The sequence below is a fragment of the Mesocricetus auratus genome, unplaced genomic scaffold (assembly GCF_017639785.1).
Source record: "Mesocricetus auratus isolate SY011 unplaced genomic scaffold, BCM_Maur_2.0 Super-Scaffold_100008, whole genome shotgun sequence".
Lineage (NCBI taxonomy): Eukaryota > Metazoa > Chordata > Mammalia > Rodentia > Cricetidae > Mesocricetus > Mesocricetus auratus.
Window position 1 is genome coordinate 44,002,759 of NW_024429192.1, and position 144,179 is coordinate 44,146,937.

Below are 144,179 nucleotides of genomic sequence, written 5' to 3' on the forward strand. Positions count from 1 at the left end.
CTAGACTGACAGCTGGGGAGCCTGACCACCTGCATGTAGACGACAGCTGGGCAGCCTGGTCTGTTTGTGGGACCAATGGCAGTGCATGAGCTAGCCCATTCCATATGGTGGGATGCCGTGCTCAGCCTTGATGCAGCAGGGATGGTCTTGATCCTGACTCAACTTAAAGTGCCAGGCTTTGCTGACGCCCCATGAGAGACCTTAGGCTTTCTGAGGAGTAGATGTGAGGTGGATTGGGAGAAGGTGGGGAAGGAGAGAGGAAGGGAGGGAGGGAGAACTGTAGTTGGTATGTAAAATGAATTAAAAATTTTTTAAATGAGCAGGGCAGTGGTGGTGCACACTTTTTTGTTTGGTTTGGTTTCGGTTTTGGTTTTTTGAGACAAGGTTTTTCTGTATTGTTTTGGAGGCTGTCCTTGAACTGACTCTGTAAACCATGCTGACCTCAAACTCACAGAGATCTGCCTGACTCTGCCTCCCAAGTGCTGGGATTAAAGGCACGGTGTCGAACACTTTTAATCACAGCATTCAGGAGGCAGAGGCAGGTGGATCTACATGAGTTCGTGGTCAGACTGGTCTACAGGGCAAGTTCCAGGACAGCCAGAGCTGTTACACAGAGAAACTGTCTCGAAAGAAAAAAAATTCCTAAGAGTTAAAGCCATGATGCGTGAGAAGTGCTTAGCCACCGTTCACCTCAGAGCACCAGCATTATGTTGCTGATAGAGTGCTGTGCTTACAGCACAGTAGGACCTTTATCTTCACAATTCTGAGAACAGAGCTCAGGGTTTTGTGTATGTTAAGTATGCTATACTGAGCTACACCTCAAATAGACAGACAGCTACAGAGAGGTCATTTGCTCTTAAGTTTCTTTATAATACATTATAACTATAATTATTTTATTTGTTTGAACTTTTACTTTGTCTAATCTACAAATTAAGCTTTATTACTGGCCATAGTGGTGCACATCTTTAATTCCAGCACTCGGAAGGAAGAGACAGGTTGATCTCTTTGAGTTCAAGGCTAACCTGGTCTACACAGTGAGTTCCAGCATAGCCAAAACTATAGAGTGAGACCCTGTCTCAAAAACAAAAATAAATTAAAAAGTAAAAATAAATTAAGGTTTACTATGTGTACACAGTATAGAAAAATTGTGTTATGAGGTTGCATGATTAACACAATTGCAGGCACCGACTGTAGTCTTAGAACTTACATCCAGAGGATAAGGGGAGCCTACTCTGTCATACCTTTACTCAAGTGTACTCAGTCTTTATCCTATATATCCTTCGTTGACAAGACTCTGACATACTCTAACTGAGTGTACTTACCGTTAAGCAGGGTGTTCTGATCGCCTGTTTATCCTGCCTCCACAAACACAATTCAAGCCTCAGTGTTATCTCTGGATATCCATCACTCTGCTTGTCAAGTACTTATGTGTAAAGGTGATAAAGCAATCCTGAGCAAAAGAAACTTCCTTCAGAGATCCGTAACTTAATAAATAAGGGTAGTAGTTGCAGGAAAAAATCTATTTCATAGATTAAAATCAAGAGGAAAGGAATTTCTGTTAAGAAAGAGGGAACTGGAGAGCAGCCACTAGCAAGATAAATGATAAGGCAGCAATTAGTGAGGGGTGAGCACTTCCCTGAGGCACAGTCAGCCAAATAAATGTGATGCTTATATCGGAAGACCTGAGCACCTGCAGATAATCCTTCAAGTCATTGAGTAAACAATCTCAGGTAAAGCTTGTGTTTCTTGAACATTTGCTAAGCTCCAGATCCCTACATAAACTTTACATGAATATTTATCCTTTTATTTGTTTACTTATTTGTGGTACAGGGTCTTAACTCTAGGACCTCACACTTGGCAAACAGTGCTGAAAGACATAGCAACATTCCAGCACATTCATTTGCTTTATGTTAGTTGTTAGTTAGTTAGTTTATTGAGACAGGGTCTTGCTAGGTAACCCAGGCTGTTTTTGAACTTGTGATCCTCTTTCCTCAGCCTCCTGATTGCTGGAGTTACAGGTGTGTGCCCCAATACCCAATATAATTCATTTAATCTCCTCACAACATAATCACATCATGCAACTGCCATTATTATCTCTGAAAAGCAAAGCAACAGTCATGATCACATCACTAGGAAGCGAGGAAGCCATGAGCTAAGCACAAACAGTCAGTTTGAAGCATACTGTTTGTCATTTTTAAATTAAAACTTTATTAGTATATACTTCACATGATGTAAGCTATTTTAAAAGCATAAAATTCAGTGATTTATTTTTGAGGTTGTGTGGCTATTACTGTCCTGACATTTAGAACTTTTTCATCACTTCAGATGACACCCCATATCCATTTCCTTCACTCTCCATTCCTCTAGCTCCCCAACCCTAGGAACCACTTGCACCTCTGAATGTATTTAGCTATTTGGGACCTTTAGAATGGATGGAACTGTACAATATACGCCCCTTTGTTATTAATAAGCCATATGTCAGCAATCGGTTTCTTGTGTAACATTCCATTGAGTACACCACATTATGTACCTGTTTTATGTTTGTGTGGTTTAGATTCCTAAAACTGTGGACATATGTTTTCATCCCTTTTGGGTTTGTACCGAGGAGTAGAATTGCTTTGTCATCAGGTAACTTGATGTTTAACATATTAAGGAATGAATATTTTTAATCACTGCACTTTCTGATACCTGAAGGCTATCTCTTGGAAGATCTGATAATGTCATCATTGCCAAGGAAATCAGACTCAGACTATCAATGGATGTCTCTTGTGTTCTAAAATCTTTGTAGTTTCATGTAGTTTAGTGTACTATTTAGTCTACTTTTTAAAACTTGACTTTAATTGATTCACAACATGCATCCTGATCCCATCCATCTCCCGATCTCCTCATCTCACACACACACACACATTAAATCCATCCTTACCCCTTGCAACCTCCCCACAAAACAAAACAAAATTTAAAAGAAAACTCAGAAAATCAAAACCCAAACCATACAAACAAAACAAAGCAAAGCAAAACACGGTAGAAAAAATTTCATAGTGGAAGCCGTGGTGTGACTTCAGTCTTTCGTCCTCTGATTTGCAAGTGTACACTGCCAGGAGTCCTCAGGCCTCTGTCCTCTAGCACACCATCAACAATGGGCTCTCACCAGGGCTAACCTGGACTTCCCACCACTGCCATTATCTCCTGCCCTGGAGATCCTTGTGGTAACTAACACAGGCCAAGGACTTCAGCACAGACCCCAGCTGCAACAAGACCACCCACAGACCCAAAAATGGCCCTCAGCAGCAACTTGGGCCCAGAAGTCACCATGGCCCTGGTGGCAGCACAGGCCACCCAGAACAGTATGGCACTGGCAGCCACATGGCCCTCAGATACCAGCATAGTCTCAGGTGGCTGAACAGTCCCTGAGCATCTGCAGAGCCCTCGGTAGCAACAGGAACCACAGACATCAACCCAGACCCTGGCTGCTATAGGGTGGCAGACCTAGACATGACCCTCAACAGCAATCCTGGGCCTGGGTGACAATGCAAGCCATCCAGATCAGGTTGGCCCCAGTGAGGACATAGTGCTCCGATATCCACATGGCCACAGGTTGAGGCCCAGATCTCTGGCATCGTGTGGCTTTTGTGGTAACGTAGGCCATGGACATCAATATAAACCCAGGCTATGATAGGACCATGGACCCATCCTGGTCCTAGGAAGTAGCCTGGGCTCACATGTCACCATGGCCCTAGGTGGCGGTGCAGGCCACCCAGTTTGGCAAGGCCCCCATGGCAGCATGTCCCTTGGACATGAACATGGCCCCAGGTTGTGGGTCTGACCCGTGGCATTGATGACCTTCGATGGTATCAGGACATAGACCAGAGCCTGGCTGTAACAAGGCCACAGACCCAGACCCAGTCTCCAGCAGCAGCCCTGGCCCAGACAACACCATGGTCCTGGGTGACAGTGGTGTCCATTCAAACTGCCAAGGCCCATCTGCAAGCAGAACAGCCCTTGGACACCAACATGATCACAGGTTGTACCTAAACATTGGGCAACCGTGTGGCCTTTGGTGCCAACATGAGAAGTTGAACATCAACACGGACCTCAGCTTGCTAGGACCATGGACCAAGACATGGTTGGCAGCAGCCTGGGTCCAGATATCACCATGGTCCAGGTGGCAGCTCAGGCCACCCTATTCGGCGTGGCCCCTGTAGCAGTGTGGCCCTCCGACACGGATATGGCCCCAGGTGGTCTGGACTACAGGCTTCTGCACTGCCCTCAGTGGCGACAGGAGTCACAGACATCATCCCAGACCCCTTCAGCTGTCTCAGGGCCTCGGACCAAGACTTGGCTTTTGGCTATAGTTCTGGCCAGGACATCAACCTGGACTCAAGTGACAAGCCAGGCACTCACGTCAGCATCCTCACCTCTTCAGATCGGCCTCTCTTCCTAGCCCATGAACCGCTCCACTGCTCTGTCTCTTCTACTTCTCCACCCACCCTGCACTCACTCACCATAATGGTATCTGACTGCCTGATACCAAGAGCTCCAGGAGAGCTCCTGGTTGTCTCTGAACTGCTGCTGGAGTCCTCCCGTGGGCCAGGGCTAGAAATCCAGGGCTTTGCTTGGTCGAGTCTTGCTCACCCCAGCTGCATGGCATGGGGTGGAGCTGTTGCTGAAGTACTCTTATTGGCTGCAGCTAGAAACCCCAGGCTGCATAGTGTACTGTTCTTATGACATAAAATGGAACATGAATAATTGTAAGCTTAAGTGAAAAACCATTATTGAATGTATACTATGTGCCAAGAGCCCTTATGAGATACACTAGGGATTCAGAAAAAATAAATGTATTGTTTCCACTGTGTCTTCTTTTAACACAATTGGTTGAGCATCTAGCAAGAGGCACTCACCAGGGCTAGGCAGGTAAGTCTTGAAATAGCACTTGGAAAATCTGAGAAAGTGATGTATGGAGAAGAGAACAATTGAGACAAGCCAAGGGAAACCCATAGTGTTCTGAGACTATGGTTCAACTGGTGGCAATGTGGACTTCCTGAGTTACAGAGGGATGAAGGAGGAAGAGGTGGGCTCACCTCTCCATCTGACTGGCATTTTTTTCTGCCTTCTCAGTGTGAGCTTCAGCAGGACTTGAAATGACTGGTGGGAAGGCTGGGCAGGACACTAGAAAAGCCCAGACAGCAACAATGTCCTACTTGCAGAGCAGTGGCTGGCTCATAGCTCCTCCTGGGTTGTATTCATGGAAACTGAAAGTCAGATTAAGCAGCCACAGACCCATGGGAAGGAGCCCAGTGATTCTAGAGAGCTTCGTGCAGACATGCTAGAAGCAGGAAACACAGCAGAAGGAAGAACAAAAGGTCAAGGGTATTATCCATGTTGTTTACTACTCATAGAGACAGACACCTGACTCTCACCAAGGCTACTGTGCTGGTGGTAGGACTCACCCCATGCAAGTGCAGATCTCTGACTGGGAAGAAAGACTATCAAGATTAACTGAAGGACACCTAGATTGTTAAATCTCACCTCCAGCTAGCCTAATATCCTCTGCTTAGTGTTAGTGATTCCAGAACACCATATTATTGAAGGATATTTGATCACCCAGATTTCATTATTTACTTGAAAAACCTGTTTGTAGTTATGGTGTGGTTCAACTCTACCACACATCTTTAATCCAAGAGCTTTCTACTTGAATATTGTAAACCGAATTAAGTAAAGTCAACCACATAGGTCAAGAGGCAGAGCAAGCAACCAGCTGATAGAAGCTGGTCAGGAAAACCAAAAGATACACAGTAAGGAGGGACTTCTGAGTTTGAGATGGTATAGGAAGAAAGGGAATATGGGATTCAGCAGAGGAGGACGGTCAGCTGGGTGCTCTCTCTGTCTCTCTGAGCTAGCAGGTTTTCACCCCAGGATCTAGCTGCTGAGTCTTTATTGGTAAAATTGAACAATTGAAACTTTGATTTAAAAAAAGCAAACAAACAAAAAACAGCAGTACATTTTGGTGAAATTTAACTTTACCTTTTGTGTAATTCTATTGAATAATTTGGAAATTTAAATAGCTTTCCAGCCAAATTTCAACACATGTGTCTTTACCATTTCTAAGTGTTACGGTGACTTCAAAGAAAACAATTATTGATTCTGAAGCAGTGAGGTACAGTTGAATTGAATTTTTTTACTCTAAGGGTGGATTATTGTTTTTATAACACAAATGCTGATTTTGGAGTAAACATTATCTCCATTCTATTCAATTCAGGTTATATAGCAAATTAAAAAAGGGAAAACAATGATCTTGTTGAGGCTACCGGAGTGTGGACAATCAAGTGACAAAACATTTGGCATCACTGAGAATTTTTATGGACCTAAAATGTACCATTTTATGAAGATATAAAAAAAGACAAGAGACAAATGTAGCCGTGGATTGCCATGGTACGTGACTTGAAGGAACAGGATGGGAGCCAGCCTAGCCAGAGCTAATTTGTCAGGCAGGGGGTAGGGGGGGTGGACAGGACACAGGATGGACACGACCACAGAGTAAGGTTATGCCAGGCAGGAGGTGGAACGACTATACTGATCAGATGGAGATTTAAAAGGCTCCGTAAGCGTAGAGCTAAAGAAGGTGGGTAGGGCGACAGTAGTCTAACAGGACTGTACAGCACCATCCTGGAGCACTGGAAACTGCCACTTCACGTTCACAGAGGGCTGTTGTGTGACCCTCACCTGTGAAGCATCCTCGATGCCCAGCAGGATGCCAGTAACCCTGATAGATCTCTGTTCTGAGAGCCAGCCACCAAAGCTAACAACCTCTCTCTGCTCTGCAGAGCACTTGAGCTGCTCCCTATAGGTGGCACCACCTGGCCTCTGAAAAGAGCCATTAAAAACCCAGAGCCAGCCATGATCCCCCACAGAGATGGCTGATGGAAATGGAGATTGTTCAGAGGGGAGCACCTCCTGGGATGCAGAGCTCTGTGGACCCCTTTCAGGCACAGGATGAACCATCATCATTATCCATTCCTCCTCCTGAGTCAGGTTCAGATCACACTCCAGGCCACGATGGGAACCTGGCAGAAGTGAAGGTCTGGCTCTTTGTATCAGAATTAGCTTCTCTCTCACAGATCTATCCTTCAATGATGGCTCTTGTGGTGGAAAAATCACATCAAGAAAGAAGGAAGGAGGGAGAGAGGGAGGGAGGGAGGGAGGGAGGGAGGGAGGGAGGGAGGGAGGGAGGGAGGGAGGGAGGGAGGGAGGGAGGGAGGGACATGGTAGGCAGGCAACTCCTACAGAAGACAATGTGAAATTTATGCCACTGATACTCTTCGTGAGTCAGCTGAATGGTATAGTAGCTTGTCCTTAGAACTGGTATCATCATCCTATGTCCAGGAAGTGGACATATTTTAAGTAGGGTTTATATATAGATATTCATTATGGGATGATCTAAAACAGGAACAAACTGGAAAACCCTTAATATTCAGCAGTTACAGAATAGTCAGGGGAATTGTGCTATCATCATGCACCAAGATAGTACTTACTCCTCAAAAGTGCTTTTGTATTAATAATTATTTGTTAATGTTCAATTGTTTGTGATATTGAGAAATGAAATGAACAGAGGAAACAATATAGAGGGTGTAATCAAGCCATTTATCTGTGTAGAGCAATGAGCAGACACTGAATAGAATAAATAGTAGTTATCTTTAGGGTGTGCGGATAATAAGTGATCTTAAATTTCCAGCTGTATGTTACAACATTTCTGCCAAATATATGTAGTTATTTTGTTGCTGTAAATAAATAAACACATAATTAGAAAGAATAGAAAGCAAAAAACAAAAACAAAACAAACAAAAAAACCCAGGAGGTTTAATTGTAAATTATGACCAAATTATTATTTACTGATATGGTAATTCTGAATTATGTTACATTCTGCCCTGCCTGACCATACAGTCCCTGCCTCTTACCTCCCCAAAGTCATCTCCCACTCATGGGCATTTGGTTTGTGGAAGCATCTGTTACATTTGCCATAGGCAAGCTGGCTGGAATGGATCGGAAAGAAACGATCTTTCCTCATGGGTGTCAAACTGTTCTGAGCGTGGCCCCTGTCCTATCCCATTACTATGACAAAGTGTGAGTCCAACCTGAGACAGCAAAAACTGTCAACTGGTACTCTGGGCTATGTCCCCTTGCTGAGTGGCTGGGCGACTTGAAAAGGTAACAGGAAACAGATGGCCAGCCCAGTCCCCTCTTTGGCTAGCCTATAAGGGCCATCTGGAGAAAAGGAAATTGGTCCGCCGCCTGGAGAGGAAGGTGCTGTGAGGAAGTTCAATCCTCAAATTTTGCAATGTGCAGTGCCCAGGGAGAAACTGAGGAAGGCCTTCAGAAATTCAGGAGAAACAAAGGAAAGCATCACAACTCACAGCACATAAGGTGCCATTCCTGGAGGGGACAGTATTTGGGGGTCAGGAGCCCACAGGATTTCAAACCTCCTGTGACTCACAGTGCTGTGAATGCTGCCTGGAGAACATTCCAGTCAGGACTTCATACTGAAGTGAATGTCTTCCAGCCTGCTTGTTCATTTCAATTTCTCCAGCAATATTCCATGCCGCTGAGTATACAGGCGGTTCTGCAAGGATGTTCTCTCTGGGGTGGGGGTAGAATAGGGAGAAGAGGGAATCATAGGATCGAATACAGATCAGGCACCAGAGCGACCTCGAGTGATCTAAAGGGATAACACCAATTGGCAAGCTAAGCAATAGTGGAGAGACCACCTCGAATGCTCATTCCTGATAATGAACTTGATGTCTATAACCATCCGGGAGCCTTCATCCTGTGACTGATGGAAGCAGAGGCAAACACACAATTAATCACTGAACTGAACCCAAGGAACCCAGTGACAGAGAGAGAGGAGTGATGAGCAAATCGGCAAAGAATGGGCTGGCAAAACCAGCAGAGACAGCTGATCTGAACAGGGGAGAGCTCTTGGATCCCAGACTCACAGTGAGGAGGCCAGTATGGGACTGATCTGGACCCCCCAAATGTGAGTGTCAGCGAGAAGGCCTGGGCAACCTATGGGGCCCTGAGCTGTGGATCAGTGTCTATCCCTGATATACAAACAGTCTTCGTGTGCCTATAGCACAAAGAGGGATGCTCTCTCAGCCTGGACTCTTAGGGGAGTGCCTGGACCCTACCCAGAGTAAAATGACAGACTCTGATATCCCCTATGTGGAAGGATTTGGCAATAGGGTGGGAGGGTGAGGGGAAAGGGGAGTGGGGGAGGAGGGGAGGGAGAGAGAACTGGGATTGACATGTAAAACAAGCTATTTAAAATAAAAAAATTTTTAAAAAAAGGATGTTCTCTCTGTTTGTACCACATGGCACACATTCCCACAGACACACACACACACATAAATAAAAATAATTAAAGTAAACCTTTTTAAAAAAGAGAGAAAGAACAGGAAATGATTTGGAAAATTTTTGCTAGAATGCAGGTGAACCATGGGGGATGGTTAGAAGACAGAGCCCATGATACTAAAAAGGGATCAAGGTTTATGAGATGAATTTAAGGTATACTGAACATACTTGACCTCCTAATGGGTAGGGAAGGTGGAGCTCATGGCTCTGGCTGGAGGGAATGGTCACAGTACTAGTTAAAGCAGGGTCTATAAGAGAAATGGGTCAGGAGGCAGACTCCTCTGCCATTAGCTATCTTGTGACTCTAGGGTGGTTGCTTAACCTGCATAAGTTACTCCTGTCACAAGACTGAGCTTGAAAGATAAATTCAGAAATTTCACTTTTTAAAATTTGTCTCACCTGCTCACAGAACAGTTCAATTCTGAAGAAGCATCTCAAGAGCGTAAACTATTGATTCATCACCACATGCCAGAATCCAAGCCCTCTACAAGACATGTGAAGAACCACTCCACACACTGAGAGTGGGTCCACTCCATTTATTTAAATTGTGGAACTTTCTGTTTTGTTTCAGAAAAATAGCTAATGAATCTGTATAATTGAAGGAGAATGTTGTGAACTGATCAAGTTTGGTCTGTTGTCTAGAGACTGAAGTTTGTAAGAAAGAAAAAGAGTTTCAGCAGTACAGCCGGGCCAAACATCTATGACACAAAAAGATCTTGGGGATACTAATAAACTGTCATCATATTCATCATTCTGTTAATTAGGAATGAGAAGAAATAGGAATCTAATCCAGGGGTCTTGGGGGCCCAAGCTACAACATCAGGGAAGGATGAGGGCTGAGGGAAGGTAGAACATTAAAGAGATTGTTCAGCTCCTGGGACAGATAAGATGTGCTTTATTTACTGTGGATGAAGGCTACTAGACTGGCAAATTCCAGCAGGTACCCAGGCACACACTAACACAAATGAGCACAGACAGGCAGGCAAAGACACTCATGTAGGTGGACACACAGGTCACGTGAAGGTAGACACAAGCTCCTGCAGACTGACACACAGGGGCAAACTGGTGAAGTGAAGACATCTAGCATCAAGGCCATACTCATACAAAACTCCCATAAAGGTGTCCGTGATGCCAGGAAAAGCTACACAGCAGCTTACATTGCTACTTAATTTGGGCTTCCCTGGCCATCATGTCAACCATCTTTTGCTGAGTCATAGACCACTTCCATGCCCAGCATCAGCTGTTTAGGCCCATGCCACACATCAACATCAGCAGCATGTTGTTTAAACATGAACTGCCCTGTTGGCCCCTTTACTTTCTATAGGTCTTTTCCCACCGATCTTATAGATTGCTTTTTGCTTTTGCCAACTTCAGGAACGGATCTTTTCCTTTTGTCTGGTGTATGTCTCCAAAGTTAGGCCCTAGCATGATCAAGCAATACTTGTCCCTTTAATTAGTTCTCTGTTTTGTTTTGTTTTTAACTTAGGATTTCAAATGAAATTTTGTGCAAGGGCTTTCTGATCTGAACAGCTTCAGTTATAATGGATGAGGGCTGGGGAGTTTATTGAGCTGACATTATTGAATTTAATTCTTTAAATTACAGGCCCTGCATTCTCTCCTCAAAGGCCAGCTCCATCCATTCCTTGTGGACTTAATAAATCTCTATGAATGTCAGTCGCTTATCCATATTCTAGAAAAAAGTGCAGAAAACAAAAAAACAGGGTGAACATCCTATTGTCACAGTCTAACGAAGAAAGAAAATGACCAAATAACAATAAGTATTCTGGGCTAGAAAGTGCTAAGTAACAAGGAGAAAAAAAAATTAACCCAAGATTGAGGTGTTGGATGTATTATAAAGAAATATTAGAGCTTCCCATGACATGTCTTAGACAGGCCTCACCAAAAAGATGAGAAAAGACCTCAAAGACTTGGCCCCAACACATGAACCTGTGCTCAAGAGAAGCTCATGCAGAGGAAACATAGTACCACTGTGTGCAGTGGGAAATCCCTCCCATGTTTGAGAAGCAGATAGTGGTCCACGTAGCTACAACAGAGGCAGGAAGGGGGAAGAGAACAGGAGATAAAGTCAAGGGGATTAAAATGGGGAAGAGGTCAAGTGAATCAGGAGGGAATCCAGACACTGGAAGAGGTCCTAGTCAAACACCTTTCTTTTTTTTTTTTTTTTTTTTTATTTTCAGAAGCCCTTATTTATTCCAGATAGTTACACAAAGCCCCAGGTTAAACCTTAGATGTGTTCCCAGTTATCAAGTTTCAGAATACTCAGCCTGACTCTCCATCCCCTCTCTCTGAGAAACACTAAACACTTCCAGAAAGTTCTTCCAAAAATTCTCTAGAATGGCCTCTGTGAACAGAGGACACATGCCTTTTTTTCTTTCTTTTTTTTTTTTTTTTTTTTTTGGTTTTACGAGACAGGGTTTCTCTGTATTGTTTTGGAGGCTGTCGGTCCAGCCTGGCCTCGAACTCACAGAGATCCGCCTGCCTCTGCCTCCCAAGTGCTGGGATTAAAGGCGTGTGCCACCACCGCCCAGCTGACACATGCCTTTCTTTTTTTTTTTTTTTTATTAATATTTTTTTATTTTCCATTTTAAATTTAGATAAGAAACAAGGTTGCTTCACAAGTCAGTACGAGGTCCCTTTCTAATGATCCACTGAGTTACAAACTCGAGAGGGCTCAACTAGGCTGAGGCCACAAAAAGGCAGCTTGAACATAATCCAAAACCCTCTGCACTGAAGATTCTACCAAACTCTTAAAGATTCTACCAAACTCTTAAAGAGCGCCTATCCCGGGTGGGTGAGATGGCTCAGTGGTAAATATGCTTGGCACCCCACCTGATGACTCAAGTCATGTCCCGGTAGTCCACATGATGGAAAGTGAGAATCTAGCCTTTCTGTACACACCATGGCACATACACACAGCCCCTCCCCTCTCATGTAATGCACATCCAGTAACAATAAATAAATAAAATTTAGACTTTGAAGAAGAATTTGTATCTTTATTTGAAATCTATCCATAAAAAAAGAACAAAACAGAATACAGATAACAAGCTGCTCCAAGATTTCCTGGGGAGGCAAGCCATGCAGAAGGTTCTAGGGGTGACAGACTCTAGTCATGAGTCTGGACAGATGGAGTGTAATCTCTCAGCTGCTGGCTGCCTGGTGACAAGGCTACTTTCTCCAGACCAGCCTGCTTCTATCCCCACTCATCTCCTCTCCCCTCCTCTTGTAATCCTTTTCCATCAGGAGGCTGTGGTGGCCTGTGTCTGAAGTCCAGTCATTGGGACGCTGAGTCTGAAGGGTCACCCTGAGTTCAAAACCAAGCTGGACTACATAGTGATATCTCACCCCCAAAACATAAAATTAATTTGACTTGCTCTTCACCAGATTAAGCCTAATTCCCACTGCTGGTCAGTTCTTCAGTCTGTTCTCAGCTCAAAGGAAAATTTTCATTACCCAAGTCACTGAGGTTGAACAGACACAGTCTTGTTTCTGGGAAGTGAAAATATAGTCTGGTTGGGGTTTTTCCTTTCCACCTGACCAGCAAGATCAGGAAGGCAGGACAGTCATGCACACCCAGCACTGTGAGCCAGTAGAGCCTCTCCATATATAATATGTGTATTATGTATAATATATATACAATATATTGGATAAATTATGTTACATTATATAATACATGTATAATATATTATGTAACACATATATAATACACATGGAAAATGTGTAATATATATATTCCAAATACTCAGCACTCAGTAGAAGCAGAAGGGTGTAAATTAGAACTCCAACACTGGAACATGAAAGAGTAATTCCTAGCTTTAATTCTGATTTACTGAGAGGCTTTAATTGACATGCTGTGCTTACTTCAGCCTTCCTTTCTGACACTGGGGAACCTGAACTTGCTTTCCTTTGTAACTTCTGATTGCTGGCACTCTCAGAGACAGGCAAAAATATATGCAATCAAAAGCCATTTCTGTCTGGTTTCAGAAACACTAACTTATTTTTGGGCAACCTACTTGTAAATCAGAATATGGTCAGATATATGGTCAGATTATAAAGGGTGATGTGACAAAACATACATACATATTGTGTGTGTGTGTGTGTGTGTGTGTGTGTGTGTTTTCTAACCTACTTCTCTCCTTTTGGTTTTTTTTTTGTCTCCTTTTGTTTATCCTTTCCTTCACTGTCAAAGGAAATATCCTCTTTCTTTCATTTTTAAGTTAATTTTATATGTATTTTGCCTACTTGTACATGTGGGCACCATGTATTTGCTGTGTCTATGAAGGTCAGAAGAGGGAGTCAGATCCCCTGTAACTAGAATTACAGATGGTTGTGAACCATCATAGGGATGCTGGGAGCTGAATTCCAGTCCTTCCCAAGAGCAGCAAGTGCTCTTAACCTCTGAGTCATCTTTTTAGCCCCTTTCCTCTTTCTAGGTAAGCTTTTCTAGATAATACAACTCAGAGCTGGGAAGATAAGTTATTCCATTTTTTAAGAAGAGAAGTTGAAACATGTCTTGTCTTCTTAAATATTGATTTATTTTCATTGTATGTGTATGTTTACATGCGTGCATGCATGTATGTATGTATATATGTATGCATGTGTACTGTGTGTGTTCCTGGTGCTTTTGAAATGCAGAAAAGGTCAGATCACCCTGAATCTATAGTCATAGGCAATTCCAGTGTGGGTTTTGGGAACTGAATTCAGGTCCTCTGAAGAGAAGCAAGTGTTCTTAACCACAGAGTCATCTCTCCCAGTCACTTCCTGCTCTTTAAACAACCATGTTTATAGTACCCAGTCCGAGGTAAGATAGCAAGTAAAGAATGGGTGACTGAATTAGGTTATAGACACTAAGGTTCAAATCAGAAAAAAAAGTGCATATTTAATTCAGATGCTTTCTGGTCTGAGTGGTTACCAGGGACACAGCCAGCCTGGGCATGACTCCCCTGCTGGATACAGTGAGTGCAAGTCTTCCTTTGGGGTTTGTCTTCCAGCCCTACCACTAAGCCACATCTCCAGTCTTTTTTTTTTTTATCTTTATGTTGATGCAAGGGTTCACTAAGTTTCCCAAGCTAGCCTTGAACTCACTCTTTAGACTGGTAAGACCTTGGAAATCCCATCCTCTGCCTTACAACTCCCTGGTAGTTTGCTGTATAGACCTGTACTGCTAAGCCCAGCTTCTAAAGTACCTTTCCTCTTCCAAGATTCCAAGCCACCTACCAAGAAAGCATTGTCTTCAAATTACTTAGGGTAAGGGTACCATACATGCAACTTACCTGCTGCCTTAAACTACAAATAGCTCAAGGGAGAAAAGTCCTAGACAGAGGGATAGTATAAATGATCATGGAAATGAAGGCAAATAGTGATTAATGAATCTTGAGACAGGGCACACGAGTGTCATTTTGTACTGTTTTTGTCTTTGTAGCTTTTCTGTAAGTGTAAAATTAGTTCTATATAGAAATAAAATGACATTAAAATATGAATTGCTACACATTACATATACCATGTGTAGAATATCTATGACACCCATGTTTCCTTGCGCAGGGAAAATTCTAAAAGAAGGGACATGAAAGGATTGCCATGGGCATCACATAGTAAAAGAAATAAAAAGTTGTACTTTTTGCCTGTGTATGTTACTTTTGTGCAGCATATGTGTACTACCTCTGTAATAGCAAATAACTTTTAAGGAAAAAGGTAAATACTGTGCCACTTGGCGTATTTATTGCCTTGCACAGCTCTCCATGCAAGAGGACTTTGATCCATGCTAGCACAAAATGGTGAAGTCCTATTGACAGGAACCCCTGGATTTGTTTCCCATCTCTTCAGGTTTAAACAAGATGATAAAACTGTACCGTGAGCACTAAATTACCAAGGGGAAGTGATACCACAAGCTGGGTCTCTGGTACTTGAAGTCTCTCACCCTTCCAATTCATGAACTGCTTTGACATTTTCTGATCCACTTAAAGGATCTTAGAGTGCCTTCCTCCACACATCTTGATACTGAGCCAAAGTTTATAATAAATAGTAGGAAGTTAGCTAGGTTAAAAAGCCACCAGGAAGCATACCCACTTGGCCCAAAGATGAACACAGTGCATTACTATTGGTCAGAGCCTCTAAGTCATCCATTTATATAGCCCTGAGGTATGTCAGAAATGATCCATACTAGGACCAGAAAATACTATGATAGTAGCCATACTTGAGGATGCAATCCAACAGACAATGATGGATGAATACACTGGCTAAGTTTCCCCTTCGGACAGAACAGTTCCTGGCCTTGACTTTGACATCTGCAGATGCAGTGAGACAGAGCACGGGGCTATGAAGGCCCCACTGGCTTTCTCTGACTCCCTAGCCACAAACTCTCAATCAGCAATCCCTGAAAATGGGAGGGGTCCCTTGGTGCCTGGGCATCCTGCCATTTTCCTTGCCTTGGACTCCTCTTGATAAGGTCATCTGCTAGTTTATTAATGATTTAACAACTGGAAAACACTTTTTAGTCTCCTCGGCTTAGAGTAACGTTTTTATTTGATGTTCAGAGTAATATGTAAAATCTCGGGAACAGTGCTCAATTCCTACTGTGTCTTTGCTAGGCTGTCATAATTCATCATTTGTCATCATTTGGACTCAGCAAAGGACAGCATCCAGCCTTCCCTTCTTAACTAAGACTATGCTCTGGCTTTTGTAGCATCCTGCCAGAAGTGATCATGCCATCTAAATAGATAAATGCCTGTAGGTAATTTATATCCCCCAATTACCTTCTCCATTAAACACTGAAAATTGGCAGAAGCCCTGGAAATACTTGTGGGCTGATTTGCAAATTGCTACTCTGCCACCTTTTCACACAGAGAGCTTTCTTCTCTTGATCTTCCTTAGCCAAAATGTTTAATCATTCCTGCTCCTAAATGTCTACCAGTGACCTGAAGACAGTCCACATTAATTTTAATTTCAGAGACGGGAGTATAGTAGACTACTCAAATGTACTTAGTTGGAATAAAATGTCTATGACATTCAGTCTTGGATGGGAGAGAGGCTCATGACAGCCTGTGCTTCCCAAATAATTTATTGGTAGTTAATACATGCACGGGAGAGGAAACATTTTCTTTAGTGTGAGAGTGAGTACATTTTCTTCAGTGTTACAGTCACTGGTAAGTTTCCCATCATCTTGCAAATAATCCATCACACATGGTCCCCTAAGTAAGCCTAATGGTTTCACTTAATAACAGAAACAAACAGATAATATGAAAGGAGAAAGGGCTTGGAAGAAGAAGAGATCGATGGGGATGAAGGAAACAAGGAAGGGCACTGAAGAGTGAATATGATCAAAGCACATTATAGTGGGCTGGGGAGAGGATTCAACGGCTAACACACATTCTCCTTTTACAGATGACCCAGCACCCACATAGGTGGCTACCTACCACGGTAACTCCAGGTCCAGGGGATCTGATGCTCAATTCTGGCCTCCTTGGTTACGTGCACATACGTGCACATAGACACATATGGAAATAACTAATAAGAAACATTTTAATTTAAAAAATGTTATATGAATGTATAAAATTCATGATAAAATTATTCTTTAAAAAACTTAGATATTTCATGATGTAATTGGCCAGATTTCTTTTATGACACCATGATGAGCCAACCAAAGCTATGGAATGTAGGTATAATTCGGTTAGTGAGTAATTTCCTAATATTCTCTTGTATACACTTAACTTCAACATTATAACCCATCTAGAATGCTTCTGAACAGTATGAATCACTTTCTCTATTGTCACCTGAACATACTATAGTTCTCATTTACAGAATGAGAAAACTTTTCCCTGTCCTAAAAGATTCCTTTCTAAACAAGGCATGGGGTCTCACACCTTTAATCCAAGCATTTGTGAGGCAGAGGTATGCAGATCTCTGGGTTCGAGGCCAGCCTGGTCTACAAAGCAAGTGCCAGGACAGCCAGGGCCAGGGCTACACAGAGAAACTCAAAAAAGAAAAAAAAAAAAAAGACTAGTCTCCATTTCCCCCATCAGGTAGTGGAGAAAAGTAATGGAGAAATCTTGACTGTCCAAACATTTCAGATTTATTTTAGTAAATCCCTTGGGTGCTCTGTACTTACAAAAGCAAAGTACATCCATTCACCCAATCTGTCTGCCTTATCCTCTCTGGTCCCTCTTTCTTCTTCCTCTTCTTTTCTCTTCCCTCTTCTCTTTTTCTCCAAAAAATTACTTCTAAACATGCAAGGTGTGCTTACTGCTAACATAGCTGGATTTGCCTTTATTTTACTTTATTTTTTAATATTTAATTCTTTTTTTAAAGGTTTATTTATGCCAGAAAAGGGCATCGGATCCCAGTATAAATGGTTGTGAGCCACCCTGTGGTTGCTGGGAATTAAACTCAGGATGAGCAGCCAGTGCTTTTAACCTCTGAGCCATCTCTCCAGCCCCTTAATATTTAATTCTTTACTCAGGTCAGTATTTTGCAGTAAAGGCTTTCACTGCTGAGCTACCTCCTGGCATGCAAATTTTATTCAAATTTTAAAAAAGAAACATGAAAATAATTTTCTAAATATAAGCCATGAAGTCTGCCTCTACATTGTGACATAGCATCCATATTAGGGCAGATCTGGGATTTTAGGGACTTTAATCATGTGCAATTTGAGGGCTCGTTATTGGAGAAATGATGCACAAAGTCGGATGTGAAAGAGAGTATTTATTTAGAATGAAAAACATGTCAAACTTAGAACATTGTAAAAAATGTCCTAAAAAAATGGCCAAAATTTCTTTGCTGTTCATCCATTGGGAGATAAGCTGAGGAGGTTAGTTCCACTCCTCTGGAACATGGACTGGTTCTCAGGATGTGATGACCAATCCACTCTGGCAGTAGTGACATTCCAGGGCATGTATAGTTAGGTCATTACTTTCACTCAGGCTTCTTGGGACACTTGGAGCACATCCCTCACGTTTTGAGGAAACATAGCTACTGGCAGGAAACCATATGAAAAGAACTACAGTTCTGGTCAAACTGCCTTAACTCAGCTGCCAGGCACCAGCGAGCTATGCAGTGACTTTGCCTACTGTTAGATAGTCCAGACATTACAAAAGTGATTAGAATGGTGTTCTGAATCTGAATCTCCAATCCCATTTCATAGCCACGTGACTCTGGAACAATGACCTAAGTTTCCTCATCTATAAAGCAGAGACACTCGTTGAGGAAGGGAGCGGAAAGGAGGGATTGGAGAGTTTCATCTGCAGGGACAACTTTATCATTAGACACAAGGAACACATTCAGGACAGTGAATAACTACAGCTAGCAATAATGCATTGTGCACCTCAAAATAGAAGAGAGGGAGGCTGCGGAGGTGACTCAGTGGTTAAAAGCACTGGCTGCTTGTCCAGAAGACCTGAGTTCAATTCCCAGCAACCACGTGGTGGCTGACAACCATCTACAATGGGATCCGATGCCCTCTTCTGGCATGTAGGCATACATGCAAACAGAGCACTCATACCTTAAAAAACACATAAATAATTAAATTTTTCAAAAGTAAAAGAGAAGGCGTTTTGTTGTTTTTCCCTATGTTTATTTTATTGTTTTTAAATTGTGTTTATCATGTGAGTATAGGTTGAGTGTGTGCACGTGGGTGCCAGTGTCTGCAGAGGCCAAAAGCATTAGATTCTCCTGAAGCTGGGGCTACAGGAGACTGGGAACTGCTGTTCTGTGAGTTGAACCCTGGTCCTCTGTAAGAGCAGAATGTGCTTTTTCTGAAATATCTCTGTCATTCATAGTTTTTTTTTATTTGTATGCATACAATGTGCAGGGGTGTGAGTGTGAGCACACGCTGCCCTGGCTGGTAAACGGAGGTCAGAGGACAACGTTTAGGTGTCATCGGTTCACTCCTTCCTCTGCTGGTTTCAGGATCAATCCAGCTCACTCAGATGTTTTACAAGCACTGTCACTCACTGTGTACCTCATTGACCCCAGAAGAAAGGGTTTGAATGTTCTCTTCACAAAGAAACCACAAGTGTGAGGTGGTGTATATGATAATTGTCCTTTTCTGGTTGTTATACAATGCATGCATATACTAAAACATGACACTGCACCTCAGAAATATGTACAATTATGCGTATCGGTTAAAGATAAAATGAAATTAAAATAAACAACTCTTGCCACTTCATATAATTCTAAGGATTAAAACTCCTGATATTTATTTATTTTTCAGAAAAAAAACACTAAAAACGATGTCTGCCTCACAGCAAGTGCTCAGCAATGTCATATACTGCCATTATTAGGTGTCATCTAGTATTATAAAAACTGTTTGGTCCTGGCTACTTCAGGGAGCTTCAGTGATCTTATAATTCTAACCTAGGGTGTGTGTGTGTGTGTGTGTCCCTGGGTGTGTGTGTGTGTCTCTTGCATCCTAACCCAGAACATCTCTCAGACTTGCTACTTTAACATCTATGGAAATTTTACTAGGCATTAGTAAATCTGATATTTTAAAACCCACTAAAACAAAACAAAAACCAAAAAAACCCACTAAATAGAGCATGGCATCTAGACTATAAATTTCTGCCTTGCCATACATGTTGGATATTTACTCCAAATGATCTATCACATTGAATAAAGATTTCTTTCTAAGATGTGTCTTGTGTCCACTGAATTAGTGGGCAAACACTAAACCATAAAACTCATTCATTAGAAGCTTGGAAACATACAACCCAAGATGGAATAAGCTCGGTAATCATTTTGACAAGGGGGAAATTTAAGTGAGAGATCCACTGAACTCAATGTGAAGACATGAGACAGCAACTCTGCCCGCCACTCAGGGCTGCAGTCAACACGTGCCCCTGCACTGGCTGGTGGGCCTGAGCCACCAGAAGCATCCTCACTGCACGTGGGCTGATCTGGCTAAGCTTCGAACCAGCTGGCATGCCATCCCTCCTTGGGCATAAATCTAAAATCTGTTCTTAGGCACAGATGCATCGGCACAAAATCTGTCCTCGGGCCCCAGATCTGAGACGTTTGGCTACATTTGCATAATATGTCATTCCTACACAGTGATTGGAATGGCAGGGGTGGAAATTTTGTTAAAATACAGCAGGCAGAGGAAGACGAATTCAGACATGGTTGGCATCAGACTCACAATTCTAAGAAGGAATGGGGGTGAGGGTGAAGCTTTCTGTGTGAAATCTAGAATAATGTAATATGCCAAACTGTTAAAAGCAGTTGTCTGCTAGCGAAAGACTTATTGGAAGGCTCCGCATTGTACATTTCTGTAATTTTGAGTATTTAGACATGCACATTACTTATAAGATCAGAAAAATAAAAATAACGAATAGGCATGGCACATTCACTTATTCGTCAGCAATTAACCTAGGTCTTCTTTTTTAAGTCTCTGTGTGTTTGTGTGTGTGTGAGAGAGAGAGAAAGGGAGACAGACAGACAGACAGACAGACAGACAGAGACAAAGGTGTTTGAGAACGAATGCTGATATGTCACGGTAGACATATAGATGTCAAAGAACAATCTCAGGTATCAGTCCTTATCTTCTATCTTTTTTATGTTTGCTTGTTTTTGTTTTCTTAAGGGGGAGCGTGTGGAAGGTCTATCTTATTTACCACTGTACTACATACCCTGGGCAAGCTAGCCTATAAACTTGTGAGGGAATTGTCTGTCTCCATCTCCCATCTCACTTTAGGGGTGCTGGAATTAAATATGTGCACGCCCGTATCTGGCTTTTATACACATTCCCAGAGTCTCAACTGAAGTCATCAGGCATTTCACCCACTGAGACATATCCCCTGCCCCAATCAGGCCATGCAGCTTCACTTAGAGACTACTGGCAGGGAATTTCTTCCCTTGGCTTTCTACTTTCTTTTTTTCTTTCTTTTTTTTTAAGGGAAAAGAGAGAGCATTTTATTTGTGAAGGCAAACATCACCCAGAAGAGACCAGATGGGCCAGGCACTGTGATAAGGGAGCCTAGGAGGGGCCACATAGAAATCTCACTGTGGGCAAGGCACCGGCTCGCAGTACGGAAATGTCCTCAGCCATTCAGCACCATCCGGACAAACTCTTCGTAGCTGATGCCACCATTGCTGTCCTCGTGCCCGGCCACCAGCATCTCCACCTCCTCCTCTGTCATCTTCTTCCCCAGTGTGACAAGGGCACGATGGATTTCTGTACCCATGACCGTACCATTCCCTTCTTTGTCAAACACACCCTCAAGATAGTCCTCGTAAGTGCCCTGGTCCTTGTTCTTGGCATGGGCAGGAAGTGCTCAAAGTTCAGCACCTTCACATTCATCTCATCTCACTTGGTGTTACCCAGGACCTTCAGCACCTCGGCATTGGTAGGGTTCTGTCCCAGGGCCCTCATCACATTCCCATGCTGGCTGTACAGGATCTAGCCATCGCCAGGTCAAACAGCTGGAAAGCCTCCTTGAATTCTGCGGTCTGGTCCACACATCTTGGCCGCTCAGCTCTGCATGACCTTTTCCCGGCTTTCGAGGAAAAGGCTGTCCCTCCTTTCACAGAACGATGGTTCCTTGTCCTCCTTGTGAAATGCACTGCCCACACAGTGGATTTGCTTGGTATTCACAATGAGGCTAGATAGCAAGTATAAAATAAAGACTTTCAGTTCATCTTCAATAGAACAGGATATTCTTTAAACCAACAGTGCTGGGGAGAAATCATTTTATTAACAAAGATATTTGCCCAACATACTGAATGGAGGCTTTCACCTGCCACAGCAATTAGAACGTCTCTGATAAAATCCTATGGAGATAAATGATGGTTCCTTATTCAGAGCTCATCAGTGATCTAATTTGCTGCATGGACTCTAACTTGTTAAAAAGTCTCTGTTTGAAAACTAATGCCGTGATAAATTTTAATCATGTGGATAGGACTGGCTTCGAAGCTCTATTAATTATACATTTAAGCTCTACATACAAGCTCATACATTACAGTACACCCAGAACATGTAAAATATAGTGGGAGCCAAATTAAAATATGCCAATTTCCTCAGCAGTTATTTGCTTTTGATATACTACAGTTATTTCAGTCTGGTCTTTATAAACATTAAATTATTTCTGTGCTTTCTTAGCTACTTTGCTTCCCTAGAGAGAGCTTCATGGTCTGCTTAACTCTCTGGCAAGATGTTTTACTTCTGCAGAATACCAAGTAGATACTTGAAATGCCTCTTCTCATCCAAAATAAGTCTTTCCATAAAAAGAGTGAATGCTGCAAACACTGGCCTCTGTGTCCCAAAGACTGCCACATTGTCTACCCAGGCCCACACGTCCCACCCTCCTGCTTCTGTCACTCTCAAAGTTTTCATCCCTAGCATAACACAACTCCAGTCACCAGAGTCCCACCACATTCAGAAACAGCCTCAATGCCACTCATGAAAGCAGCCATCAGCAAATTCTTGCCGTTTTGTGACAAAAGGGCATTGTCAGATGGCACGTGCTGCATCAAGAAGACCTCCTGAAAGGACTCTCCCTTGAGGAGTCTATAGCCCCATCCCCCCCCCCTTGGGAATGTTTTGCTTCCTGTGACTCTCCAAGGAGCTCTTAGGCATCTCTTACCTTCTTCTTCTTCTTAAGCTTCCCACCGAAATCTATACTGAGATATCGTTATTAAATGGCAACTCTGAGAGAAAGAAGCTAAACTAAACGATGTGCTTGCTGTGACAGTGAGCATTGTACATATGTAATACACCACACTGAAAAGGTCAAAGGAAGCCAGGGGCGGAACCACATGCCTGCAGTCCTGACACAGAGAAGGCTAAGATGAGGACTGTGAGTATGAGACCAACCCAGGCTACAGTATAAAGCCCTGGTACAAAACACAGAAGGGGGGAGGTACACCGAGAATATACAGAAATTCAAACGCAAATTCATAGGCTAAGACCTGGTAGCTCAGCAGGTAAAAGTGCTTGCCATTAATCTTGGCTGCCCCCCCGAACTATAGGGTAAGATCCCATCACTGCTCCATCTCCCTTGGTTACAGAAGAAAAAACAAACAAACAAAAATGAAACTAGAATTGAACTTGCAACTTCCTTGTTGCTATCAAGAATACACAGGGCCAAAATATGCCTTGCAGACTAGAAGGAAAGAAAAGTCATCAGCAGTCTTATAAAGCTGTGAGCACTGGGAACTACAACACCAATGTGCCCAGCAAGGTGTGTTCACTGTTGCAATAGAGGCATGGCCAGTATGGGAGTAACCAGCTGCTCTCTGATTGGACTTAAGTCTTGCTTCACCTGAGAGAATTCATACCAGGTACTGTAAACCTGGTCAAAGTCTATGCCTGGGAACACCATGGACTCTAGTGGTGACCTAACACATGTTTTAGTGCTTAACTGACATGGAATCAAACTACCTTCAGAATATTATATTTAAACCCATAACAAATGATACTCTCAGCCTTGATCAGAAAAGGTTCCTTTTGCAGTGAATTATCCTAAGTGCAGATTCACAGCTGCTCAAGGTGCTGAGAAAAAGTGACTACTGGGATGCTTAGCCCTAAGCAGGATATTTATTCTGCCTCCTAAAAGGCTCAGGGACCACTGTGGAAAGAGAGACAGAGAGAATGTAAGAGGTGGATAATAGAAAGAAGCACTATAAAATGCTATTTTTTCTGGGCATGATGCAGCCATTGACATCATGAACTCACAGGACCTGTGATTGTTTTCACTGTACCTGCACAAGATTGAGCATGTCAGCAGTCAGTTGGAGAATTACTGATGGGTGCTGATAGAGGGGAGTCATTATCTACTGTTATGTGTCCACTGGAGAGTGTGCAAACCTACAATGGATAGTTCCTTACCCACTGTCGTGTGGTTGGTCCTAGTTACAAATCAGCAGTTCACAAAACAAAACAGAAAAAGGTAAATGCACTTTCAGTGACTTGGAGCTGACAGAGGTAAGAGGGATGGAAGAGAGGGAGTGAGGTAATAGTAATCAAAATGTATTATAGACATATGTGAAATTGTCGAAGAACACATGTGTTAAAAAATAATAATGTTAGAGTACATTCTCGCTTTTTCTTGACAATCATGAGGATTTCCCAGAGGATTTTCTTTCACTGTAATACTGACATTATACATTAATTAATGTGTGGTTCTGGGGATCTAGCCTGGGTCTCACAAAGACAGTAACTTAGTACTCAGATCACATGTCTAAAATCCTGATTTTATTGTAATTGAGGTTTTTCAATACCTCACTGGGATGAGTCTATAAATTCTCAAAATTTGTCCCAATAGATGGTATTAATTGAGCCATTAATATTGAGTCACTTTTCCAGTTCCTGGAGCTATCTCATCCTATTTATTGGTCATTGTGTAGGAGCAAGAAGGGAGAGAAAGCGTCGTCAAAGGTGGGACACCACAGTAAACCTAAGAAGATGGCAGCAAGAGACTGCCACCAATGGCATTCCCAACGTAGCTTCTCTCAAGGAAATTTTTTCTTCTTTTTTATTTAAATTAGACACATGCAAACTTCAAATGTCAATCCCAGCTCCCCCCCTTGTCCCTCCACCAGCTCTACCCCCACCCCCCCACTCCCAGGCCAATCCCCAAATCATTCCCCAGGGAGGGTGAGGCCCTCCTTGGAGGTAATCTCCAGAGTCTGTCATTTCATCCAGAGCAGGACCTAGGCCCTTCCCCATGTGTCCAGGCTGAGAGAGCAACACTTTATTTGGAATGAGCTCCCAAAGATCATTGGTACCCCATGGTGAACACTAATCTACTACCTAAGGCCCCAGAGATTTCTGAGGCCTCCCCACTGACACTACCTTCATGGAATCTGGATCAGTCCCCTGTTGGCCTCTCAGCCATCAGTCTGGGGTTCAAGAGCTCCCCCTTGTCCAGTCAGCTGTCTTTGTGGGTTTCACCAGCACGGTCTTGACCCCTTTGCTCATCACTCCTCCATCTCTGTCACTGGGTTCCTGCAGGTCAGTTCAGTGTTTAGCTGTGAGTATCTGTCTGTGCTTCCATCAGTCACTGGATCTAGGATGTCATATAAGGTAGTCATCAACCTTATCATCAGGTAGGGGCTATTAATGTAGTCTCTCCGCTATTACTTGGTATTCCAGTTGGTGTTATCCTGTAGATCTCTGGAAATCTCACTAGTGTCAGCTCTCTCCTCAAAGCTATAATGACTCCAACTACTATGGTTTCTCTCATCCTGGTCTCTTCTATTCTTACCCTGACTCAAACTTCCTGCTCCCCCATGTCTTCTACCCTCCTCTTATCCCCCTCTCTTTTTCCTGGTTCTCTTTACCTTCCCCCCATGTTCTCAATCTGCTCAGGAGATCTTGCCTCTTTCCACTTCTCTGGGAACCTCCGTGTCTCCCAGACTCACTGGCACTGGGATTGTAGGCTGACACTCCCCTGATCCATGTCTAAAATCCATATATGAGTGAGTACATACCATGTTTTTCTTTTTGTGACTGGATTACCTCACTCAGGACGGTTTCTTCTAGTGTTGTCCATTTGCCTGCAAATTTCAAGATTCCATTGTTTTTTTTCCACTGAGTAGTACTCCATTGTGTAAATATACCACATTTTCTCTATCCACTCTTCAGTTGAGGGCCATCTAGGTTGCTTCCAAGTTCTGGGTATTACAAATAATGCTGCTATGAACATAGTGGAACAGACATCCTTGTTGTATGAATGTGCATCTTTTGGGTATATGCCTAAAAGTGGAATTGCTGGGTCTTGTGGTAGACTGATTCCCATTTTCCAGAGGAATCTCCATACTGATTTCCAAAGTGGCTGTACAAGTTTGCACTCCCACCAGCAATGGACAAGTGTTCCCCTTTCTCCACCTCTTCTCCAGCATAAGCTGTTATCGGTGTTTTTGATTTTAGGCATTCTGACAGGAGTAAGATGCATTTGCATTTCCCCAATGGCTAAGGATGTTAAGCACTTTCTTAAGTGTCTCTCAGCCATTTTAGAATCCTCTATTGAGAATTCTCTATTTAGTTCAGTCCCCCACTTTTTAATTGGGTCCTTTGGTATTTTGGAGAGTAGCTTCTTGAGTTCTTTGTAAATTTTGGAGATCTGCTGTCAGATGTGGGGTTAGTGAATATCTTTTCCCAAACTGTGGGTTGCCTTTTTGTCTTGCTGACTGTGTCCAATGCCTTACAGAAGCTACTCAGTTTCAGGAGGTTCCATTTATTAATTGTCGATCTCAGTGTTTGTGCTACTGGTGTTAGTTAAGGAAGTGGTCTCCTGTACCAATTCCTTCAAGGGTTCTAACAGGTTTAGTGTGGCTGAATTTATGTTGAGGTCTTTGATCCATTTGGCCTTAAGTTTTGTGCATGGCGATAGACATGGATCTATCTGCAGTCTTCTACTTGCCAATATCCAGTTATGCCAGCACCTTTTGTTGAAGATGCTATCTTTTTCCCATTGTATAATTTTAGCTTCTTTGTTCATAGGTTTGTGGATTAATCTCAGAGTGTTAAATTTGATTCCATTGGTCTCTCTGTCTTTTTTTGTGCCAATACCGAGCTGTTTTCAGGACTACACCTTTATAATAGATCTTGAAGTCATGAATGATGATGCCTCTAGAGATGTTGCCTTGTTAAGCAGGGTTTTTTGTTTTTTCATATAAAGTTGAGAATTGTTCTTTCAAGTCTGTGAAGAAATGTGCTGGCATTTTGATAGGGATTACCCTGATTGTAGATTGCTTTTGGCAGGATTGCCATTTTTACTACATTGATCATACCTATCCAAGAGCATGGGAGATCTTTCCATTTTCTGAGGGCTTCTTTAATTTCTTTCTTTAAAGACTCAAAGTACTTGAGATACAGGTCTTTCACTTATTTGGTTAGCATTACTCCAAGGTATTTTATGTTGTGTGTGGCAATTGTAAAGGGTGATATTTCTCTGATTTCTTTCTCAGCCCTCTTATCATCTATATATAGTAGGGCTACTGATTTTCTTGAGTTGATCTTGTATCCTGCCACTTTGCTGAAGGTGTTAATCAGCTGTAAGAGTTCCCTGGTAGATTTTTTTGGGTCACTTATGTAAACTATCATATCATCTGCAAATAGTGAAAGTTTGACCTCTTCCCTTCCAATTTGTATCCCCTTGATATCCTTTTGTTGTCTTATTTCTCTAGCCAGATCTTCAAATACAATACTGAAGAGGTATGGGGAGAGGGGACAGCCTTGTCATGTTCCTGATTTTTGAGGAATTGCCTTGACTTTCGCTCCTTTCAGTTTGATGTTGGCTGTTGGTTTGGTGTATATAGCTTTTATTATGTTTAGGTATGTTCCTGTTATCCCTGATCTCTCCAAGACCTTTGTCATGAAGGGGTGTTGGATTTTGTCGAAGACTTTTTCAGCATCTAGTGAGATGATCATGTGGTTTTTGTGCCTCAGCTTGTTTATATGGTGGATTACATTGATGAATTTTCGTATGTTGAACCATCCCTACATCCCTAAAATGAAGCCTAATTGATCATGGTGGATGATTTTTCTGATGTGTTCTTGAATCTGATTTGTCAGTATTATACTGAGTATTTTTGCATCAATGTTCATGAGGGAAATTGGTCTGAAGTTCTCTTTCTTAGTTGTGTCTTTGTGTGGCTTGGGGATCAATGTTGTTGAAGCCTTGTAAAAAGAGTTTAGCAAAGACCCTTCTGCTTCTATTGCATGAAATACTTTGAGGAGAATTGGTATAACCTGTTCTTTGAATTTCTGGTAAAATTCTGCACTGAAGCTATCTGGCCCTGGGATTTTTTTGGTTGGGAGACTTTTGATGACTGCTTCTATTTCATTAGGGGTTATAGGTCTATTTAAATTGCTTATCTGGCCGGGCGTTGGTGGCTCACGCCTTTAATCCCAGCACTCGGGAGGCAGAGACAGGTGGATCTCTGTGAGTTCGAGACCAGCCTGGTCTACAATAGCTAGTTCCAGGACAGCCTCCAAAGCCACAGACCCTGCCTCGAAAAACTAAAAATAAGTAAATAAATAAAAATAATTGCTTATCTGTTCTATTTCTTATCAAACTTTTGTAACCGCACTCCTTCTTTAAATATTCTGTTTATATGTCATACAAGTTGTGTAAATATAGATTGGAGGCCATAATTTCACATCTCTATGCCTTTGCCAGGAATGCCTTTGACTCTTTGGTGACTAATCAACTCCCTGTCAGAATCCACATTCAGCCTGGCATGGTGCCACATCCTAGCACTCAGGAGGTAGGGGTGAGCAGATCTCTGTGGCTCAAGGCTAGCCTGGTTTATATAGTCAGTTCCAGGTTAGCTAAGACAACAAGGTGGGAACATTTCTGAAGAAGGGGGAAGAGGAGGAGGAGAGGAGGAGGAGAAAAAGGGAAGGAAAGAAGCAAAGAAAGAAGGAAGGATGGATGGATGCAAGGAAGGAAAGGAAGGAAGGAACTAAGGAAGAAAAGAAGGAAGGAAGGAAGGAAGGAAGGAAGAAAGGAAGAAAGGAAGGAAGGAGAATCTACTTCCAATGTACCCTTCTTTTAAGAAGCCCTTCTCTAGTGAGATACAATTGGGTTATAGGTATGGAAGGATATTGACTTCCCTCATGTGTTCTCAGCTCTAGAGAGTGAATATGCCTCTGGCTACAAACAATTTCATTCATTTATCCCATTGAGAAGACACATCTACTAAATATGATAAGACTGGAAGAAGATAGGGAAAACTACCTGGAGAGAAGGATTCACATTACATGTGTTTGTACAGTGGGCTGCCGGGACAGTTTGATGTAAAAGTGTAGGGATCCATCAATTCACACATTTGCCTACTGAATAATGAGGCTATCCTTAACTTATTGTCAGTATCATATAGATTATTGTGTAATTATATATTTAATACTTGTCTTGTTCGTTAGACTAAAATTATGCTTTATTATTCTTATTCATTAGACTATAACTGTTTTGTGCCTATCATCCTAGCTCTAGCATTTAGCACAGTATCTAGCTGACCTATAGTAAGCATTCAGTAAATACAAACTGAATAAACAACAAATGAACAAGTTATAAAATTCCTTTGCTTCAACTTAAAGTCTCTTTCCTAAAGTTTTTATTGCATTTCTGAGGGGTGGGGCATGTGTGTGCCTTGACACACATGTGGAGGTCAGAGGACAATTGACAGAAATTGCTTTTCTTTTTCTGCCATGTGCCTTGTGGGTACTGGACTCCTGTCCTCAGGCTTGGTCAAAAGCACCTTTAGCAACTCAACCATCTTAATTTCTTTCTTTGAAGACAAAATTTGTCTTTTAAGACTAGATGATCAGACTAGACTTGAACTCCGTGATCCTTCTACTCAAGTGAGTGAATTATAAGGATTTCTCCTGGCTCTAGTTAAGTCTCTATGGGATACCCATATCCAAATTTGGCTTGAATACAGAGCACTGTAGAGCTGACTAGCTTTCACACAGCTGCCCATCCCCTCAGTTCTTGCATGATTCTCATCTGCCTAGCCTCAGAGTGAGAATAAGTGGGAAGTAACTTTGGTAATAGTCCCTTTGTGACTTGTGTCTCTTCTGTGGCGACATTAGTTTTCTTGTCATCCTGATATCAGCCTATAGCACTGGAAATCACCCATTAATCTTGCTTCTTGACAAAAAAAAACTAGGAGAAATGAATGGCATGCAGGAAGTTCCTTTCCAGTATTTGTGAAGCAGGCTGGGACGACAAGGATGTACCACTGCACCCAGCAAGATTTTAGGCTTCTAAATGTGGCCTGTAAAACCCTAGAGTTGTGTAGACCTTTCATGCCCAAATTCCTCTCTCTTTCTATCCTAGCCAAGTCACAAGTCTATCTGTGTTATCTTTGACAACCTAGATAGTCTCCCATCGTATCAGGAAAAGGTGCTTGTAATTTTCTGGATCATAAAGTCAGGCTTGGGGAAATTTTTTTTAATCCTGTGTTGTAGAAATGACTATTTTACAAAGAACAAGTAGCAAAGATTTGGGTTGAACACAAAGCTCAGAGTTGATTAGGTCCAGTGGGAGCATCTGCTGCACTCTGCTCCCTGGGGCTGCTGGAGGCAAAAAGAATGAAGGAGACTGGATGACAGCACAGACCCTAGGTAAAGTGACATGGCTTTGCTTGTGTATTCATTTGTTTGTTTCAACTCTAAGTGGAGATTTTTTTCCCTAACATGGACAGACGATGTAAGTCAAGGTCAACATTTCCTATGAAAGCCGGACTGGAGGTACAGTTGTGTGGCTAAGAGAGTTTGTTGCCATTCCAAAGGATGGGAGTTTGGTTCTCAGCACCCACAGACAGTGTATCCTAACTGCCTATAGCTCCAACTGCAGGTCTGACACTTCCAGTCTCTGTGCTCACATACACAGACACACACCTACACAATGTGAAAGTCATAACAATAAATCTTTGAAAGGTTCTCCACGGAAGTGGACATCAGTGTTTTCAAAAGTGGAGATTAATTGATGAAGATACATGTTGGTAGAGTTCTCACTTGGTAGAATTCTTGCCTGCCAGGCAGGAAACCCTCGGTTTAGTTCCCAGTACAGCACAAAACTGGACGTGATAGTACAGGTTTATAATCCCAAGAGACAGAGACAAGACTATCAGAGATTCGAGGTCAGCCAGGGCTACTGGAGACCCTATCTCAGAAAAGTTCACAGCTGACATATAATGGTTCTTGTAAGAATTACTATACTCTACACCTTTACAGGAGCTTCCATTCACAAGGAACCATTCCAGCCACTTTCAAGAAGGTACAAATCACCAGCAGAAGAAAGATAGAAGAAGAAAACCACAGTGTTTTTGTTCTCTCTAACTGATAAACACTAGATCACTTATAGACTGTGCTAAGCATAGTTAAACATAGCATTATCACCATGTGCAAAACAGTAACATAAGGTAGCTGAGGTAAAGGCAGCGTGGACTCCCCTGCCTCACTTTTATCTTCTAAGCTGAAACTGCCAAGTTAGATATTTACAAAAGACACCAGTGAAGGGTCAAAGAATTAATTGGCTTTCTAGATGTACACGCACAAGCTGAAGGTAAAGGTCCAGAACATTTTTCATCCTTTTACTCAACAAGTTTGATAAATCTTAACCTTCTATGAACTATACACATTACATTAGACCTAATTGTGTAGAATGGATCAGAAAACAGTCCTAACCCTGCATTTTATCAGTTAAAGGGTCAGGGGAAAGCGATGAATTTTTGTCTAAATAGAACCCTGGGGATATAAATTCATTAAAAAAGTCAAGAAGAAAATTATTTCCATGACTTCCATGTTTCAAGTACTGTGCAAGCACTTGAAACAGGTCGTTCATCTGCTCCACAAACATTTCCTGAGCCCGTAATCCTTGATGGGCAGCTCTTCTGCTCCGTTAAGTGTTGGATGTACAAGTTCCCCACTGTTTAATGAGAAGAAAGGAACCGCTTTAACACAAAAGGCATGGTGAGAGGACAGTGTCCCGTTGTGAAGTGGCAAGCGAGTGACTGGGAGAAAGAGGCTGCCTGCTCATGCATGGTGGAAGAGGGGCAGCTTCCCACAGGAGGCCCTCCTGATGGAGACAGGGCTTAAGTATTTCTGCTTTTGTGTTGAGGAAATGGATCTTACACTTGATCTTAGCTAAGAGGCCAAGAAATGACAGGTGTGGAAATAGATATATGCCAATTTAAAGCTCATTAGTGGAAGGAGCATGATTTTGAACCCAAGTTCACCTGACTCCATGCCTCACATTTTCCATTGTTCTGTAACCCTCGTTAGGAAAGGGGGGGGGCAAGGGAAACGTTCTGCTTGTATCTCCAAGGCACAATACGTTTCCCCAATATTGATTTTATCCAAAGCTATTCCCTTCTTCTATCCTCCCCACTCTCTGCTAAGAAAACACAATTACTAGATCCCAATCTGACAAAGTTTTTACAAAGGTCATAGACATCACAGCTCTTCCAGAGAACAGGTACAAACAACTAAACTTGTCCTGAGAAGAATTCTCTTCAGAGATGACTCAGCTATTAAGAGAGCCAAGCTTGGCTCCAAGAATCTACTCAGGATGTTCCCAACTACCTGTAACTCCATCTCCAGGAAATCCGACACTCTCTCCAGGCCACCCCAGGCACCCACAGACACATAAATACAACTTGTTTTTAACTTTGTACTAAATATTCAGAAATATTTCTTCTAATTTTTAGTCCAAATAATTTCATACTTAAACAGGAGGAAAGGTCAATCTGAAAATGCTCTTAGCTGGGCATGGTCCTAGGCCTTGAGGGGGGGAATGGGAGAATCAGGAGTTAAAGGCTAGCCTTAACTGCAGAGGAAGTTTAGGGCCAGACTGAATGACATGAGAAATCAAACATTAAAATAATTCAAGAAATCAGAAAGTTCTGGGAAGAGGAATTCACTTCCCATCCTTATGAAAAGACACTATGGGGCTTTGTTTTTGTTTTTCCGAGACAGGGTTTCTCTGTGCTGCTTTGGAGCCTGTCCTAGAACTAGCTCTTTGTAGACCAGGTTGGTCTGCAACTCAGAGATCCATCTGTCTCTGCCTCCCGAGTGCTAGGATTAAAGGTGTGTGCCACCACTGTCAGGCCACTGTGAGGCTTCTTGATCCTTTCTTTGCCTTCATAAAAGAACTAAAAGCAGATTTATTTTCAGCATACTGTGCCTTCCACTTGAAAGACACTACGCAAGAATCACCATGTTTGACATCAAAATTTACCTTGCTCACCTATTGCCAAAAGCTGATGATACTTAAGACTTAGCTAACTGTAGAAGAACTCTGAGCTGTATTACTAGTGCAGACTCATAAAATAAGGGCCTGGAGGAACACAAAGCTTAATGGGTATTCACTGATAACATACTGTTTGCCAGGCAATGTGCTTCTCACTAAAGATTTGCTGTAGGAGAATACCAAGCAATTAGAATACAAGTGTTTAGAGTCCAGACTACTCATTTAAATATGGGACTTAAAGATCATAGAGCAAGTGGTTTGCCTGGCACTGGTCGTGTGATTCAGTAGTAGGATGAATTTCTGGAAAGCCCTAAGTTCATTCCCTAACTAGTGAAATACATAATTACAAAGAAAAGAAGTAATTATTTTCCTACTTTGTAGTAGTTTTCTCATTGCCCATTTTTTAAGCAGAAATTAGTATAGCATATTGTGATAGATAATCTGAGAATGCCTTTTTAAAAGTTGAAAACAGTACTTAGCTGAATGCCTTAAGAGAAAGGATAAACTTGGTGTTGGTGGCACATGTCTTTAATCCCAGCACTCGGAGAGGCAGAGGCAGGAGGATCTCTGTGAGTTTGAGACCAGCCTGGTCTACAGAGCTAGTTCCAGGACAGCCTCCAAAACAATACAGAGAACCCCTGCAACCAAAATAAATAGATATATAGTTACATAGATGGATGGATGGATGGATGGATGGATGGATGGATGGATGGATGGATGGATGGGTGGGTGGGTGGGTGGGTAGGTAAGTAGGTAGGTAGATAGGTAGGTAGGTAGGTAGGTAGGTAGGTAGGTAGGTAGGTAGGTTGGGGATACATAGAGAAGCCTTGTGGAAATCCATTAGCTCATTAGAAAACCTTATAATTAAAACACTTCAATCTGAAAGCCACGGTGAAATAGTTAAAACAAAAGCATTCATTAAAAGATTCTAGAATTATCATGATACCTAGGTAACAGAATACTTGCATAAAAGGCTGTGCATTATGTTTCTCATTGAAAGTGAAGAAAATGGAGAAACAATTATGTTAATCAAATGATTAAACTTATGATCATCCAATAGTATATGCTATGCAGAGTTAAAATTTGAAAGATTAAAATCCCTTATGAACTATTCTTTATTCATAATGCCTATCCAAAATCAAATGAAGCCTTTAGAATTAAATTCACACTTACAGAAAAATTAGTAAGTAGAGAACTCTTCATGGCATAAAGCATTTTACTAGTCATGTGATCCAGGCACTTCAAGAATCCAGTGTCAGGTTAGGTATTGTGGAACACACATGTAATCCTGCAGTTGGAAGGTTTAGACAGGGATTCATGAGTCAAAGACACCCTTACCTACACAGTGAATTTCAGAACAGGGTAAGATACATAGTGACAACTTGTGTCAAATAAAGAAAATGAAAAGAGAATGTAAAGACCCATGACAATGGTTTATTCTTGGATTCAAGGGGGTTAAGTGGGCATAAATGCAACACATGGAATTTACTGATTGTAGGAAATAATCACAAAATACAAATATAGACTCAACTCTATCTTAGAAACTATTGGGTAGTAGGGTTGCTCATTGATTGGAGTTACAAAAACTTCCTACTAAGGGACTGGATGACTCAGAGGTTAAGAGCACTGACTGCTCTTTCAGAGAACGGGGTTCAATTCCTAGCACCCACATGGCAGCTCACAGCTGTCTGAAATTCCAGGGACCCCATGCCCATTGCAAAACACCAATTTGCATAAAATAAAAAATGTAAAAACCCTTCCTACTGTTAGGAGAGTTGTGCTGAAGTCTTCAGAGCTTAAGTGTCATGATGTCTACAATGTATTTTAAAAAAAAAACAAGAACAGTCACAGCAAATATTGTGGGTACCTCTTGGTGACAGGTGTAGGAATTTCCCCATACTTCAACTTTGGGGAACACTGGGCTCTTTTTCATAATGAAATTTTGAGGAAAAATGAAAGCAAACATGTAACTCCCATATATTTTATACCTTTAAATTCAGGGCTTCTGAAGATTATGTACACACCCGTCTTCCCAGCATTTGGGAGATGGAGACAGGAGGATCACTGAGTCTGAGTCCAGCCTGGCCTCCTAGCAAGACTCTGTTTCAAAGAAAACACTTATAATGAAGTAACAAGCATACAAGTAACCCAAATTAAAAATGGCCAAAGCATCTCAGCCGACTTCTGTAAAGGAGTCACATGGGTGACCAACAAGTACACAAAGCACTGTTTGATAGCATCAGTCTTTTGAGAGACGTAAATAAAAACATCAAACTAAGGTTGGAGAGATGGCTCATTCAGTAAAGTAGGTGCTTTAAGGTGCTTGCTTGCAAGAAGAAGGACCCCTTAAGTGTCCAGTACCTGGGCTAAAAATCTGAGCAAGATGACTATCTAGTTAGGGTTACTGTTGTTGTGACCATGGCCAAAGCAACTTTTGGAGGAAAGGGTTTGTTTTACTTCCACATCACCATTTAGCATCTAAGGGTGTCAGGACAGAAACCTGGATGCGGTAACTGATGCAGAATCCATGGAGGGGTGCTGCTTACTGGCTTGCTCATCCTGCTGTTGTACAGAACCTAGGACTATCAGGCCAGGAGTAGTCCCACCTACAATGGAATGGGTCATCTCACATCAATCACTAATTAGGAAAATACCTTACAGCTGGATCTATTGTTGTTTTTGGTTTTTGGTTTTTTGAGACAGGGTTTTTATTGTACCTTAGGAGCCTGTCCTGGAATTCGCTCTGTAGACCAGGCTGGCCTTGAACTCACAGAGATCTGCCTGCCTCTGCCCCCCGAGTTCTGAGACTAAAGGTATAATGTGTCACCTCTGCCCAACTATAGCTGGATCTCAAGAAAGCATTTTCTCAATTGTGTCTCCCTCCCTTCTGATGACTCCAGCTTCTGTCAAGTTGACATAAATCTAGCCAGTGCATGACTTATAATCTTGGTGCTGAGAGGCAGAGACAAGACATCCATGGATCTACTGGCCCGCCAGCCCAGCCTAGTCAGGTAAACTCCAAGACAATCAGAGACAATGTCTCTAAAAGACAAAGTGAAAGACACTTGAGGAGCATTACCTAAGGTTAACCTCTGGCTTCCATACACATATGAATATATATGTGCAAGAATACACACCCCAACATACATACACATATACCAACATACATACATACTCGCCAAAAAAGCAATGCCAAGAAACAACATATAAACAAAACTACCTAAGAACCTAGCTTGATGGCACATGCCTGTAATCCCAGTGTTTGCTAGAAAAAGGCAGGGGAAGGGCTGAAAATTCGAGGTTAGTGTGTGTTATATAGTGAATTTCAGGACAGTCTGCTCCAGACTGCTCCAAACAACTACAAATAATAAACAAGCAGCAAATTAAAGCCTGTTTCACATCCACTAGGATGGACAAAATTAAATTTAAAAGAAAAATCTACTAAGATATTGAGTTGTACAAATAGACTTGGTTTTATCAGCCACATTCTGAAACTCTACTCCTCTCCTCCTGGACATGTCCTGCTCCTACACTTGTTCAAGTTAGTCTCTTGTCTCAATTCTACAGCAATAAAATGCACACCTTCTATGAGGATGATATATATTAAATTAGGCGTTAAAATAGAGTGAGCAGCTTTTAGTTACCCTAAAGACATCGACATCCAAAAATTCCCTTATCAACTTCAAAGAGAAAGACAATTGAAAAAAAACTACAGCTGGAGGTCTAAAATGTAGGTTGCTTGGTACAGTTCTTACTTAGCATGCATAAAGCCACTGGTTCAAAGCTAACAATTTATAAAATCAAGTGTGATGGCATACGCCTATATTCCTAATAGGAAATGTAAGTAGGTGGACCAAAGTTATCCTTACCTGGACAGTGAGTTCCAGGTTTGCCTTCGATATGAGAGACCCTACTCCCAAAAAGAAAAATAATAATAATAATGACCATAACTATGCCAATCATTATGTGGAAATTATTTTATTTCATTTAAAAAAATAAAAATAGAGCCGGGCACTCGGGAGGCAGAGGCAGGCAGATCTCTGTGAGTTCGAGGCCAGCCTGGTCTACAGAGCCAGTTCCAGGACAGCCTCCAAAGCAATACAGAGAAACCTTGTCTTGAAAAACAAAAATAAATAAATAAAATAAAAATAGAAGTCTTTACTGCCAGAACAGGTCAAACTTGGGATCAACTAAAATTCCTGGAGAGGCTTTATCCAGTTTTCAAATTATGTTATAACTCATTTAAGCACACCTTTCCTCATTTTGTTCCATCCAATATTGTTTCCTTCAAAAGTAGCCTTAATTTTTTTTTGGCCTGAGGATTTTTTTCCTCAATATATGTTTTTATTTAAATTAGAAACATGAATGCTTTACATGCCAATCCCAGCTCCCTCTCCCACTCCTCCTCCCTTGTTCCTCCACCAGCCCTCCCAGCACCCCACCCAATCCCCACATCATTCCCCAGGGAGGGTAAGGCCCTCCTTGGGGGGAATCTCCAAAGTCTGTCATTTCATCCAGGGAAGGACCTAGGCCCTTCCCCATGTGTCCAGGCTGAGAGAGCATCACTCTATTTGGAATTAAAAGTAGCCTTAATTTTTTAGGGAATAATGTATTTATTACTCCACTGAGCAGTAAAATTAATATAATGTTTTCATGGCCCATAAAACAGCACACAGAGTAAGCAATGGTACATATTCCTAGGCAATTTAGTTGCTTACTTTGTCATGATCTTTCTTTTTGTCATTGTTTCATGCAGGATATAAGGATAGATTGTCAGGCTTGCATTGTAAGTATTTTTATCTGATGAACCATCTCACCATCAGCCAGAGATGGTGAGCAAAAGCACATTGATAGTATCATAGATGCTTCAAGACACTGGCAGCTTTTCCTGACAGATACAGTGCACTTTTTGAAAAATGGCACACAACTGTTGCAGAATATTTCTTTATACTGTGAAGATGTGTCTATGCCAAACCACCTTCTGATTGGTTTAGTAAAGAGCTTGATGGTCAATAGCTAGGCAGGAAGTGGCTAGGTGGGACTTCCGGAGAAGAGAGGACTCTGGGAAGAAAGCAGAATTGCCAGCCAGACTCAGAGGAAAGAGGACGTGCAAGATGGAAGAAAAGTACCTAAGCATAAGCCATCTGAAGTCACTTTTTGATTGCTCAACAAAATGAGCTTGACTTGTAATCCGCAGTCCTGAATTCAGAACAATTGCTTCCATTTGAATCTGTGAGTCTGTATTACCACTGTCTTGTGATACACCTCTATAATGCCATCAGGCATATTTTTTTCTGGATATTTTATGTCTTTATTTAATAACCTCTGCTGAATGGCTTTTTCTCATTAAAAATCAATTAGAAACATGAAAGTCACAGAATTAGAGTTGCTCCAAGAAGTAATGATTTCTCCCCAAAGGGCTGCTATTAAAAGGAAACATTGTCCCAAAAGCTTGACTTTAACGGTGTTTATTATGCTTAATGAATTCATTACATCTAAGCTTACCAACGAAAGATGCGGGCAAGGGAAGCAGAGATGGCTCAGTGGTTATGAGCATTTGCTGCTCTTCCAGAGGACTCACATCGAATGGTTCATAATCACAAACAACACCAGTTCCAGCAGATTAGACATGCTCTTCTGTCCTCTGTAGGCACCTGCATGGATGTGTGCCCTCATCTGCATGCATGTGCCCACACACTAAACATATAAGTGAATAACTACCTGACTAAATAGCTGATAGGTGTGAAGAGCCTGAAACCTGTGGATCACCGTGCTGGCACAATGCAATGTAATTATGGAACATGGAGTACTGTGGGTCAAAACATGTAGCATTATGATGGTAAAATGGACAATTGCGATTGCACAGTGAAGCATTAAAATGGCACCTTGGACTGCACCCAGTGGCATACACCTTTAGTCCCAGTGCTTGGGTGGCAGAAACAGACAGGCAGATCTCTGTGACTTCCAGGACAGCCTTGTTTACACATTAATTCCAGGACAGCCATGATACAATAATGATAGCCTGTCTGAAAAAAAAAGAAAAGAAAAAGAAAAGAAAAATCTGGCACCTTAGATGATTGTATTGTTAAAATACAAAATTACAAGTGGGGTGATGGTGGCCCACGCCTTTAATCCCAGCACTCAGAAGGCAGAGGCAGGCAGATCTCTGAGTTTGAGGCCAGCCTGGCCTACAGAGTGAGTTCTAGGACAATTGGGCCTACACTGAGAAACCCTGTCTTGAAACACCAAAAAAAAAATCCCCAAACAATACAACAGTGGGTCATTGTAATGACATGATACACCATTGGAATAACACACTGAAGCATTGTGGTATCAAAATCCATCCGTTTGTAGGCAAAAATGAAGCACTGTGATGTCACAGTGTTACAATGCAGCATTGTTATGGGACAAGGAGTATCTATGATGTCACAGTGGAAATTTTTCTGATATAGTACAGATCCGATGGTACAGTGCAGCTTTGTGATGTCACAGCACAGCCTTGAGTTTGCACAAAGGAGCAGTGAGATAGCATTGTTCCAGCACAATCAAATATAGCTATGGAATCCTAATTATTGTTGTTTGAAACAGAGCATTGTAATAGAGCACAATGAAGCATTGTAATAGTAAATGGAACTTTGCAGTGTCAAAACACAGAACCATGGTGGTAAAATGGAGGATTGTGTGATTACATACAGCAGCATCAAGAAGCTATATTGGAGCATCGTGTTGTCACAATGGAGCACTATGTCAAAATGCAGTATTATGATGTCACAGTGGAATATTGTTGACATAGTATAGCATTATGATGGCACAATTTGGCCAAGCACTCCAGTACTTTAAAGGCATAATGGATCATTGTAATTTCACGATGCAGTGCCATAGGATAAAGAGTATTGTGATGGTCATGTACAGCATTAAAATGGCATGACAGAACTTTATGATATCAAAAGGCAGCATTAACTGTGACATCACAGTTACACAATGCAGCATTAGTGTCACTGTGATGTCAAATGTAGCATTTAATGACACAAGAGAACAATAGGCTGTCAAAACACAGCATTGTGATGGCACAATAGAATTTCCCACTCTAAAAACCATAGGAATGTTTCCATGGAGCATTATGTTGATACAAGGGAGCTTTGTGACATCGCAATGCAAAATGAAATTGCAGAATTGAACTCCGAGATCTCACAGCACAGCACTGGAGTAGCACAACAAGGCATTGTGATACTCGGATGCAGCATGAGGATGACACAGGGCGCAATGTGACATCACCACACAGCACTGTGACGGCATGATAGATATTTGTGATAATGTGATGCAACACAAGGGTAGCAAAGCAGTCTTGTTATAAAATAAAGGGAAGACTTTGAAGGCACTATTAGGCATAATGATGCCACACTAGATCACTGTGATGCCAAAATGGAGCACTAGCTGGGCAGTGGTGGCGCACGCCTTCAATCCCAACACTCGGGAGGCAGAGGCAGGTGGATCTCTGTGGGTTCAAGGCCAACCTGGTCTACAAGAGCTAGTTCCAGGACAGCCTCCAAAGCCACAGAGAAACCCTGTCTAAAAAAAAAAGACCCCCCCCAAAATGTGTTTTCTTAGTCTCAGCAATATGAAGACATAATAGATCTTTGTGCGGTATTTTTATTCTTTTAATTTGTTTCAGTTTTCAGAGACACAGTTTCTCTAGGTATCCTTGGCTATTCTGAGAAACACGCTAGACCAGGCTTGCCTTGAATCCATAGAAATTCTCCTGCTTCTGTCTCTTGCTGGCTGGTATTAGAGATGTGTCAACATGTCCAGTCCACCACTGGGAACCAGACATGCGAATACACGAGCCTGTGGTGGCCATTCTCATTTAAGCCACCACATTTACAGTGGGTCTTTGTGACATCACATCTCAGCATTGCAGTGGCACAATAGAGCACTGCAATGACATAATGCATTTTGTGATCTCACAGTGTAAGACTGGAAGGGCACAAGTGACCATTGTGATGATATAATGGACCATTGAGATGTCGCAACACATTTTAGTGTTCTAGTGCAACACTGTGTTGGTAGAATAGACGATTGTGGTGGCACAATGGAGTATTATGATGGAACAAGGAATGGTGTGTGTCACAATGGAGCACTGTGGTATCACACTACAGCATGAGGTGCCATAAGGGAATATTGTGATGGCTCATTGAAGCATCGCATGTCACAATATAGTATAGTGGTGACATACATTAGCATTCTGATGTCACAGTGGGAGAGTAGAAGAAGGGAGGGGATGAGAACATGAGAGATCAAGAAGACCTAGTTGGGGAAAGGACCGTGGGGAGAGCAATGAAAGAGGTATCTTGATAGAGGGAGCCATTCATTGTCAGGTTAGGGAGAAACCTGGTGCTGGGAAATACTCAGGAATCCACAAGAATGACCCCAGCTAAGACTCATAGCAATAGTAGAGAGTCTGTCTGAATGGACCTCCCCCTTTAATCAGATTAGTGACTACTCTAATTGTCATCTTAGAACCTACATCCTGTAACTGATGGAAGCAGATGCAGTGACCCACAGCCAAGCACTGGGTGGAGCTCCTGGAGTTCAGTTGAAGAAAGGGATGAGGGATCATATGAACAAGGGCAGGAGGGTCAAAACCACAATGGGGAAAACCACAGAGACAGCTGATTTGAGCTAGTGGAAGCTCTTGGTCTGTGGACTGACAACTGGGGAACCTGCATGGGACTAGACACTCTGAATGTGGGTGACAGTTATATGACTTGATCTACTGGTGGGGAGGACTGGCAGTGGCACTAGGACCTATCCTAGGGGCATGAACTTGCTTTTTGGAAGCCACTGCCTATATATAGTAGGATACCTTGCTCAGCCTTGATATTGGGGGAGGGGAGTGCTTGGTCCTGCCTGAACTTGGTGTGCTAGACTTTGTTGACCTTACCCCCTCTAAGGAGTGGATAAGGGGTGGGAAGGGTGGGAGGCAGGGGGCAGCAGAACGGGAAGGAGGGGGAACTAGGGTTGGTATGTAAAATGAAAAATAATTGTTTTTTGTTTTGTTTTGTTTTTTTATCAAGACTGGCTTTCTCCGTTTAATAGTCGTGGATGTCCTGCAACTTACTCTATAGACCAGGCCGGCCTCAAACTCACAGAGATCTGCCTGCCTCTCCCTCCTGAGTGAAATTAAAGCAAAAAAAAAAAAAGGATTATGGCCAGGCGGTGATACATGCCTTTAGTCCCAGCACTTGTGAGGCAAAGGCAGACAGATTTCTGTGAGTTCAAGGCCAGCCTTGTCTACAGAGCAAGTTCTAGGACAAGCTCCAAAGCTGCAAAGAGAAACCCTGTCTCAAGAAACCAAAAAATAAAAATAAAAAAGGAATATTGTAGTAGCACAATTCACCTTATGATGTACCAGTGCAGTACAATGATGGCACAAGGATGCACTGTGATAGCAAAATGGACAATTATGAGATCCTAATAGAGCATTTGTGTGGGACAATATAGCAGAGTTGTCAGCTGCAGCATTATGATGATGCAATGAGGCATTCTGATGTCACAGCAGAGCATCATGACAGCACAATCTTTCTGATGTCACAGTGCAGCATTGGGATGGCATTGGGATGGCACAATGGAACATTGTGATCTGATAATGGAGTATTGTGATGGTATATTGAAGCACGGTAATGTCACCAAATATGTCATTGTTGTGGTACAGCAGAGCATTTTGATGACACAATGGGGCATTTTGATATTACAGTGTACCAATATGCTGGCATGATACTGTGTTCTATGATACCTCAATAGACTCTGGTGACACAAAATTACGGAGTTATGATGACTAATGCAGTATTATATTGTCCTAGTAGAGTATAGTATTGTGATGCACAATGGAACTTTGTAGTGTCACCAATGTGGCATTGTGATAATAAAAATAGAACATTGTGTTATCACAATGTCACACTGCTATATAAAGCCGACAGCATTGTGATGACACAGTGGAACACTATGATGTCACAGTGCAACTTTATGATGACACAGTTAAATGGGACTGTTTGATGTCACAATGGAGCATTGAGATAGAACAGCAAGTATTATGTTGTCTTCTGGAAGAATGGCATAGCATGCTGCTCTAAATTGCTGAGCCATGTCTTCAGCCTCTTTTAATATGTATTTCTGTTTTTAAGATTTATTTATTTATGGGGAGGGAGAGGGATCTGGGATTGACATGTGAAACAAGATTGTTTCTAACCTAAATAAATAAAAAAAGATAATTATTTCAAACAGAAAAAAAGATTTATTACATATACAGTGTTCTGCCTCCATGCCAGAAGAGGGTACCAGATTGAATTGTAGATGGTTGTGAGCCACATGTGGTTGCTGGGAATTGAACTCAGGACCTCTGGAAGAGCAGTCAATGCTCTTAACCGCTGAGCCATCTCTCCAGCCCCCCTAATGTGTATTTCTAAAGGAAAATATTTCCTCCCAAGCTTAGGAAAAGTAGTGGTCATGTGACTTCCACAGGCAAAACCATTTCTGACAATTTTGACTTTTGCTTTTTATACTTGTCTCTGAATCTTTAAGTACTGTGTAACGCTACTTGCCAGGTTTTCAGTTTTAGTCTTCATTTGCTGACTTGCTCTGTAAAACTTAATAGTTTAGTTCCTGGGTGCTGGAGTGCTAAGATCATCTACTATGCTTTCAGAGGACCCAGGCTTGAATCCCAAACTCACACTGCATGGCTCATACCTGCCTGTATCTCCAGCTCCAGAGGAATCTGATGCCTATGGTCTCAGTAGGAACCTGTACTCACATGCATAACTGCATAACCCCCCCACACACACACAGAGTTTAAAAATGAGATGAATCCCTTTTTATTAAATTTACCCCTCATGTTTACCTCCATAAAATAGACTTTTCCTTTCATTTAGTCCTTTTAATAAAGATAAAAACATAAGTCGGGCATTGGTGGTGCATGCCTTTAATCCCATCACTTGGGAGGCAGAGGCAGGTGGATCTCTGTGAGTTCGAGGCCAGCCTGGTCTACAGAGCAAGTTCTAGGACAGCCTCCAAAACAATATAGAGAAACCCTGTCTCAAAAAACCAAAAAGAAAAAAAAGAAAAAAAGAAAAAACATAAATGTAATCAAATGTTTAATGTGTTACTATGACTTGAGTCATAATGTTCTTATGTTCTTTTCTCTTTTTGCCTGACAACTTTATTTCCCTTTCCTCCTTCTTTATTATGGTGGTCTCCTTTTTTTTTTTTTCTTTTTGGTTTTTTTTTGAGACAGGGTTTTTCTGTAGCTTTGGAGGCTGTCCTGAAACTAGCTCTTGTAGCTGCCTCCTGAGTGCTGGGATCAAAGGTGTGAGCCACCAATGCCCAGATCATGGTCTCCAACTTAGGTAGGGTTTTTATTGTTATGATGAAACACTAAGACCACAAAGAATTTGTTTGCTTTATACTCCTATATCCCTATTTTTCTTAGGGTTTCTATTGCTGTGATGAGATACCATGACCAAGGCAACTCTTACAAAAGAAAACATATAATTGGGTGGTTTATAGTTCAGAGGTTTAATCCATTATCATCATGGCAGAACATGATGGTATGCAGGCAGACATGGTGATGGAGAAGGAGTTAGGAGGTCTATATCTTGATCCACAGGTAACAGGAAGTGAACTGTAACACTAGGGTAGCTTGAGCATAAGAAATCTCAAAGCCCACTCCCACAGTGACACACTTCCTCCAACAGGGCCACATCTCCTAATAGTGCCACTTCTTTGGGGACCATTTTCTTTCAAATCACCACATTGTTCACTGAACGAAGTCAGGACAAAAAAAAAAGTCAGGACAGGAATTAATGAGGGTAGGAACCTAGAGGCAGAAACTGATGCAGAGGCCATGGAGGAGTGCTGCTTACTGGCTTGTTCTCCTTGTGGCTTGCTCAGCCTGCTTTCTTATAGAACCCAGAATCACCAGTTCAGGCATGGTACCACCCACAATGGGTTGTGCCCTCCCACATAAGTCACTAATTAAGAATATGTCCTACAGTCTTACTCACAGCTCAATCTTAGGGAGACATTTTCTTGATCGAGGTTCCTTTCTCTCAGATGACTTTAACTTGTGTCAAGTTGACATAAAACTGTCCAGCACAGTCTCAATAGCACCAGCTGGTTTAAAATTTTGTGTGCACCCCAGACTGGCCTGAAACTCACTAGTAAAACAAGGCTGGTTTCCAGTCATAGTCCTCTCTCAGCCTCCCAACTGCTGCCATTATAGGCACATACCCTTTTGCTGGGTTCCATGTAATATTTTAAAATATCAAAGAGGAAGTATTTGAACAAAATGTAGGATGGGTCTGTCGTCAGTTTTATTTAGGACTTAAAGATATGTAGAATATGGGGTTTGATTTTTGGACTCAGGACCTGAACTCTGGGCCTCATGAATGTTAGTCAAGTGCTACCACTGAACCACACCCCTAGTCCAGGAGACAAAACACAAACACACACACACACACACACACACACACACACACACACACACACACCATACTGAAAGCATAAATTGAAGGAAACAATCCTAACTCATAGTCACTTCCACGTATTAATAGAAGTGTTTCCCAGATGGCCACTGCATTGCAAGGGAATTGAAATAAATTTCTCTATTGCAGAAGGTGCTTTTAAGCAACCTTGACTATCACTAGACTACTGTGAAGTGTTTAGCTAAAGACCCTTTGAGGTCAAGTACAAAATGGCTGAGTACATCTACAACAATGATGAAAATGACAGAGTCAATTAGAGTATTAGTATATCAAAGATTAAACATGAAAAGAAACTTCAAAATCTTCTCACCCTAATCTCTTAAATTACACGGGAGAAAATTGAGTGTCAAGAATTATATCGGTCCAGGGGTGCAGTTAGAGAAGAAACAGCTTCCAATGTTCTGCAGCACAGTAACTGTGGCTGATGAGTTTCAAAATAATTAGCAGAAAATAACTGTATTCCCAATACAATATAGAATTAATATCCGAGGTGATAGCTGTGGCAATTAAATCTGTGATCTGATGATTATGCATTTTATATATATATATATGTATATATGTATATATGTATATATGTGTGTGTATATATATATGTATATATATATATACTACAATGTCACATCACACAAATACATACAATTATTGTAATCAGTGACATTGCTCACAGCAGAAGATATGCTCAGGTCACAGCAAGCTGCATGAGTTTCTTGTTAATGTTGGTTTCTACTACTAAATCTCTTAGGTAGGGATGAGCATTTGGGCCGAAATGGACTCAGTACACTTAGGTCTGTATCACAACTGAGGAATCCTGTGATGGTGCCCCTTTAATCCCAGCACTCAGGAGGCTGAGGCAGGCATGCCATTGTGAGTTTGTGGTCTACAGAGCGAGTTCCAAGACAGGCTTCAAAGCTACACATAGAAACCCTGTCTCAGAAGAAAAAAAAAATCTAGGTGTGGTGGTGCACATCTTTAATCCCACCACTCAGAAGGCAGAGACAGGTGGATCTCTTCGAGTTTGAGACCATCCTTATCTACATAGTGGGTTCCAGGCTAGCTAAGATCCTTTCTCAAAAGGAAGAAAAAAGAACTCGCTGTGAACTGAGAGACATGACTGAATTATTGGTATCCACCTAGTACACAATTCACTGACAACAAACTTGAGTCCTCTGCCTCCCACCCCACTTTGACTGCTCTTCAGAGCCCAGGACTCAGTTATAACTGACAAAAAAAAAAATCCTACTTTGAGAAAAACTAGGTTGCATTGCTTTCTGGGTTAGTTCTATTTTCAGTCACTATGCGCCATAATTTATCCTCATGTCAGAGGGGACATCCATCTGAACACTTGGAATCAGTCTTTATGCATAAAACTTAATCAGAGTTTCAATATCTTCTCACCAAGGGAATGTTGAAATGGACAACTGGGTGATGGTACAGTCGAAGAGAAAGGACATAGTAGAGGTGTTTCTGGAACCACAGAGTGCTGCAGTCGAAGAGAAAGGACATAGCAGAGGTGTTTCTGGAACCACAGAGTGCTGCAGTCGAAGAGAAAGGACATAGCAGAGGTGTTTCTGGAACCACAGTGCTGCAGACAAAGTATGTGTCTGACACCAAGGCTGGCATTAGGTTTGCCCAACCACTCCTTATCTCTATGTTTTTGTAGTGTCATCCAGGCACTGACTGGTATTTGGATGAGGTATCCTAAAACCTTCATATCATAAGCCCTCTGCATTTCACTTAAACTGAAATGTATCTGTCAAAGTTAGGAAGCAGTGCACAGATTCTCTTTATATCCCGGTAGAGAACTATGCAGGTTGAAAATGTTAACAGCAATTATTCACTGTTGGTGATTCACTCTTTTAAAGACTTTTTTGTTGTGTATACACTGTACAGCCTGCATGTATGCCTACAGGTCAGAAGAGGGCACCAGACCTCAGCATAGACAGTGAACCACCAAGTGGTTGCTGGGAACTGAACCAGAACCTCTGGGAGAGCAGCCAGTGCTCTTTACCGCTAAGCCATCTCTCCAGTCCATATTGGTGATTCTTATTGTAAGAGCAACGTAAACTGGGGAAAACCACCCTGAAAAATTCCCCGCTTGGCACAAGACTGATTCAGCTCTGTCCAAGAAGAGCCCAAACTGTGCCCACCCCAGACAAAGTGACCCATCCGGATGGTCAGACAGTGTCTAATTTTGGTAAATAATATCTTCTTGTCACAACTGTCCTTGTGTGCAACTGTTAGTAACAATTTTGAGATTCCCCTAACTCCCAAGTCAATGAATCCAAAGGTCATCTACTCTTACCCAATCCTGAACAGCTAAGGCACCATATCAGCCTGCTTGTGATTTTCCCTTTAAAATCCCCTTGTAACTGAGGCCAGGCACCCTTTTCCTGCAGCTGCTGTGCAGGGTCCCTGCCAAGACTTGTAATTTAACATTAAGCCTTATGTGTTGGCATCAATAAGTCGGCTACTTTGTGGTCTTTTTTGGGGTCTCACGAACTTGGCATAACACTTATATGTTTTATTTGATAACTAAGGCAGGACAAAGCTATTTATTTGGTTTTTTGTTTGTTTGGGTTTTTTTATTGTTGTTTTTGTTTTTTGTTTTTCGAGACAGTGTTTCTCTGTGCCTTTGGAAGCTGTCCTGGAACTAGTGCTGGATTCAAAGGCATACACCGCCACTGCCCAGCTTTCTTTTGTTTTTTTTGAGACAGGGTTTCTTTGTAGCTTTGGAGGCTGTCCTGGAACTCACTCTGTAGACCAGGCTGGCCTCGAACTCACTCTCAGGGATCTGCCTATCTCTGTCTCCTGAGTGCTGGAATTAAAGGTTTACGACACCACTGCCCGGCTTTATTTGCTTTTTGTTTGTTTTGTTTTTCACAGGGTTTCTCAGTGTATCCTGGTTGTCCTGGAACTCATTCCATAGGCCATGCTAGCCTTGGCAAATGTTTATAAAAATTTATTTATTATCAGTAAATCAACCAACAAATAAATAGTGTGATGGCACTTTCTATTGTTAGTCCATGAAACAAGAGTAAAGACCGCCGGGCGTTGGTGGCGCATGCCTTTAATCCCAGCACTTGGGAGGCAGAGGCAGGCGGATCTCTGTGAGTTCGAGGCCAGCCTGGTCTTCAGAGCGAGTTCCAGGACAGTCTCCAAAGCTACACAGAGAAACCCTGTCTTAAAAAAACAAAACAAACAAACAAAAAAAGAAAACAACAACAACAACAACAAAAAAATGGCTTCCATCCTTAAGATGGAGTCAGGCTGGTCCATCACCAGAACTGGGGAAGTGAAGATGGGCATCAGATGTCCAAAGTCATCCTCAGCTGGCCTGAGTTACATGAAATACTATCTGAAGGGGGTGTGGAGAGAGCCTCCAACAATAAGAATAAAAAAATAACTAAATATTAGACAAATAAATTTCCTTAACCCAAAAGTCCCATTCCCTAGGCTGAGATTTTGACCTGCATACAAAGGAGAAAGGGAGTTGGGCATGAGCGTTCATCACTCCCCCTGCTCCATGACTGTGAATGCAATGTGACCAGCTGTGTGGGCTACACAATAAGGGAGTTCAAGGCCAACCAAGGCATTTTAGTAAGATCTTGTCTGAAGTAAAAAGTGAAGAGATAAAAAGCAGGACTATAACTCAGCGATACAATACTAGTATTAGGCAGCATACGAAAACATGGAAACCTAATCCTTTAGTCCTACAGAACACAAAGCAAGAAAAAAGAAAATAACAATAATTTCTGCTGGGAGGTGGGGTCTTTAATGTCAGCATTTGGGAGGCAGAATCAAATTGGGAAGATCTCTGTGAGTTCCAGGACAGCCAAGGCCTCATAAAGAAACCCTGTCTCAAAAAAACAATAAATAATAGTAATCATAAAATAATTTATTTCCTAATATAAGATTAGAACTTTAGTTTTTCCTATAAGCACTGCTTAGTTGTAAGTTATAAATATTTCATTATCTTTCCGTTTAAAACATAAGATTTTATCTAGTTTCCTTTGTATTTTTCTTGCATAGTTATTTTAAGGATTTGGTGTTTAATTTCCAAATGTTGGAAACTTTTGTGATTATATTGTTCTGTCTCCCTCATTGAATTATAATTTTTTGTTTGAGACAAGGTTTCTCTGTGGAGCCCTGACTGTCCTGGAACTGCACACCAGGTTGACCTTGAACTCAGAGATCTGCTTGCCTCTGCCCTCCAAATGCTGGGATTAAAGGTGTGTGGGGGCACCACTGCCTGGTTTGATTGTTTTCTTTGTAGCTCTTGATGCTCTAGCTGGCCAGAGCACCGCAGACACGGCACGGGCTGGTCTTTGCTTTCCCCTTCCCTTTCCCTTGCTAAACAGTTAGATTCCCTTATTTAGGCACTTCCACTTTCCTGAAGCTAGCCACCAAGATCTATTCCCTCATTTGGCCACATCCTTATGCCTGACTCTTTCCTGAAGCTGATCAATAAGGTCCAGCTATCAACTCATCAAGGTCCAGCAATCAAAAATCCCCATCTGGGCCAGGCAGTGGTGGTGGCACATGCCTTTAATCCCAGGATTGACTGGGGAGGCAGAGGCAGGCAGATCCCTGTGTGTTCTGGGCCAGTCTGGTCTACAGATCAATTGCCAGGACTGGCTCCATAGCTCCTGAGAAACCCTGTCTTGAAAAAACAAAAAAGATGAGATAGATAGATAGACAGACAGACAGACAGACAGACAGACAAATAAATCCCTATTAGGGTAACATGTCCAATCAGAACATAGCAATGCATCCTAGCTCATTCTAAAGCAGACCTCTGCATTTTTCAACTTAAAATTACTCCTGCAAAGCTATTTGCTGATCTTTTTGCCTGGTTCGGATTCAGACACCACATCTCTTTGCCTTGCTTAACAAAGGTTCTCTTTCTGTTGCAAATTGGTGTGTGGGTGTGGTCTGTGCCTAATCTGGGGTCCAGAGGAGCACCCCGTGGTAAGCAAGTCCCTTCAGAACCTGTCTTCAGAAAAATGGAGTGCTATACCGACATGATTCATGAAACGCTGATGGACTGCTGTTATCCCTCATCAGACAAGCACATAAACATCTTCCAGTCTTGGGCATGTACCGGTGGACTAATGAATCTTCATCTTTGGTCTTGGGGACAAAAGGAGCCAGTGGGGCAAGTCCTTGGGCCTACACATGCACTGCAATATGCTGGCTTCCTTCTCACACAGCCCCAAGAGTCATTATCTGGAAGGAGAAAAATGGCACCTGGAGAAGACCCATGAGCACTCGGGACATGACCCTTCAGTAAACTCTACATGCTGTGTGCCTTCCATCATGATTATGACCTGAACCTCCCTGGCAGGAACAGTGATGGGGCTATGTCCCGGTGGGAAGTGAAGAGGAATTCCACTCATACCATTAACTGCAGAGCTGTCCGCTCATCAAGCTGTGGAGACCAAATGGAGGAGCCGAGGCCAGAGGCACACAGCAACCCGGTTCAAGATGTGGTCTGGTCCCACTCTGATGGCCTTCCAACAGCACAATGATCTGATTCGATCCCAGGGCCTAGCAGTGATCATTTGAACCTGTGATGGTGCCTCAGCCAGTATATGGTCACTTGGGTGGCTGCACAAATTCTGTCATCTTGGTAGAAACAATAATGTAGGTGACCTGTAGAAAGAGTCAGGCAGGCTGTTGGTGTGCTCCAGTGAAGTCAACCAGGACCAGGATTCTGAATCAGCTGCCATCACAGAGGACAGACAGGATGACTATGGGTACAGCAGGAAAGACTGGGACAAAACCCAAACGATTGGGCAATGACTTCACCAAGATTCCACGCCCAGGAATGGCCATCCCAACAGCACCAAGAACCCATCTGGTTTTGTTGGTATTGTTATTTGTTTGTTTGTCTTTCAAGACAAGGTTTCTCTGTGTAACTCCAGCTGTCCTGGAACTTGATCTACAGACCAGGTTAGCCTTAAACTCAGTGACACAATAGCCTCTGCTTGTCGAGTGCTGGGATTAAAGGCATATGCCACCACTGCCTGGCCACCCATCTGTCTTACCAGGGTTTGCATACTTTATAATTCACGTTCAGCAGAAGGTATTCTGCTAGGAAAAAGGAAAAAATAAATGACTATTATTTTAAATATATTTGAACATGCTTATGTTCAGGTTGTCTACCAGCTAAGAATTATACAGCAAAATTAAATGAATAAATAAATAATGTTTAAAAAAATAAAACAAACCAAAATACAGCCAGGCAGTGGTGGCACACACCATTAGTCCCAGCACTGAGGAGGCAGAGGCAGGCGGATCTCCGTGAATTTTAGACCAGCCTGGTCTACAGAGCAAGTGCCAGGATAGACTCAAAAGTTACAGAGAAACCCTGTCTCAAAAAAAACAAAGAAAGGAAGAAGGAAGGGAGGAAGGAAGGAAGAAGAGCCAACCAAAATGCTATCTTAATGTCTTAGATACAACTTCTTATTGATTTCATAAGTTTGTCTGTCTGTTCCTGTCTGAGGAATGGACACTGGGCCTTGAGAGTACTAAGCAAGAACTTTTACTATTGGGCTACATTTATTTGTTTGTTTGTGTTTCTGCCTTTGAACAGAGAAAATGTTCTCTCCTTCCACTCTGTGGGTTCCTGTGGGCATGGTTTTTCTAGAAATGCTGTTTAAAGTTTGATTTTATAAACTGAGCTTTCACTCAACCCGGAACCAAGTTAATCATGCTTTGAGATAGTTTGTAACTATTCACGAACTCAATTTACAAACATGTACTCAACCTGCCTGAAACTAGCTGACCTCCACAAACAATACCGCAATCAATCTTACTATACCTGGACTTTGCACTTCCTCCCTTATGGGAATTCTGTAAAAGATTACGGCCAAAGTTCTCTCCCCCTTTTTGTTAGCATATGTGCAGTGCTGCTCATTACTCACTACACAGGGGGGATGGGCTTTGGTCAGAACTGCTGCTCTTTCAGACTAGACTACTATTTCATTAAAACAGGAGCAATCTAAACTATCTGAATAAAGCCAAGCCTACAATTGGGTAAATAACACTAAAAATCAGTCACTCTCTCTCTGTCTCTCTCTCTCTCTCTGTCTCTCTCTCTCTCTCTCATTGTTTTGAGACAGTGTCTCACTACATACTCTGGAATTCACTGCATAGATCAGACTGGCCTCAAACTCCCAAGAGACCTTCCTGCCTCCGCTTCCCCAGGGCTGAAACTTGGGTGTGAGTGGACACGCCCAGCCATTTTGTTTACCCTACAGGTGTGCCGCTGTAATCTCAGTTCCTGGAAAGGACTGATTGTTCAAGGTCAGCCTGACTAGACAACTTTGTAAGACCCTATCTCAAAAACATTTCTGTTGTTTTCTTTTTTAAAACCTTATCTCAGTTGGACGGTGGTGGCACATACCTTTAATCCTAGCACTTGGGAAGGAGAGGCAGGCAATCTCTGAGTTTGAGGTTGGCCTGGTCTACAAAGTTGAGTTTCAGAACAGCCAGGGCTGTTACACAGAGAAACTCTATCTCAAAAAAGACCAAAAAAAAAAAAAAAAAAAAAGACAAAGAAAAAGAAAATCCTACCTCAAACACATGTTGTTTTTTTATTATTAATTTTGTTTTGTTTTTTGAAACAATCTAGCTGCCTAGGCTGGCCTCAAACTCCATCTGCCTCTGCCTCCCTAGTGCTGGGATCAAAGGTGTGTATCACTATTCCACAGATTTTTGTTTATTTTTGACACAGTTTCTCTGCACAGCCCTGGCTGTCCTGGAACTCTCTTGTTTTCACCTTCCCTGTGTCCTCTGCAAAAGTAACCAGTGCTCTTAGTCACTGAGCATGCATCCCTCCAGCTCTCAAATTTTTTTGTTTTGTTTTGTTTTATTTTTAAGACAGGGTTTCTCTGTGTACCCCTGACTGTCCTAGAACTCGATCTGTAACCAGTTTGGCCTCAACTCATGAATGCTGGAATTAAAGGCATGTGCCACCACTGCGTGGCTCAAATTAAAAATTTTTTTTTTTTTTTGGTTTTTCGAGACGGTTTCTCTGTGGCTTTGGAGGCTGTCCTGGAACTCACTCTGTAGACCAGGCTGGCCTGGAACTCACAGAGATCCGCCTGCCTCTGCCTCCCGAGTGCTGGAATTAAAGGCGTGCGCCACCAACGCCCGGCTTCAAATTAAAATTTTAAGTAGGAAAATTTGGGGCTGGAGAGATTGCTCACTGAGTAATGACGCTTGTCACACAGCTGAAAACCTGAAGTGCAAACAAATCACACATGTTCTGATCTAGGAAACTAGAGCTTGGAGGATCAGTCATTAGAGGCTAGCATGAGCTACCTGAGATATTCTCTCAAGAAAACAAACTTCCCTCTTGGTTAATTATACACAACCATAAAAACAATTATAAGTGCCTCAAAGACATGATTCTCATAAATCTGCGATATATAAACTATTGGTTAATTCTTTATTATTATATTTATTACTGGGGACACACACACACAAATAAGTGTACGAAGGTCAGAGGAAAAATTGAGCCTTCCACCATGAGGGTCATGGGACTCAAACTCAGGTTGCTACCCTTGATACTTTTACCCACTGGCCCATCTCAACCTCACAAGTTGCTTAATTTCCTCTCAATTCTTAATGCAGTTTTGTCACCTACTGTATGCCCTTTATTTTCCTTAGATACTGAATACACAAAGTGAATACAACTTGGTGAGTCACTCAGAGTAAACTTTTCAAAGAACTTCTACTGTAAGAAATAACTGTAGGCCGGGTGGTGGCGGCACAAACCTTTAGTCCCAGCACTCGGGAGGGGGAGGCAGAGACAGGCAGATCTCTGTGAGTTCGAAACCAGCCTGGCCTAAAAAAGGTAGTTCCAGGACAGCCTCCAAAGCCACTAAAAAAACCAAACCAAAACAAAACAAAACCAGATAACTGTAAAGGAAGCTCTCTAAACACGAGAGCCTGTACAACTTTATATTGCTAACGATGCAAACAGGGTGTTTACATAATCCATACACTATTAGCGTTCGATAACTGAGGACATTGAAACCCGCCAATGCCTTTTGCTCAGACAGAGTTGGTAGGCAGACTTGAGACAGAAGTAACACCCCGCTCTGTTTCCGGTTTACTTTAGGGTGAAGAAGTGAGGCTGGGCCTTAGCGGCAATGACCAGAGGAAGATTGTTTGGTGGCAGCGACAGAGGCAGGCATGTTAGTCCTGTGGTAATTTGGAGCCAAGCAGGCCATACAGCTGACCTCATCGGGTAGATCTCAATGCCAGCATAACAGATGGGTGCTATTATGGGTCAACACTGATAGATAGCATTCGCTCGAAATAGCACAGTGCACCAGGCTCTTGGGGGACAGTGAACATTTATCATCAGTGATTGATCCCTCCAAGAGTTCATTTTAAAGCTACCAGGGCTCTCTTTTGCACTCTTTCCAGTGGGTATCAGGTGCTTAAGAGGCACCCATTCAGAAAATAGTTATTTTCTTGTCCTATCTAAGATTCCCCCAAGGATTTAAATCGTGAACTGCCTATTAGTCCCAGCACCCAAACCTAACCTGTGACCCTCTTTCTTTCTTTTCTTTTTTTTTTTTTTTTTTGAGACCGGGTGTCTCTGTGTGGCCCTATCCACTTTGTAGACCAGGTATGATTCAAACTCAGAGATCACCTGCCTCTGCCTCCCCCCAAGGCTGGGACCAAAGGAGTGTGCCACCACCCAGATTCACGTACTTTTTTCTCTATCCTCTTTTCTCTTTTTCTTTCTTTTGGGAAAGAATGTTGTTTTTATTTTTTATTTGAAAAGAAGTCTTACGATTTAGCCATTGCTAGCCTGAAACTCATTATGTAGATCAAGCTGGCTTCAACTTTGCAGTGATCCTTCTGCCTCTGCCTAAGCACTGGGTTTGCAGGAGTGTGTCACTATACCAACTAAATTTCTCCTATAAAGACAAACTTCTGCTTCTATTCTCAGTTGATGCGTACTATAAATGTTCTAACAGTACCTGAAAGAGATTGGACATTCATATATAAAACATTTTAAAACAGTGAACGTCCTTTGAGGCCAGTCTGGTCCACAGAACTAGTTCTAGTATAGCTAGGGCTGTTACACAAAGAAATCCTGTCTCAAAAAACAAAAAGCAAAACAAACCAAAAAACAGTGAACGTCCTCTCAAATGGCTCAGGAAATGTGGGAGAGTTTTAAGACATGTAATACATCACAATTGTCCAGGAGGGTAATTAAAATTTGTTGGCTTTGACAATAATGGGATCCCAGTGACACTAAAAAGAGAGAGCCATGTTATGGTGACACAGACTAAGGTGTTTCATTATTGTTTGTGCCCATCTCTGGGGTTATTCCCATAATACATGGATGGTAGAAGCAGGAAGATCAGAACACCAAGCTCCAATCCAGTTGCTTATCAGAGTTCCAGGATATAATGGGCTACAGAAGACCCTGTATCAAACAATCAAATGGCTGGGTGTTGTGGTGCATGCCTTAATTCCAGAAGAGGCAGGTAGATCTCTTTAAATTGGAGGCCAGGCTAGTCTACAGAATGAATTCCAGGACATCTAGGACTATGTAGAGAGATCTTGTCTCAAACAACAAAAACAAATGAAGCAGAGAGATATAGGCAGGAGGATTGCTACAAGTTCAAAGACTGTCTGGTCTCCATAGCAAATTCCAGTTCAAGCATGGCTATATGGTAAGATATACTGTCTTAAAAGAGAAAGAATATAGGATCTGGAGAAATAGCTCAGTGGCTAAGAGCAGTGGCTGCTCTTCTGGAGGATTGAGGTTTAATTCCAGCACCCACTTGACAACTCTCAACTTTCTGTAACACCAGTTCCAGGAGACCACAAATCTTCTTCTGGCCTTTATATGCACCAGGCATGTGTGAGGAATACAGATATGCCTGCTTATATGGAGATTCAGTCCAGTTCAAGTCTTTTCATAGTGTTTTTACCTCGGAGCTGTCTTACCAGCTCTTAATATTTATTTCTTGTTATTATCTATAATATCCCAGCATGATTTAAAGAATGTCCCTCACACATCAAAAGAGGACAGGATGAAGACATTTCAAAAAAAAGGAAGACAGAGGAGGGGCAAGTACCTTGTCCTCAGGTGACGTTTCCTCTGCAAGTGGTCCCTGTACCCAAGCAGCAGGTACCCGCCCTTACTGAGCCTCCTGTCCTCTATGAAGTCAGCACCACCTTTGTGACAACAACTGCCTCTGAGGCAGTGTTGGCATCTTGGTCCAAAATTGTAGCTTCAGACATTAGCTGGCATGAGCTGGCAGGAGTTAGAACAATCACCAATAGAGCAGAAGGGCAGCTGATCTCTGAACATAGTTCTGAACCAAAAAGAATCACTCCATCAGGCACAGTTTCCTCTGGCTTAAGACACAACATCCAAGGAAGAACCCTAGAATACATAAATTAGGTAAATTCAATGCTAGGTTGATACTTATCCAGAGAAAGCAACAACCAATGCTGATCCACATAGAAATATGCAAGTTTCCAAGGCAAAGGAGAGAGGAAGGGATAATGAGGCTGAAGAAAATAGGCCTGGAGGGATGGAGATTACTAAGGGGGTTTGAAAGAAAATGCCCCCCCAAAGAATGGGGGAGAATGGCAGTATTAGGAGGTGTGGCCTGTCTTGTTGGAGGAAGTGTGTCACTCTGGGGGAACTCAGGTTTTGAGGTCTCAAGTTTCAGACAGTCATCTTCCTGCTGCCTCTGATCAAGACACCCTGCATCATGTCAGCCTACACACTCCACATCTTGGTAATTACAATGTCTGAACCTGTGAGTTGCCACCCACAATTAAATGTTTTCTTTGTAAGAGTTGCCTTGGTTACAGTGACTCTACAACAATAAAAAACACAACAAACACAGAGATGGTACTCGATGTCACATCTGCCAAGCCATCTTCTTTTGCACAACCTCACAGAGGAGGTACTAAGAAGGCCTATAAGAAATGTGCTGGAGAGGGGTGGAGCACAGCTGAGAATGTTCTCCGATGATGATGATGGGCGAGGCATTCACAATGTCTGGCCATAACATCCATTAGGGAATAGGGGGGCTCTGAAATAACACAGCCATAAGACAGGTTATGGCACTCCACTAGGAATCGAGGAGACTAAAACTACCAGGAAGATTGAACAGCAGCCAGAGGACCCTGGCCTTGAGTCACCATGAGGCTGGGGTCCTTGTGGGTAAAGGCAGTCAAGAGGATGCGATGTAGTTCAACATCAAGTTAAGGGGAAGAGGAACATAGTTCAGTGTTTAGAGCACCTCCCTAGCATCCCTGAGACTCTGGCTTGCACTGCACACATTGGATGTGGCGGCACACACCAACCTAGCATAGGAGAGATGGAGGCAGAAGTTGTAGGCCATCCTCTGCCTCTGATACATAGTAAGTTCCCAGGCAGCCCAAGCTCCATGAGACCCTGTCTCAAAAAGATAGAAATGGCTGCTGGACGATGGTACTGCACACCTTTAATCCCTGCATCCTGGAGGCAAAGGCAGGTGGATCTCTGAATTCAAGACCTGCCTCTTCAACACAGTGAGTTCCAGGACAGCCAGGGCTGTTACACAGAGAAGCACTGTCTCAAAAACAAAAACAAGGAAAACCAAACAAACAAACAAAAAAAGCATTAACACTAAAAATGGCCAGTTTTGGAGCAGAAACACCGGAGACCTGAGGACTGGGCACAGCCAATCCGGATCCCAGCCCAACAGGATTCAGCCCGCCCAGAGACTGCCAGCTTCCAAGTCCCAGTCTCCACCCACGTGACAGGCAAGGCGAGGGTCCAGCCTACCCAGAGTTTGCTAAGGTCCTGATACTAGAAAGGCCTCCATCCACGTAAGAGGAAAGCCACCAGGGTATTGGACCTACTCCCACCCACTGGGAAGGGTTCACATACCCACCAAGGGAGGAAGACACTTCTGCACCCACAGGAAGAAATGATGGGAAGGAAACAATACAAAAACACACCCACCAACAGAAAAACAAATATGACACCACCAGAAACTAGAGAATCTATACCTGCAAGACCTGAACAGTCCATTGCAGAAGAAGCAGATGAAAAAGACCATAAAGGCAACTTTATGAAAATGATAGAGGCCCTCAAAGAGGATATGAGAAAATCCCTTAAAGACAGGAAAGAAAAAACAAACCAAAAAATACAAGAACTGCAAGAAATGGAGGAGCCGGGCGATGGTGGCGCACGCCTTTAATCCCAGTACTCGGGAAGCAGAGGCAGGTGGATCTCTGTGAGTTCGAGTCCAGCCTGGTCTACAGAGCCAATTCTAGGACAGCCTCCAAAACAATACAGAGAAACCCTGTCTCGAAAAACCAAAAAGAAAAAAAAAAAAAGAAATGGAGGAAAAAACAATTCAAAAAATGCAAGAAATGCAAGAAAAGGAAGAAAAGACAAACCAAAAACTTCAACAAATGCAAGAAAGAGAGGAAAAGACAAAGCGAAAATTACAAGAAACAATTCAAAAACTACAAGGGTTGAAAGCTGAAATAGAGACAATAAAAAAACAGTCTGAAGGAATGCTGGAAATAGAAAAGCTGGGCAAATGGTCAGGTACTATAGATACAAGCATAACCAACAGAATACAAGAGATGGAAGACAGAATCTCAGGTGGTAAAGATACACTAGGGTAAATAGATCCATCGACCAAAAAAAATCTGAAGTCCAACAAATCCCTAACACAAAATATCCAGGAAATATGGGACACTGTGAAAGCACCAAACCTAAGGATAATAGGTATAGAAGAATGTGGGAATAACAGAAGGTGAAGAAATCTACCTCAACTGGGCAGAAAACATATTTAACAAAATCATAGAAGAAAACATTCCCAACCTAAAGAAAGAATGCCAATGAAAGTACAAGAAGCCTACAGAACACCAAATAGAGTGGACCACAAAAGGAAATTTCCTCGCCACAGAATAGTAAAAACCCAGAGAATACAGAATAAAGAAAGAATATTAAGAGCAGCAAAGGAAAAAGGCCAAGTAACATACAAAGGGGAAACCTATCACAATCACACCTGACTTCTCCATGGAAACACTGAAATCCAGAAGGTCCTGGATAAATATTCTACCAACACAAACAGACCACCAATGCCAGCTCAGACTGCTATACCCAGCAAAGCTTTCAATCACTATAGATGGAGAAAACAAGATATTTCATGACAAAACCAGATTTAAAAAATATGTATTCACAGCCGGGCGTTGGTGGCGCACGCCTTTAATCCCAGCACTCGGGAGGCAGAGGCAGGCGGATTTCTGTGAGTTCGAGGCCAGCCTGGTCTACAAAGTGAGTTCCAGGACAGCCTCCAAAGCTACAGAGAAACCCTGTCTCGAAAAAACCAAAAAAAAAAAAAAAAAATATGTATTCACTAACCCAGCCCTACAGAAAGTTCTGGAAGGAAAACCCCAATCCAAGAGAGTTGACTATAACCAGAAAAACATAGGCAATAGATAACCCACCTTACCAACAGCCAAAAGGAAAGAGGTAGAAATCCACATATAATTCCACCACCATCAACTATTCCAAAACAAACAAGAATGAGAAATCAATGGTCATTAATATCCCTCAATATTAATGGTCTTAACTCGCCCATAAAGAGACACAGGCTAACAGAATGGATTCGAAGACAGAACCCATTCTTCTGCTGCATACAAAAAACACACCTCAGCCTCAAAGATAGATATTACCTCAGAGTTAAGGGTTAGGAAAAGATTTTCCAATCAAACGGACCCAAGAAACAAGCAGGGGTAGCAATCCTAATATATAACAAATTGGATTTCAAAATAAAATAAATTAAGAGATGAAGGATGGGACTTCATACTCATCACAGGTAAAATCACCAAGATGAAGTTTCAGTTTTGAACATCTATGCCCCAAATACAAAGGCACCCACATTCATAAAAGAGACATTACTAAAACTCAAATCACATATAAAGCCCCACACACTTATACTGGGAGACTTCAACACCTCACTCTCACCTCTAGACAGGACTACCAGACAGAAACTTAACAAAGAAGCAAAGGGGCTAATAGAAGTTATAACCCAATTGGGTTTAACAGATATCTATAGAGCATTCCAACCAAATAAAAAAGAATATACCTTCTTCTCAGCTCCACACAGAACCTTCTCAAAAATCGACCACATTCTTGGCAACATATCAAATCTCACCAGGTACAAAAAACTTGGAATAACACCATGCACCTTATCAGGCCACCATGCATTAAAATTAGAATTCAGCAACAATACAGATTGCAGAAACCCTACAAAATCATCGAAGTTGGATAATGCACAATTATACCATTCCTGGGTCAAGGAAGAAATAAAAAAGAAATTAAAGACTTCCTAGAATTCAATGAGAATGGTGAAACAACATACCCAAACTTATGGGACACTTTGACAGCAGTGCTATAAGGGAAGTTCATTGCACTAAGTGCCCACATGAAGAAACTGGAGAATAGTTATACTAGAGAGCTAACAGCACAGCTGAAAGCTCTAGAACACAAAGAAGAAAACTTCCCCAGGAGGAGTAGACGCCAGGAAATAATCAAATTGAGGGCTGAAATCAATAAAGTAGAAACTAGGAAAACAATACAAAAAAAAAATCAATGTAACTAAGACTTGGTTCTTTGAGAAATGAAAGAGTATGAAAAGGCAAATTAACAAAATCAGAAATGAAAAGGGGGACATAACAACGGACACTGAGGAAATTCAGGGAATCATCAGGTCATACTTTGAAAACCTATACTCCACACAATTTGAAAATCTAAAGGAAATGGACAATTTTCTGGATAGATATCATTTGCCAAAATTAAATCAATATAAGCAACTTAAATAGACCTATAACCTCTAAGGAAACAAAAGTATTTGTCAAAAGTCTTCCAACTAAAAAAGCTCCAGGCCCCATATGGCCTCAGTGCAGAATTCTACTAGAAATTCAAAGAACAGCTTATACCAATTCTTCTCAAAGTATTCCAAGCAATAGAAGCAGAAAGGTCTTTGCCAAACTATGAGGGTTCAATAAGCCCCTTAAGACACAACTAAGAAAGAGAACTTCAAAACAATATCCCTCATGAACATTGATGCAAAAATACTGGCAAATCAGATCCAAGAACACATCAGAAAACTCATCCACCATGATCAAGTAGGTTTCATCCCAGGCATGCAGGGTTGGTTTAACATAAAATCCATCAGTGTAATCCACCATATAAACAAGCTGAGAAACAAAAATCACATGATCATCTCACTGGATGCTGAAAAAGCCTTTGACAAAATCTAACAACCTTTCATGATAAAGGTCTTAGAGAGATCAGGGATAACAGGAACTTACCTCAACATAAGAAAAGCCATATAAGCCGGGCGTTGGTGGCGCACGCCTTTAATTCCAGCACTCGGGAGGCAGAGGCAGGCGGATCTTTGTGAGTTCGAGGCCAGCCTGGTCTACAAAGTGAGTTCCAGGACAGCCTCCAAAGCTACAGAGAAACCCTGTCTCGAAAAACCAAAAAAAAAGAAAAGCCATATACACCAAACCAACAGCTAACATCAAACTAAATGGACAGAAACTCAATGCAATTCCTCTAAGATCAGGCACAAGACAAGGCTGTCCACTCTCTCCATACCTCATCAATATTGTACTTGAAGTTCGAGCTAGAGCAATACGACAACAAAAGGATATCAAGGGGATACAAATTGGAAAGGAAGAGGTCAAACTTTCACTATTTACAGATGATATGATAGTTTACATAAGTGACCCAAAAAACTCCAACAGGGAACTCTAAATACTTCAGCAAAGTGGCAGGATACAAGATCAACTCAAGAAAATCAGTAGCCCTACTATATACAGACGATAAAAGGGCTGAGAAAGAAATTAGAGAAACATCGTCCTTTACAATAGCCACAAACAACATAAGATACTTTGGGGTAACGCTAACCAAACAAGTGAAAGACCTGCATAGCAAGAACTTTGAGTCTTTAAAGAAAGAAATTAAAGAAGCCCTCAGAAAATCGAAAGACCTCCCATGCTCTTGGATAGGTAGGATCAACATAGTAAAAATGGCAATCTTACCGAAAGCAATACACAGTTTTAACGCAATCCCCATTAAAAATCCCAGCAAAATCCTTCACAGAACTTTAAAGAACAATTCTCAACTTTATATGAAAAAACAAAAAACTTAGGATAGCCAATACAATCCTGCTCAACAAAGCAACATCTGGAGGCATCACCATCCCTGACTTGAAGCTCTATTATAGAGCTGTAATCCTGAAAACAGTTTGGTGTTGGCACAAAAATAGACAGGTCGGCCAATGGAATTGAATTGAACACTCTGAGATTAATCCACACACCTATGAACAGATGATTTTCGACAAAGAAGTTAAAAATATACAATGGAAAAAAGAAAGCATCTTCAACAAATAGTGCTGGCATAACTGAATTCTGGCATGTAGAAGAATGTGGATAGATCCATGTCTATCGTCATGCACAAAACTGAAATCTAAATGGATCAAAGACCTCAATGTAAATCCAGCCACACTGAACCTGTTAAAAGAGAAAGTGGGAGCACCCTTGAACAAATTGGTACAGGAGACAGCTTCCTGAACATAATACCAGTAGCACAGTGAGATCAACAATTAATAAATGGGACCTCCTGAAACTGAGAAGCTTCTGTAAGACAAAGGACACAGTCAGAAAGTCAAAAAGGCAACCCACAGATTGGGACAAGATATTCATTAACCCCACATCTGACAGAGGGCTGATCTCCAAAATTTACAGAGAACTCAAGAAGCTATTCTCCAAACCACCAAAGGATCCAATCAAAAAATGGGGTAGAGAACTAAATAGAGAATTCTCAGTAGAGGAGACTAAAATGGCTGAGAGACACTTGAGAAAGTGCTCAACATCCTTAGCCATCCAGGAAATGCAAATCAAGACAACTCTAGGATACCATCTTACTCCTGTCAGAATCAAAAACTTCAACCAGTTTATGCTGGAGAGGATGTGGAGAAAGGGGAATAGTCCTACAGTGCTGGTGGGAGTGCTGACTTGTACAGTCACTTTGGAAATCAGTATGGAGATTCCTCAGGAAATGGGAAGTGTAGCACAAGACCCAGCAATTCCACTCTTAGGCATATACACAAAAGATGCACATTCATACAACAAGGATGTCTGTGGTGATGGAGATCCCACCCACCATGGCTTTGTGCATGGTAGCCACTCCCACTGACTGCAAAGCTGTATCTTCAACCCTCCCAGCTCCATCTTTCTCCTCGACATCTTTTCGTGACCTTTTAAATAGGACACCATTTTTTAAAATATTGTCTTTGAAACACACATGCCAAAAGAAGCCATTTACCCAATAGAGAGCATTTCTGAAAAAGAATTATTACTTGGGGGCAGGGAGGGTTATCGGTTGGGGGTAGGACGAGATGATCTCACTGTAGCCCGATCTAGCTTCAAACTCGGTAATTCTCCTGCCTCACCTCCCAAGTGCTAAAATTACAGGCATTAGGCACCATGCTCAGTTGGAAATAGAATTACCCTTTGAGTAATCACTTGGATAAAATAGTAGTTGAGGCAGGAAATAGCTGGACCATGTGATTTAGGGTAAGCAAACTCTAATTTTTTAGATATGCTATCAAAATTATCAGTAAAGGGATAACTGCACCCATAGACTTCTTTTGTAGAATTCTCTGTGGAATATGAATTACAGATATTAACTTGGTTGGGCACCATGAAACGCACCAGCATAATCTCTGTCATGACGAAATACACTGTTGAAAAGACAAGTGATGGGGCTGGAGAGATGGCTCAGAGGTTAAGAGCACTGATTGCTCTTCCAGAGGTCCTGAGTTCAATTCCCAGCAACCACATGGTGGCTCACAACCATCTACAATTCAATCTGGTGCCCTCTTCTGGCATGCAGACATACATGGAGGTGGGATGTTGTATTCATAATAAATAAAATAAATCTTTAAAAAAAAGAAAAGACAAGTGATATTTCTAATGGTAAGTTAAATTACAATGAAAGGCCTTATAAGTCATGTTTCCTATAATAAATTTTTGAAACAGAGTTCACCACTTTTAATCATGTAAATTAGACTAAACTGAGGTTCCAGCTCATCACAGTTGGGAATGGCTACAAGCCAGAAGAAAAACGACAACAAATGCAAGAGGATGGAGGGAAATGTCAATCGGTACCATATGGAAGTCACTATGGAGGGTCCTTACACTAAAACCAATAACTACCTTTATAACTACCTTGTGACTCACATGTGCCACTTCTGAATACATACCAGAGGTACTTGCACATCTCTGTTTACTGTCACACTAATCACAACAGCTGGGGACGGAAACAGCCTAGAGGTCCAGCAAATGAAAGGACAAAGGAAATGAGGAACACAAACTGAAAGCTATGCTTGTGAATAAAACTGTGAAATGCTTCAGTGAGTAAAAGCACATTCTGCCAAGAATGAGCCTAAATTTGATCTCTAGTTCTTATGTTGTGGAAGGAGGAAACTGACTGTCCTAAGTTGTCCCTTTTACCTTTTCTCTCTCTCACATGCATCTCAGGTGGTGGGAGATTCCAGATTGCTAACACATTACTAGGCACATTGTTCAGAAAGGAGTCTGTGTGCACAATACATACAGGAGAGGGTCCTAGGCTGTCCAGTGCAAAAACTGGAGAGATGGCTCAGAGATTAAGAGTACTGGTTGCTTTTCCAGAGGACCTGGGTTCAATTCCCAACACCCACATTAAGTAAACTTCATAAAATAAAAAAAAAGGCTTGTGTAGCCCAAACTAAGTGTTGTCACGGTTGCTAAACTCTTCCCTGTGCTTGCCTGTCTCAAAGGGGAGAGCTGGCCCACTACCCACAGTAAGTACCTCTCAACTACCTCTAACTCTAGATTCAGGGGCTCCAACACTCTCTGGCCTCCATGGTACCTGTACATACATGCATACACACAACGCATATATTAATGAATACAAATACTTTGAATGCTTTCTTTTAACATGCTTGCTTGAGTGTCTTCTGGGGGCTCCAGAATACTTATATACACCCAACCACATTCTTCAGTATGTTCCCAACCCCCTTCTCCCCTTCTGAAACAGGATCTATATTCTCTGTATTCTCACTTTCATTATGTTTATTTTTGTTATTTTTATTATGTTATTTTTGTTGTATTATAATGCTGTATAAGTATACAGTGAACTGGACTGTTCAGGGAATAACAAGGAAAAGCATCTGCACACCTATAATACAGTTAGAACCCAGAAATTTAAGTCAATACAGAGGGCCAGTGGTGTAGTTCACAACTGACTAACTTTAATTTATGCTTTAAATTATGAGAAAAACACTCCTTGGTTTCTGAACCGTCACTGTGAGGAAACTTTCCGGTTCTCCAAAGTCCAATTCGGCACTTTCTGCAAATTAGGAGACAGAGTTGCTTGAACACAGGGATTTTTGTTATAAGACATCTTTGCACAGGGCGGTGGTGGTGCGTGCCTTCCTTTAGTCCCAGCACTCAGGAGGCAGAGGCAGGCGATCTCTGTGAGCTGAAGGTCAGCCTGGTCTATAAGAGCTAGTTCCAAGACAGCCTCCAAAGCCACAGAAACCATGTCTCTAACAACAACAAAAAAAGATATCTTTTTGTCCAAATTGTTCTCTGGACCCCGTGGAACAAGGCAGCATTGAGCAAGTCCAATGCAGGGGATGGATGTTCGGTTCCAAAACCTTGACATTGGTCTAAGGTGGCAAATTTGGAGGTAGAATTTTACGTTTCCTTGAAGAGCGTTTGTCTTTAGTAAAATTCCTCATCGTTCTCTTATTTCTGTAAGAGAAAAAAGTTAGAGGGCTGTAAAAAGTTGCTGGGGGGATAAAAGTCCAAGCTAGGTGTGGTGGCACACACCTTTAATCCCATCACTAAGGGGATGGCAGGCACATCTATGTGAGCTGAGGCCAGCTTGGTCTACAGAGTTAGTTCCAGAACAGGTTCCAAAACAGGGTGTTAGCTCTCTGGATTCTATTAGGTTATTCAGAAACTCAGTTAATATTTTTCCTGTTTCCCATGCCTAGAGAAATTCTTGGGGATTACCTTCTGACACATTCTGGACAGAGCATGTTATCTTCCACTCCTGGGTTTGGGAAAACACAGGCTGGTAGCAAAAAGAGGGGGATCATTCTTTGGGGACTGTCTGGAACCCAGGTATGACCAATGTTCATCTGCAGACAAACCCAGCCTGGTTCATCTGCAGGGAGCAGTCTGCCATGGACAACACACCATCTGAACCCTGTGGAATAGGAACAAGCAAATAGAAGGTCAAAACAATAATCCAAGACCTCTTTTGAATTTGCTATCTTATGGTCTGCTAAATATCTAATGCAGGGGCTGGAGAAATGGTTAAGAGCACTGGCTGCTCTTCCAGAGGTCCTGAGTTCAATTCCCAGTAACCACATGACCTGGTGCCCTCTTCTCTCATGCAGGTAGAACACTGAACACAATAAATAAATCTTGAAAACAAATTTGAATGCATTTCTGATAACTTATAAACTGTCAAAACTCTTATATGGTATGCACAGGGAAATTTAAGTATTAAAACAAAGGCCAGATGGTAGTGGTGCATGCCTTTAATCACAGCATTAGGGATGCAGAGACAGGTCAGGTCAGTTTCTGTGAGTTTGAGGCCAGCCTGGCTTATAGTGCCAGGATCGGCTCCAAGCTACAAAGAAACCCTGTCTTGAAAACAAAAACAAAAAGATGACAATCTTTGGTCTGGAGACATGGCTCAGTGGTTAAGAGCACTGGCTACACTTCCAGACAACCAGGGTTCAATTACCAGCACCCACATGGTAACTCACAACTGTCTAAAATTCCAGTTCCAGAGGACCCTCCCACAGACAAATGCGCACATATTAAAAAAAAAATTAAATGAGATGCATGGAAAACAGGCCAGATGATATTTTCTAACCAAATTGTCATCCAAAGGCATCTTAGTTACTTGCAGAATGCTTGATTTGTTTTAAGATTTTGCTAAATGGTTCACATATTAACAGTTATTAATACTTGTATTCTACTTTTATTTCTTTCTAATACTAGAGATTAAATCCAGGACCTCATGCATGTTAAAGACTTCTACCACTGAGCCAAGCTGCCCAAATCCTTGCTGTTCCTAAAGGGGAGGGAGCAACTATTTACTACTGAATTTCCTTTCCCACAATGAATCAACACAAGAATTCTCAATGGACGATGGTGGTGCATGCCAGCACTCACTTGGGAGGCAGTGGCAGCCGGGATCTTTGTGAGTTCCAGGCCAGCCTGGTCTATAGAGTGAGTTCTAGGACAGGCTCCAAAACAATACAGAGAAACCCTGTCTTGAAGGGAAAAAAAAAAACATGTATTCTCACACAGCCCACTTATCTTAACTGCATCGTACTGACTTAAAGGATCCATGACTGGTAAATCAGGAGGAATAAAATTCCATACACAAAATTGCCTCAATGCATACATGTGTACATATAGCCTGGAATAAACATAAACCAAGAAAGTAGAAGACCTCTAAAAGTCTGAAAGAAATTGGAGAAGATCCTAAAAGCTGTGACCCCCCCTACCCCCCCAACCATGACCTCATGATTGGAAAATAGTATTCTAAGGGTGGCTCTTACCAAAAGCAAACTAGAGATTCAATGTACTTCCCCAAATTTTCAATGTCATTCATTCTTCACAGACGGGAAAAAAAATTCGAAAAATCATGTGGGAGCACAAAAGGAACCTGGAGACCCAAATGCAAGCCTGAGCAACAACAACCAGTATTAACTCAGAAACATCTGATTCAGAAGATACACTATAGGGGGGGCTAGAGAGATTGCTCTAGCGGTTAAGAGCAATGACTGCTCTTCCAGAGGACACAGGTTCAATTCCCAGCACCCACATGCAGCTTACAACTGTCTGTAACTCTAGTTGCAGGGGATCTGATGCCTTCATCCCAATACATATAAAGGTTAAATAAATAATTTTTTATTATTATTATTTGGTTTTTCAAGACAGGGTTTCTCTGTATTGTTTTGGAGGCTGGCCTCGAACTCACAGAGATCCGCCTGCCTCTGCCTCCTGAGTGCTGGGATTAAAGGCGTGCACCACCAACGCCCAGCTTTGTAGAATATCTTTTTTTAAAAAAAGTTATTGCCTGGCGTTGGTGATGCACGCCTTTAATCCCAGCACTCTGGAGGCGTGCACCACCAACGCCCAGCTTTGTAGTGTATCTTTTTTAAAAAAGTTATTGCCTGGCGTTGGTGGTGCACGCCTTTAATTCCAGCACTCTGGAGGCAGAGGCAGGTGGATCTCTGAGTTCGAGGCCAGCCTGGTCTATAGAGCTTGAGTTTCCAGAACAGCCTGGATACACTAGAGTCAAGTTAACTAAGGTGGCATGGTCCTGTCATGTAATAGAAGACCCTGACATAACAAACCCAAGAAGCTACAGCCATAAATATGCATTGGGAAAGATCCTTTTTGCTTAATGGTCCCTGAAAACTCAGATGGTCACATGTAGAAAACCCACCTCTGTCACAAAAATAATCAACTCTAAAAATGGATGGAAGATTTTGTTAACACAAGACCTGACCCTAAAGGAGAAAAAAAAAAAGACTTTCAAAGACAGGAATAGGGAATAACTTTGAGTAGGACTCAAATACCAAAAATTGATAAATAGTATTCATGAAATTACAACAAAGACTGAAAAGACAGCCTCAGCCTACAGAACAAAAGAAAAATCTTTGCTAGCTGTACAGATATATATATATATATATATGCATACATACATACATGTATTTCTGAATATCTAGAATGTATTCTCTATTAGCCACTCACCTTTCTATTAAACAAGGTCTCCCTATGTAGCCTTATTGGCTCGGACCTCACTAGAGACTAGCCTGCCCAGTCTCCCATGTGCTAGGATTACAGGTATACACCACAAAGTTTTCCATGGTGATAGGGATGTAATTCAGGGCTTCACAGACACTGACTAAGGAGCTACCTTCTCAATCCCTAAAAATACTAGAAGGAAAGACAGACAAGCACGTTATTAGATTAAGTTTCCTTCAATGTCAAAACTCCCTATTTGGCAAAGAGTGTCTTTAATCCAAATAATACTTTTCTATTCATTGAGAGGAAAAGACCAAGTTCTATGTGAGTCAAAGTTATCATCTACACCAGTAGTTTTCAACCTGTGGGTCACGACCCCTTTGGCAGACCTCTATCTCCAAAAAGTATTTATTAAAGTAGAATCAATTGCAAGCTGGGCAGTGGTGGCACATGCCTTTAATTCCATCATTTGGGAGCCAGAGGCAGGCAGATCTGAGTTTGAGACCAGCCTGGTCTATAAGAGCTAGTTCCAGGACAGCCTCCAAATGTCCTGAAGGACCAAAAAAAAAAAAAAAATGCAGTTATGAAGTAATTAGCAGTGAAAATAACTTTATGGTCGGGGGAACCATAACCGGAGGAACTGTATTAGAAAACTATATTAAAAAGGGTCCCAGCATTAGGAAGGTTGAGAACTGATCTAGTTTTGCTTCATTGAAATGTAGTTTTTCTTTGATTATTATCCAGGTTGATCTCGATTGAACGCGCCTGGGAAGGATCACCTTGGACTGCTGACCCAACAGCCTCCACCTCCCACAGGCTGGGATCACATGTATGCACCACCCTACCTGGCTCATCTTCAAACTGTTAGGTTATAGTCCTCACATTGATGTTAACTAGGAGCTTCTAAAGAGTACAAGTCACACCTTGCTGCTGATCTTACCGGGGGCTGGTAGCAGAAAGGTCTTTCCATTGGAGGGAAGAGGCTGCCGATTCGCAGACATAGGCAGACCTGCTCTCGTTACAATTCTTCCCCAGGAGGCAAAGGCAGACTCCCTTTCTGAGGTTAAAACCTCCACAATGGCATTCTCCTCCTCCTCTCTCTCTCTCTTCAGGTTTTGAGGCATAGGTTCTTTTTTGGCCTTCTTGGATTTTGGCTTCATTTTCGCCTCAAGGGGTGTTTGTGGAATATGCTGAAAATGAAATTCAACAGTATTCAAAAAATGCTCTTGCAAAAAGGACTCGTTAGACCAGTTTCACACACTGGCTTAAGCAAGTACAATTTTAAAACACTACTGTCCACAGTGTTGGTTCAACAGGGAAAAAAATTGGTAGTTAGAACTAGCCCCACTCAGTACCTCAGAGATTGGTCTGTCCCTGCCTCCCTAGTGCTGAGATCAAAGGTGTGTGCCAGCAGCCCAGCCTTTTTGGTTTTGCTCAGTCTCACCCTGTTGCCCAGGCTGGCTTTGAACTTGTTGCCCACCCTCCTGCCCTCATCTTCCCAGTTCAGTTCTGGGATCCTAGTTGCGTCACACCCACACTACATAGTACCCAGTTTCCAAAACGAAAGTCACAGTAAGGCGGGAGGTTGCTGTGTAGTGGACAGAGGACTTAGGTGCTTCTAAACACATTGACTACAATGACTACATTCAAAGCAGTAAATCATAGAGCCTAGAGGTGCAGGCCTGCAATCCCAACTGTTGGTGCCTGTAATCCCGGCACTTGGGAAGTTACAGGCAGGACTCAGAGCTCAGTATCTCCTTAGCTACACACATTGGGCTGTAGCAGGGCAGCCTAAGACCCTTGAGAGACCTTATCTATTAGATGCGGTGGCACACGTCCTGAATTTCAGCAGGTGGATCCCGGCCGTCAAACAAACAAAAAAAAACCCAAAAACCCCCACATAAAAATAAATAGAAAAAAAGGGGGTGGGGAAGGTTGAGTTCCAGCTACACATTTGGTCCCTCAGATATCAGTGACCTGGACTTAGAGGATGGTTACCTAAGAGAAATTTTAGTGAGCGCACGGGGAGGGTCCACCCCCACTCTATCATGATATCACTACTTACACATTTTTGTTCTGAAAACGCATTCTTCTGAAGTCTCTCGTAGACTTCAACCTTCTAAAGAAATTAAGAGAAAAGAATTAAAACCTGACCAAGCTCCACACACTTAGTCCACACAGTGTAGAATCCCGGTGGGGGTGGGGGGCACTAACCTTGCCATCGGTACTTAAGTTACGCAATCGACACCATTCCCGAAGAGTGTTCCGGGACACCTCAGTGATAGGAGGAAGCATATCGGGCAGGGATGGGTAGGGCTTTAGCTCCGATGCTGAGGGTTTGACATCCTCAGAAGGTACCATAGGGGGAACTTAGAGACAAAGCAAAAACTGTTTAATACCAGCCGATTGCTCACAAACCAGTTTGTACATAAAGCTGCCTTTTTTTCTTCCAGTTACAAAAGAGGAATTGACTTCAAGATCACACACTCTTTACACACCCCTTAAAATAGGTGACTTGGGACAGCAACTCACACTTACAGTCTAAGTTCTATGCTCTTTTAAAATTGTGTATGTGCCCAGTGTGCATTCTAGACAGCTGAGTTTTGTTTTTTTTGTTTTTTATGAGACAGGGTTTCTGAGTAGCCCAGGCTGTCCTGGAACTTTCTATGTAAACCAGGTTGGCCTCAAACTCAGATCTAGCTGCCTGCCTGTCTCCCAAGCACTGGGATTAAAGGTGTGTGCTACCACACCTCACCTAAGGCAGCAAATAGGGCTTAGCAACTGAGGTACGTGAAGTTTTCTTATGGGGAATTACAGTGAGGTTTAAGGAACTGTGTGGTGTATGCAACCTGCCTGGCCTGGTAATTCAGGCCTTTAATCCTTAAGGCCAGGACCAAGGAGGCAGAAGTGGGGGTTTTCTGAATTTGAGGCAGTGCAGTGAAAAATTTAGTCGGACAAAATGAAGTCTACGTCTCTTGGCTTTCTGGAAACCCATCTCACACGTGACAATACCTGGTGGCCTGTGGACTATGGTTGACGAAACCGATTCTGTTGGTACTTGTGCTGGTACTTGTGGGGTGATCGCTTCTTCCTCAGTAAACGGGACCAGCGTTAAAATGATCTCTTCTTCATCAAATTCTTCTTTAAAAGGCTTAAGCAAAGAGAAGCAGTGAGGGTTTCTGTTTCTTTTCAAGGCAAGCTTAATGAACTCATTATTCCCTGTCTGTTTTTTAGTGTTTGTTAGCAAAGCAAGATGCCTGGAATTTAGAAGAACTTTCTATAGAAGTTAAATAATCTCAGTTGCCCTGTTTTGCCAAGCGATATACCCAGTCTCAGAAAAGCAATGAACTAAGACTGCAGTAGTGACACCTCCTTGAGGAAATTCTGAACATTCTACAGAATTCTGCCATGTCCCTCCCCTTCTATTGAAATCTCACCTTTACTTGAATTACTGAGTTTTACATTTGAATAGCACCTTTCAAAGTACTGCAGATGCAGATTTCATTTTGTTACAAAACAGAAACAAAACAAGGACAAAAAAAGAAAGAAAGAAACAACAGTGGCTCGTGTCTTTAATCTTAACACTTGGGAGGCAGAAATAGGCAGATCTCTAAATTTGAGGCCACCCTGGTCCCTGGTCTACAGAGAGTTTGGACTACACAGATACCTTGTCTTGAAAAACAAAAAGCAACAACAAAACAAAAAGATGGACATCACCCCACTCTGGCAACTAAGCCTAAAAACAGCGGTGAGTTGGCCTGACCAGTTCTATCTCCTAGCTTGGTACAGTGGTCCCTATCTGGCCCCAGGATCACTCAGGCCTAGACGGGAAACCCACCTGCATTCCGGGTCCCAGGAAGTGCTTACTTCTCATTAGAAAAGAGAATGGCCACCGAAATGTGTATGTTTTTAAAGTATAAGTTATCAAAAATTTTTTATCAAATTTCCTCTTAAAATTGCCCTTTCCTCGAGATTTAGCTCAGTTAAAAACACTCCTTATCTGAGACAAATTTACAGGCTACTATTTCATCCAGGAAACAGTTTCATTTTTACTCCCAGGAAATACATAGTATCGAGCATGTGGGAAAAAAGTAACAAGCAAAGAGGATTCCAAGATGGAGGCTTTGAACCCGAATTGCTTCCTCCCCCAAGCCGGAACCAAGGCCGAGACCTAGAAAGACTGTGAAAAGAACTCTGAGAGAAAACTAATCGTCATAAAAAGAAAAGTTACCTTCTCTTGGGCGTCCCGGCTGGAAAGTGCCATTTTTGCGCAAGCTTCAAGAAGACAAAAGGAACACAGGTAAGGATTTCTGTAGCTCCCTACTGCTAACCTGAAGGTTCATTTACAGGTAAATGTCCCCTCCTACTTCCTGTCGCCCAACTGGGCTCTTTCCCCTCCTCCTCTCTCCACCTGGTCCTTTTTTTTTTTTTTTTTTGTCAGTTCTACTACTGAGTTGAGCTGCTAGTACATAGCTCAATTAAGAAGTAAATCTAGCAGGCGTTGGTGACACAGGCCTTTAATCCCAGCCCTCAGGAGGCAGAGACAGGCAGATCTCTGGGAGTTCAAGGCCAGCCGGGATCAGAGAGTGAATTATACGACAGCCTCCAAAGCTACAGAGAAACCCTGTGCTGAAAAACCAAAAATAAATCAATATAAATAAGTAAATCCAAAGCCCAGACCCCACCCCCTTTTTACAAATTTGGGTTTTTGGTTGGGTGTTGGTGCCACACTCCTTGAATCCCATCTCTTAGAAGGCAGAGGCAGGTGAATCTCAGTGAGTTCCAGGACAGCCAGGACTATAGTGCAGAGAAATCCAGTCTGTAAAAAAAAAAAAAAAAAGACAAAACAAACAAACACTGCTGGAGAGACTGAGCCAGGAAAATGTTCAGTTTCACTCAGTCCGGGCTACTGAAGGAAACCCTAGAACAGCCCCCCCATACTTAATCCTTAATTTATTAAGAAATCATAAGTAAATCTAAATTAAGAAACCCTACCTATCGCCTGACTCACTCCTTTCGGGGAGTGTCCCAGGAATCTGTATTTCCAAGATCCCTTCAAGAGCGTCTTCTGTTGACACTGCCCAAAGCAAACTTTGCCAGAACGGGCCTTGCATATAGGCCCAGGAGAGCCGAACCTCCTTGCCCCTCCCTTGTGGGACAGAAACTGAATAATGTCCAGAGGGTTAGGGACAGTCAAAGACTCCTCCTTCCCATGTCCTGAGGTGGGTGAGACAAGGACTGCTGCTGTCCTTATTTTGTCAATTGATTTGCCTCAACTTTACAAGTACCGGGATTACTGGAAGGAGCAACTATGTCAATTTTTATATTTGTTTCCTTTTGTTTATTTTTCTAAACACCCTTTTTTGTTGTTGTTTTGTTTTTGAGACGAGCCTCATGTAGCCCAGGCCGCTCAGCTTGCTAGATTGACAGATTTACCCAGAAGTCCTGATCATCTAGCCTCCACTTGCTAAGTGTTATGATTAGAATCATGTACCTTGGAGCCTGGCTGAGGGGCTGTAGAGACGACTTGGTGGTTAAGAGCACTTACATTGGGCTTCAATTCTCCCCAGCCACACGGTGGCTCACAACTGTCCAATATCAAATTCTGTCCCAGGGAATCCAACACCCTCTTCTAGCCTCCTGTGACACCAGGCACAGACAGAATACCCATACAAGTATGGCAAATAAATCACAAAATCTCTTTGAATCAGAATCCAAATAAGGGCTGTGTACTGTGATTTTGTTCTTGTTTGCTCTTTGAGACAGGGCTTTTCTGTATAGCTATGGAGCCTGTCCTGGAACTCACTCTCTAGATGAGGCTGGCCTTGAACTCACAGAGATGGACCTGCCTCTACCTCCTGAGTGCTGAGATTAAAGGCATGCACCACCACTGCCTTCTACGTTCAGGGAAATGTCATGTCTCTCCCCTCTTTCCACAGAGCTGAGATGGAAGTGAAATGCTCCATTTGCCCCCATTCCAAAAGATGATGAAGTTCGGATTGGCCCAGGATAGTACAAAGGCCAGCAGATTAGTGAAGTGCTCCAGATGTACAAGAAGCAAATATGTCTTCTACATGGAAGGAGTATAGAGGAAAAAAAAGACTAATAACACAACTGTCCTTGCGGTCGATCACCCACCCAGCAAGTTGGATAGCACCAGGCTGCAGCTGACAAAGAAAAAAAAAGGAAAGAATCCTGGAAAGGAAAGCCGAGTCTAGACTTGAAGAAACACAGGGCAAATGTGGGAAGAAATGATTGAGAAGATTTGGGAATAGAGGAATCTCATACACAACTTCATTAAAGACTAAATAAAAAACAGCCAGGTGATGGTGGTGCACGCCTTTAATTCCAGCACTCTTGAGGCAGAGGCAGGCAGATCTCTGTGAGTTCGATACCAGCCTGGTCTACAAACACTCGTTCCTAGACAGGTTCCAAAGCTACACAGGGAAACCCTTTCTTGGAAAACAAAACAAAACAAAAAGACTAAGTTAAAACAAACATTAAAATAATAATAATAATAATAATAATAATAATAATAATAATAATAATAATAATCCAGGGCTAGATAAATGGCTCAGTGGTTAAGAACACTGATTGCTCTTCCAGAGGACACAGGTTCTATTCCCAGTACCCAAGTGACAGCTAAGAACTAACTGTAACTCCAAGATCTGACACTCTCACACAGACATACATGCAGGCAAGCACATAAAATAAGAATAAATAAATTTTAAAAATGAAAGGGAGAATCCACCAGTGGTGGTGGTGGTAGCCTACACCTTCAATCCCAGCACTTTGGAGGCAGAGACAAGAGGATCTCTGAGAGGCCAGCCTGATCCACAAGGTGAATTCCAGGATAGGCAGGGCTACATAGAGAATCCTTGTTGCAAACAACAAAACAGCAACAAAAAGAATCCTATCCTCTGTGGAAGGTGGGGTGGGGGGTTAGGGCAGGGGTGGTGGTGTCTCAGTGTGTATCCCTGCCTGGCCTGGTGCTTGACATGTAGACCAGGCTGGCCTCAAGCTCTCATAGTTCCATCTGCCTCCATGTCTGCACTACTGGATGTTGGGATTAAAGGGAAGAGTCAAGTCCAGCCAAGGAGAACCCTCCTAAACTAGGTAGGGTAGCTCAGGGCTTTAGTCCCACCACTCAAGAGGCAAAGGTTGGAGGTAGCAGCACATTCAAGGCCAAAATGGTCTGTCCAGTGACTTTATAGGAGCCAGGGCAACATAAGAGCCTCTTTCAAACACACCTCCATATCCTTCCCCCGAAAGTAAGGTCAGATTCAGGGCTAGGAATGTAAGACTTGTAGAGTGCTTGCCTTGAAGTAAAGGGTTTTTGTTTTTTCAAAACAGGTCTTTTTTTTTTTTTTTTGGTTTTTCGAGACAGGGTTTCTCTGTGGCTTTGGAGGTTGTCCTGGAACTAGCTCTTGTAGACCAGGCTGGCCTCGAACTCACAGAGATCCGCCTGCCTCTGCCTCCCGAGTGCTGGGATTAAAGGCGTGTGCCACCACCACCCAGCTTTGAAATAAAATCTTGAGTGTGGTTCCTAGCATAACAACAACAATAATATAATAAAAGTGGGCATGGTGTTGTACATCTATAATTCCAGTAACTGGGAGCTCTACATAGCAAATTCCAGGCCAGGCAAGATTACATAGGGAGACCTGTCTCAAAGAAACAATATATCGAGTTCTTGGGCTAGGGTTGTAGTTCAGTGGTACAGTGCATGCCAGCAGGTACAGGGTTGCAAGCTGAATTCTCAGCATCAAAAAAAGAAAAAAAAAAGGGCCGGGCGTTGGTGGCACACGCCTTTAATCCCAGCACTCGGGAGGCAGAGGCAGGCGGATCTCTGTGAGTTCCAGACCAGCCTGGACTACCAAGCGAGTTCCAGGACAACATCCAAAGCCACAGAGAAACCCTGTCTTGAAACCCCCCCCCAAAAAAAACAAAAAAAAAAGGAAAAAAAAAAAGGAAAAAAAAGAGGAGGAGGAAGATGAAGGAGGAGGGGGGAAGGAAAGAAGGACAGAAGGGAGGGAGAGAAATGACCCATCCTCTATCCATACTTGGAGCTTTTCTCCAGGATGCTTCCTTTGAAACAGAATGGTCTGTTAAACAAACTAGAATAGAAAGATGAACTCATGCCTACTGGAAGTAGCTGAAGTTTGGTGTTAAGAATTCTTTAGATTGGTCTGGTACTATAGTCACCAGATATTTTCGGAGCATATGTGAGGTTCTGGCTTCAGTCCCCAGAACCTTGTAAACAGGCACGTTGGCTCAGTCCTGTAGTGGTAGAAGCCTGCTATCTCAGTACTTTAGAGGTTCAAGTATGAAGTTCAAAGTCATCCTCAGCTATGAAATCAGTTCTATGTCAACTTGGGCTAAATGTATTACACAAAAGTCTGTCACAAAACAACTGATTCTTGGACTACTCTGGGGACATAGCTTAGTTGTAGAGAAGGGGAGCCACCACCATCTCTAATGTATTCAACAGGTATTAAACACTTAAAATTTGCTTAAAATTGGCCATTTTTAGTGTTAATGCTTTTTTTGTTTGTTTATTTAGTTTTCCTTGTTTTTGTTCTTTTGAGACAGGGTTTCTCTGTGTAACAGCCCTGGCTGTCCTGGAACTCACTGTGTTGAAGAGGCAGGTCTTGAGGTCTTGAATTCAGAGATCCACCTGCCTTTGCCTCCAGGATGCTGGGATTAAAGGTGTGCAGTACCATCGTCCAGCAGCCATTTCTATCTTTTTGAGACAGGGTCTCATGGAGCTTGGGCTGCCTGGGAACTTACTATGTATCAGAGGCAGAGGATGGCCTACAACTTCTGCCTCCATCTCTCCTATGCTAGGTTGGTGTGTGCCGCCACATCCAATGTGTGCAGTGCAAGCCAGAGTCTCAGGGATGCTAGGGAGGTGCTCTAAACACTGAACTATGTTCCTCTTCCCCTTAACTTGATGTTGAACTACATCGCATCCTCTTGACTGCCTTTACCCACAAGGACCCCAGCCTCATGGTGACTCAAGGCCAGGGTCCTCTGGCTGCTGTTCAATCTTCCTGGTAGTTTTAGTCTCCTCGATTCCTAGTGGAGTGCCATAACCTGTCTTATGGCTGTGTTATTTCAGAGCCCCCCTATTCCCTAATGGATGTTATGGCCAGACATTGTGAATGCCTCGCCCATCATCATCATCGGAGAACATTCTCAGCTGTGCTCCACCCCTCTCCAGCACATTTCTTATAGGCCTTCTTAGTACCTCCTCTGTGAGGTTGTGCAAAAGAACATGGCTTGTCAGATGTGACATTGAGTACCATCTCTGTGTTTGTTGGGTTTTTTTTAATTGTTGTAGAGTCACTGTAACCAAGGTAACTCTTACAAAGAAAACATTTAATTGTGGGTGGCAACTCACAGGTTCAGACATTGTCTGTAATTACCAAGATGTGGAGTGTGTAGGCTGATGTGATGCAGGGTGTCTTGACCAGAGGCAGCAGGAAGATGACTGTCTGAAACTTGAGACCTCAAAACCTGAGTTCCCCCAGAGTGACACACTTCCTCCAACAACACAGGCCACACCGCCTAATAGTGCCATTCTCCCCCATTCTTTTTTTTTTTGAGACATGGTTTCTCTGTGGCTTTGGAGGCTGTCCTGGAACTAGCTCTTGTAGACCAGGCTGGCCTCGAACTCACAGAGATCCGCCTGCCTCTGCCTCCCGAGTGCTTGGGATTAAAGGCCTACGCCACCAATGCCTGGCTCTCCCCCATTCTTTGGGGGGGCATTTTCTTTCAAACCCCCTTAGTAATCTCCATCCCTCCAGGCCTATTTTCTTCAGCCTCATTATCCCGTCCTCTCTCCTTTGCCTTGGAAACTTGCATACTTTCTATGTGGATCAGCATTGGTTGTTGCTTTCTCTGGGTAAGAATCAACCTAGCCTTGAAATTGCCTCATTTCTGTCTCCTAGGATTCTCTCTTGGATGTTGTGTCTTGAGCCAGAAGAAACTGCCCGATGGAGTTAAATTCTTGTTGGTTCAGAACTGTGTTCAGAGATCAGCTGCCCTCCTGCTCTACTGGTGACTGTTCTAACTCCTGCCAGCTCATCCAACTAATGTCTGAAGGTCCTTTGAAGTACATTCTCCTTTCTCTTTTGCTCTCCCAGAACTTCCTCAGTTAGTTCCACAGGAATTTTGTTCTAAGATATTGAACTCATCCTGGAAGAGAACTTAGAAGAGTGAATGTTTGGGTGCCCACACTCTCTCAAGTGAGCTTGCTTGAAGTGTGCAGAAAGTCAGAGCATCATTAAATCACCCAAGCTAACCTGGAATGTAGTATAACCTGAGGTTCTTCCCAACCTCCAGAGTGGCAGGTGAGTGGCTGCACAGCAGGCCTGGGTCATGAGACCCAACTGAAAATTTTCTTTACTTATTTGCCTCTGCTATCTACCCATTGATGATTACTGTCAATCTTAACCCCACCCCACCATTTGTCAGTACCCAAGTCAACTTCTGTCCATTGAAGGCACTGCACACACGTGATACCCAGACATGCAGGTAATACACTTATACACATGCAATAAAAAGAAATAAAATCTCAAAACTTTTCATTTCCCTTTGTAATTTTCTTTTTAACTTTCTTTCTTACTTTTTGTTTTGTTTTTGTTTCCTTGTGTTTTCCAGACAGGGTTTCTCTGCATTGTTTTGGAGGCTGTCCTGGACTCATTCTGTAGACCAGACTGGCCTCAAACTCACAGAGATCTGCTTTTCCTACTACTGGGATTAAAGGTGTAGGCCACCAATGCCCGGCCTCCTTTAAAAAAATTTTTTTCTTTTTTTTTTTCTTTTTTCTTTTTTTTTGGTTTTTACGAGACAGGGTTTCTCTGTTTTGGAGGCTGTCGGTCCAGCCTGACCTCGAACTCACAGAGATCCGCCTGCCTCTGCCTCCCGAGTGCTGGGATTAAAGGCATGCGCCACCACCGCCCGGCCAAAAAAAAATTTTTTTTTTTCGAGACAGGGTTTCTCTGTGGCTTTGGAGGCTGTCCTGGAACTCTCTCTGTAGACCAGGCTGGTCTTGAACTCACAGAGATCTGCCTGCCTCTGCCTCCCGAGTGCTGGGATTAAAGGCGTGCGCCACCAACGCCCGGCTTCCTTTTAAATTTTTAATTACATTATTTTAGTTATTATTTGTGGTATAAATATATATAAATCCTAGTTCACCCTTTCTTCCTTCCTCCTGCTCCTTCCACCTTCTCCTCAGCCCATTACCCTTTTTATCCTCAGATAGTATAAGGCCTCTCATGGGGAGTCAAGGAAGTCTGTCCCATCACCAAATTGACACAGGACCAAGACCCTTTCCCTTGTGTCTAGGCTAGATATATTACTTTATATGTCTGATGTTTTGCCTGTTTCTGTGTGTAGGGAATGTGTGCCTGGGGCCATGGAGGTCAGAAGATGGTGTCCATTACCTGGAACTGGAGTTATAGATGGTTGTTAGCCTCTATATAGGTGCTGTGAACCAAACTCAGGTCTCCTGTAGGAGCAGAAGTGCTTTCAACCCATGAGTCAACTCACCACCCCTGATGTTTTTGATACAAGGTGTTGAAAAGTTTGTGCTCCTGGCTGGGCTCCTTTAATTCCAGCACTCAGGAGGCAGAGGCAGGCGGATCTCTGTGAGTTTGAGGCCAGCCTGTTCTACAGAGTGAGTTCCAGGACAGCCTCCAAAACAATACAGAGAAACCCTGTCTCAAAAAAAAAAAAAAGTTTCTGCATCCTGATAAGCCTCTCCAACAATGCAGCAATCAAAATCAGACCAAATCAAACTGAATTAGAAAAAGTCCACGTTCACGTTTAATGGATACAGCACTCCTGGATGGTTTTTCACCCACCCAGAGAGGGGATGAGAAAGAAAGACCAAAAAACCACTAGTCTATCTTTTGGGAGGCAGTTTAAATACCCTGTGGGAGTGGTCTTGAGCATCTCTGGGAGAGTGGCCATCATTTGACAGGCTTTCTGAGATGCAGCAGGGTTTGGAGCGAGATTGGGAGGGGGCTTGGGTAGAATTTCCACTGAACATCCTAGACTCTTTGGGTATATGGGTGCCAGGGTCTGGGGTGAAGCTTCCACCATAACAGGTTTCATATAGCCCAGGCTAGACTCAAGCTCTTTAGGTAGCTGAACTTCTAATACCCTTTGTAAATGCTAGGATTACAGGTCACAAAATTCAAACACCACGCTTGCTAAGCAGTTTAAAAAGTGATTTGTGAGACTTTATCCCCCTCTGCATTCTAAACCATAACTGCAAAGTGACCAGCTCTAGCTGGGCATGCCTCCAGCTCCTGTCACATGATTTCTTCATGTGATAGACTGTAGTCTTGAACTGTGTACCAAAATGAACTCCTTCTTCCTGGAGTTGCTTTGCCAGGATGGAGTGGTTATTATCTGAAAGGAACTTCGGAATGAAAAGAACACTCTGGACCTTTCTATTTTCTCTAGAGACATTTCTCATGGGAACATCAAATCAATCAACTTTATTTATTTTGGTTTTTCGAGACAGGGTTTCTCTGTATTGTTTTGGAGGCTGTCCTGGAACTCGCTTTGTAGACCAGGATGGCCTTGAACTCACAGAGATCCGCCTGCCTCTGCCTCCCGAGTGCTGGGATTAAAGGCGTGCGCCACCAACGCCCAGCTCAATCAAATTTAGGGCTTAAAATATTCAGTATGTGAATCCCAGCACTTGGGAGGCAGAGACAGGCTGATCTCTGTGAGTTCGAGGCCAGCCTGGTCTACAGAGCTAGTTCCAGGACAGTCTCCAAAACAATACAGAGAAACCCTGTCTCGAAAAACCAAAAAAAAAAAAAAAAAAAAAAAATTCAGTATGAATGACAAACTGTGACTCCAAATAATCCCTCTGTAGGAAGGAACCTTCAAATCAACTCTGAAAGCATAGGACTTTTCTCAGACTGGAGGGGGTGTGTTCAAATCAGGTTTTGTGGTCTTTCTCTGACTTTCAGAGTTCCCTTTCTTACTCAAATGTGAAAGAAACAACTAAAGGCCAAAGAGTCTTTAAACTCTAGGGTGTTAAGCTCAATGGGTGATGCAGTAGAAGGACTGGATGCTTAAAAAACTATGCTTGATGGGTGGAGATTATTCTGTGATGAAAAGCTCTTCCCTTCTTGCTTATGACCCGGATGGATTCCACTCCCACCTCCCCCACAACATCTCCTTACAATCTGTAACTCCAGTTCCAGATAAGACAACACTGCCTTCTGGAGACATGAGGTAAGGCTCAACTAGGAAGCAGAGGCAGGTGGATCTCTGTGAGTTTGAGGCCAGCCTGATCTAGAGAAGGATAATTCCAGGACAGCCAAGGCTACACAGAGAAACCCTGTCTGGAGGAGAGAGAGAACAAAACACTACAAATTGCTAGAAGGCTAGTTATGTACCTCTGAGGGTACTGTTCATGTCACATGTACGATACCCTGGTTTCAAGCCACAACACTAAATAAATTGGTCATAGTGACCTACACCTAGTATAACCCCCGTATTTGAGGTAGAGACAAGATTTGAACTTCTGCTACTGGCTCCTATTCAACTTTTTTTTTTTGTCTTTGCCTATCTTTGCCTGTGGGGACTGGCTCTCAAGCAGATGAAGGGACACCAGCACTCTAGGCATCTGGATCTTAGCCAGAGTCATCTCTCTAGTCTAAGATTCTAAGATTTTAATACTGCTCTCTCTCTCTCTCCCTTTCTTCTCTTTCTCCCCTCCTACCATACTCTCTTTTGTTTTTTTTTTTCAAGACAGGATTTCTCTGTAGCTTTGGAGGCTGTCCTGGAACTCACAGAGATAAGCCTGTCTCTGCTCCCAAACATTGGGGATTAAAGGCTTGTGCCACCACAGTCCAGTTTAATATGATTTCCAAGTAATTTACAATTTTTATCCTTTGGTAGTTCGCTTGTTGTGAGTAGCAAGCATTTGCAGTTATTTTCAGTGCTGGGAAATGAACAAACACCTACCGAGCATCAATTACAGAACAGACCTCTGTTCTAGGAGACTGTGATATGAGACTCGGGGAGTGAAGTGCTTGCCCTACATACACAAGGCTGTGGATTCCATCCTTAGAGCCATGGGAAAAGGCAAAGCTTCAGGTGAAAGAGTGCACAGATGCAGGCAGGAGAATCGGACCTCAAGGCCATTCTCCCCGATTACAGACCTTATCTCAGACAGACAAGACTGTGCTTGGGGAAGTCACTGTAGAACATTTCATCTCTACATTATAGAGGAAGAAGGCAAACAATAGCCTTCAGCAGTACAAAGAGCCAAGGAGATGCAGCTGCAAGGTTGGTGTGAGACACAGCTGGGAAAAAAGTGTGAAGCGGGGCTGTTTTGGGGTTCCAGGCCTTCACTGGAATTCCAGTCAAAATTGTCAGGCTTGCATGATAAAACACTTTTCCCACTGAGCCATCTCCAAGGTCTGTACTCTGAAAGAAGTTGATCAAGTTGACATCTGGAAGAAAGAATCTGGAAAGGAAAAGATAGGGTTCTGCAGAGGGAGGATTCGGGCTGAGTAAGAAATGCAAGGGCGGGGTTGCTGGAGGGCACGCTGGAGCCAAGAGCAGAGAGGGTCAGTGTAAGAAGTCTAACTTCGTCGGGCGTCCCAGCACTCGGGAGGCAGAGGCAGGCGGATCTCTGTGAGTTCGAGGCCAGCCTGGTCTACAGAGTGAGTTCCAGGACAGCCTCCAAAGCCACAGAAAAAAAAAAAAAAAGAAGTCTAACTTCAGCAGGGCATTGGTGCAGTGCACCATTTATCCCAGCAATATGGAGGCACAGGCAGACCGATTTCTGTGAGTTTGAGGCCACCCTGTTCCCCAGAGCATGTTCCAGGTCGGCCTCCAAAGCAACACAGAAACCCTGTCTATAAAATTAAAAAAAAAATCAAACAAAAAAACCCTTTAGCGCCGGGCATTGGTGGCGCACGCCTTTAATCCCAGCACTTGGGAGGCAGAAGCAGGCGGATCTCTGTGAGTTCGAGGCCAGCCTGGTCTACAGAGTTCCAGGACAGCCTCCAAAACAATACAGAGAAACCCTGTCTTGAAAAACCAAAAAAAAAAAAAAAAAAAACAAACAAAAACCCTTTAGCTTCTCCTCAGAATGACACAACCTATAGGAATTGCATATAGTCATGACCTGACTTCATTTCCAAGCAATGTTTTCATACATCCAATTGGGTATTTTCCCAATCCTCACAGATGCAGTGGCACAGCCTTTAGTCCCAGCACTTGGGAGGCAGAGGCAGGATGTCTGAGTTTGAGGTCAGCCTGGTCTACAGGCTGAGTTCTAGGTCAGCCAGTGCTACCCAGAGAAACCATCTCTACCACCCCCAACAAAAAAGTCTAATGTATTAGTTGATACACCTCTAAGTAACTTGTACTCCCCATCAGCCAATTGCTAATATTAGTGCTTTTATTTAAAAAATTTCTCAAATTCTGCAGTATATATATGCAGAGATCATTTTGAGACAGGTTTTCTGTAAGTAATCCTTGCTGTCCTGGAAGTTGATATGTAGACCAGGCTGGCCTGAAATCCAGAAATGTTGAAACCCCCAATGCATGTGTGACATCGGAAGTAGCCACTGAAAAGAACCCGAGATTGATTCTTTCCTTCTACCTAACGGGTCTTGGGTGACAATTCAGGTAGTTAGGCCTTGGCGACAGGTGCTTTACCTGATAAACCACCTCAATATTAATATTTTAAAATGTTTTCTGCCTTATATACATTCTCTATAACCATGCTGAGGAAGACTTTGAATTTGGTACTCCTGCCTTTGCCTCCTTATTTCTGGGATTACAGGTGAGGGACACTGCAGTCCTGTTATTGAGCATTGCGCCAGCACACAGGGCTTCATGCATGCTAGACAGCACTTCAGAGGGATTACATCCTGAGCTCCTTTCCCCAGTACCCTTCTGACTGGAAAAATAAATCATTAAACAGCTTTAGAGCTGGGTTATGACAGATCACTCTTACAATCCCAGCCTTGTGGAAGTCAGAAAGGCTGCTGCCGAGTTTTGGGTGGCCTGAGCTACAAAAAAACCAAGGATACAGTAAGACCACCTCAAAACAAAGGGAAAAGGAGTGTGTGAGCTCGAGATGGTCCAATGGTTAGAGTGCACGATGCTTTTCCAGGCCACCCGTTTGTTTTCAGTCCCCATGTTGGGCAGTTCACAGATACCTGTGTAACTCCAGCTCTTTCGACTTCTCTGGGCACCCCTGGTCTACAGAGCGAGTTGCAGGACAAGTCCCAAAGGTACAGAGAAACCCTGTTTTGAAGGACTCCCTGAAGACAGGGTAAACAAGCTATTCGAATGGTGTAACTGTTACTAACCTATTTAGGAAATTGGAGCACACTTAAGAATGTCACAAAACCAGGGAGCCTACTAGGCTCATCCAGTAATTGCTGACTACAGGTATAATTAGGACTGATTGCTTCTTCAACATTAAATTCATATCTTTTCTTTTGCAAAGCAATTATCAGTAATAACTGTATTTCCCATTGCATTACTTCAGTGACACATTTTTTGGGGGGTCTTTCGAGACAGGATTTCTCTGTATTGGTTTGGAGGTTTTCCTGGAACTGACTCTGTAGACCAGGTTGGCTTTGAACTCACAGAGATCTGCCTGCCTCTGCCTCCCGAGTGCTGGAATTAAAGGAGTGCGCCACCAATGCCAGGCTACACATTTTTAATTGTTTGTAGCACTTTGCTCAAAGTGACTTGTGGGTGGGGGCAGGTAGGTGGTTAGTGGTACTGTGGATTGAATCTGTGGTCTCACGTATGTTAAGTGCTCTAACAATTGTTACTGCAGCCCCTTTAGCTGGGATAGTCTCACCATACTGACCAGCTTGGTCTTGTACACTCTATGTACTTAAGGCAGACTTTAGACATGCGTGACCTTCCCTTTCCTGGGATTTCAGACCCTAGCCTATAGGCTTAGTTCACACTTTAGTGTTGATGGAAAAGCTTCATCTTACAAAATACAAATATTTTCTTAGCTTAATGTTGTATATTTTACTGAACCGTACTTTAAAAACTTGCTATACCTTGTTTCTATTCCCTGCTTAGACACATTCACCTCAATGTCAGGGAAGGCACAGGCTTTGTTCATGGAGACTCATTTTCTACAGCAACATCCTTTGACTTTGGCACCTACTCTTGGAACTTGCCATGCCCTTTCGAAGCCAAGGGAAAATGGAGGACTGTGAGTGCCAGGATTCCTTCTTTGATTTATAGGCAGGCTTGCCACACACACTTGTGGACAGGGAACTATCTCCATGACTGGACTCTATGAGCTAGACGCAAAAGTGAAGTGCAAATCCCATCTTGACTCCCCAAGGACACCATCAGCACAGCAGCCCTCCTCCTCTCGTGGACTTCATCTGAGGCACAACTCTAGCTCCATGCCCATTTCAGCCAAGAGAAGGAGCAGAAGTGCAGAAACAGGGGTTGGCAGTTGAGTGTATCACATCATTAAGTGAAAACAACAGAGGTCCGTCAGTAGATGACACCTGGGCAGAACCAAATGTCTCACAGAAAGCTTCTTGCCTAACCTATAGTTTCCCAGGGCAGCCAAGCAAGCAAGTTCTGTGGTCATTCAACACCTTTATGGAATGACTGATGCCTGGCACGAGAGCCACAAAGTGGTGATGGTGTTCACGACCTTCACACCCAGAACGTGCTACCACCCTGCCTCCCTCTGCTCCAAGCATTGTTCCAAAGTCCTTTCAAACATGATGCCCAGAAAGGGGCAGAAGGAACGCAGGGGAAAAGTAAAGCAACCACACAGAAAAGAAACAAAACCAAAAGTCACAAATGAGATTCAGTGTAATATGTTACAACAGTAGAAAACAAACCCAAGGACTATACACTAACATACTACAACCTAGGAAAGAGAGCACGCAGAGTCTCAGGCACAAACTGAACTTTAGAATGGACCACAGAACTGGCTATGACCCTGTTGTGCCTGGGACAGGACATGCAAGTACTAGATCTGGGGATGCCATATTCTTGCCCCAGGTCCTCTTTGCAGCGAAACCAGTAGGACACTTTCTTATCTTCACACAACAGTAGAGGGTATACCTATTTACAGTGTCCTGTCATCATAACGAAGAGAGATGCATTTTGGTGGCCGCATTGGCTCTTTTCCCAGGCTGCTTGTACTACAGCAATAACTAACAAACAATGTCCCCTAGCTTCTGGGTTATATGGGCGCCTTCCCGGGCACAGATGTGGGTTTTCATCAGTCTCAGTCTTGGCTGTGGTTCCGTAGAACCACAAGAGTGGGTGATGACAGCAGATAGTCAAACCCGAGATCCTCCCTTTATCCCTGGAGACTCTTATTTAAGATCTTGTTCCTAGAAAACAAAATTATGCATGGATTCATTCATTCAATCATTTTCTCCTCACCACCTTGCCCCCACCCCCCATAACACTGGAACAGGGTCTCACATAGATCAGGCTGGTCCCAAATTCCCTATCACCCCTTGTACATTTCCCAAGTGCTGGGATTACATGTATGTCCTACCCAGATAATGAACTAGAACCAGGAAGAATCACCATTTTATTTGTTTACTTGACTATTTATTTTGTTTTTTCAACACAGGGTTTCTTCTATGTCTAACAACTCTAGCTGTCCTGGAACTAGCTCTGTAGACCAGGCTAGTCTGGAACTCAAGAGATCAGCCTGTCTCTCCCTCCCGAGGGTTGGGATTAAAGGCATGCACCACTACTGCCTGGCCATGAATCAAATTTCAACCTTTAAAACAGACAAGATTGGCCGGGCGTTGGTGGCACACGCCTTTAATCCCAGCACTCGGGAGGCAGAGGCAGGCGGATCTCTGTGAGTTCGAGACCAGCCTGGACTACAGTGCGAGTTCCAGGACAGCCTCCAAAGCCACAGAGAAACCCTGTCTCGAAAAACAAAAACAAAAACAAACAAACAAAAAAAAACATTTGAGGCCAGTCTGGTCTACAAAGCTACACAGAGAAACCCTGTTTTAGAAAAAAAAAAGACAGGATGACAGGTGTACACCACCACACCCAGCTCCAGTTGACTGAAACCTTCCTAAAGAACCAGTTTCTTTCCACATCTGATATCAAACCTACTCAATGCTCAACTCTAATGAGGCAAGAGGTACGAAAACCCTGTTTAAACCACATCTGTTGTGTGTGTGTATATGAAGATGTCATGATGCACGTGATGATAATCAGGGAACAGCTTTTGTGAATTGCTTCAGTCTTTCCACCACATAGGTTCTGGGAATAGAATTCAGGCCACAAGGCTTGGCAGTAAGTAGGTACCTTTTGAACTGAGCCATCTTGTGCCCAACAAGAGGACTCTCTGAGCCCAAGCCTAGCCTTGCTACACTATGAGACCTTGTCCTCAAACACATCCAAAAGCTAGTAGCGAGGCTTAAATGATATATACTTACAATCCCAACACTTGGGAGTTGGAGGCAAACAGACTGCCCCAAGTTGGAGATCAGCCTGATCTACACAGCAAGTGTCAGACCCATTAACACCCTGAGCTGTGGTGGTTACTTCCCTGAGCATAATAAGAAAATACTCAAAACACAGCTGATTACAATGACTGTATCTTTCCCTCAGGGAACTCCAGGCTCCCATTTTCCGGGTGAGCTCAGCACTCACCTGTGAACACACTCCGGGCACAGGAGATTGTCCTCCAGGTGTGGGGGAGGAAAGTTGCAGGCTGGAAGCAGGAAGAGGGCAATCACTTTCCCTTTCTTCTCAGGCACCCAGGCTTGTCCAGCGTGGAACTGCAGCCGAACCCAACCACTGGTGTTGTTGGGAAAGCTTCTCCCATGAACCACACACCACAACTCCCCTGTGGAAACTAAGAGATATAACACGGAGTCACATACTTGGGCACAAGACTGACCACAGCCTTCCAGCATACTTAATGACTCCAGGACATGCCAGCCCTGAAATAAAACTTGAGAATCCAACCTTTTATCTCAATCCATCTTGTTCCCTACTACAAAAGCATACAAGAACTCCCAGATAGATAACCAAAGGCCTTTTTCATGAACTAGGTCTAGGGGCATCGACCTTTTGTTTTGAAGTAGGGTCTCACTGTGCAACTCTGGCAGGCCTAGGTGTTCAAGGTATCTCTCTGTTCCTGTCTGCCAGGAGCTGAGTCCTCTACAAGAGCAAGTGCTCTGAACCTAGGAGCCATCTTCCAGTCCTCAACTAAGACCTGGACACGCACTGCATCACATTCCTTCCTGAATTTTCTGTTATTCCTACATGAGCTCTCTATTATTCTGGAAGTCTTAGGTAGACCAGGTTGACTTCAAACTCCTGATCCTCCTACTCAGGTGCTGGGTTCATAGGCTTATGATATCTTACATTGGTTGTTTTTGTATGGCAACTTGACATAGCTAGAGTCATGAGAAGGAGCCTCGGCTGAGGAAATGGTTTTATGAGATCCAGGTGTAATGCATTTTCTCATTTAGCCACCAACCCAGGAGGTCCCAACCCATGGTGGGCAGTGCCATCCCTGGACTGATGGTCCTGAGTTCTACAAGTTGGGCTGAACAAGCCACGAGGAGTAAGTCAGTAAGCAGCATTCCTCCATGGCCTCTGCAGTCGTTCTTTCCCTGTTTGAGTTCCTGTCCTGACTTCCTTCAGTGATGAACAGCAAAGCTGAAGTGTAAACCTAATGAATCCTCTCTCTCCCTCAACTTGCTTTTTCGTCATGGTGTTTCACCACAGCAATAGAAACCCTAACAGACGAGTCTTTTCTGAGTTATGTCTATTTTATAACCAGAAACGGGAGACTGTTAGTGTCCCCTTCTTAGCAGACTGAAGAGATCCCAGCCTCAATACCAGAGAGTTTTTAACGACAGGGGAAGAAACAACCGAAAAGCTCATGGCTTCTTGCGTGGTGTGTGAGTAATTTGAAGTAATTCTCAAAGTATGATTCCTTGGATCAGCATCCTCATTACTGCTTGGGTAGCTGTTAGAAATGCAGACCCTCAGCTGGAGACAGAGATGGTGGTGAACACCAATAATCTCATCACTTGGGAAGGTAAGGGCAAATAGAGGTTACCCAGGGCTATCCTTTTAAAGATCCTTATCTCAACAAACCAAAGGAATACTAGCTAGCTTTCAGGCCCTACCCCAGATGGGACTCAAGATATAACAGGATGGGTGTGGTCCAGGAATCATTGGTGGTGGTGACTTTTTTTTCCCTTCTCTAGACAGGGTTTCTCTGTATTGTTTTGGAGGCTGTCCTAGAACTGGCTCTGTAGACCAGGCTGGCCTCGAACTCACAGAGATCAGCCTGCCTCTGCCTCCCAAGTGCTGGGATTAAAGAAGTGGGCCACCAATGCCCGGTTGGTAGTGACCGATTCCAATAAATGACTTACCACAGGACTCTGCTGTTGCACTGGATTGCACTGACTCATTCTTCGTATTCTTCATATTATTATTATTAGCCTGGGCTACAATTTTGGACCAAGATGCCAACACTGCCTCAGAGGCAGTCGTTGTCACAACAGTGGTGCTGACTTCTTCATAGAGGACAGGAGGCTCAGTAAGGGCGGGTACCTGCTGCTCGGGTACGGGGACCACTTCCAGAGGAAATGTCACCTGAGGATAAGGCACCTGCCCCTCCTCTGTCTTCATTTTTTTCCGAAATGTCTTCACCCTGGCCTCTTTTGGTGTGTCAGGGACATTCTTTAAATCGTGCTGGGATATTATAGATAATAACAGGAAATAAATATTAAGAACTGGTAAGACAGCTCAGCGGCAAAAACACTATGAAAAGACTTGAACTGGACTGAATCTCCATATAAGTGGCTCACATCTGTATTCTATTCCAGTCAACACTCCTACAGCAGAATGGGAGGTGGAACAGGAGAGAGACTCTCTATCTAGCCAGCTAGTCTATGGCATCCATTAGCAAACGACAAAGACTGATTTAAAAACAAAGAAGGCAAGAGATGATATCCAGTGGTGTCCTCCAGAAACTCGCTGTAGCATCCCTATATAACACTCACACATACATTATATGAGGAAGAGGAGACGGTTTGGCAGTCAAGACAACTTACTGTTTTGGGAGTAAACTTGGATCCAGTCCCACCACTTAAATGGTGGTTCATCCACTGTAACTCTAGTTCTAGAGGACTCCATGCCCTCTTCTGGCTTGAGGGCACCAGAAGCCCATGTGGTGCAAAAATAATCATGTAGGCAAAATGCACATATACTTAAATAAGACAAGTATGAAATAAATAAGACAAAAGTGAAAAAGTGACCAGATTGTGGCTTTGCGTGAGGGAGGTATTTGCTGATGGATTCAGTTAGATAGAGGGGCAAAGCTAGAGAGACTGTCAGTAGCAGAACACACTAGCAGCTACTAGGCCCTGGGTTCAATGCATAGAACTTAAGGAGACCCAGACAGCGGGCTGACTAGAGCTAGTGAGAATACACTACACTCGCTTACAGAGTGTAAGCATTCTTCGGCCGAGGCCAGTGTGGCATGCCTGTGGTCTCCGCTAACCAGGAGGTGAGGGTATCACTTCCCTTGGTAATTTATAATGACTCCTAGTATCAAGATCAAAATGCATGCTGGGCACTTAGGATGCAGAGGCAGGAGGTTGCTTTTGCAAGTTTCAGGCCAGCAATGACCACACAGTGAAAACCTATCTCAAAAATATTACAAGTCAACCAAAATAAAGGAATGACCCAAGTACGGGGACACATGTATAACTATGGGAACTGAGAAAGGAGGTTGTTGAGCTTTAGGTCAGCCTGGGCTACATATAGACTTATTTAAAAAAAGGAGGGTGGGGTAGGGAATGGGGTGCAGCACAGGACAGAACACGCATTAAACATTCATTTTCCAGCTCCAAAAATAAAAGGACCTTACTTAGTTTTATTACTTTGCATCCTTTCCTCAAATTGGGGTAGAGGGGGAAGAAGGGGCCATGAGAAGTCTTCAACTTATTCCCTGATGAGGGAATACAGTCATTAGAAGAACCAAACCTTTCTGTCACTGTTCTTCAAGTACAAGGTTATATGTCGGGCATGGAGGACAGTGATGTCTAAAATCTGACCAATGAGAAGTAGGCAGATCTTGACTTTGAAGCCACTTTGTTCTACATACCTGACTACCAGGGTAGCTTGAGCTAAATACTAAACAATCTCAATAAATATATAGTTACCATTTGATCTGGGAAAGCCCCTGCAAGGAGTCGTTTATAAGCATCTAATTTCTAAGACAAAAAAAAGAGACAACAACAACAATAAAAAAGAGTTGTTAGTGAAAGTTCGGTTCCACTCTCCCACTCTGCAAGAGGCCCCCACAGGGCCCCCACCTGGCCTTTGCTGCTCAGCTTCATCTCCTGGCACCATGCCCGCAAAACATCTCGGTGAATCAGGTTCACTGGGGGCAGATGGGCTGGTAGAGGAGGAACTGGTACCTTCCTACGAGGGGGTTTGGGCGCCTCAGCGTCTCCTGTTTTCTCCTCTGATTTACAACCTGAGGGACAAAGGGAATACAGTTAGTAACAATTTTCATGCAGCTATATAGATTTTTGAATGAAACACATAATCCCTTTTGGTTCTTGGTCACCTAATGTAGATAGAGGTGCATGTTTAAAATGACCCAAAGGTCCGGGATAATGAGATTGATGACTACCTTATATGACATCCTAGAGCCTTCATCCAGTAAGCTGATGGAAGCAGAGGCAGACACCCACAGCTAAATCCTGGAACCCAGTTGCAGAGAGAGAGAGATGAGTGATGAGCAAAGGGGTCAAGACCAGGCTAGTGTAACCCACAGAACCAGCTGACGTGACAAGTGGGAGCTAATGGACCCCAGACGGATGGCTGAGAGGCCAGCATGGGGCTGATCCAGACCCCCTAAATTTTGGTGTCAGTGAGGAGGCCTCAGCAATCTATGAGGCCTGGGGTAGTAGATCAGTGTTTATCCCTGGCATACAAATGGACTTTGGGAGCCCATTCCACATGGAGGGATGCTCTCTCAGCCTGTACACACAGCAGAGGGCCTAGGCCCTGCCATGGATGATACGACAGACTTTGGAGATCCCTCATGGAGGGCCTCACCCTCCCTGGGAAGCAGAGTGAGGATTGGGTGGGGGAGCTGGGGGGGGCTCATGGGGGTGGGGAGAAAGGGAGGGTGAGGGAGCTGGGATTGACATGTGAAGCAAACTTGTTTCTAATTTAAATACAAATTAAAAAAATAACCCAAAAGTCATACAGACTACATAGGTCAGACCGCAATGTCTGGACTTTCAAATCCCCGTGTTCTTTGCTAAACCCAAGTAAATAAATGTGCTTGGCTTGCTCCTCTGAGAACCCTCCAGGAATGAATGCAGTTAGTTGGTTACCATTCTCCCCCAGGGAACTGACGAACTAGATGTGAGGTCCATACTCTATGCTGAGTGCTGCCCAGTCCTTTCACCACAGAAGCCCAGGCCACCCCATCACAGCAGCACCCCAGGTGCTGCTCTGTAAGATTCCTAGAACACCTCAAGGGCAGACTGTACTGACAACAAGCATCGTTAGAGTTTATGCAGACCCCTACCAACCCCTCTGCCCCATTCCTTATAAAGATTAAGTCTAGCCTCACTGCTTTAGGATAGCATGTGTGATGGACCCTCAACCACTGCTATTAGCCCCCAAAGCAAAATGGCTACCAGAACCACATATGTTATGTGACTAAATGATGGAAAGGATTGTCTTGGCAGGAGGTAGCAAGCCCCTTAAAAATTTATTGATTATATATACACTGACAAATTTCATTATAGATGGTTGTGAGCCACCATGTGGTTTCTGGGAATTGAAATCAGGACGTGTGGAAGAGCAGCCAGGGCTTTAACCTCTCTGAGCCATCTCTCCAGCCCCACCCGTTTTCTTTCTTTTTAAAACAGACCTGAGAACCTGTTAGACCTCAGGTGTACAGAGCCAGGCAGTGCAGGCATGTTTCATCCTTTTTGTAGACTTAAGGACGATTTCTTAAGTTTCTTAGACAGAAAGACATAGGACTAAGCGTTTGCAGACTCTTACCGTTTCCTTTCACTGTCTTTTTTTGTCTCTTCCCCGTTGCTGGAGCCTTTACAAAGGCTGCGCTTGGCTGACTAGACATCTGGCATTCCTCTTCTCTAAATGCTCCTGAGCTGCTATACTGTAGACAGAGGAGTTAGACAGTTATCTGGTGTCCTGAGCCAGCATACACCCTTCCTTGCTAACATCGACAGTCCCCACGGGGTCACTGCATATGACTGCCAGTGTGAATTCTATCATTTGAATAAGCAGTCTGACTTAATGAAATAAGGAAGCAATGGTTGGGGAAAATGAGAAGGTGACAGCAGGGAAAACAGGCTTGTTGACAACAGAATTTTAACCCTAGCACTAAGAAATTTTTTTCTTCTCCAAGACAGGGTCCTCTGTGTAATGCCTTGGATGTCCTGGAACTCAGAGATCCACCGACATCTGCCTCCCAGTGCTGGGATTAAAGGCTAAAGGCGTGTGAACACTTTGTGAGTCCCCTGTGGTGCTCTTTTAAGGAAAGGAAAAAAAAAAAAAAACAGTTGTTAAAGTTGCAATCTTAGCCTTGGGCAGCACATGGAGGATCACCAGGGGAGTCAGAAGCCATAATGAGCCTCAGGCCAAGTTGAGGCTATAGAACAAAACCAAAAGTACAAGATGAGCTATAAACAAAAGCAAAAGGGAAAAAGTGACAAAGACAATAGTGTGCTAGTCTGCTTTTGTGGAAAGAAACCTGCATATTCCTCCATTTCATCCTCCACCCCAAAGGTTCTTAGACCTCACTCCCTCAGTCTCAGTTCAAGGGTTATTTTGCTAGAATCTCTTTGCAGCCAATCAACCACATACTGCCTCATTTCTGCTTGTCCACAGCAGCTTTCCATGAGGTTGACTCCACTCCATTTTGAACTCCACAAGACTGGGGTCTCTTGCCAGGCTGCCTAAAACCCATGACAGGAGAGTTAGCCCACCCCAACACTGCCTGAAATACCAGAACCCACAGGCGAGATGACCCAGAGACCTAGGATAGAACCAAACAGGACTACAGAAGGAAAATGTCAATGTAATGATGTCTAATGCTATTCTGCTATACTCATAGATCATCAATGGAGAGGCTTCATCCAGCAACTGATGGAAACAGATGTAGAGACACAGCCAAACATTAAGAGTTCTGGGAATCCTGAAGATGGGGAGGAAACATTGTAGAAGACAGAGGGGTCAAGACACCACAAGAAAACTCACAGAATCCATTAACCTAGGCTCATAGGAGCTCACAGAGATTGAATCAACAACCAGGAAGTCAGCTTGGGACTGACCTAGGTACCCTGCATACATGTTACACAGTTGGGTATCTTGGTCCTCTTGGGGGACCCCTAACAATGGGGACAGGAGTTATCTCAGGCTTCTTTTACAGGCTTTTGGAACCTTACTCCACAGACTGGGTCGCCTTGCCCAGCCTTAATACCTGGGGAAGTGTTTGACCTTACTGTAACTTGACATGACATGCTTTGTTTATACTCATGGGAGACCTGCCCTTTCCTGAACTGAAAGGGTGGGGGCAGGAGGAGGAGGGCTAGGAGGAGACGACGGGAGGAGGGAGGACACTACCGCTGGGTTGTAAAATAAATTTACTTTATAAATAAACTGGGTGGTGGTGACCCACGCCATTAATCCCAGCACCCGGGATGCAGAGGCAGGCGGATCTCTGTGAATACGAGGCTAGAGTGAGTTTCAGGTCAGTCAGGGCAGTTACGTAGAGAAACCCTGTCTCAAAAAACCAGATAATTAAGTAAATAAATGAATAAAAGCAATCCCTGGTCAGTTTGTTCCCAAACCTAAGGCCTTTCCAAGTTGGACCTCCACCAACAAGAGCTGAATAAATTAACATTTGTTTTGCATCTCAATAGGAACTAGCTTCACTAGTTTACATTTCCATATCCTCTTCACAAATAATTCAGTTTTGGACCGAACAAAAATGTTACACTAAGAAAGCTGGAAATGATGGGCTCTTGGGAAGGAGACCTGGAGCGCACTCACGAGTCTGGCTCCTGCAGTTAGGAGCCAGCAAGGTTTGTTTCCCGGGTCTGCCTTCCTGAAATTCCTTAATTGAGGACCCTTGGAAAGATAAGGAGCCTAGAAGCCCTTCAGCAAGCATTTGTGAGCCAAGGCCTCTGGCTCTCCAGTGGTAATTAGTGGCTCTTGTGCCTTCGGAAGCAGACCGCTATCCAAATGCCTCAGGTTCATTTTACCTCCCCACTTTTATCTTGTGACCACTTTCCTCCAGTCACAGTACTCTAAATTGCTTCCCAGCAAAACATCCCTTCCAAAACACAACCTCCCTTTCTAACACCTACTGCAGCCAGGCCCCGGGGCGCCTCGTCTAAGGCCTTGAGAGCGGCCCGCCGCCGTTGGGCCCCACACCTGCTCGGAACAAACTGTAATGCTCCTTCTCTTCGCCCCCAAACAAAGGCCGAGTGTGCTCAGCAAAGAAGCACGAGACCCACCTATTTGGGAAGTCGAGCCACAAACAAAACAAAACAGCTCTCACCTCCCTGCGTTCAGCATGCTCCATCTTCAAATCAGAGACCGCCGAAAGAAAATTCTTCCAGCTTCCAAATGACCTCTGGCCTCAGTGGGCTTTTAGAAATCTCCTCCTACTTCCTGTTGCCTTGATGCTGTCTTCCGTTCCCCAACCTCGTGATCCCATCCCACCCCCCAACAATTTGTGGTGCTAAAGTCTGGGGGTGGCAGGGTTTTATTGTTTTCCAGGCTGACTTGGAACTCACTTTTGCAGCCCAGATGAGCTAAAATCCCGGGGTTATTCTGCTCAGTCATAGACTGAAAACTACAAGTATTTTTGGGTGGCACATACCTTTAATCCTGGCGCTCTGCATGCTGAGACAGGAGGATCTTTCTGAGCTCCTTGCCAGCTTGGTCTTAAAAAAGAAAAATAAAAAATAAAAAGGGCAAGTGGAGTTCCAAAAGAATTCCGAACAAGCTGTGTGAGCAGTCTGCCTAATTAGCGAATGAAATTAGAGTCTTGGATTTGAGGAAAACAACCCATTTCTCGATCCTTGTGAATTCCTTTTCTGTAAACCACAGGGGGTTCGTTCTGTTTTTATGGTGATAGTGCTCCTGGAGGGCCTTGTTTATGCATACTATAATCAGTCTGCCGCTGAGCCACAGCCAATAGACAACTTTTGTAAATTCCTTTCAGTCCTTTCCTAAAATCTCATGAGATTTCATGAAGTTCCGGTTGGCCTGGGGCGCAGAGCGATCTTCCAGTTTCTGCTCCTGAATGTTGTGATCAAGGAGCCTTATCACACCTGGCCAAGGCTTGCATTTCTGTTCTCTGACTCCGCCTCCCCAATGCTGGAATTCAGGCCACCAAACCTGGCTTAAAACTGTACAATCCTCCCCCCCTCCCGAGAAAGGGTTTCTCTGTGGCTTTGGAGGCTGTCCTGGAACTAGCTCTTGTAGACTAGGCTGGTCTCAAACTCACAGAGATCTGCCTGCCTCTGCCTACAGAGTGCTGAGATTAAAGGCGTGTGCCACCAACGCCTGCCTGTTAATAGTTTTTAAAGTCCGCTGGGCAGTGGTGGCACAAGCCTTTAATCTCAGTAGTAAGGGGATAGGTGGATCTCTATGAGTTCAAAGCCAGCATGGTCTCCAGAGAGAATTCCAGAACAGCTAGACACAAAGAAACCCTGTCCCGAAAATAATAATAATAATAATAATAATTTTAAAAGTTCAGCCTGGCGCTAGTGCATGCCCAAGACGTCCAGCCAAGGCTGCACAGAGAAACAAACTAAAAGTTCGTGTTGAATTTTTCTTTTTCTCAATGCAATTGGAGAAAACACTGATGGGTTTGGAGACATGGGAATTTATTTGTTTAGCGTGTGTGAGGGCCAGCTCATGCGTGTGCAAGGGCAATCCACTTAAGGTCTGAGGACTGTTTCTACTACATGGGTTCCAGGTGTTCTGAAAGGAGGAAAGGCTATACCAGGCCTGACCAGGCAGGAAATTGGTTCTCCAGACTGAGATCAATGGAAGAGATGTTTAACATCTCAAGGTGCAGTTTCTGACTGGATTTAGGACCCACTCTACAAGACAAAACTAGTGCCTGAAACTGACTGATGGTTGGTCAAGAACTAGTGGCTACATAAGTCATAGGCCTTAATGGAGAATCTATTACTGTTATTCTGCTAAATGGACTTAAACCATCTCCTGAAGATTTATCGTTATACGAAGAGCATGGACTGCAAAGTCCAACTTCCCTTTAGCATCTCTCAACTGACATTAGAGAGGCTCCTAGCGGTGGCCAGCAGTTAACCCACAAACCACATCTCATCACCGTGCAGAGAACACAGGACTGCCGAGTGCTCGCCCCTGAGTGGGGTGTCTATGTCACTTCCTGGAGGGTAAAAGAGCCAAGGAAAACACCCTACCCCTACCTGAAGTAGAATACACACACACACACCACGCACAACGCACCACCCCAGTGACAACTCACCATAGATGGCCAAGAAACATTGTCGGTCTAGTCTGGTTGAACATTTCCACTAGCTCACCACAAATATTCCAAAGACTCTATTAAAAAGCCCACCCAGTTGGTGGCGCACACCTTTAATCCCAGCATTCGGGAAGAAGAGGCAGGTGGATCTCTGTGAGTTTGAGGTCAGCCTGGTCTACAGATCAAGTTCCAGGAGAGCATCCAAAACAATACAGAGAAACCCTGTCTTGGAAAAACAAAAAATAAAAACAAAAACAAAAAAACAAACCCTCACACCTCTGCTCAGCCCACAGGTGTCTCTGTTCCCAGTCAGAGGCAGCCACCATTCTTGATAAAACCAGCATCTTTATGGGGCCCGGCTTGGACTTGAACTCTTATTTTCATGCCTAAATCTCCTAAGCATGAACAGGACCATGATCACTTTTCTTTCATTTATTATTATCTTCTTTCTTTCTTTCTTTCTTTCTTTCTTTCTCTCTTTCTTTCTTTCTTTTTTCTGAGACAGGATTTCTCTGTATAAAGGTCCTGGCTGTCCTGGAACTTGCTTTATATACCAAACTGTCCTCAAATTCGCAGAGATCTGCCTTCCTCTACCTCCTGAGTGGAGGGGTTAAAGGGGCGTGCCACCACCACCCCATTAGGGAGAAGTATTTTTTATTGATTTAGGTTTTTTTTTTGTTACGAGTTACGTTCTCACTCTGTAGTCCTGGCTGGCCTGGAGTTCACTGTGTAGGCCAGGCTGAACTGTCACTTGTAGTGATCATTCTGTCTCTGCCACTTGAGTGCTAGAAACAAGCATGCAGTGTGCAACCACACCTGACTAAACATGTCCTAATTGAACAAATGAATGAAGTTCGTGAGTCTCTGGTTCACCCGAAGGTGAGTTTTCCCAAGCCTGTTGTATCATGTGTGTGTGTGTTTGTGTTCATGAAAGCAAGAAGGAGGAGGAGGAGGAAAAGAAAATAAATGTTTGCTTTTAACCTCTGAGAATTCTAGAATATGATAATTATTTTTAAAAATACATGCTAGAAGAGAGATATAGCAGCACACATCTTTAATTCCAGCACTTGGAAGTAGAGGCAGGCAGATCTTTGTGAGTTCAAGACCAATTTGGGCTACAAAGTAAGAGCACCATAGTAAAACCCTGTCTCAAAAAAACCCAAAAAGCCAAGCAGTGGTGGTGATCGCCTTTAATCCCAGCACACAGGAGGCAGACACAGGAGGAGCTCTGTGAGTTCAAGACTAGCTTGGTCTACAAGAGCTAATTCCAGGATAGTCTCCAAAGCCACAGAGAAACCCTGTCTCAAAAAAACCAACAACAACAACAACAACAAAAAAACCCACAAAACCCCCCAAAAACCCATTTTTTGTTTTGTTTTCTTTGTTTTAAATTAAGTACAAACAGATACAGTGGCAGATTTTTTTGTTTGTTTGTTTGTTTTTCGAGACAGGGTTTCTCTGTGGTTTTGGAGGCTGTCCTGGAACTAGCTCTTATAGACCAGGCTGGCCTCGAACTCACAGAGATCCGCCTGCCGCTGCCTCCCCAGTGCTGGGATTAAAGGCATGCACCACCAACGCCCAGCTTTGTTTTTTCTTCTAGTATTTATTTATTGCATTTTATTTTGTGGAACGACAGTATACACCTTTAGCGAGTTCCAGGACAGCCTCTAAAACAATACAGAGAAACCCTGTCTTGAAAAACCAAAAAACCAAAACAAAACAGCAACAAAAACTAATAAGCAAACAACAACAACAACAAAAACAAGGCCAACACAAACAACAACAAACAAAATCAGAGAAATGTCCAAGCTTGTCTGTGTCACAAAGCTATTTCCAGTCCAGCATGGACATCTCACCAGCCTCTAGAAAATCTGTTTTGTTTGTTTGTTTATTTGTTTTTTTGTTTTTAGAGACAGGGTTTCTCTGTATTGTTTTGGAGGCTGTCCTGGAACTCGCTTTGTAGACCAGGCTGGCCTCGAACTCACAGAGATCCGCCTGCCTCTGCCTCCCGAGTGCTGGGATTAAAGGCGTGCGCCACCAACGCCCGGCTTCCACATTATCTTTATAGTGTAAATACATAGTTTTTATTTGCCAATTAAAACAAATAGGTAACAGACTCAGAGAAGGAAAGTGGATAAGCTAGAATATCCAGTAAAGGAAAATATGTCAGTGTTTGTTTTATGTATCCCAATCCAAAGGAGAAGACTTCAGCAAGTATATGTAAACATCCTCTCTTACTAGTACAGAGAAAAAGACTTTCTGCTTGTTGTGACAAGTTCATTAGCATGGGTCAAGGGTCAATTCTAACAAACAAGAATTGACTCCTATGGTTCAGCACTGATAGGAATTGAATGATTAGCACATTGTGTTAGAGAGGTGCATTGCTGGGCAGTGGTGGCACCTCTCTTTAACCCCAGCTCTTGGGAAGCAGAGGCAGATGGATCTCTGTGAGTTCAAGGCCAGCCTGGTCTACAGAGTGAGTTTCAGGACAGCCAAGCCTACACAGAGAAATTGTCTCAAATAACAAAACAAAACAACACAGCAAAAAAAGTGAGAGGTGCATTAATGGGAATTATGCTTTAGGAATTTTGCTCTGCAAAGGCCGGAATAAGGGGAGTTTTATATTGGGACAGAAAACTACAGTCATATAGGCAAAAATCTCAGGAGAACAACTTAGTAGATATGGGTGTTGGGACAAAGCATGTGAGGAACCTTGGCGGATTCCATGGCAAGCAGGGGTGACCGAGGCCGAGGGACAAACATGCCAGGCAGACAGAGTTTAAGTGAGAAGTTTTATTAGAAAGGGAAAGGGGTGGGGGTGGAGGGAGAAAAGAGGTAAAGAGACACAGACACACAGACAGTGGACAGACGAGAAGAGGGAGACAGGAAAAGTCTTGTCTGTCCCAGGGGTACCGGGAAGAGAGGGGGAGGAAGAGAAGAGGGACAAAGAGAGCAAGAAAGGAGAGCATAAGTGGGCGGGGTCTGTCCTTAAAAGGGGTCCTTTGCACCTGCGTGCGCGGCTGACCAGGGTACTGCCTGAGTACATTCTGCCAGGTGACAAGGGCAGGCCAGCGTAATGCCTGAATCCTTACACTGGGGAAGTGAAAATTGTTGCTGAAAAGGAGTGTAACTTTGGACGCTGGGGGATGAGTAATGTGGCATTTCTTTTCTTTCTTTGTTTTTGTTTTTTTTTGATACAGGGTTTCTCTGGATAGCCCTGACTGTCCTGGAACTCACTGTGTAGACCAGGCTGACCTAGAACTCACAGAGATCTATCTGCTTCTGTGTGCTGGGCCTAAAGGCGTGCGCCACCACTGCTGGCCTGTAAAGTCACATTTCAATCCAAGAGATGTGGAGGGGAGAAGGATTTACCCAGAACTCGTATGATCTCAGCATTTAATAACTACATCGGTTTCACTTGCATGGTTTTTGAGGCAAGGCCTCGGGTAGCACAGGTTGTTTTCAAGCTTGCTATGTAGCTGAGGATCCAAACTCCAGAGTTACCGGGGTGTGCCACCACTCCTGGGGACAACTGTTGACAGGAACTGTTATTCCTGATGAGCGTCAGCATGAATGTAAGACGTTCCTGTTGATGCAAGGTTAACTACCTCCCCATAACAAAAACAGGCATGAATAAAAAGAGGAAGGGAGAGGAAATGACTCCAAGGTGTCAGGAGTTCAAGGTTATCCTCAGCTACAATGGAGGTTTGAGGCTCATCTGTCTCAACAACATTAAACACACACACACACACACACACACACACACACACAAACAAAAAACCCTCATTAAACAAAGAAAAAATAGGAAGGGAGGAAGACAAGACTGGGCTTGGTGCTACATGATTGTGATTACAATTACTCAGGAGCCACAGGCATTGGGATAACAAGTGGCTCAGTGGGAGGGCACTTGCCTAGGCATATGTGGGACACTAGGTTTAAAGCCCAGAATAGCAATCGAAAAGTAAAATAAATAAATGAACAAATAAATAAATAAAATGAAAGGGATTGTCATGGTGGCACCTGCCTTTCATTCCAGCACTCAGGAGGCAGAGGTCTGAGTCAGAGGCCATTCTAGGACAGCCAGGGCAATAGAGAACCTCTGTCTTGAAAAACAAACATCCAGAACAATACAGAGAAACCCTGTCTGAAAAACCAACAAAACAAAACAAAACAAAAAAAACAAACAAACCACACAAACAAACAACCAAACAGATAAATAATAAAATAAAAAATGTTTTCCTTATAAGGGTCAAGGAGAATAAACAATATGAAAAAAGATTGGTTAACATAAAATTGCTTTTTAAAAGGGGTTGTTTTATTTTTATGTATGTGTCTGAGTGATGAGATAAGATGAGGGTGTTGAATGGACAGGCCAGAGTGAGTTTCGGGATCTGAACTCAGGTCCTCTGGAAGAAAACAAACATTTTTAACTGCTGAACTGTTCGCCCCCCCTCCCCCTTCATTTAGTCTGTAAGGGGCTCATTAATTTGTCCAGGCTAGTCTTAAGCTCCCGAGGCTGCAATACTCAGTCAGTAGGCAAAGCACTTTCAAGCCTTCTGTTAAATGGAAGTAACCTTTACCACAGGGTCCACATGATAAGGAAGTGATGTCATCAATAAAAGTTTCTGGTACACAGCAACCAGTCTGCAAATTTGCACATTTATTATTATATAAGTAAAGTTTTATTACCTTTTCTTCCAGAGAAGAGAATCAAGGGTTATATTTTTCCTCAGTTTGAGTGTACTGTTTAATTTTTTTTCTTATTTAAATAGGGAACTATTTATAGGACTATTTATAGGGACTATTTTATAGGATGCCCTCTAACTTGATTGTAGCCAAGATGATCTCCTGTTTCACTTGCCAAGTGTTGGGATTGCAGGAGTGTGTGCTGTTCCTGAGAAGCTTTTAATAATGTGGGAGCTGAATGAAGAGATGCTGAGTGGCACGTCTGGGGGACACTGAGGTCCTTCTGGACAAGGAGGCAAAAAAGGAAGAAGTGGAACACTTTGGGGGAAATTTCAATAATGTTGTTTATCTGAGGAGGCAGAGAGATCAGCACACAGATGGGGAAGAAAACATTGCATTGTCAACTAGGCAACATCTGGTGCATTCAAGTCAGTTTGGATATCTAACCAGCTAAGCAAAAGTTCAGCTAACAGATGATACCTGTGATGTTCTGCAAGTAGGAATGTAAATGCAACAGCCAGAATTAAGATCTACAAGAGAAAAAAGAGACACTGTTTAAAAAACAAAATCTTCTTGGGCTGGAGAGATAGTTCAGTGGTTAAGAGCCTTGGCTGCTGCTGTCCATTTAACAGCACCGATATGCAGGTTTAGAACCACCTGTGGCTTCAGTCCCAGGGACTCCGATACCCTCTTCAGGCCTCTGTGGGTACTGCATGCAAGTAGATGCATCGACTCAGGCATTCATACACATAAGAGTGAATAAAATCTAGAAAAGAAAACCTCATTTAAATCGACAAGGAATATCTAGTTGAAAGTGAAGCAACAGGAATTGGGAGAAAACAGCCATGGGAAGTATTAAATCCACAAGTGCATTAGGCTCTGTCTAGGCCACAGCTGAACATCTAGCGCTGAGAACAAAGCTCCACCCAAAGAAAAATACAAACAAAGACGATGAGTTTTTATTTGTTTTCATTTATTTATTTGTTATGTATACAGTTCTGCCTCCATGGGTTCTTGCAGGTCAGAAGAGGACATCAGAAAATCTCATTATGAGTGCTTGTGAGCCACCACGCGGCTGCTGGGAATTTAACTCAGGACCTCCGGAAGAGCAGTCAATGCTCTTAAGCACTGAGCCTTGTTTCCAGTCCTTATTTACTCGCTTTTAATTATGTGAATGTGTGTAACTCTGTGTATACGTGTGGCGCGCACAGATGACACCGAATACCTTGTGGGCAAGGAGGCAAAGTGGAGAAGCAGCAGATTCCTTGTTTAAGGGCATTCCCACAACATATCCTGGGAATCATCTCATTAAAGAGACTGAAAAGTTTGCAGACTCTGTTCACTCTTGTGTGGCCCAGCTTCTGAGGACAACAGTATCTGTTAGTCCAGGAATATCCTCTCCTGTTTCTTTTACAGGAAGCAAGTAGAGAACACTCAGTCTGGCATCCAAAGAGCATTCCCAAACTGACCCATGCTTCTTCAATCCAGTCCTCCTTGGTCCACAACGAGTAGTCCTGGTCAACATCAGGTGCACTCTGCCACAGGTCAAGACACCTTGTCCTATTTACCTATTGTGGTCGTGTGATTATGAAGTTTGTGTTCACTGTCTCCTCCATTGAGCTTCTCCTGTGGCTGGGAAAGAGATACTCAGCTTCATCTCAATGTGGCCATCTGCCCAGGAGGTGCCATGAAAAAGAATGGCTAGGTCTCGTGTAGCTCAGACTGACCTCTGTTTTGCTATTTAGTCATGGATGGTCCTGAACTTCTGATCCTCCCACAGTGCTGGGATTAGAGGCATGTGACATCACACTTGCCTTCTACAATATGTTTGGATCAACCATGAGTCACACGTAAGATAGTGAGTGGTACCATGCAGTTACGATTGAGCTGATAAACAGTCCCTTCATAGTAACGTTGCAGTCATCATAAGTCATAGTGTAATGTTCTAATCATGTTTATGGTGATGGTGTGATCAAGTCCTGGGCTTCCAGTCTTATGGAAGTATGACATGCGTAGTTCCAGAAGGTAGCTAGTGCTTTATAATGCCACCACGTTACTATACTACCTTATGCATTTACTGTGTTATCAAACTTTTGCTGCTATTTTATGGATGTGCTCCTTTTGTGTACAATAAAGTGACTTGACCACAAGTCAGCCTCGGGCAGGCCTTTGAGGAAATCATTGCTATTCTGAGATTGATAACTCTAAGTGAGTTTCTGCCCTTGGGGTTCTCCAGCGGGACAAGATGTGGACAGTGACATGGATTATTCTGACCCTGTGAAGGCCTCAACTGGTGTGTGTTTGTTTGTAGGTTAGCTTTGAACAAACAACTTTTAAAGAATAGAAAAAAAAAGAAACATTTGGGGCTGGAGAGATGGCTCAGTGGTTAAGAGCACTGACTGTTCTTCCAGAGGTCCTGAGTTCAATTCCCAGCAACCACATGGTGGCTCACAACCACCTTGAATGAGATCTGGTGCCCTCTGCTGGCATGCAGGCAGAAGACTGTATACACAATAAAAAAAAAAAGAAACATTTGTAGAAAAATAGAGGGGCAACACAGGCACATGTAATAGCCAATCATGTGACTTAAATTTGGAATCTTAGCACTTAGGGGGTTGAGTCAGGAGGATTATTGTTTGAGGAATTTCTGGGTTACAGAAACAACAAAAATGAAAATAGACTATAGAAAAAGAAACAACAATAACAACAACAACAAACTAAAACTAAAACCAAACCAAGTCAAAGCAACCTTCCTCCCCAAATACTTGGTTCCTTGGCAGGCAGGGCCCAAATTCCCTCCCCCAAACCTTGGTTCCTTTCCAGCCTACCATGAAGGAGCTTTCAAGTTTGGGGCTTGCGCTGGTTGAGACAGTGAGTGAATGGTGAGCAAATGTGAGCATAGTTCCTGAAAACTATGACAGTCGGCAAAGACTATGCACTTAAGCCATACACACGGCAACACAAACTGTTTTTCAATAGGGAAGAAAGGATGGGGAGGGACTAGGCGCTACTTACAAAGTTCTGGCTAGAAGTTCTAGGGTTATAGTGAAAAATTTGCAGTAGAGGTTATTCAGGCTGAAATAGGAACAGAGATATATGGGACAGTTTGAGTAGTAATACAAATGATAAGCAGTTTTTAACTAAGATAGCTCAGCAGGGCATGGTGGCACATGCCTTTACTCTCAGCACTTGGAAGGCAGAGGCAGGCAAATCTTTGTGAATTTGTGGACAATCTGGCCAACATGGTGAGTTTCAGGCCAGCCAGGGCTACACTGATACACATATATTGTACACAGGTCCATAGAGTGATATTTTGTTGTGGATTTGAGTAGGGATGGTATATGCTTTTCATTTATTTGCTGGTCATTTGAGTGTCTTTATTTGAGAGGTGCCTGTTTTGACCTTTTGCTTATTTTGTGCTATTCATTTTGGTTCTTGTAGGGTAGGGGTGTTCTAGGTGTATTTGACCACATGGGAGATATTAACATAATGCTATCTGCAGAGAGATTTGAGCTGCAGTCATGAATTCAGGATGTGGACACTATTGTACACAAAGAGGATGTGAAGAAAAGTTGAAGGGCCGTCCCCCTCCAGAGAGGCGTGTGACAGGGAGACTGCACTGGGGAAGACTGGAGACAGGACAGGGGAAAGAGATGACTCAGGCCGTTTTACCAAATGGGATTATAAATAGTGAGACAGGGCCGGGCATTGGTGGCGCACGCCTTTAATCCCAGCACTTGGGAGGCAGAGGCAGGCGGATTTCTGTGAGTTCGAGGCCAGCCTGGTCTACAAGAGCTAGTTCCAGGACAGCCTCCAAAGTCACAGAGAAACCCTGTCTTGAAAAACCAAAAAAAAAAAAAAAAAAAAAAAATAGTGAGACAGAAGCAAGAGACTGGGACAACAGGGAGGTCAAGGAAATGTCCTTATTTTTATTTTTCTATTTTGTTAAGATGGAAGGCAATTAAGAAAGTTTACATTGTTAGCTGGGCATTTGTGGCCCACGCCTTTAATCCCAGCACTCGGGAGACAGAGGCAGGCGGATCTCTGTGAGTTCGAGGCCAGTCTGGTCTATAGAGGGACTTCCAGGATAGCCACCAAAAAAATACAGAGAAACCCTGTCTCGAACCCCCCCCAAAACCCCTGAAAAACCCAGAAAGTTTAAATTGCCAAACTAAAGAAAAATGTACACCTTTCTTAGTAGTGGGTAACTTGCATTCTAGAATGACCAACACAAACCTTAGTTAGGCCAACATGATAGCTACTACGTCTACTACATTATGGAAACATCTTGGGCACAAACCTCAGGAATAGTTCTGTTATTGCTTCCCCACCTCCCCTCCTTCTCTGGGTGGGGGAAGTAAGTTTTTCAAGACAGGGTTTCTCTGTGGCTTTGGATGCTGTCTTAGAACTAGCTCTTGTAGACCAGGCTGGGCTCGAACTTACAGAGATCGGCCTGCCTCTGTCTCCCAAGTGTTGGAATTAAAGGTGTGCTCCACCAATGCCCAGTGGAGTTGGACCTTTTTCATGTAGAAATGCTCTGGAAATCCTTCCCAAAGCCTGATACTGTGTGTGTGTGTGTTAGGGAGGGGGTCTGATCAGTGAATGCAGAGCTGCACACATGCTCAGTGGTGCTTTTAGGTTATGAGAAAGGGATCCGCTGTGCTGAGTTCATATGGGTTTCCCGGACCTGTAGAGCAGCCCATCACTAGAGGGTGAACTTGGCACACAGCCTTAGCAATGGTATGGGCATTAACTATTCAAGCAGAGCAAAGAGGAAGACCAATGGAGGAAGAACAGGGAAGACTTTAGTGTTGGCAAGTGGTACCCAGATCAAGGTAAAGGGCAACGAGTCCTAAGTGATCACTTTTTTTTTTTTTTTTGGTATTTTCGAGACAGGGTTTCTCTGTAGCTTTGGAGGCTGTCCTGGAACTCACTTTGTAGACCAGGCTGGCCTCGAACTCACAGAGATCCGCCTGCCTCTGCCTCCCGAGTGCTGGGATTAAAGGTGTGCTCCACCACCGCCCGGCTACTTTTGTTTTTTAATAATACTTTTTTATTTAACTTTTTATACATGTTACTCCCAGATCCCTCTCCCTCCCCTCCTCCCCTGCCCCCCAGCCTCCCCAGCCCTCCCAGCCCATCCCCCTTCTACTCCCCAGGGAGGGTAAGGACATCCATGGGGGATTTTGAAAGTCTGTCATATCATCCTGGGCGGGGCCTAGGCCCTCCCCCATGTATCCAGGCTGAGAGAGCATCCCCCATGTGGAATGGGCTCCCAAAGTCCATTTGTACTTCAGGGATAATACTGGTCTACTCTCCGAGGCCCCATAGATTGTCGAGGCCTCCTCTCTGACACCCAAGATCAGAGGAGTCTGGATCAGTCCCATGCTGGCCTCTGAGTCACTAGTTTGGGGTCCACCACTGCCCGGCTGGACTTAAGTTTTGTGCATGGTGATAGATATGGATCTATCTGCAGTCTTTTAAATGATCACTTCTTGACTATGTCTGTCATGGTAGGGATTATTTACAAGTATATGACAACAAAAACGTCTTTCTTTGATCTCTCAACACTCATTCTGCTTGTCTCCATTGTTTCACTTGCTGAGATTCATTTCTCCTTTCAACATGTGTTTACTAAGCACTATCGATTAATCAAGCACAGCAGGGGCAGGTGATATCACTGCGAGTTAACAGAAAACCTCGTGATTGAAATTGAATTCTTGCCGGTCGGTGGTGGCACTCGCCTTAGTCCCAGCATTTGGGAGGCAGAGGCAGGCAGATCTCTGAGTTCGAGACCAGCCTGGTCTACAATTGCTAGTTCCAGCACAGCCTCCAAAGCCACAGAGAAACCCTGTCTTGAAAAACAACAACAATAACAACAACAACAAAAAAACCAACAAAAAAAACCCCAAAATCCCAGAAATTGTATTCTAGTGCAAGGAGGCTTAAATAAGAAAATTAAGTTAGCAGGGAATGTTATAAACTATAATATGCTGGAAAAAAAAGCAAGGAAAAGGAATTCACAAACATAGTGAAGGGGTTGTATCCAAGGATACCTTCTAGAGTTCTGTCGTGGACCAGAATGCAGGGGAAAAATAAAAATAAAAACAGAAAGGGATAAACGGGCTTTTTTTTTTTTTTTTTTTTTTTTTTTTTTTGGTTTTTCGAGACAGGGTTTCTCTGTATTGTTTTGGAGGCTGTTCTGGAACTCACTTAGTAGCAGAGATCTGCCTGCCTCTGCCTCTCCAGTGCTGGGATTAAAGGCGTGTGCCACCAACGCCTGGCCAGAATTGAAATGTTTTTTCTTTGAGTCTGACACCTTTTGGCCACTTGTGTTCTCCTTGTCTACTCACTGAGCAGGCTGACACAGGAGAGTCTTTGGATCTGATGAGACAGCATTTCCCAGAGCTACACTGAGTAGTCTCCTACACTTGGCCTTATTTTGTTGCGGTGCTAATATGAAGAATAAATCCAGCTCTTCCCAGGCTCCAAGCAAAGTTGAATTGTCTGTAATTTACGAGGCCATCACAACTTCTCATTAAAAAATGAACAGAAGTTTTGCCCTTTTCAAGTACGTATGTTCTATCTCCCAGTGTTTCTTAGTAAGAGCTAAAGGCCTGGCAGTGTGGGCTAATTAGGTTTTGCTAGACAATTGCATTCTACTACTTTTTCTTTCTTTCTTTTTTGTTTTCGAGACAGGGTTTCTCTGTATTGTTTTGGAGGATATCCTGGAACTTGCTCTGTAGCCAAAACTGGCCTCAAACTCATAGAGATCCGCCTGCCTCTGCCTCCTGAGTGCTGGGATTGAAGGCATGTGCCACCAAACGCCTGGCCATTCTACTACTTTCTTACCCAGTCTTAACTTCCTGCTTCTCTCTTGGAATAGAAAGTACATGTTGAACTGGGCATGGTTGTACATACCTTTAATCCCAGGACTTGGGAACCAGAGGCAGGCAGGTCTCTATGACTTCAAGGCCTGCCTGGTCTACATAGACAGTTCTAGGACAGCCAGGGCAACATAAATGGACTTTCTTTAGAAAGACCAAGTATATGTTGAATGTATTAAGATGGTTTGAAATTTTGTGATCTCTTTAGTCATATTGAGTTGTGAAGTATGTCATATTAAAAATGGAAGACAGGGACTTGAGAAATTGCTCAGTGGATAAGAGCATTTACTGCTTTTGCACAGGACTTAGGTTCAGTTCCCAGCTCCTACACAGTAGCTTATGACTTTCTGTAACTCCAGTTCCAAGAGATTGGACAAGAGGATACATACATGTAGGCAAAACATGCATACACACGAAATAAGCCTTTAAACCAAAACAAGACAAAGGCCATTTTTGTTGTGTGGAGTATTTACCAGAGAAGACTTCTCAGACATGGCCTTAAGCCAATAGAAGTCTTTATTAGCTGGCCGGCAACTATACTAGGTGTTTTGGATCACAAGGTAGCCTTGAGTCTTTCTTAGGGTGAGTGCTTAAGCACAAAAACTATGTCCTGAGTTGGCATACTTCAGTTAACAAGAACAGTTAACCAGAAGCAGAACTATAGAACCAAAAAGCAAGGTTTGTATGTCTAGAGACTTTCGCAGAACTGTAGGCTTTGATGGATTAGATCTTTGTTTTCATTTTGCAAGTAATGCTGTCTACTTGCTGAGTTTAATGACCTGAATAGTAGTTCGATCATGGAGTCAGCTATGCTAAGATCTGGGGGCCTTAAGGTCTGGGACCCTGTTATAATTTTCAATGTAGTCCTTATTTCCTATATATCTTTGTAGTCTCTCTCTAAGTGGGGATAAGGCCTTCTTGTTAACCTTAGACTTGCAGGGAAAACAAAATTCCTAATTTAGAGTTGATACAAGGAAAGACAGAGGAGGACTCTAGCTTATGCTGATAGAAGGGCTTTTCCATGTAAACCAGTTTTTTTGGGGGGGGAGGTTTAGGGGCTTTTGAGACAGGTTTCTCTGTGGCTTTGGAGGCTGTCTTGGAACTAGCTCTTTGAAGACCAGAGTGGCCTTGAGCTCATAGAGACCCATCTGCCTCTGTCTCCCAAGTACTAGGATTAAAGGCGTGCACCACCAACACCTGGTGAAATTAAAGTTCTTAAGCCTGGATCTTTTGTGTGTGTGTGTGTGTGTGTGTGTGTGTGTGTGTGTGTGTTTTCTCTTCCTCCATCTCTCTTCATCGCCCTTCTCAACATCACCCATGACTCTTCTTTTGGTTAAAGCCGAACAACCAATCCTAGCAACAGCACTGCACTCTGGCTGTGTGATTTCCGAGTGCTTCCAGGTTTTCACTCCAGTTCTTAGCTCTACTGCATATGATTTGGCCAAGGGATGCGGTTCTTCCCCCCTTACAGACTCTAACCACAGTACAATTAAAATGGAAACAGACGGAAAAGCTGGTTGTGTGGAACACAGTCCACATTGCTTTAAATTACGGATAGTGGTGCTTATATTCAGAACAATGGGAACATATTAAGAAAATGAACATAATTCATTACGAACATATTAAGGAAATGAAGATTTAAAAAAATCTGTTCTTCATTTCCCCCTAAACAGTACCCCATAGGATAATGAGAGAATGGATATAAAAATGAACAATGGTTGGGCTACATATGAAAATAGAATTTTGGGAGTAGATTGGTAGCTAAGTGGTAAAGCATTTACTCAGAACATGCAAAGCCCTAGGTTTAATTCCCAGTTTAAAAAAAAAAAAGAAAGAAAAAGATTTTTTTTGAGACATAATGTCTTTCTTTCTTTTTCTTTTTCTCTGTGTAGCCTTGAGCTCGGTCTGTAGACCAGGCTGACCCCGAACTCACAGAGATCCACCTGCCTCTGCCTCCGCCTCCAAGTGCTGGGATTAAAGGTGTGTGCCATCACAACCTGGCTGAGACATAATGTCACCATGGAGCATAGACTAGCTTTGACCTCTCCGTTCTTCTACTTCAAGCTTGATGAATGCTGGGACTACATTCAACTGTATCACTACTTAATATTTTGAATGCACAAAGGTTTTCAAATGTTCAGTGAAGCCTACCTATCTATCTATCTATCTATCTATCTATCTATCTATCTATCCATCCAACAGCATTTCTACTAAGAATTGCTTGATGCAACCAATAAGTAGTTTCAAATTCAGGGAGTTTTGTAGCTGGGTGGTGGTGCTGCATGCCTTTAGTCCCAACACTAAGGAGGCAGAGGCAGAGGCAGGAGGATCTCTGTGAGTTAAAGACCTGCCTGGTCTACAAGAGCTAGTCCCAGGACAGCCTCCAAAGCCACAGAGAAACCCTGTCTCAAACTCCCATCCCCCCCAAAAAACCCCAAATTCAGGAAGCTTTGTTATTTTCTTCTCTCTATGTGGTATCCTCAGCTGTAGATAGGAATTGTGAAGTAAGCCTGTGGCATATGTGTCTAATCACAGCTATCAGAAGCTGAGGCTTCAAGATCACTCTGGGCTACATAACCTTATCTCAAAACCAAACCAACCAGCCAATGAGCAAAACAGAAAGTATAATGCCAGAGATAGGTTAGTGTTAAAGGGCTTCCTAGCAGGTAGGAGACCTTAGGTTCAACTTCAAGTATCACAAACAAACAAACAAACAAACAACAACCCTCTCCCTATGTCCCCCAAGCAACAGCAACAAACAGTAGTAAAAGCCCAGTCTGCTGGTTCAGACCCTGCAGGAATCCAGCTGCTTTATCTGTAGCAAACAGCCTAGAAGCCGTAGTGTTTTCCATTGTAGAGACTCCCTTGGAGGCCCAGCGCTAATAGGAAGATTATTTTAAACTGAACTTATTAAAGATCCAGTAGATACAGGAGGGAAAATCTTGAGGCTTGGCTTATCTGACTGAAGCAGTAACTTCGGGGGGCTGTAGCTACTATAAATCATTTCAGGGGAGTTCCTGGTGTAGAAGGAAAGACCACATACACCTGCATAAGCAAACATTATCTCAGACTTTCCTAGAGCCTCTTAGTTCTCTAAAGCCCCATTCATCTTTCCTGGAGGAACTCATTTGTGTGTCCTCTAAGAGACTTTCTCCATTTTCCTCTTCCCCTGTTAGGCATCTACAGCTCTAACATTAAGCAGTAATTGGGCCTACCACTTCCTTTTCATATGGAAATTATTATTATTATTATTTGGAGAAAGGATGGTCTCATGTAGCCCAGGTTGGGCCTCATTCCCTTATGCAGAAGGGGACCGATGACCAGAATAGATTCTTGTGTCTCTGTTTTCAAAGTACTGGGTATGTAGGTGTAGGACACCACATGTAGCTTGTAAATACCCCATCCCCATCAATCTGACTTTCATCAATTTAGCTTGCAGTCTTTAGGTACTTCAGCTAGGACCACAGAGAGGAAGTTTTTCTTTTATAAAAAAGTTAGACTTGGCTGCAAGCCAGACTGCTGTCTCTACTAATAGTCCAAACAACAATGTTTCTAATATGTGGCTCAAAATGGATAGAACCTAGCAATAGGAAGATAGTTTAACTTTGTATTTCCATTCTGGATTACCCAGAGAAAATCCCTCACCAACAGCATAGGATGCTACAGATCCTCCATGCTCGCAGCCTGTAATCAAGGCACACCTAGTTCTCCTCTGTTCCGGAACCCTTTCTCTTCCTTGCTTTGAACTTTTGCGTTAGCACAAGCTAGTTGTCTGGCACAGTTAGCATCAAAACTACTTTTGATCTTATTATTTGATTGCTTCTGATTTATTTCCACAGTTCCACTGCCAGTTTAGAAATTTCTTTGGAACACCTTGTTGAGTAAAGTATTATTTTGAAGGGACCGGCCCCCTGTTTTATCAGCCATGACAGGCTGCAGGAAAGACTCAACATGTGCTTGCCTGACCTTGCCTTTCCTGTCCTAGTCACTAGGAGGTCAGATTCTTTCCTCATAGCAAGGAACGAATCAGAAGTTAGTTGGCAGGGCTGTGCTTTATGGCTCTGGGTGTGCTTTACAGTATGAGTGTACAACAGTGACGTGCAGAGCATAGCAACTGCCCTGGGAGGGCCTAAGGGCCATAACAACCAGGTAGCCAATCAACACAGGACAGGTTGTCCAAGCCTGGCAGCACACCAATCCTGAGACTATTGCATACCCTAGACATGCCTCTTCCTCTACCCAAAATTTCCTGCCTGGTGGTTCTCCTGGGTCCTTCTCCAAGTGTCCACGTGGTGAACAGATGAAGGGCCCCAGCTAATGGGGTTAGCTTTTTAAACAACAATATAAGACCCAGGCTTTTGCATCGGAATGGGTCTCTTGGTGATTTTGGGGGTTCAGAATTTGGGCACAATTTGAGATGATACTTTCTAGACAGTCTCTCTTTCCTTTATCTTTTGACTGAAGTTTGTGGATTTTTCCTGATATTAGTACAAAACCCCTTATTTCAAACAAATCAGTTTTTAAAATGACAGAGATGAGTAAGAGGTAGCTGCAGATAAGCCTCTTATTATCTAAGCTCTTGAAGAATCTCAAGACATCTACGTTGTATAAGTACTAAATGTGAGATGAGCAAATGCAAGTACAGTAATATTGGTTTGTAAAAATCAACTGCTTAGTTTTCTTCTCCTTTTTCTTCCTTTTCTCCTTTGAAAGAGGGTCTCTCTATGTAGCTCTGGTCATCCTGGAACTTGCTGTGTAGACCTGGCTGGCCTAGAACTCATGAAAATCCTTGCCTCTGCCTCCCTGGTGCTGAGATTAAAGGCTGTCTTGCTCCTTTGCTCTGTATTAAAGAGAATCAGGCTTCAGAAATTGTATCATCTTAACTTTGAAGCAACCTTTGTATATTTTCTCTGACCTTAAATGCACACATCACCACTGTTATTACCACTGGAAAGAAAACAGAGCAAAGCTCAGGTTAGCTAGTGCTATAACAATTAAAATGTCATTTTGAGAGTCTGGAGGCATAGCTCAGTGGATGAGCTAGGTCCTGGGTTCATCCAGAAAGAGAGAGAGAGAAAGAGACATATAGAGAGACACAGAGAGAGAAAGAGAGAGGGAAGGAGAAGGAAGGGAAAGAGGGAGTGAAGGAAGGAGGGAGGCAGGGAGGGAGAGTCATTTGCACACTACAGGGATTGGCATTAAAGAAAGATTTATTTTTATTTTAAAGTGTGTGTGTGTGTGTGTACTCACAGAGACCAGAAGAGAGCATCAGAACTCTGAGTTTTGTCCTCTCTCATGTCCACTCCCATGGTTATGAAACTCAGAAAGCTATGAGTTTGCAATTTTTTTTGATAAAGCTAATTAAGGAAGGGCAATAGAGGGCATAGCCATCCCAAATATCTCTTAATCTCTTAGTGAACATCATTCCGTTTTCTTTTTTTTTTTTTTTGGTTTTTCTTTTTTTTTTTTTTTTTTTTTTTGGTTTTTTCGAGACAGGGTTTCTCTGTAGCTTTGGAGGCTGTCCTGGAACTCACTTTGTAGACCAGGCTGGCCTCGAACTCACAGAGATCCGCCTGCCTCTGCCTCCCGAGTGCTGGGATTAAAGGCGTGCGCCACCAATGCCCGGCTTTTTTTTTTGGTTTTTCGAGACAGGGTTTCTCTGTGGCTTTGGAGGCTGTCCTGGAACTCGCTTGGTAGTCCAGGCTGTTCTCGAATTTACAGAGATCCGCCTGCCTCTGCCTCCGGAGTGCTGGGATTAAAGGCATGCGCCACCAACGCCCGGCATCATTCCCGTTTTCTATGTGAGTGAGCTCAAGTGGTGCATGAGTGTGCACGTCTGCTTTTGAAATCATGGGGATTACCATCTTAAGCACTTGATCCGTTCCTCTTGTGTAAAGTATAGCTGTCTGTGTCATCACAATGTGAGGCTGAACGCACTTCAGCTACCACATACAACTTTGCTGAAGGGTTTCGACTAGAATCACAATTCCCTCAGGCCCAGTGTTTTAGGCAGCTGTTATGTACACAATACAGAGAGAGGCTTTGTGTAGGGGCTTAGAAGGCAGTAACTTTATTCGGCATCTTTAAAATGACCAGAGTATTTGAATAAATGTGGCTTCACAGCAACTCACTAATGTAAAATATCAGATGTGCCCAGAGTAACAGTAACAGCTTGGAGAGACTAATAGTCCCTCTTTAATTTAGGGCCTGACACCTGGCAACATTTGGAGCTATAAATAGAGTAAGAGAGGAGGGGGAAAGCTGAAGAGATCCCCTGCTGGTGTCTCAAAACAGACCTAGAAGGACTTAGGAAAGAAGAAAAAAAATCCCATTTAGAAATGAATTAGGGGATCATTCTGCTGAATGTTCTATAGTTAAAATACCCAGAATTCTAACAGGGTTTTCAGGATGTCTTGAAACTATGGGTACGGGCTGCAAGAAGCTGCTTAATCTCTCTAATATGAAAATTGGATTTAAAGCCCCAGGACTCATGTAAATTTAGGGATAGGAGTCTAGCATCCTCTTTCAGGTTTATTTAATGCGGAACTCTCCGGCATGGGGGAGGGCAGAGAGGTTAGCAGGAAAAAGGCAGGCAGAAAGTGTAGGAATGTCCCAACTGGATCCTAGGAGAGGATGTTATTAATGTTAGTGAAGTGTCTCACAGCCAAAGAGCAGAACAGAAATTTTCCTCATTATGCAGACTTTGAAATGAGTTACTGGGCAAATAAAACGAAATCCCTGCCTCCTTCCCAGCGTGTTTTCATTTCTCTCTCCTTTCTTGTGATCAAATCTGGAGGCTTTGGGGGTGGGAGCGACAGTAAGTGCACTTGCTGCTCTCCAGAGGACTGGAGTTTGATTTCCAGCCCCCATTTCAGTCGGCTCACAATCATCTGTAACTCCAGCTCTAGGGTATCTGATGGCATCTGCCTTTATGTACACATAGTCACATGCAGACACACACTTACACATGATTAAAAAATAAGTCTTAAGACGTATAGATCTTTTGAAAGTGTTGCAGACTAAGTCAGGGTATTCCACACGCTAGGAAATATACCCATCAGTCTGCTGCATCCACAGCCTAGAAATCCAAGATTTTTTTTTTTTTTTTGGTTTTTTGAGACAGGGTTGAAATCCAAGATTTTATGGAGGCAGAAACCAGCATGCTTGGTGGATGAATACTCTGCTAACACACGTTGAAGATAAAGCACACAGTCAGAAAAGGTTAAGCAGGCAAGACTCAGCTCTCAACCCTCTCGCTGTTGACTTCATGATCTCCAGAGCCACTGTTGGACTTTTTGTCAATGTGGCAATTATCTGATGGAAGCCATCAGAAAGGAGACAGAGGGACTGAAGGGTGACTCAGTGGCTAAGAGTGCTTGCTGCTCTCCCAAAGGATTGGGAGTTTGGCTTCCAGGACTCATGTTGGGTAACCACCACCTGCAACTATAGCACTAGGACATCTGATGTTCTTTCCCAGAGCACCCCATGCTTGTGTGCATTCACACACACACACACACACACACACACACACACACACACACGCACACACACACGCACACACACACACACACCACACTACACATAAATAATAAAAACTTAAAAAATAACTAGAAGTCTGGAAGGTGGTGGTGCATACCTTTAATCCTAGCACTCCAGGGGCAGAGGCAGGTAGATCTCTGTTTGAGGCCAGCCTGGACTACAAAGCTAGCTATATGACAGTCAAGGCTACACAAAGAAATCCTGTCTTGAAAACCCAAGCAAACAAGCATGACTAAAAGAAGGCTTCATTAGCCAGGCGGTGGTGGCACATGCCTTTAATCCCAGCACTCAAGTGGCAGAGGCAGGAGAATCTCTGTGAGTTTGAGACCAGCCTGGTCTTCAAGAGGTAGTTCCAGGACAGCCTCCAAAGCCACAGAGAAACCCTGTTTAGAAAAACAAACAAACAAACAAACAAACAAAAAAGGGCTTCATCATGATCACATGACCGTCTCAGAGATCATGGTAAGAGAGCATGGTGAAGAGCAGATAGAGCAGACCTGCTTACCTCCTGGTAAACAGGGACCAGGGGCCCGGTCAGAGACATATCACCAATGACTTTATTCCAACATGGCCTACCTCCTGGTTTCTACCATGTGCCCAGAGTGCCATCACCTTATGAATTCACAAAGATACCATGTCCAAGACAATTTATAGAGGAAAGAGTTTATTTGGAGCTTATACTTTCAGAGTCTATGTCTGTCATGGAGGAGAACATGGCAGCAAGCAGGAACAGTAGCCAGGAACTTATACCTTAAGACACTATCATCAGGCAGAGAGCTAACTGGGAATGGTGTGGGATTTTCAAACCTCAAAGCTCACCCACTTCAGGGCCATATTGCCCAATCCTTCCCAAACAGTTCCACCAACTGGAGACCAAGGATTCAGACATGTGATCCATTGGAGGCCACTCTCATCCAATCACCACAAAATTAATCCGCTGGTAATGTCAGAACGTCCCCCTCCCCACTGGAATCCATCACTTTCCCAAAGACCACGAGTCACAAAACAGTCCTTAACATATTGCTGAGCCTCTTCTGAAACTCACTCTGTAGACCAGGCTATATCTCCTGTTTCTAGATTTATTTATTTTTATTTTATGTATATGAGTGCTTTGTCTGTCTGTGTGTAGTCGTATGGTGTGTACACCTGTGGAGGTTGTGAAGGGTACTGGATCCTCTCAAGTTAGGGTTGCAGATGGTTTTGAGCTGCCATATGGGTTCTGTGAATTGAACCTGGGTCTTCTACAAGAGAGTCAAATGCTCTTAATTGTATAAGTCATCTCTTTAGCTTTCTTAACTCTGTGTATCTCTGACTATCCTCGAACTTGCTCTGTAGACCAGGCTAGCCTATAGAGATCTGCCTGCCTCTACCTCCCAAGTGCTGGATTAAAGATGTGTGCCACTACAGCTTGGCCATTTTTTAATAGTTATGCTTCTAATTCTTGCCTAGTACCAAAGAAGTCTAAGAAATCTGAACATCATATCTAGCTAATTTAATGAGTTTGCAATGCTGTGAATATAGGAATCCCTTCTTTTCAAGTTAAACTTGAAAAACCCAGTATTCTCCCTTGAGGATTATAGGATTATATTTAATGTTTTTCACAACCTGTTATAAGGAACTAGGAACATTGTGAATGTTAAATAATGGTAACTAACATAGATCTTTATATTTTTCTTTTTTCTTTTTTTTTGGTTTTTTGAGACAGGGTTTCTCTGTGGCTTTGGAGGCTGTCCTGGAACTAGCTCTTGTAGACCAGGCTGGCCTTGAACTCACAGAGATCCGCCTGCCTCTGCCTCCCAAGTGCTGGGATTAAAGGCGTGCGCCACCAACACCCAGCGATCTTTATATTTTTCAAACACAAACATTAAACTGTGAATCTCTAAGTATACCAGAGTCATTTACTCTTATAACTTAGCTCAATAGAAAACAACGCAAGATTCACAAAGTCTTGTGTTTGCAAGTGTTAGGCAAAGCTAAATTGGCCCATGACACCTCTTTTAAGTTAATCTGAGATACTTTCTCTGCACATGTTACAGATGAAACAGGCTTCCTGTTTCTATTGGCCTCTGTTTTCCTCTACCACCCTCTCATAGCAGACTTGACGCTATTATAGACCTAGTTCGCAAAGCCAAATCTTCCCATGATAGTGAAGAGTAGAAGACAGAGTCTGTGTATCATAGAACTTAGTAGGGAGAGTTCTAATGTCACACCCACACCCACCAGAACACACGCACACATACCCACACACACTGTGGGAAGCTGTCTTTTCGGGGATGCAGTCAGAATCCAGCTGACTTGCTCATGGTTGGTACCTGAGATGGGGAGTGTGGATTGAGGAAGGCTAGCTAGCTAAAGGCGTTAAGAGAAAGACAGAGACACAGGATAAAATCAGGAAGGCAAATTCAGTGAATACTGACTGCCCTGAGTTTATTTTTCACCACTGTTAAATACCTTAACCAAAAAGGGGAACATGGTATCATGTATATGGAAGAAACAGACCTTCTTCATCAATTCTTCAACGATTTGGTAACCACACCTTGGATTCAATTTTTCATTATCTGGCTTTGAGGGTCGAGAGTAACCACACCTCATACCAAATCTATTCTTATTTGGCTAAGACACCTAAGGCCAAGATCAAACATCCTATTGTAGCCAAGCCTTAGACCTTTGGTCTTATGACTTACTAAGGACAGTTTTGAACCCTCTGACCTTAAGCCAAAATGAAGTGGAGCCTTCTTTATGGGCCCCGACAACATACCACGGTGACATTTTTTTTTTCTTTTTTCATGACAGCATTTCTCTGCATACCTTTGCCTGTCCTGGAACTCACTATATAGTCCAGACCAGCCTCAAATGAACAGAGGTCCACCTGCCTCTGCCTCCCAAGTGCTGGGCATGTTACTGTCTTGATATCTAGCAAAATCAGAGTGAAATTTGCTACTGTTTATCAATGTCATGATCCATGTTTAACATCCTAAAGTTAGAATATGTCTAGGGCATCATATGTCAACTCTCTTGTAATAGAGCATGAATGCTTACATTAGCTGTCACTAGGGGGTAGACATGACTGCCTGTCATTTCTTGCTCAAGAGAGTCCTGCATTGTTATTCCTTTGGTATAACTGAGGAAACACACTTGCCCAGAATTTCAGCTAGCAGAGAATTCCAGGAGCACTTGGGGGCAAATTTGAATTCTTAATGGTGGATTTCAGACATTATAGTGGAGAATTCTTTTGCTCTGAGTACATAATGGATAAAATTGTTAGAAAACCTTGATCATCCAAGCCACAGTGTTGAAAGTAATTTGGAAGGAGTTGCTATGTGGATGAGAAGATGTGTTAAGACAAATACATCTGATGCCCTTCATATACTTCTTTCTCTTAATAAAGGCACAGAGTGATGTATGATAGAAATTTATGTCTAAATAAATCAGAAAAAATTCAGTAGGCATGAAATAATAAGTGTTTAGAAGCATTTTGTCTCAGTTTAATGGATAGTGTTATTTCTTAGTGGTTGAGAATACAGTGGTGAGCTACACAATTGATAGAAACTTAGATTTAATGTTATGCAGAGTCAGAATTCTTGGGAGTAAGTAGATTATTCTATTCATCACTCTTTTAGAAGTATTTGAACATGTCTCAAAATTTGTATCCAATTATTTTAATATGTATCTGCATTGCTTTGACAAAGTTCATTGAAATATAGACATTAGCATTAATTTTTATTCACAGTCCCAAATTCTTTCACTTTCAATAGGTAAGAAGAGCTGGGTGTTGGTGGCACACGCCTTTAATCCCAGCACTCGGGAGGCAGAGGCAGGCAGATCTCTGTGAGTTCGAGGCCAGCCTGGTCTACAGAGTGAGTTCCAGGACAGCCTCCAAAAACAATACAGAGAAACCCTGTCTCAAAAAACCAAAACCAAACAAACAAAAAAAAAAAAAAAAAAAGGAAAAAAACCTTGGCAAGAAGAGCTCATCAAATAGGAGTTGTCTCTAAGCTGGGTGTGGTGGTCCTTGTTTCTAGTTAGGAATTCAAGTCCCTCTTAGGTTACTAGTGAGTTTGAGGCTAGTCTGGGTAACATGGAACAAGGAAACTTATCTCTGGACTTTTTTGGATGGAGTGGATGTTGAGGACACTAGAGTGTCATTATGAGAGGCAAATGTTCTATCACTGAGCCACACTTGCAGGTTTAGGTGATTCCATCTGTGGATGCCACATGTAATTTATCTTTTTCTTTTCTCTTCTTGACTGTGTTGCAGTTCGAATGTAGAAACTTTAGTCTTTCATCATTGAGCTATGTGCACAGTTCTCTTCCCTTTTTTTAAAATTTAAGACATGGTCTCTCTCTCTCTGTCTTTCTGTCTCTCTGTCTCTCTGTCTCTCTCTCTCTCTGCCTCTCTCTCTCTCTCCCCTTCCTTCTTCCCTCTCTATTTCTCCTCCTCTCCTTTCTTTTTCTTTGAAACAGGGTCTCACTATGTAGCCCAGGCTGGGCTTGAGAAAGTGACCCTTGTACCGAAGCTTCCAGAGGGTTAGGTTTATAAGCGTGTGATATCCTGTGTAGTTTATAATTTGTGATTATAGTTGATAATATGAAGTGGAAAGAAGGAAAAAGAAATGGAGACTCTTGACTTTCATACAGCTTATTGGATACACAAAGCAATTCCTTCTTGAATGTAAGTTTTTTTTCCCTGTGAGTCTGTGTGTGGTATGTGTATGAATATTTGCATATGTGCATGTGTACTTGTGTGTGTGGAAGCCAGAAGTTGACATACATTAGGTATCTCTGTCTTTTTCCATATATAGATATATGTCCATATATCTATATATGGTTCTTTTTTTGCTTGTTTATTTTTGTTTTTTTCAAGAGAGTTTCTCCTTGTAGCCTTGACTGCCTTGGAATTTAATCAAGATCAGGCCAGCCCCATGAATTTAAAGAAATCCACCTGTCTCTGCCTCCCCAGTGCTGGGATTAAAGGCATGCACCACCTCTTCCAGCCCAAAATAGGGACTCTTGACTCCAGAGCTCATTAATTTGGCTTGCCTGGCTAGCCTCCTGTCTCTGCTTTGAGAATGCCAGAGTTACAGTCAGCTGTCATCCTTATCCACCATGATGTGGATGCTGGGGATGCAGACTCTAGTCCTGATGCAGGTACTTTCATCTTCAAAGCCAGTTCTTCAACCCCCTGAGGAGTAGACATTTTGTTGATTATGTGTACTTAGTCTGTGTAAGGCCCCAAACTCTTAATGACTAGATGAAATACTTCAAGTTATAATAAGGCATAGGCAGGAATTTTTTTCAAAGAACAAAAATAAACCTCATTTTTGGAAAAAGTAAATTTGGGAAAGGCAACTGTTGTAGTTTGAAGGAGAATGGCTCCCATAGCCTCATGTATTTGAATACTTGGTCCCCAGTGGGTAGAACTGTTTGGGAAGGATTGGGAGGTGTGGCTTTGTTAGAGAAGGCCTCAAAAGCCCACACCATTCTTCTCTCTGTCTTTCTTTTTTATTTATTTAACTCTTTTTTTGTTTTTTCGAGACAGGGTTTCTCTGTGGCTTTGGAGGCTGTCCTGGAACTAGCTCTTGTAGACCAGGCTAGCCTCTAACTCACAGAGATCCGCTTGCCTCTGCCTCCTGAGTGCTGGGATTAAAGGAGTGCGCCACCAACGCCCGGCCTCTCTGTCTTTCTGCATTGTACTCGTAGATGGGATGTAAGCTGTCAGCTACAGCTTCGGCACATGTCTGCCTGCCTGTTGCTATGTTTTGCATCTCACAATGATGGGATGAACTCACCTCTGAAGCTGTAACCACCATTAAACTCTTTTTTCTGTAATTTGCTTTGATCATGGTGCCTTTTCACAGCAACATAAAAGTAACTAAGATAGGAATATAGGCAAGATTTTTTTTTGAGACAGGGTTTCTTTATTGTTTTGGAGCCTGTCCTGGAACTCACTTGGTAGACCAGGTTGGCTTCGAATTCACAGAGATCCACCTGCCTCTGCCGTCCAAGTGCTGGGTTTAAAGGCATGCACCACCAACGCCCGGCTGCAAGATTTTTTTTTTTAATTCCAGCACAGAAAATATCCCAAATATATTGACAAAGGGGATTGTATGAAATAAAAAAGGAGACAAATCTCCAGAATGAAGAGACAGATTAAAAAAGTCTTGGTCTACTGTGCATCGGATAGGAAAATTATATATGGAATCTATAGAAATAAATACCAAAAGGCAAAGTATTCAATTAATAACTGGCCTACTGAATTGAATAGACAGTTTTCAAAGGAAGAAGCACAAATGACCAGTAAGTAGCTTTAAAAAAGTTCAACATCATTGGCCATCATGAAAATGCAAGTTAAAATAGGCCTGAGATTCCATTCCAGAGTAGTATTCATGGGGAAAGTACCAGGCAACAAACATTGGCAAGGTGTGGGGAAAGAATAGTCCTTATAAGATGCTGGCAGAATAATGGTACATTCACTGTGGAAATTAGCATGGAGTTTCCTTAGAAAACCAGAACTAGAGCAACCATGTGACTTAGCTAGCTATCCCACTACTGGGTATGTAAGTGAAGGGATCTAGGTCAGCACATTACAGAGATGCTTATTGCTGTACCTTTCATACTAGTCATGATACTGAACCAGCCTAGATGCCCATCAACAGATGCAGGGCTAAAAATTATAATACATGTATACAATGGAATTTTATATGGCTATAAAGAAAAAGTAAATAGGGTTGGTAAGATGGCTCAGCAGGTAAAGGTACCAAGCCAGATGACTTGAGTTCAACCCCACGGACCCTCATAGTGGAAGGAGAGAACCAACTCCTGCAAGGTATTCTGTGAACCTTAGCATTGGCACATGAACCCTCACACACTCACATAAGTAATCAAATACTTTAAAAAATGAAAATATGACATTGACATGAAAATGGATGCAAGTTGACAATATTATGTTAACTAAATAGGCCAGACACAGAAAGATAAAGACCAGCATTTTTTTTAATTATTATTTTTTGTTTATGTTAGAAACAATCTTGTTTCACATGTCAATCCCAGCTCCCTCTCCCTCCCCTCCTCCCCCATCCTTCCCACTAGGTCCCCCAGTCCCTACCCAATTTCCCTTCCGATCCCCAGGGAGGGTGAGGCCCTCCATGGTGGATCTCCAGTAACTGTCATTTCATCCAGGGCAGGGCCTACGCCCTCTCCCAAGAGTCCTGGCTGAGAGAGCATCCCATATTGTGGCATGGGCAATCAAAGTCTATTTGTACGTCAGGGATAAATACTACCCAAGGCCCCATAGATTACCTAGGCCTCCTCAGTAACATCCACATTTAGGGGGTCTGGGTCATTCCCATGTTTTCCACACAGCCATCAATATGGAATCCAAGAGCTTCCCCCTTGTTCACGTCAAGTGCTTCTATAGGTTAAACCAGCCCAATCTGAACTCCTTTGCCCATCAGTTCTCTCTTTCTGACACAGGATTCCAGGAGTTCAGTTCAGTGTTTGTCTGTGGGTGTCTGCCTCTGCTTCATCATTCGCTGGATGAAGTTTCTGTTTGCTAGACTCTCTGGCAGTGGGATTGTATGCTGGCACTCCCCTGATTCATGTCTAAAATCCATAAATGAGTGAGTACATATCATGTTTCTCTTTTTATGACTGGGCTACCTCACTCAGTATGGTTTCTTCTAGTGCCATCCATTTGCCTTCAAATTTCAAGATTCTATTGTTTTTTTTTCCACTGAATAGTACTCCATTGTGTAAATGTACCACATTTTCTCTATCCACTCTTCAGTTGAGGGGCATTTAGGTTGCTTTCAGGTTCTGGCTATTACAAATAATGCTGCTCTGAACATAGTGGAACAGACATCCTTGTTGTATGAATGGGCATCTTTTGGGTATATGCTTAAGAGTGGAATTGCTGGGTCTTGTGCTAGACAGATTCCCATCTTCCTGAGGAATCCCCATACTGATTTCCAAAGTGACTGTATAAGTCGGCATTCCCACCAGCAGTGTAGGAGTGTTCCCCTTTCTCCACATCCTCTCCGGCATAAACTGTTGTTGGAGTTTTTGATTTTAGCCATTCTGACAGGAGTGAGATGGTATCTCAGAGTTGTTTTGATTTGCATTTCCTTGATGGCTAGGGATGTTGAGTACTTTCTCAAGTGTCTCTTAGCCATTTTAGTCTCCTCTACTGAGAATTCTCTATATAGTTCTCCACCCCATTTTTTGATTGGATCCGTTGGTGTTTTGGAGAATAGCTTCTTGAGTTCTTTGTAAATTTTGGAGATCAGCCCTCTGTCAGATGTGGGGTTAGTGAATATCTGGTCCCAATCTGTGGGTTGCCTTTTTGTGTTGCTGACTGTGTCCTTTTCCTTACAGAAGCTTCTCAGTTTCAGGAGGTCCCATTTATTAATTGTCAATCTTAGTGTCTGTAAGACCAGTATTTTTATAAAACATAGTTTATTTATTTTTTGGTAATTTCACACATGTATATAATATATTTTGATCATAGTCATGTTTCTTTGTCTTCTCTTATTCCTTTCCTACTCCCTCTGGACAATTTATTTTTTAAGTCCTTCTTGCATTTTTTTACTTATACTTTTGGTTTTTCAAGACAAGGTTTCTCTAGGTAACCTTGGCTTTCCTGGAACTCACTTTGTAGACTAGGCTGGCCTTGGACTCATGGATGATCTGACTGCTTCTGCTTCTGGATGCTTGGACTAAAGGTGTGCACCACCACACCCAGCACTCCTTCAGTTTTTAATTGTTTCCCCCCACCACAACCCACTGATGTGATGATAATTACAGTTGTTGTATGAATGTGGGTGTGGGGTTGTTTACTGGAGTTTGAGCAACTTATCAGAGGCTCCTTTGCTGCAGATAGGGCCTCATGGGCTCCTCTTTCATTCATATTGGAATGATGACAGACTCCATTTTATGCAGCTCTTGTGCAGTCATCCTCAGCTGCTGTGAGATCATGAGAACAACAGTCATATCATCCAGAAGGCAGGGTTTACAGGACTTCTCCTAACCCTCTGTCTTATCCTTTTCTCTGTTTCTAACCCTTTTTGATGTTCTGTGAGCCTTGGGGAGTCTAGGGGTGATGTAGATGTCTGGTTTAGTGCTGAGTACACAACAGACACTTGTAAGTCTCCACTGCAATTAGAAGTACTAATGTATGGGTATTAATATAGATATGTAGAAGAAAGTTTGACAACACTTTCATTTAGAAAAACAAGAGAAACAGATTCACTTCTATCGTGTATACTCTTCTTTGACTAGGTTAACAGTCCCAGGCATGGATTCCCTTCTGTGAAACAGGTTTCAGATGCAATCAGAAAGCATTTGACTATTGCCATAACAATCATACTACTATGCACCCATGGGTACTTCTTGCCTGTCAGGTCAGTATTGTAGTGCACAAGTCAACTCTGAGTAAGACCACTGATGACTTTTCCCTCCAGCAGATATATTCCTGCAGCACTAGGAATGCTAATCTTTTCCTTTCTTGTCTGGATAGCTAAAAACCACTAGCTTTAAGTCATCCATGCATTGTAATCAGAACTCACTTTTCACGGAGTTGCAGCTATTGTTTTATTGCCATACTTTTTGAGTTGAAAGATAATTTTTTTCTTTTTACAGCAATAGCTGTTCATAAATCCATGGATTTATTTAAGGACAAGAGTAGTCCTAAGAATATGATACCAAATTGCAATGGAAAAAGAGGCCTATACCCAAGTTACTGATGCTTATCCCACTCTGGCTCGCTTTGACAGGATCATGCATGCCCTCGGAGATTAGGCAATCTTAGCGCTCAGGAAGGATGATCCCCTCTGCTTTCATTTGTAACATCTATAGTTTTAATAGCATATTTAAAGTTTATTTTATTAGTGGTGTGTGTGTGTGTGTGTGTGCATGTCATGTGCCACAATACATGTGGAAATCAGAGGATAACTTGTAGGAGTCAGTTATGTCCTTCCACAATGTGGGTCTCAGGGATTGAACTCAGGTCATCAACTTTGGCATCGAGTGCATTTACCACTGAGCTGTCTCACTGCCCCTTAATTCCATCTTGGTCATTACTATTTTCTATATATTAGGTTCTAGATTCTATTTTTTTTTTTGGTTCTAATCGACCTAGAAAACAATATTTAGAGTTGATACAATCATGGGTATTTCATGAGCCATGGAGTAAAGACATGCTTTGTTTTTACACATGATCTTCTAGGTCAGGGAATAAGTCTTAGTCTATTCATGTCATGTATTTTAGGCTTTTCATCCCTTCTCAGTTGTGTTACATTGGAGTAAATCCATTGCTTTCACTGAGAACAAGAGCCTCATGTAGCCACATAGTGTTGTACCCAAGTCTCAAAGATCCTCATAGGCCATGTTTTGGAGGCTATCCTGGAACTAGTTCTGTAGATCAGGCTGGCCTCTAACTCACAGAGATCTGTCTGCCTCTGCCTCCCGAGTGCTGGGATTAAAGGCGTGTGCCACCAATGCCCGGCTTTGTTAGTAATTTTGATTGGTTGGCTACAGATGGGAGCATTAGTGGTTTCTATGGCTTTGTCTGTTACTTGCAGGTAGCCTGTTCTCATTGGTTGGTGCTGGGAAGGATCATTCTGTGGTTTCTCTGTCTCTTGGAGGTGGTGTGTTGTTAAACACAATCTCCAGGAAGGTTGTTTTGGAGTTTTTCTCACAACACAAAGAACTAGAGGCCACAGGACTGGATTTGCTTTGAAGACATTTCCATAACCTTTACATTTATATAGTTTCTCTCTAGTATGAATAATAAGAGTTGAATGGGAACTAAAGGCTTTGCCATAGTCATACAATTTCTCCCTAGTGTGACTGATTAGAAGTGAAGCCTTTGAGTTTAGTTTACCTCTTTCAATATAATTTAGAATCTACTGTTTAGGACTGAGAGCACATGTTTGATTTGTTTCTGTAGATACTGAATGTATCTGCAGATACTGAATGTATCCCCTGTTTGAAGATTGGGGTTGTGAAGAACAGAGTATGTGTGTGTGCGCATGCTCCCAAATGACTCAAGGAGACTGATGTGTAAAACTAGGATTTCAGTTGAGATTTTTTTCCCTTTCTTTCTTTTTTTTTTTTTTGGAGACAGGGTTTCTCTGTGGCTTTGGAGGTTGTCTTGGAACTTGCTCTGGAGACTAGGCTGGCTTCGAACTCACAGAGATCCGCCTGCCTCTGCTTCCTGAGTGCTTGGACTAAAGGCGTGTGCCACCAACGCTTGGCAAGACCTCAGATTTAATTTAGATTAAAATTAGTTAAGTTTTTTAAGGTTGCTAGCAGGACAGCAATCTCTGAGTTGGACTTGAAATTGCCTTGAGGAGGGGGATGTTGAGGGAAGGGTTTTTAAGGGTGAGAAACCAGGAGAAGACCTTTACCATCTGCCCAAGCAAGCCAGGAGCTGTTCTGCCCTACAAAGATTAGGTGTTTAAGGCAACTTCAAAATAGTCCTTGAATGTTTACACAAACAGGTTACAGAAGCAATTATTCATATCATAACAAAGCAGATGGTCAGGATTGTAGATTTATGATTGTGGGTCACTCGGTCAAGGTTACTGGGTTACTTATCCTCCAGGGACTGGAGTCAGAGATAAACGGCTAATGGGTAACCAGATGGATGTCTAGCATACAATGGAGTTCCTTTAGCTATCAAAGTCATATGCCTGTAATCTCAGCACTTGGGATGAGGCTGGATGATCAGAAATTGAGGTTGTGTCTACATAGTTAGTTTGAGGCCAGCCTGGCCTAACAAAAGACCAGGAAACCCCCACCCACAAAGAAACAATCATATTGAATTAGGGGTCATTCTAATAATAATATTGTAACCAAATGAACTCTTAAAGCCTCTGTTTTCAGATATAGCCACAATGTTAGGTAGTGGGGGGTTAGAACTTCAACCTATGAATTTTTTAATGAGTACAACTTAGCCCTTAACACGGTCCTAAAGAAGGATAAACAAAGGTAGAAATTGGAAATTCTCAATGACTAAACATTTAGAGGAAGGACTTTGCACAACTAAGACTTAGCTATGTAAGGGAAATTGCAGTTGGCTTTGGTATTTGCATCCCTGAACTCACAAACCTAAACCACAGAGCTTAGGGAGAGGCTAAGTCATTAACTGCTAGCATTGTACACGTACAGAGCTGGGTTTGATTCCCAGAACTCAGATTAAAAAAAAAAAAAAAAAGAGCCAGCTGTAGTGGTGCATACTTGTAATCCCAGCACTGGGGAAAAGAGACAGGAGACTCTCTGGGGCTTGCTGGCCAGCTAGCCAAGCCTACTTGGTGTACTTCAGGCCAGTGAGGGCCCTGTCTCAAAAAATAAGAAAAGGTAGACAGCAAGTTCCAGGACAGCCTGGGCTACACTGAGAAACCCTGTCTCAAAAACGAATAAGCAAACAAACAAAAAGGTAATTTATTCTTGCATGTTTTCATTCATATATGACGTATTTTTATCATATCCCTCCCCTACCAGTGATCAGCTCATATCCTTCCAAAATAGTTTTATGAAAGACTCAAAGTGAGCCGGGCGTTGGTGGTGCATGCCTTTAATCCCAGCACTCGGGAGAGGCAGGCAGATCTCTGTGAGTTCGAGACCAGCCTGGTCTACAGAGCGAGTTCCAGGACAGCCTCCAAAACAATACAGAGAAACCCTGTCTCAAAAAACCAAAAAAAAAAAAAAAAAAAGAAAGACTCAAAGTGATGTTTTATAGATAGGCATGATAACATCATAATAACATGAGACTGATTTTCGTTTGTGTGTGTGTGGGGGGGTATATGTGCATTTGTGTTCTGTGTGGTATGTATGTTTGTGTGTGGTATATGTATATTTGTGTTGTGTCATGTGTGGCATCTATGTGTGATATATGTGCATTTGTATGTATGTCTTATGTGGTATGTGTGTATGTGCACACGTATGTACAGGACATTTACCTGTGTGTAGGGCCAGAGATCCATGTTAGGTGTTTGCCTAAACACTTGCAACCTTTATTTTTGGGGCAGGGTTTCACTGAACCTGGAGCTTACTGTTTCAGACAGTGAGTGACAGTGACCCAGGATCTACCTGTTTCCACCCTCAAGTGCAGGAGTTATAGGTATACTGCCATAACTGGCTTTTATGCAGGTTCTGAAGTTCTCAACTCAGGCCCTCCTTGTGCAAGACCTTTATGCAGAGTCATCTCCCTATTCCCAAGTTTGATTTCAACAAGCAGAAATGTGAAGCACACTCAACAATAAGAATACTGTAAACAGACTGATATATTCACATACTGAAATACTGTCCAACAATAAAAAGGTGTGGCTTATGGATAGATACATGCAATAACATTAAGAAGCCTCAAAGAAATTATGTTAAGAGAAAACAGTAGACAGAAGAAGACAAGAGAAATTCACCCACAGTGACTGGTTGCCTAGAGACAGTACTGGGTCAGGTTCCCAAGGTATGCAGAATCCTTTTGGGGATGAAATTGTTCGTTATTTTGACTTTTGATTTTGGTTTCATGAAGGCACATATTTGTCAAAACTTGTGAAATCATCTTGTGTAAAACATGTTGATTACACCACTTTTAAAAAGCTGGCATCATTGGCAGGAGTACGAGCTTTTGGATGGGTGTCTTTGGGAAGCTATTACATACTAACCTGTCCTTAAATTTAATTTGCACTCTGAACTCCTGAGGGGCAATTGCTATATCAATGACTTTCTTTGATGTCATGCTTTTCTCTTCACAGATTTTGTATTGTTTTCTGAGACAGAGGCTTGTGTTCCCTCAGACCTTGACTTCTGATCCTCCCACTTTTATCTCCTGACTGCTGTGGTTATAGACATATGCCATGCCTGATTTATATGGTTCTAGGGACTGATCTCAGAGTTTTGTACACCTAAGCAAGCATTCTGCTATCTGTGTACATCTCCTTTCCTATCCACAGATCCTGTTTGTTTGTTTGTTTGTTGTTTGAGACAAGCTCTCTCAATGCACCTCTGGCTGTCCTGGAACTCGCTATGTAGCTCAGGCTAGCCCCAATTTCACAGAGATACAGAGATTCACATGTTAGGAATAAAGGCATATGTATACCATTATGCTTCATTTCCACACACTGTTGAGAAGTACCATTTATTTTCAATCTCATTTGAAGCGAATCTTACTCTTCCAGACAAGAGTTTGGAACCTCTAAACCCTTATGTGCTTTAGACAGCAAGATGCTGGATTTAGCGCTCTCGGTCAATGGAAAGAGAATGGAGAAGGGATGATATCCTTGCTGAATCTGCAACAACTGTGTGGTCCTTGCAATGCCGGGGCATCAGGTTGTCCTCCGGAATGAGGTCACTTTGTGCGCCAGGGACTCTTCTAGCTCTCCTACAGATAATTTAACTTGGTAACTTGCATGCAGAGAAGAGGCACAATGATCAGGACTTGCTGATTACCAACAAGGTCGACAGCAGATCTTTTAATCTTTGTTATGCCCCATCGTTAAATAATTCACGAGCCATTTAGGAGCGCTTCCACACCAGCACATGGAGCTGCTGGCAGCCTCTGGAGTCGGGCTACTCACAGTGTGTTTAGTAGGGCTCAGCCTCTGCACCACCTGCAAGCTTATTAGCAATGCAGACTCTCCAACTTCTCCCAGACATGCTGGGTCGGCATCTGCATTTTAACAAGGTCTCCCAGTGATGCGGATGTACATATGAGAAAGTCTGTCTGAAGGGTTCTTCGAAGCGCCACTGCTTAAACACCGCTGTGACTTTGAGAAAGTAACTTTATTCCTGCAAGGAATGTTGACCAAAGGTGGGAGTGGGAACGGAAGTAGAAGCCACTCTCCATTGCTGAGAAGATTTGGTTAGATAAGCCTTATAAAGCCCTTACACACTGACTGCTTGTCCACTGTAATAATTATTTTTATAATTGGGAGGAAAACATCTCTTTTAGTGATAAATCGGTGATTAGTGTTTTTTATCAGCTGGACAGAATCCGGGATCCCCTGAGATATGGGTGGGCCCCGGGGCATGCCAGGAGGGGATTATCTTGACTTCATTAATCGAGATGAGAAGTCCCATCTTAATTGTGCATGGCACCAGTCCCTGGGCAGCTGGACCCTGAGTTTGTAAATGGAGAGAAGGAACAGAGAAGCAATTTGGGTTCATTGTTTCTTTCTGCCTGCAGACAATGTAGCCAGCTGCTTCCGGCTCCTACTCTTTGGACTTCTCTGCTTCATGAACTGTAACTGGACCCGTGAGCCAGTCTAAGCCCTTTCTCTCCTATGTTGCTTTTATCAGATAGTACATCTCTCTCTCTCTCTCTCTCTCTCTCTCTCTCTCTCTCTCTCTCTCTCTCTCTCTCTCTCTCTCTCTCTTTTTGGTTTTTTCGAGACAGGGTTTCTCTGTATTGTTTTGGAGGCTCTCCTGGAACTCACTTTGTGAACCAGGATGGCCTCGAACTCACAGAGATCTACCTGCCTCTGCCTCCCAAGTGCTGGGATTAAAGGCGTGCGCCACCAACGCCCGGCTTGATAGTACATCTCTTGTTTCTGCTTCCATCTAGTTTGCTTAAGTGTTGAATGTGGTGACAGAGGGTTTCAAGGAAATACTCGAACCTGGGCAAGATTGGGAACAGAAAGAGGGACTGGGGATGACTTAATCAGCGTTGACTGTCACAACAAAATGCTGTAGTCGGAGCAACTGAAAGAACAGAAATGGGGTTTTCCTCATGCCTGGACTGTAGAAACCTGAGGTCAGAAACTCCACCCCCCCTTTCTTCCTTGTCTCCCATTCATAGTCCTCGTCTTAGCTTCAAATACCATCAAGAGGCCCCATCCACCTACTTTTATGACTTAATCTAGTCAAGTAAGTACCCAAATGACCTAATGCCATACAGCATCATGCTGAGAGATTTGGAAATTCACCTTATAAGGTCAAATTAGCATTCTGGAGGCCAAATCAGGATAGTTAGGAGTTTGGAGCTAACCGGTGATCTATATAATAAGAACCTATGTCAAACAGTCACCAAAACATCAATATTTGAATTTTAGAGCACAAACGTTCAATTACAGAGAGAATATATTTGCTGATCATGTTGTTACTTTATTTTTCTATGCATGGCATTTTGGCCATTAGAGTTTAAATGACATGAAGTTAGATGATGGTGAACATCTTTTTGGGGAAATGTTCTCAAGAAATGTCCAGGAGTGTCGGAGTTGTTGAGATGCTTGTGGCATAGATGGAGTCCAGGGCCTGCAGAGGGACGGCTCATGCTGGCTCATCCTAATGCTTCAGTTTGATTGAGAAAGAATACAGGACTGGCCTAATGACCTTTCTATTCCTGTGATAAAACACTGTGAACAAGGCAGCTCATAAAAAGTATGTGTTTATCTGGGTCCAGAGTTCCAGAGGGTTGGAGTCCATTTTGGCTGTCTATGGGGGCAGGAGGGTCTGAGAGCTCACAGTTGGAACCTCCAGTAGGATGAAGATAATTGGAACTGGTAGAGTGTTTTGAAGTCTCAAATCTCACCACTGGTGATGCAGCTCCTCCAACAACTCCATATCTCCTCATCTTTCCCAAACAGTTCCACTAACTGCCAACCGAGTCTTCAAACATGGCTTATGAGGGCCATTAGTCAGGTTATGGGATATGTGTTCCTCTCAGATTCTCTAGCTGGGTCATTTCTCTTATGCCATTATTTTCTCTTTGAAACATTTTGGGGTTACAAATGTCACAGGTTGATTATCCAATTACCTTGAACACTTCTGTGAATATCTTAGCAAACAAGGTTGCTGTTCCACCAACCTTCAATACTGCCCTCAAACAGATAGTTTTACATTGGTATGATACTTTAACCCCACTCAGGTTTTAGCAACTGTCCAATAATGTCGATGACAGAACAGCAATGTCGTCTGTTGCGTTCACCCCTTTCTTCCTTCATTTCCACTTTCAGATCCAGTCCAGGGCCACACATAGGACGTAGTTGACACACCTCTTCACTTTCCCTGATCAGTGTTTTCTTACTTTCTCCTTATTTAGTAACAGTTTGTCTTTTCTCAGTTATTGGTTCTTTATCATTTTGCCATGTTTGAAGAGAAGAGATCAGTTATTTTACAGAATTGCCTTCAAGTTTCCTGGCGGTGGTGGTGCACACCTTTAATTCCAGCACTTGGGAGGCAGAGACAGGCAGACCTCTGTGAGTTCGAGGCCAGCCTACTATACAAAGCAAGTTCCAAGACAGGTTCCAAAGCTACAGAGAAAACCTGCCTGGAAAAAAACAAAAGAATGTCCTCAAGTTGTGTTTATCTGATTTTTTCATTACTATATATAGCATATATATTTTGGGGGAAAGAACACTATAGAACAATCCTTTTTGCTTTTTAAACTTAATGCAATTAAACATATTTAAAATAATTCTTTTTCCGCCAGGTGTGGTGGCATATGCCTTTAATCCTAGCACTCGGGAGGCAGAGGTAGGCAGATCTCTGTGAGTTTGAGACCAGCCTTATCTACAAGAGTTAGTTCTAGGACAGCCCCCAAAGCCACAGAGAAACCCTGTCTTGAAAAACAAAAGCAAAAACATAAACCAAAAACATTCTTTTTCGTACAATATATTCTGATGATTTTTTTTGCTTCTTTCAACTTCTCTGAGATACTATCACCCCTACCCACCTAACTTCATGTTCTTTCTCTCTCTTTTTTGATTTTTTATTTAAATTAGAAACAAGGTTGCTTCACATGTCAGTCTCAGCCCCCTCTCCCTCCCCTCCTCCTATACCCTGCCACCAACCCCTCAGCCCTCCACCCAATTCCCACTCTGTTCCCCAAGGGGGGATAAGGCCCTCCATGGAAGATCTCCAGAGTCTGTCATTTTGTTCAGGGCAGGGCCTAGGCCCTCCCCCAAGAGTCCAGGCTGAGATAGCATCTCGCATTATGGGATGAGCACCCAAAATCCATTTGCATGCCTGGGATAAACACTGATCTACTACCCAAGGCCCCATAGATTGCCTAGGCCTCCTCACTGACACCCATATTCAGGGGGTCTGGATCAGTCCCATGATGGCTTCCCAGTCATCAGTCTGGGGTTCAAGAGCTCCCCCTTGTTCAGGTCAGCAGTTTCTGTGGGTTAAAGAAGCCCAGTCTTGACCCCTTTGCTCATCAGTCCTCCCTCTCTGTCACTGGGTTACAGGAGTTCGGTTCAGTGTTTAGCTGTGGGTGTCTGCCTCTGCTTCCATCAGTCTTCAACCAATGATTCTGCCTGCATGTATGCTTACAGGCCAGAAGAGGGCACCAGATCTCATTGCAGATGGTTGTGAGCCTCCAGTGGTTGCTGGGAATCAATGTTCTTTTTTTCTCTCTGCTTGCTTCTTTTTTTTTTTTTTTTTTTTTTTTTTTTTGGTTTTTCAAGACAGGGTTTCCCTGTGGCTTTGGAGGCTGTCCTGGAACTAGTGTAGACCAGGCCGGCCTCGAACTCACAGAGATCCGCCTGCCTCTGCCTCCCAAGTGCTGGGATTAAAGGCGTGCGCCACCAACGCCCGGCTTCTGCTTGCTTCTTAATGTCTTTTATTGACATTGAAATAAAAATATATGTTTTTAGCCGGGCGGTGGTGGCGCATGCCTTTAATCCCAGTACTCGGGAGGCAGAGGCAGGCAGATCTCTGTGAGTTCGAGGCTGGGCTGGACTGACAGCCTCCAAAACAATACAGAGAAACCCTGTCTTGTAAAAACCAAAAAAAAAATATATATATATATATATATGTTTTTATTAAAATTATACTAATATTTGTCACTTTGTTAAGTTGATGGTTATAGTATTCCTCCATTATGAAATTTATCAATGAGATTAATTATTTAGTATCGATTTTCTCATCAAAGTAAATTTGCTATTGATAACACCTAAACAACTTATTACAACAATTTCTATTGAATGCTTTTTCTAATAACTGTTATATTGTTATATTTTATCTTTCGTGTGTGTATGCACACATTTTAACTTGTAGTATTAAAAGCACATTTACAATCATCCCTTACTCCAGTTTCAAGGGATTGGATGTCCTCTTCTGGACTCTATAGAAACATGCACTCATATACTCATATACACAGATACATGAATACACAGACATTCAACTAAACATAATTAATCATGAAATAATCTTTAAAAAATTTATTTATTTTTAATGTGCTTTAGTGTTTTGCCTGTGTGTGTGTTTATGTGAGAGTGTTGAGTATGATGGTACTGGAGTTACAGACAGTTGTGAATGTGCTGCCATGTGAGTGCTGGGAATTGAACCCAGGTCTTCTGGAAGAAACCAGTGTTCTTAACCACTCAACCACTTCTCCAGTCCCATGAATCTTAAAAAATAAAAACAAGCCGGGCATTGGTGGCGCACGCCTTTAATCCCAGCACTCGGGAGGCAGAGGCAGGCGGATCTCTGTAAGTTTGAGACCAGCCTGGACTACCAAGTGAGTTCCAGGACAGCCTCCAAAACAATACAGAGAAACCCTGTCTCGAAAAACCACAAAAAAAACACCAAAAAAAAAAACAAAAAAAGAGAAAATTATAGACTAATCTCCTAACCACTCAACCACCTCTCCAGCCCCATAAATCTTTAAAAAAAAACCAACAACAAAAAAGAAAATTATAGACTAACCCCTGAGATGAACATAATTCCAAAATATTTCCACTAAAATCAGGAACAAAATGAGAGTGCTCACTTTTTCCACTACAATACAGTAATGGATGTTTTAGCACCAAGACAAGTGGAAGAAATAAAGGGGATACAAATGCCAAACTATCCTTCGTTGCAGATAATGTGATGCTAAACATATGAAACCCTCTAGACTGAACCAGAAGACACATAAAGGCTTTTTTTCTTTTTTTTGAGACAGGGTTTCTCTGTATTGTTTTGGAGCCTGTCCTGGAACTCACTGGGTAGACCAGGCTTGGTATCGAACTCACAGAGGAGATCCACCTGCCTCTGCCTCCCGAGTGCTGGGATTAAAGGCGTGCACCACCACCGCCCGGCAAGGCTGTTAACTCTTTCAACAAAGGTTCAGTGTACAGTATGAGCACACAAAAATCAACAGCCTTCCTATATGCCAATAACAAACATGCCAAGAAGGAAATCAGGGAAGGAATATCATTTGCAATTACCTCAGAAATGAAATGAAATGTCATGGAATGAATCTGTACAATGAAAACTTTAAAACACTGAAGAAAACCCCCTAAGCTGGAAACACTTACCATGCTCATGGACTACAGAGTTAATATCATACAATGGCTTTACCAAAGCAATCTACAGATTCAGTGCAGTCTCTATCAAAGTTCCAAAGAATGGTGATTCTTTATAGAAATTGTAAAATGATTTTAAAATTAGGTGGAAGCCCAAAGATTTATCTTATAGAGAGAAATTTTCTCTCTTATTTATAATTTCCTAAGTTGGGTTAGTATGGTCTCAGATATTTGTTTTATACTTATAATCCAGTGCAATTGCATCTTCTTGCTTGAATTGTCTCTGTTTTGGCCTTTGAGATCTCTTTCAGGACTTCTTTGCCCCAACTCAAGGTGGCTTTTCTTTTCTTTTTGTTTTTTTCAAGACAGGGTTTCTCTGTGGCTTTGGAACCTGTCCTGGAGCTAGCTCTTGTAGACCAGGCTGGTCTTGAACTCACAGAGATCCTCCTGCCTCTGCCTCCCGAGTGCCGGGATCAAAGGCGTGCACCCAGCGGCTTTTCTTTTCTTTCTTCTTAGCTCTTCCTTATGGTTTAATAGCAACTGCCCCATGTTCTTCCAGAGGTCTTGAATTCAATTCCCAGAAACCACATGGTGGCTCACAACCATTCGTAATGAGATCTGGTGCCCCCTTCTGGCCTGCAGGGTTACATGCAGACAGAACATTGTATACATAATAAAGAAATAAATCTTAAAAAAAAATAGTAACTGCCCCAGACTCATCTTGGGTGTTTTTTGCCCCAATCTTTGAAAGAACACTAATTCCTGTTATTGGAGATAAGTGTTAGAAATCAAGATCTGAGTCTCAATGTTTTCCTTTTGCTATGGGGCTATTATTACTTACTGAGGCCTTCCAATCCAATAGAGTGCACGCACGGGAGCACACACACACACACACACACACACACACACACACACTCTATACTTAAATGTACATAAGTGTGAGTAAATAAAATACTATGTTTACATACTTAAACATATATATATATATAGCCTTTACATGTACACACATATATAGATATTTCTATGTTTAAACTATCCATATATCTGTCAAAGTAAACATGAATTCATATTGATGTTTCAAATTGATACTAAAACAGATTGTTCAAGATGACTACGCCTGATTTTATATTAATAAATAAAAATTATATATTCAAGATATATGACACAATCTAATATTTATGAAAATCTATTCTGCTATAAACTTTAAGCTAATAATGTAGCATTATTAACACAGAGCTCATCAAGGTTCCAGAACATATGTAACATATGTGTTTTATAAATGAAAGCTTGCACTCTTTCGCTGATATCTTACACATTTCCTCTACTCTCTAAATTCTTAGTGACCCTCTTTCTACTCTTGGCTTTTATGAGTTTGACTTTTAAAACTTAATGTATTCTATAAGTGTGTGTGTGTTTCAAGAGTCAGTTCTCACTTTCTACTTACTAAGGTAAAGTCTCTCTTGTTTATGTTACCATGTGTACTGAGGCTAGCTGGCCTACAAGCTTCTGGGTGATTCTTCTCTTTCCATCTCCCATCTCACTATATGAGTGCTGGGACTTCAGATGCACCCATGGCATCTTTTTGGGGGGATGGGTGTGTGGGGGTTGAGGCAGGGTTTCTCTGTGTCCTGGAATTCACTCTGTAGACCTGGCTGACCTTGAACTCCAGAGTGCTGGAATTAAACGTGTGCACCATCGCCACTTGGCTGGCATCTGGCTTTTCCATGGATCCAACTTGGGTTATTAGGCTTGTATGGCAAACAGTTTTACCTTCTGAGCAACCTCACTGGCCTTTTTTCTTTTTTGGGAATGAAATCTCCTAAGGACTTCTAAATAAACTTTCTTTAAAAAAAAAATCTCACAGACTTATCTGTATCTAAAATCAATTTTACCATTATTCATAATATTCAATATATAGAAAAATCTGAATCTGTGATTAGACAATGAAAATGTAATATCACGATGGCTAGGTTTATTGTTCAACCGAAAACAATGAGAGTCGCATGGGAACGGAATCTCAATGAGAAGCTGTCTAGACATGTTTGGCCAGTCTGTGGTGAGTTGTACTGTTACTTTAACTATATTTTGTTGATAGTGTAGTTTCATGGTTTAAAAATTAAGAGGGTATTAAATGAAAATTCTTCCACTCTTTCCTACAGTCACGGTGATTCTTTTTCACGGGGATGCTTTTAAAAATATGTGTTTCTCCAGCTGTTCCTCAGGCAGCATCAGGTAAACAGGCCGGCTTCCCGGCCTGTGCTCCAGTGCCTGCAGATCGCCTGGGACCTGCACAGAGCTCCCAATCCCGGCAGGAGCCAAGCACCCCAGACTCCAGATCTTCGCTCCCACCAATGAGACCAGGAAAGGAGAGGAGGCTGGGAGTCCAGGGAAACAGCTGTTCCTCGGGCAGCATCAGGTAAACAGGCCGGCTTCCCGGCCTGTGCTCCAGTGCCTGCAGATCGCCTGGGACCTGCACAGAGCTCCCAATCCCGGCAGGAGCCAAGCACCCCAGACTCCAGATCTTCTCTCCCACCAAGAGACCAGGAAAGGAGAGGAGGCTGGGAGTCCAGGGAAGCAGCTGTTCCTCCGGCAGCATCAGGTAAACAGGCCGGCTTCCCGCCCTGTGTTCCAGTGCCTGCAGATCGTCTGGGAACTGCACAGAGCTCCCAATCCCGGCGGGAGCCAAGCACCCCAGACCCCAGGTCTTCTCTCCCACCAACGAGACCAGGAAACCAGAGGACCCAGGGAGACCAGAGGAGTAGCTGTTCTGGATCAAGTACAACAGGACCCAGCATAGGGTCCAGGGGACCAGGTAAGAGGATAAGCGCCCCAGATTCCTGTTCTTCTTCTCCACCCACAGGACCAGCATTCGGACAAGGAATAGAAGAACCACCAGATTATTGGACTTGCTAGCACCCACCAAAAGGGAACTCTGGTCCCCAGACCAGTAAGGGGCTCTTTCTGCACCCACTAGAAGAAGAGATGGGAAAGAGACAATACAAAAACACAGTCAGCAACAGAAAAACAAATATGACACCGCCAGATTCTAGAGACTCCACACCAGCAAGACCCCAATGCGAACGAAGCAGAAGAGAATGACCTTAAAAGCACTTTCATGAAAATGATAGAGGCCCTAAAAGAGGATATTGGAAAATCCCTCAAAGAAATGGAAGAAAAAACAAGCCAAAAAATGCAAGAAATGGAAGAAAAACAAACCAAAAAATGCAAGAATTGGAAGAAGAATCATACCAAAAAAGGGAGGAAATGGAAGAAGAAACAAAGCAAAAAATGCAAGAAATGGTAGAAAAAAACAAAGCAAAAAATGAAAAAAATGGAAGAAGAAACAAACCAAAAAAGGCAGGAAATGGAAGAAGAAACAAAGCACAAAATGCGAGAAATGGAACAAAAAGCAAACCAAAAAATGCAAGAAATGGAAGAAAGAACAAACCAAAAAATTCATAAAAGGCAACAAACGGACGAAAAGATAAACAGAAAATTGCAAGAAGCAATGCAAACACTGCAAGGGTTGAAAACTGAAATAGAGTCATTAAAAAAACACAATCTGAAGAAAGGCAGAAAATAGAAAAGCTGGACAAACAGTCAGGCACTACCAATACAAGCATTACCAACAGAATAGAAGAGATAGAAGAGAGAATCTCAAGTGTTGAAGATACGCTAGGAGAAATGGATTTATCAACCAAAGAAAACTTTAATCCAACAAATCCTTAACACAAAACATCCAGGAAATATGGGACACCATGAAAAGACCAAACCTAAGAATAATAGGTATAGAAGAAGGAGAAGAAATCCACCTCAAAGGGGCAGAAGGCATATTCAAGAAAATCATAGAAGAAAACTTTCCCAACCTTAAGAAAGACATGCCAATGAAGGTACAAGAAGCCTACAGAACATCAAATAGATTGGACCACAAAAAAAATTCCCCTCGCCACATAATAATCAAGACCCCAAACATACAGAATAAAGAAAGAATATTAAGAGCAGCTAAGGAAAAAGGTCAAGTAACATATAAAGGCAGACCTATCAGAATTACACCTGATTTCTCCATGGAAACGCTGAAAGCCAGAAGGTCCTGGATAGATATTCTTCCTACACTAAGAGACCATGGATGCCAGCCCAGACTACTATAACCAGCAAAGCTCTCAATCACTATAGACGGAGAAAACAAGATATTCCATGACAAAACTAGATTCAAGCAATATGTGTCCACTAACCCAGCCCTACAGAAAATTTTGGAAGGAAAACACCAACCCAAGGATGCTAACTACAACCAGAAAAACATAAGCATTAGAGAATCCCTCTCTACCAACAGCCAAAAGAACAAAGGGGTGAAATTCCACACATAATTCCACCACCAACAACCATCGCAAATCGAAGAAGGATGAGCAATCAATGGTCATTAATATCCCTCAATATTAATGGCCTTAACTCACCCATAAAAAGACACAGACTAGCAGAATGGATTCGAAGACAGAACCCTTCCTTCTGCTGCATACAAGAAACACACCTCACCCTCAAAGACAGACATTACCTGAGAGTTAAAGGTTGGGAAAAAATTTTTCAATCAAATGGACCCAAGAAACAAGGGGTAGCAATCCTAATATCTAACAAACTAGACTTTAAAATAAAATCAATCAAAAGAGATGAAGGAGGTCATTACATACTCATCACAGGTGAAACCAACCAAGATGAAATGTCTATCCTGAACATCTATGCCCCAAATACAAAGGCATCCACATTCGTTAAAGAAACATTATTAGAACTTAAATCTCATCTAAAGCCCCACACAGTTATAGTGGGAGATTTCAACACACCACTTTCACTAGTAGACAGGAATACCAAACAGAAACTCAACAAAGAAGCAAAGGGTCTAATAGAAGTAATGACCCAACTGGGATTAACAAATATCTATAGAACATTTCATCCACATAAAAAAGAATATACCTTCTTCTCACGACCACATGGAACCTTCTCAAAAATCGACCACATACTTGGCAACATATCAAACCTCAGCAGCTACAAAAAAATTGGAATAACTCCATGCATCTTATCAGACCACCATGCTTTAAAATTAGAATTCAACAACAACACAAATTGCAGAAAACCTACAAACTCATGGAAATTGAATAATGCTCAACTGCACCATCCCTGGGTCAAAGAGGAAATAAAAAAAGAAATTAAAGACTTCCTCGAATTCAATGAGAATGAAGACACAACATACCCAAACCTATGGGACACTTTGAAAGCAGTGCTACGGGGGAAGTTCATAGCGCTAAGTGCTCACATGAAGAAACAGGAGAACAGTTATACCAGAGAATTAACATCACAGCTGAAAGCTCTAGAACACAAAGAAGCACACTCCCCAGGAGGAGTAGACGCCAGGAAATAATCAAATTGAGGGCTGAAATCAATAAAGTCGAAACCAGGAAAACAATACAAAGAATCAACGCAACGAAGAGTTGGTTCTTTGAGAAAATCAACAAGATAGACAAACCTTTGTCCAAACTTACCAAACAGCAGAGAGTGAACATGCAAATTAACAAAATTAGAAATGAAAAGGGGGACATAACAACAGACTCTGAGGAAATCCAGAGAATCATTAGGTCATACTTTGAAAACCTGTACTCCACAAAATTCAAAAATTTAAAGGAAATGGATGACTTCCTGGACAGCTATCAATTGCCAAAACTAAATCA

The 144,179-nt window shown here is 42.7% G+C and overlaps 2 protein-coding genes and 1 pseudogene across 2 annotated transcripts; all 3 read right to left on the reverse strand.

The window, feature by feature from the left end:
• Positions 1-21,299: 21,299 nt before the first annotated feature.
• LOC101833597 lies at positions 21,300-56,799 on the reverse strand (annotated as a pseudogene).
• A 9,025-nt stretch (positions 56,800-65,824) lies between these two features.
• Positions 65,825-73,893, reverse strand: LOC101833336 (developmental pluripotency-associated protein 2). Its single transcript, XM_005074813.3, has 7 exons — positions 73,773-73,893; positions 72,554-72,692; positions 71,756-71,910; positions 71,607-71,660; positions 70,482-70,731; positions 66,779-66,974; positions 65,825-66,514 (listed from the first exon to the last, which is right to left on the reverse strand). The coding sequence occupies exons 1-7, from the start codon at positions 73,803-73,805 to the stop codon at positions 66,430-66,432; spliced, it is 912 nt and encodes a 303-aa protein (XP_005074870.1). The 5' UTR covers positions 73,806-73,893; the 3' UTR covers positions 65,825-66,429.
• A 13,489-nt stretch (positions 73,894-87,382) lies between these two features.
• Dppa4 (developmental pluripotency associated 4) lies at positions 87,383-97,225 on the reverse strand. Its single transcript, XM_040750319.1, has 7 exons — positions 97,158-97,225; positions 94,631-94,748; positions 92,917-93,080; positions 92,764-92,814; positions 90,967-91,288; positions 89,225-89,429; positions 87,383-87,930 (listed from the first exon to the last, which is right to left on the reverse strand). The coding sequence occupies exons 1-7, from the start codon at positions 97,179-97,181 to the stop codon at positions 87,897-87,899; spliced, it is 918 nt and encodes a 305-aa protein (XP_040606253.1). The 5' UTR covers positions 97,182-97,225; the 3' UTR covers positions 87,383-87,896.
• Positions 97,226-144,179: the final 46,954 nt, after the last annotated feature.

Bases quoted from the DNA above. Each gene is read 5' to 3' on its own strand.
- Dppa4 (XM_040750319.1), bottom strand. From the start codon at position 97,181: ATGGAGCATGCTGAACGCAGGGAG. The intron at 94,749-97,157 runs GTGAGAGCTGTT...CTCTGTCTACAG, and splicing joins AGCATGCTGAACGCAGGGAG to TATAGCAGCTCAGGAGCATT. The intron at 91,289-92,763 runs GTAACTATATAT...ATAATATCCCAG, and splicing joins GGGCTTTCCCAGATCAAATG to CACGATTTAAAGAATGTCCC.
- LOC101833336 (XM_005074813.3), bottom strand. From the start codon at position 73,805: ATGGCACTTTCCAGCCGGGACGCCCAAGAGAAG. The intron at 66,975-70,481 runs GTAAGATCAGCA...CCTATTCCACAG, and splicing joins CTTTCTGCTACCAGCCCCCG to GGTTCAGATGGTGTGTTGTC. The intron at 66,515-66,778 runs GTAATCCCCAAG...TTTCTCTTACAG, and splicing joins TGTCCAGAATGTGTCAGAAG to AAATAAGAGAACGATGAGGA.